Here is a 144,179-nt window from a genome sequence, read left to right as displayed (position 1 = left end):
CAAGAACAACATTGTATATTTTTTTGTTTGTTTGTTAGCTGTTGTTTTTGTAATTGTACTCCTCTGATAGTGAGTGTAGTATGACATGGCATGGTATGCTACGGTACAATATTAATTTATTTCTATCGTTTCGTTTCTTTTATTTTTTCCTGTGTTTTGTTGTTTTTGCTGTTCCCAAAGAGGGATTAAATTTTAGTTTTCTATGTTTTGTATGTTGGGTTAATAACATTTGTGATTTGTTGTTGTTGCTTTAAGCGTTGGAAAAAAACCTTCATATAGTCCCAGTCGTCATGGGTTGCATTTGTTGCCTGCCTACGTTAATGGTTTTCATACAATTTTGGACCGTATGTTTGTTTTCTTTTCAATATTTTTTTGTAGTATTTTTTCTTTTCGTATGTATGTAGATATATTTGTATAATTGATGATGATGACGATGATTATGGTTGTCTTGCATTTGTTTTTTCATTTTTGTTTTATGTTGATTTCTTTATTTTGTTACTTTAATGCCCAAAAATTGTGATGGCGTAAGAAAGATAAAAAACATAAAAAGCAATAAGTAGGGTTTCGTTTTAGTAATGAAATTGCTTCACACAATATTTTAAAAAGGTGAGATAGAAGACTAAAAAAGGCAGATATTCACATAATTTTAATGTCTGCTGCACTGCTGCTGTTACACCCCCATCTAGACCTCTCATCATGGTTTTTATTGTCAGCAAGTTGTTCGTTGTCTGGTTTACTGTCTACGCTAGTTTTTGTTTTCATTTTGTCTTCATTTAAACACCCTTTCTCCTCCCTCTATTGAAAAATTACTTCACCCAGTAGAAATAGAAGAAATTTAATACATTTGTATAAAAAGTAACAAAAAAAAAAAAACAAATCTTGTTTATGTCCCCAAACATGTCAAAAGAAGAAGAAAACTCCCCATAATTTGTTTTGTTTACATTTTAGTTTTTCTTTCTTTTTATTTCATATTCGTGTCGCATTCAGAACAAGATTGCCAAACCGACGTAGGTATAATACATTTATAATTTGTTTTAATATGAGTTAAACACATTATTTAAATAAGTTTGGGTTGAGTTCTTAATTTTTGTAACAAATATTTCTCTTCTTATTCGTTTATATTTTTTATTTTTTCTCTGCGGCTATTAATTTTTTACTAATTTTTAAAAAAAAAATTACACAAATTTTTTAACTTACACTGCTTTATTAGAGAAAATGGGATTGATTGAAGTAAAATTTTTATCATAATAAAATGTAAGTGAAATTAGTGTTTATTAAAAGAATTTGCTGATCATCTTAAAGTTGTAGAATTTTGAACTATATATTTTATATTTCTATTAATCATAGTACGATACTTTGTGATCTTAGTTCTATAAATCAATAAAGCAGACTATTTAATAAATAAAATCGAACTATAAAATTAAAATTATTCCAATCTTGGTTTTAAATGAAAGGCCCACTTGTTTTTTAAGATGCTTATAGGACAAGCGCCTGTGGAAGTACAAAACACTCTTTGTAGGAGGCAACGATTTATATACTTCTATTAAAAAAGTTGATAGTATAATTTTATTTAACAAGTTAGACACGGTTTAAACACGATATTTCTATATCTTCTTTTTATTCTTCATTAATTAAAATGTTAAACAACAAATGTTGTGTGTGAACAGCGTCTTATACACTGCAGTTTGTTACCCCATGTCTATATTAGACAAATATTTATCACGATACTTGACAAAACGTCGGCAGAAAAATTGACAGTTTTTTGTTTATTGCCTCGCATAGGGCAACGACAACCCACAGATAATTTTATTGAAATAATGCTACAATTAATAAAAACGATTAAAATTAAATGCAAATTTTGTAAATAAACACTAATTTCACTAAAATTTTTGTTAAAATCAATTTTAATTGCACAAGAATAAAATTCTACAGAAATTTTACAATAAAATCAAGTTTATTATTAAGACAACGTTGTCTAAACAATTATTTAGACAATACTGTCATAACGACGTTATAACGCTAATAAATACCGTCTGTACTTGCTAATTTGTTATCATGATAACAATTTGACATTTAGCTTAATAAATATTCGTCTAATATAGACACGGGGTAACGCGTCTGTTGCGAAAAGTTTAGCAAATTCTGATCATTTTAAAAATAAATAAAAAATAAATAAAGCGTAAAACGCATTGCCTTTTCAACGACTGTTGTGTACTTCTCTAGTATGATTTTATAGTTAAAACAAAAAGTCGACTTTTCGACTTTTTACAATCTATGAAAAGTCGAAAATTGTGTAGGTAGAAAATATTAATCTTCATACTTGAAGCTTTTAAATATTTTTTACTTAAAAACAAAAAATTTACATTTTTCTCGATTTTTCGAATTTTTTCGTATATAGTTTGTGTTATAATAACAAAATACAAGTAAAATTTGTGTTCAAACTATTCGCTTGTTAACTAGAAACAGAACATACATAAACAAATTATTTAAAATATTTTAAATTGTTGGAAAAAAAATATAATTTTCGTTTTTCTCGGATTTTTTTCTACTTTTATTTATAAAGTCGATTTTTCGAATATAGTCGAGTTATCGACTTTTTGGAAAATAGTCAACTTTGACTTTTCCACAAAAAGTCGATTGTTCGAAAATCGATTTATAGAACCAAGTGTACACTAAAGGGCACTTCACACGATCACACTTTACGTACGTAAATCTAATGAAAAAGTAAAATGAAATTCCATTCGTATAACAAAAAAGTCGTATAATTTTTATTTTTTGTGTTTACACAATTAATATAAAACAATAAAAAACATTAAAATACATCCCTGATCTAATGCCACCTGCTTGTTTTTTTAAATCATTTCAAAAACTAAAGAGAGCCATACTGTCAAATTTTCCATTCGTATTCTCTCTCAATGTGTTATGGTTTCACTACCAGTGTTGCCAACTTAGTGCTTTTAGCACTATTTGCGGTGCTTTTTGGTGTGCCAAACGCGGAAAATTTTGCTCATGGTGCCTTTCTTCAAAAAGGCACTAAAGTGGTGCTTTCTAATTTTATGACAGTGCATTTAGTGCTTTTTATACCCAACATATACCCAAGATGAGTGGGGTATATTGATTTTGTCACTCCGTTTGTAACACATTGGTCGTATATATTTTGGTCCTTATTAAATTCTAAGGCGATCTAACCATGTCCATCCGTCTGTTCATCTGTCCGTCCGTCTGTCTGTTGAAAGCACGATAGGGTTAGAACGTAAAGAGCAAACGAGTTAAATTTTTCCACAAATTTTTATATGCATCAAAATTTCTCTACCAAATGACATTAATATTCATTACCGACTTAAAAATATTCGACATAAATATGTTTTATATAAGCCAAAATCTCTCTAGCAAATTTTACGGCAATCGGTCCATAATTGACCCTACCCCCACATATGGTCACCTTCAAAAATTGATTTTAACGCTCATTACTGACTTAAAAATACGTGTTTAGCGGAGAAATTCGAAATAAACTACTTTTATACAAATGTAATCTTCCTACCGAATTTAATTCGGATTTATCGGTAACGTACCCTACCTCCTATTAAGGTCCCCTTAAAAATATGAGTACAGCGATGAAAATTGACAAAAAATAAGTTTTATATAATTTTTTTACACAATTGAATCTATCCCTCATATATAAAGCCTCCATGATTACTTCATCGTTGTACTCGCAATAAAAAGATTTTTATTATAATTCTTTATGCCAAATTTTATGACGATTGGTCTATAACTGACCAAGAAAACAAAATCTATGTACAAAATGTACAAAAGCAAATATTCTTCAAAAACAAAAAAAAAAAAAAAAACAAAATATTCAAAATACTTTAAAATAAGTTATGTTATTCACTATCAGTGAAATTAACAATTTTTCCAGAACTCAAAAAACTTAAAAATAATATATATAGATTTTGCAAAAAAAAATATATATTTCATAAGTTTTGTAAAATTTTACAATTTGGGTGTGGGTACATCGGTTGGCCAGTTGGTAGTGTGCCTGTCAGTTTGAATGTTTAATGACATTTTACTATTTTTAAAATTCTCATCTTATTTATCTAATATTCGTCAAACATTAGTTTTAGTTCTTACGTTACTAAAAATCTAACTCACACCGGTGAAAGACTTTAGTATGACGCATGTTTTGTTTTGCAGCCCAATGTTCTAAAAAACGAATTTTGGAGTCTTGTAGGAAATGAGCGAAATAATGTGCAATTTTTATTAAAATAAACAATATTTGACTGAAAAAACGTTAGTGCTTTTTTACCCATTTTCAGTTAGAAAATTACGCTTTTTTACCCCTTTTTATTTTTTTTGCGCGCGTTTTGCTTGACCAATGTTGGCAACACTGTTCACTACATATTGCGTTTAGACGATCTCATACTCTTCTACACAATTTTTTGATAGATCATATTACTTGTGTGATCGTGTAAAGCCGGCTTTAACAGGTATATGCAATCGAACAGCTGATAATATTTTTGTTTTCTTTATGTTTTATATGTTTAAAAGATATATTTTATACAAATTTGGAAAATAACAACCAATTAATTATTCAAATATGAGAATATTTTATTTGATTATTTTTTTTATAAAAATAACTAAAATTTAACAAGCAAATATGTATTATTTTTGCAATAAATGTAATGTAAATAAAATTCAAAATATTGCAAGTAAAAGTCGACTTTTTGCATTTTATGCAAGTCGATTTTTCGACTTTGCGACTTTTTTCATTTAGTTAAAAGTCGACTTTTAGACTTTCGACTTTTAGTATTTTATAAATAGTTGACTTTTTCCGACTTTTATTTACCAAGTCGACTTTTTTCATATTTGATAGTAGAGTTATCGAATTTTTTGGAACAAAACAGCCGACTTCGACAAAATGTCGATTGTTCGATTATTCGAAAGTCGGTTTAGTCGAAAATTGTTTGCGTGAATGTGGCTAAGACACTTTTTTTGGGAAACTTTTGATTTTTGTGTGTGAGAAAGAGATATCAACCATCTCTAAGTTGGTGTTAATAGCACGTAAATACATTAGGGATTTTGGAAAATTTAAAATAGTTATATATGTCAAATATATGTCAGAAGTTATGCACCTTTGAATATAATTTTGAATGTAAAATTTTGTCCATATGTTTATCCTCATTATAACATTTTTTTAGACTTTAGTGTATTTTTATTAAAATAGAAACTATTTTAACAGTGGTCTAGCATGCAAATAAACTCGTTGTAAATAGTTGTAACCAGCTGTACAGTATATAAAATTATTTGCAACCCTTTTTTCCCATAAAAAGTAAAAATTTTTCCTAATTTTTTCCTTTAATTTTACTTTTTTGCAACATGAAAGGTTTCTTTTTAATTGTTACACTAAAAATGTAGATGAAGACCCACCCCTAAATTAAACTTGTACAAATGAAAGATGACTTTCCAAAAGTATTTTCGCAACAATTATTTGCTCTTCAATGTTGTGCACATAGTTGATCCTAACTAATATGTTAAAAATTGTCACTAAAATGTTTGTGACTTTTAAAGAAAACGTACTTATTTTTTAATTTTATTCAAAATAAAATTGGTGAGCAAGACCTCACCACTACTAATTCTAGTCTTGTGTAGGGTTCTATAGTTGAAACGAAAAGTAGACTTTTCGACATTTTGCATTTTATGAAAAGTCGACTTTACGACTTTTTGCATTTAGTTAAAAGTCGATTTTCAACTTTTTTCATTTAAGTCGAAAAATCGACTTTTAATATTTTATTAATAGTCGACTTTTCGACTTTTTCCGACTTTCCGACTTTTTTTGAATTTTCTACTTTTTTCGACTTTTCGACTTTTTAAGACTTTTCGACTTTTTTTTCACTTTTTCCGACTTTTCGACAATTTTCCACTTTTTCGACTTTTTCCGACTTTTTCGGCTTTGCGATTTTTTTTAGACTTTTTCCAACTATTTTAGACTTTTTCCGACCAGAGTTAAAAAATTATAAAGTTGCCAGAAGCGTAAATTTATAATTATTTATTATTATTAATAAAAAATATTTATATTTTTTCTATTTGATGCATTTTTTTAGTTTTTTCGACTTCTTTCTATTTTCGACTATTTCGACTTTTTCCGACCTTCCGGCTTTTCGACTTTTATTTACAAAGTCGACTTTTTTCGTAGACGATAGTCGATTTATCGACTTTTTTTTAAACAAAATAGTCGATTGAGACTTTTTTCGACAAAAAGTCGATTGTTCGATTATTCGAAAGTCGATTTATAGAACCCTAGTCTTGTGTTGACGTTTTCTTCAGTAAATATAAGGAAGGGTTGTGTTTAATAGAAGGGTTGCACTCAAAGTGTATGATAGATGTACCTTATTTAAAGTGTGGTCGCGTGGGGGTGTTTTGGTTTTGACACATTATTATTGAATAAAGTACCAAAAAATTATACTTATCACGACTACTTTTAGCATTTTATTTGTTTTTCAATGTCTGGCGGAAATTTTGTATTAAATATTTTTGCCATTTTTTATGTACGGAATCGAATTAAGGGATGAGAATGTTTGGAGTAATTTATTCAAAAACTAAACAAAGAGAGTGAGTTTAAATTAGTTTTATTTATAAAACGGGATTTCTTGCTTGGAGCACATAACTTATGTCAAATGGAAGTTATTTTTCTTTTTTAAAGCTAAGTAATCTCTTAATTTGTAGCCATGAAACATTGTAGATTCTTTAGATATAAACAAATGTATATAAAACTGAAATAATTTTTTAATTTTGTTTTCGTTTCCAGAACTACGGCTACAAGAGAAAGTGAAAACTCAACAACAACTGGAAATAGCACATATCCGCCTACACAACCTCTAAAGGATAATTCAAATATACGAATAATAAAATTCAATGCTGAACAAGCGCACTTAAACGAACAGAAACAACAAATACAAACAGCAACTTTAACAAACGGAAACAGTAACAACCACTCCAGTACAACATACTTGACTAATTCAAAAGTTTCCAACTCCCACCAATCGTCAAACGTTAACGGCAATCCTAAAGTATCTGCTAACAACAATAGTGCACCAGCAACTGGTGGTGGTAACGAACGGCCGCTCAAGTGCTTAGAAACTTTAGCACAAAAGGCGGGCATAACATTTGACGAAAAATACGATTTTGCTCCCTCGTCAGTAGCTGTCGCTAACACAACAAGTTCGGTATCACAATCGGCCTTAACACCACCACCACCACATTCTCAGTCTCATTTCCAGACGAATAAAACTACAACAAATATATATACATTTGCTAACGGTTCCAATAAAAGCTTCACGCTGGAGAAGTCACAGAGTCCAGCTCAGCAGGTGGCACCTGGTACGGTGCCACTACAACTATCACCAGAACAATTGCAACAGTTACAACAGTATCATCAATTGCAACATGGTTCGCCGTTTGCTGCCATCCAAGTTAAACAAGAATTTCCCACACAGCAACACACGCTGGCAAGTCACGGAGGCTCTAGTACTGAAATCAAACATCCCAGCCTTCTCGATGGTCAATTGCAACAGATGCAAATGCAATTGGCTCAAGCGGCAGCTGATGCAAATGGTGGCGCCGGACAAAATAGCCCGGCCACACAGCATACACCCACAAGTGCTGCAGCTGTGGCAGCAATGCAGCAACAACATTCGACCACCATTAGCACAATGTCGCCCATGCAATTAGCCACAGGCCAAGTAACCGCCACTGGAGATTGGACACAAGGTCGTACAGTACAGCTAATGCAACCGTCCACAGGATTTATATATCCGCAGATGTTGGTGCCCGGCAATCTTTTACAATCAGGTCTAGGTCAGCAACCCATTCAAGTTATAGCTGCTGGCAAGCCTTTTCAATCGGGCGGTCCACAAATGATTGCCACTACACAGAACACAAAGCAAATGGCAATTGGGGGCAATACGGGTTTTCCTAGTGGTACCACCTACGCCATACCTTCTAGCCAATCGCCACAGACTTTGCTTTTCTCTCCAGTCAATGTTATATCACAGTCGCAACAACAGCAGCAACAAAACATTCTACAAGCTATGACAGCCGCTGCTAATGCTCAGCAACAACAGCAGCAGCAACAACAACAACAGCAACAAAAAGGGTCAGTGGATGCTCAAAAGAGTCTACAGCAAAAAGTCGTACAAAAAGTAACCACCACAACGAATAATGTACAGTCGTCTGCCGGGGCAGCAGCTGCTGCCCAACAGCAGCAACAACAGGCCACTCAACAATGTGTTCAGGTTAATGCACAAACTGGAGCTCTTTCAGCCGGCACCACCCAAATTATTAGTCCCTTGCAACAGGCTACAGGCCAACCACAGCCTTTGCAAATTAATGCCACACCATGGGTACAAAGTGTGCCCTTTTGGTCGAACGGTTTGCAACAACTCACGCAAAATCCCCCTATTATAATAAGAGGCACACAGGCAGACGGTACACCGGGAGTATTCATACAACAACCCAGTGGACAAACATTGCAGACTCAACAACCAAATCGTAAGTTGACATACAACCATGCTAACTTCGTTAACTGAACTTAATTTTTCTTTGTTTTTTTTTCAGAAATAACTCTGCAATGCAATGTCACACAAACTCCCACAAAACCACGTACCCAGTTGGAGCAATTGGCTGCTGCGAAGCAACAACAGCAGCAGCAAACGGGACAAACTCACTCCCAACAGGTAGTGCAACAACAGGCCACACAATTGCAGGTTCAACAGCAGCAACAGCAACAGGCCAGTAATGTCCAACAGCAACAACAACAAGCTGTTGTCCAGGCTCACCTTCAGCAACAAGCAGCTGCTGCCGTTGCCGCTGCAAACCAACAACGCGGTCAGACACAAATTCTACCGCAAGCGGGTGGTGCCCAAATACGTCCAGCTTCATCAGTATCCACACAAACAGCTCAAAATCAAAGTTTACTGAAGCAAAAGATGCGGACAAAGCAGCCAGCTGTACGTCCTGCCCTGCCGGCCATGAAGACTGAATCCCAAACTGTGCAACAGGTGCAGCAGCAGCAACAACAACAACAGCAAGTGACTAAAACCACTACTGTGGCAGGACTGCAGCAGCAAATAACGTCTAACGTTGCAACACAACAGCAACAGGGTCAACCGACCATGCACAAGTAAGTAGCAAAACAAACAATTAAGAGAATAGAAAATATAATAATTATTATAACTACTTTCTTTTACAGAATGGTGGTTATGAGTGCTGGCACCCCAATCACTATACAAAATGGTCAAACGTTTCAGCAGGCCGTTGACAAGCAACAACAGCAGCAACAATTACAATTGCAACAAATACAAAAGCAACAACAGCAGTATTTGCAGCAGCAATTGATTCAACAACAATTTGCTCAAATACAGTTACAGCAACAGCAGGCTGCAGTCCATCAACAGCAGCAACAACTGCAACAAGTTGTGGCAGCTCAACAGCAGCAGCAACAGCAAGTAGGACAAGCACAACAGCAACAACCGCAAATTCAATTGCAAGTTGGTCCACAAGGCTTTATTACGGCCCAGCAGCAGCAACAGCTACAAAATCAATTGTTGCAGCAACAACAACAATTACAACAGCAGCAGCGAGACCAACAGCAGTCTCAAAATATTATACATCAGATTGTGGTACAACAATCACCGCAACAGCAGCAGCAACAACAACAGCAAACACAGCAGCTGCAACAGCAAATAACTGCTGTGCCATTTTCAGTTTCTTCCTCGACGCCAGCTTCTATAGCAACATCACAAGGTTTGCAGCAACATGTCACGTATCAAACAAAAACATCTAATTCACTGCCCACCACTTCAGTGGTTACAATATCTAACCAGACAGGTCCTTTGGTTACAAGTACAGTAGGCCTGAATCAAGCAACCGCACAATTACAACAGCAACAGCTGCAACAACAGATAGCTGCTACTATAGCAGCCTCTCAGCAGCAGCAACAACAGCATCAGCAGCAACAATTGCAGCAGGCTCAACATTTAGTAGCCGTTGCCCAACAACAACAGCAGCAACAACAACAGCAGCAGCAACAACAACAGCAGCAACAGCAGCAACAACAGCAGCAGCAACAACAACAACAGCAATCTACAGTTATGCCACCTCCTTCATCTCCAGCACAAAATCCAATTTTAGCTATGGCTTCTATGATGAATGCTGCCGCTGGAGGCAACCTAACCGGCAACACCTCCCTAACAACAGCAGTTGCCATGACTTCGCCCATGGCCAACACCACAGCAGCGAACGTTTCATCATTGCCCGCCACACCCACAAAAACAGCCATGGAGCAATTAAAAACTGTTTCCAGTGCACCTAGCACTCCATCTACCGGTAATATTAATGTCAATCCTGCAGCATCTGCTCCCTCAACTCCTGTACATTTGGCAGCAGTCGAACAACCCTCAAAGGAGACACCGACAAAATCCAATGAAAAAACTCTTGAAGCCACCACTACAACTGCAGGGTCGATGACTAGCACACCAACAACTACCCTCTCCACTACTGCCTCTAGTAATAGTGCAACATCACAGCAACAACATTCGCCAACCGTTACAGCTTCCAATCAAACTGCCCCAACAACCTCAGAAACTCCACAAATGGCTGTACAACCCATGGACACCACAGAATCTCATAACGAATCTGTGCCATCATTAGCTAACAAACAATCCAATACTAGTGCTGTGGCATCGACCACTCAAACATCATCAGATAGTATTAACTCCTCGCCTTCCAAATCCCAAAAATCTTCCAACAACCAACAAGGTGGTATTTCAAATGAAAGCGAAAAATCGTCAGCACAAATTTCATCAGTCGTTTCCTCCTCACCCGAAGAAACAACTCAACCATCATCATGTTTGCCAGCCGTTAGCACTACTTCTTCGACCACATGTACAACATCCATTACTACAACTTCTTCTAGCACCTCCACTTCAAGTACGTTCAGCACTTCCACTACAACTAGTACAACAACTAATAGCAGCACTCCTATTGCTACTAAGACAAGTGGTCCACCACCAAAATCGACACCTGGTGCTACGATTGTTAAGGTTGAAAAGGATCTACCGAAAGCCATGATCAAACCGAATGTTTTGACTCACGTCATTGATGGTTTTATAATACAAGAAGCAAACGAACCATTTCCAGTGACACGAAAGCGTTACACAGATAAGGATGATAGTGACGAATTACCACGTAAGTTACGGTTATATTTTTTTATAGTAATTATCGGATTATTACAACACTTTCGTAACGAAAAGTTATCAAAGACAATAATTGTTGGACTATTTCTGATTTTTTAAAAGTTTACCTTATCATTAGTTTCTGAAATTGAATTGGAATCTATTGAATATTACTAAAACTAACTAAAATCACATGTTCGTATATTCCATGACCTGTAGTAGATTCAGTTTTATTTTCGTAAAACCAACTTGCTGTCACAATATTAATTTTGTTTTTGTACATTTACAGAAAAGAAACAAGCTTTGGATGATGCCTCCAATAATACAAACAACAATAATAATTTGGCCACGAGTCCATTACCAGCCGACATGGTGGCATGTGAACAGTGTGGCAAACCAGAACATAAAACGAAATTGAAAAAGAAACGTTTCTGTTCACCGGCATGTGCACGCCAGGCTAAAGCTTCGATTGGTGAACAGGTTGCACAAGCTCAACAGCTACAGCAGCAGCAACAGCTACATCAACAACAACTACAATCAGCTGAATCAATGAACAGTTCAAACATTACACACAATGACACCAGCAACACCAGCCAACTAAACAATAGCATTAATATGGATACAATGACCCATACAGCACCCATGGTGGCAGTGGGAGCTGGACTTGTGGATAGAATGCAAACCGATAATAATGCAATAATGCAAAATCTGGCGCCAATTGTAACAACAGCCTCCCAAATGCAAATGCAACAGGCGCCTCCTCCCACATCATCAGCCGCCATTATGTCAGCTGTAGTAAATGAAACTGCTCCCTTAGCTCCAGTGGTGGCTGTGGCTGCTGCACCCGCTGTAGAACAGCAGCCACAGATGGCCAACTGGACGGTGTCAGATGTGTGCGAATTCATTAAGAATCTTCCTGGTTGTAGTGATTACGTTGATGATTTTGAGCAACAAGAAATCGATGGCCAGGCCTTATTGTTGCTCAAGGAAAATCATTTGGTGAATGCAATGGGTATGAAATTGGGACCGGCTCTCAAAATAGTAGCCAAGGTTGAGTCTATGAAAGAAGTATCAGCCGCAGCATTAAATGCTGCCAACAATGCTATGGAAAGCAATAATGCCAACTGCTCACAATAAAAAAAACTACTACAAGAGCAAAACAAAATTTCAAATTGTAAATAATTGTTTGTTTACCATTAAATAATCATAATAATAAACTAAACAAAAAAAAAAAAAAAAAAAAAAATAGGATTTAAAAAGGCTGTTTTGTATTGTATAAAGAAATAAACAATTAATTTAAACCTAAAAATGCTGACAAAATTCAAAACTATTTTGCTTACATCTAAAACAACAACAAAAAAAAAAAGCAAATAAAATTAAAAAATTTATAATAAATAAAATAACATACACCTGTATATAATAGTTAAGGTTATATGAAACAGACAGACAAATTGTGTGTTTTCTTAAATTATATTCGTCGTAATATTCTAAAGAAAACTATTAAAATTCTGAATGTAACTGAAATTTACTAATTGTACGAATTAATCATTTGAATCTTCATAATTTTTTAACTTCTTTCATAAGTATTTATTTTAATTTTATAAAAAAGCAAAAAAGCTAAAAAACATCTTAAAGATAAATTTATAAATAATAATAATTATAATAATAATACCAATAACCATATACACAATTAAACACATACATGTTACATAAGTGTATTAATGTATTCGATTTGATTTAATGATATTAAATATTCTTTTAACATTTTATAGTTTGATTTTTTTTCTTTATAATTTTATAAATATTTTATAAATATACACACAAATATATATAATTGGTTTTAATGCAATCTATTAAATAAGATTTTCTATTTGTTTTTTTAACTATTTTTTTATTTTTATTATTTTTCTTAAATATGACATTAGATTTATGAATTTTTTTCGTTTTAATTTCTTCTTAACATAAGTATAGTTTTATTTTTTATTATATTAATAATTAATAATACAAATAAAATAAAGAAATTCACTGAAAGGTGTTAAAAAATATTGTAAAACAATACCATTTTTGTTCAATTATTTCAACTTAGGTCAATTATAAACTTAAGAAACCTAATTCTTTGCCTTTTTGGTCTTTTTAAGTTATTTAGTTTCCATAAAATCTGATCTGTTTTATCTAGAACAAACTAGCTCACATGTCTAAATAATGTGATTAGTAAATCAGATAATCATGAGTTCAGTATATTAGTGTAAATGAATGATATGAAATCCAAAGTTACGAAAAAGCCAAAATCGACTTTTTGATTGATTATGAATGCTCCGTATCAAAATTCGTGTTTTTTCATAAAATCAGTTTTTAATCATATATCGGGATCATTTTCGAATTATTTCTTAAGCGCACAGTTAACGGCAGTTAAAGAGTAGTAAAAATATAAAACAAAATATATACTTTGTAATACAATACAAAGTTTGTATATATAAGATTAAAGAAATGGTCTTCGACTGGCAGTATACCGTGCTCAATTTTCCCCTTAACATGGATTCAATCACTGACATTCCTTTAAATGTCTATGGAATGTATTTCGATTCAAAAGTAAAAATTTTCGAAAGTTTTTCTATCGAATTGAAATTCAGGGTAACCCCCAGCTAAACCATTTCTGTGTGCACTTTTAGCGGCCAAGTACTCGATCTTGTTACCTTAATTCTCCTATGACCAGGGATGTAAATAATGAACATTTTCTCAAAAGAGTTGTCGGACATCTTGTTTAATATTCATCCATCAGTATAATTATCAAATTCCGGTTCTTCAGTGCGCAAACGCAGGAGTCTGAGAATATGTCCATTTTACTGATGTCAATATCAAACGCTAACAATGCTGAGGTCAAGATGCAAGAATTTTACATTATCAGGCTTGTCACAGAATTCCATTCCGATCGAAACTTGTAACTTTAAACAATTTCACGTTAAAAATGTTTTCATTCCGAAAAAGATGTAATTTTACTTTATTGAGGAAGAAAATTAGGATCGGAATGGAATTCTGTGACAGGCTTGTATATCCTGATTTAACTGTGTCTCGATTATCAAAACCAATATAATTTGCACTAAAGATGATCTCATACTCATCATTTACCATATCATTATGTTTTTTCAAACAGACTGTTTGCAATATCGATATTAGCCTCATCCTTCCCCCTATACATTCTTCTTGGCTGAAATCTAAAGATAAATAGAATAGAAATTAGACCAATTGCACTTACTTGTAATTGTATTGGAAAAATTTATAATTACAATTACTTGTAATTGTGAATTTTGTTCGTTAGATTTATATGTAATTTGTAATTAATACCTAAATTACAATTATAAGTAAATTTAATTGGAAAATTTTTAATTACAATTAGAAGTAATTGTACTAAAGTCGGCAAAGCATAAAGGTACGATAGATTTGTTGTGAGCGAAGCGATAAAAATTACAAATATTTTTTTGTATAACTTTCGGCATTGACTCAACTGAAAGATTCAAGGTTTTTGTTCTGTTGTTATAATAGATCGTTTTAGTCTTCTCAAAATTAAAAGATAGTCCAAGAGTTAAGTTTATCATAAACCCATAAGTTTATTCAGCAATAAACATCTGGCTTTGTCAAAATTTCTGTCGATGTGCACAATAATAAAATTATTACCAAGAACTAGAGTTATATTCCCCAAAAAGGACCTTAAGAAGTTTACAATGTGTTCATTGAAACCAAGATTCGATAACATTTCACAAAAAATTACGAAATTCTTCTTGTTGTACGCCTTATCTGCATGGAGACAAGCACCCAAAACTTGATAACCCTCATTCTTAGCTTTGTAGACCGTGTTGATGACGTCATTAATGTATTGTGCAGTTGAACCTTTTTTCTAAAAGCGTAGGATATGCTCAAGATAACGTATTGGAATTAATAAAATCCTAAGTCGGGGTTGAGTTAGAGCCAGCAATTATGTTCAAAAAATATTTTCTTTGTTCACTATTACAGGAGTTGTTATTATTCTTTGGTAATTGGCATTTGTTCAAATTCTTATGCTTATTCCACATATTCTTAATCGAGGTAGGGTGCGATAATACTTCTAAGAAAGTACGAAAGTAATATTTTCCTTTTCCGAAATATAATTTCCATGTTTGGATCCAGCCTCTTTGAATCTAACATAATCTTCAAGAGATTTGTTTGGAAAAATCTCGGTCTCATTAAATTTCTTTTATTGGCTTCCGGGTCTCACTATTTATTGGGTAAATCTTCTTATTCTCTCAATCTCTTGTGGAAAATCGTCTATGCTGCCATTAATTTGCAATTTGCCCAATTCTGCGTAAAATCTGTATTAATCATGAAAAATACTATCTTTTATTATACAGGTAAATTTAAAAGGTGTCTATTGCGATAGGTAGATGATTACTACCCGTCAATTTTTATGCACTTTCCATAGAATTTCCGAGCCCATTCGGTTACAAAATTGAAAAACACATCTAGTGCTGAAGGCTGAGCATTTTCCGTTACATACATATGTTACCGAACCATTATTAATACTATGAAAGTTAGTATTCTAAAATTTCCCTCTTGTGATCGTTATAATTAGGGCTCAAAAGGTGAGCTTTAGCGTTGAAATCGCTACAGATAAAAGTCAAGTTTTCGTTGGTACGAGCAATGCATCATTTCTGATGCAAAATATTCTAAGGACATACTAGGCGGGATATAGTTGACAATTATCGTTAAATTTCTCCTCACGTTTAAAGTAGTAATAGCAAGAGTATCAACGTTTGTGTCAAATGGATTGATTATGTACATGATGTGTCTTCTTGTATAAAAACCAATACCACCAAAACGGTCAGTTCTATTTTTTCCGATAAAATTAAATTCAGCTAAACTGATACATGAGCTTTTCTAAAACCATGTTTCTTATAGTATATCAATATCGATCTTGAAATTATTCCTGAATAATTCCAATTATTCTTTGTTACCATTTTCTTTTAAGCTTTGAGTGTTAAATTGTAAAAGATTTACTTTGTACAAATAATTTTAATTCATCTTTTATAATGGATTATTTATTTATCCCATCCGCACCTATGTAGTTTGTTCCTTTGTTCAAATTTTCTTTCATGCTAAAGAAAATTGTTCTGGACTAAGCTTCTCACTTTTCCAATCTGTGTCTTAAGACAGTTTGGTTAAAACATTTCAATGATTATCAGAGAGATCGAACCGGTTCAATTCATTTAGCTTGATCTTGTTACCTTTCTTAACTTTGGTTGAACGTTTCTTGTTGTTACTGTCACCCTGGACTGAATGTTGGCAAAGTATTTCTTAAATCCTGATAAAGGGGAGTAGGGAAAATATGGGCCTATCCTTATAAATGTTGGTAGAGTTGTTTATGGAGTATTTAAAAGTGTTTTTAGTGTTTATGGGTGAATTTTGACCTTCAAGTCAAAGGCCCTATTCGGGGGTACGGTTGTATGGGGGCGAAATAATGGATCGATTTTATCCATTTTCAATTCATTTCAACTTGGGTAAAAAAAAGAGTGTGTACCAAATTTCACGTAAGGTTTTCATGGGCAGCCAGCCAGACGGACGGACATAGCTTAATCGACTCAGAAAACCATTCTAAGCAGATTAGTATACTTTAAGGTGGGTATAGGACTAATATTTTTGTATGTTACAAACATCAGCACTAATCCAATATACCCTCCCCACTAAAGTTGTGCAGGGTATAAGGACAAATTACAATCCAATAGTAAGAGCGAAACAATCGACAGACAATAAATGTTCACACGTGAATGCCTTAAGAAACCTTATTTTAAAAATTAATTTTAATTTTTAAGGACCATTCTCTAGTTGAACAATTTGGGATTAAATTAAAATTAATCCTCGAAAGTTGTTTTTAAGTACTCAGTTAGATAATTTTGTTTGCTTAGGCTCCCTATAAACTTGAGCAAAAAAAAATGCAAATAATTAATGCAATTTTTATAGAAATAAACATTAAAATGTTTGGTTTATTGATTAAGTATAATTAACACTAGACAACACTGAAAATGCATTATAAATAAAAACAGCTGATTTCTAAGTGTTTCCACCTGCTGAGTTATAAAATTGTTATGAACGAGATTTGTCGTTTTTGTAAATTTTTCAATATGGTAATCTACATAAGATTATCTATCATTAGAATATAATCATGCTGACAGCTATTACAGGATACCTTGGATGTCCTGCAGCGAAGTTTAAAATTGTACTTTTTTTGTTTTATTCATAAAACTTTAATTTATGTTTGAATTTCTTTTACAATAAAGTTCCAACACGTAACAATAAAAACAATTTTAAATAACAATTGAAAATTAGTTAAAAATTTAGTGATTTTTGAAACTTTGGAGGTATAAATTTCCTTACAAACATCAAGAACTATATTTTTTAAAGGAAGGACATCGCTTTTATCCAATTCACTATCGGTATCGTATTGTTGTATCATCATATGTTATTAATATTTCGTAAAATTTTTGATACGAAACTAAAGAATAGTGAAAACTTATGACATACAACGTTATGGCACAGATTATGAATTGTGTAATATGTTGAATTTTTGAGTATGTAAAAATACCCAGCAAAAAAAGTGAGGAAAAAGAAGTAGAATTTTCACCACAAATAACATATCTTGAAATACTTCCGATTTTAGTGAAAAACCTATGAATTTTACATAAGCGTGTCATTGGAGGAATGTTGTTCATTTTTGACAACTATGAACTATATCTAATCTTATTCATAGATGTAATAAAAATTCGATATTTGGATGCCAAAAATAAACCGAATTCGTTCAATGATTATGTTAATTTCATTGGTTTTTCACCGAAGTTTGAATATGTTATTTGTAGTGACTTTGTAAGCAAATATTTGGTTTATAAAAGCGAAAAATATATAATCGCATTTTTAGATGTGATTAAGATGTAATTTGTAAAGTATGACATCAACTATTTTTTGCTGGGATACAAAACAAAAGTTGAATTCAATCCGTAATATTTCATTGCGTTTTTAACGAATTTCCAATTTTAACCAAAAAAAGATATTGTTGAATTGTTTTGGTAGCTCTAATCAGAGTGTCAAAGGGGGATTTGGGTTCTATATTGATCCAGAAACATAAATATATCACCATGTACCTAATCACTACCTTAGCTTCCAAGCAGAAGTTAAGCAATAACGGAATGCGTTAATTGGATTAGAATAAATATACATATTTACAGTCAGAAGACAATTAGGGCGATATTAGATGATAAATATATTAGCAAATGTAATAACTTTCAAAGGAAGAGAACTTGAGGTAGTTGATCTCACAAACGAGGGTATATTCAAATATTTTAGGACTGATATAATTCCGGATATATCACAGGAATTACTTAATGGAAACTAAGTTTTTGAACATCGGACGATAACATATTCAATCAACACTATTCATATAAGGTTTTTGTTATTACCTACAATTATTTTTCCATAAAATGAAGAGCACAACTGGCCCATTTGTGGCCTAGGCGTATTGGCAGAATACTTCTAAGTAAAACAGTTGGTAGTAGAAGTCATTGAAAAGTAAGTACACGGTTTTTATATACATTAATATATTTCATATCATTAGTTATAAAAATAAAGCAATCAGAAAAATTGTCTGTATTATTTTTATACAAACCATTTTAGCTATTCCGATTAATAAATAACAAAATAACATATTTTAGAGCGCTATATTGTGAAAATTTATTTTTTTGGTTCTTAAAAGATTTGTGATCTATTTGTATTTATCTTTATAACCTTAGTTTAAATTTTAATTATTAAAAAAAGAAAAATTTTTTTGTTTTCAACTAGACTTTTCTTAAAATATTTTACCTTTATTCGTTTAGATGTTTTTTCTTTTCGTATCGGTTTTAAGCGTTTAATAAATTTAATTTGTAAGAGTTTCATGTTTTTTTTAATTTCGAAGTTTAAAAAAAGAACTTGAAGTTATTTTCTATTTGTTTAAGTCGTTTCCCATTTGTTTTAAAACTTTTTAATTTAAATTATTCATATATTTACAAAATTATAATTTAATTACTAATTAACTTGCTACAAGTGAAATGTTGGACGAAATGTTATTTTATTGTTTATTTTAATTTATTTTTTTTTTAATATTAAGAATAATAATATTTCAAAAATGTGTGTGTTTTTAATTATAACATAACTTTAATGAAATTGACTTAATTTGTTTGTGTTTTTGTCCAATTTTAAAATTATTTTTTTTCTAAATAAATATTTTATATTTCATTTAATTTAATAAAGCAATCATTTTAATTATTCACAGCCGTTTTATAATCCAATTTTTAAATATAATATTTAATTTAAACTTTCAATATTTGTTTTTTTAGTTTTGGTTGTTAATTTATTTTTTTTTAAATTTACTGGTCCATTTACAAACATGTTGTTCTTTCTTTTTATTAATTTTAATTACATTTTGTTTGTATTTTAAGTAAGTTTTTTTAAATAAAGTATTAAATATTGTAAAATTTTGAAGTATTTTTTTTATCAATATTTGCAAAATAAGCCTAAAGCTAAAGAAACTGTTTGAAAATGTGTATGTATGTTGGTTTGATATTCAAAATTTTATTTTTGTAAATTAAAAACAAATTTAAAGAACTTCTATATTAGAATATTTTCACAAAAATATAATTTGTAGAACACTTCAAGGTCTTTCTAAATACAATTTGTTTTGCAATGCACATGTTTTTCAAACAGATTCCTTTTTTCATATGTATTTTATGAAATTAAATTTTAATAACTTTCTTTAATCTAGCACCAAATTGATAAAAAAATCAAATAATACGATATAACAAATACTGTAATACGTAACTATATAATTATGAATATTCATAAGATTTAACATGAGATATGTTGTACTATTTCTATTATGTTATGGATGATTTATGAAATAAGTTTGAATTGAATTTTGTATAAAATTTCAAGAACTAACTTAACTAATATAAACTTGGTTAATGTGTTGTGGAGTGAATGTTATTTATATCATGTTTACACGAAAAACTGAATTACTCTTGTCATGCCAATTTCGGTTGAAGAACTTCTTCAAAAAACGACAACGTCATCATTTAAGACGAGAATAAACCACGATTGATTTGATATATATACAGATGGTCATAATAATATACATACAGTGAATAAACTAAGTTTTTGCCTATCTTTTTTAAGAGAATTTTGTTTTTGTTCATAAATAAAATTCGAAAAAACAGGTAAAAAGTAAATATATGTTTTCCAATTAAAAATAGAGATTGTGTAAAATGGGAAAAATTAGAAAAAATATTAAAATACAAATTTTGGTGCATTTGTTGTTGCATTTTATTATTATTTATCAGAATTTGCATGTCAATAAAGTATTTTGCATATTGAGAATTTTTATTGGATTTATATGAGGTTGAAAATCAAGATTTTAGTATTTAAAAGTTCTATAGTGGTATATGGTGATGTCCCCATACTTAGAGTAGCTAGGATGGTACTTAGTGTTAGATTTATTGCATAAGAATCAATATTATACAATTCTAAATAAAATTTACACAATACTCCCCAAATAGATGGAGTTTCCGTAATGTAGTTTTTGTTTATCAATACAAAATGACCAAAAACCCGTATTATTTTATTTATAATATATAGATTTATACCTCATAAAACATTTTTTCTAGGTCCAAATCCATTGATTATCTAATATATCATGTATCCAATTCAAAATTACTTATTATTTTCGAAATTTAATGAATGAAACGATTTCATGTTAAGTCAAATATTGATAAATTCTGATAGGTATATAGGATAATAAATCGGTTAAGAAATGTCCAAATTTAGTCGTTCCACTACTAAAATATCTAAAAAATGTTATTCTAATATATAGGAGGAGCAATATTAAAAAAATGAACAAAAAAACTAAAAAAGCAAAATACTTTATTGACCCAAAAAATTAACAATACGTTCACATTTTATCAAAAATCTCGTTAATTAATATAACGATTTTTCTTTTTATGGTAGAAAATTGAAATATAAGATATTCTTTAAAAAATACAACAAACAAATTGTTTTATTTTGCTAAAAATAATTGTTCAGATAAAGTTTTTTCTTAAAATTTATAAAATTTTACATAGGCAAATTACTTAATTGATACACTGTACATGGAAATGAAAAAGCAGATGTCTATATGAAGTACGGATGTCTATACATGTATTGACTTCGTCAATAGAAATAAAGTCGTACATTTAAAGTCGAATCGAATACACTTTGGAAAAATTCATCTCAATATATCCAAACAAAGACTCGATGGCGACCAGAAAATAAAAGCAAACTGGAAAAAATTCCTAGAATTAGAAATGTATGAACTAAGAATGTATTTGAATTAGATTTTGTGGAATTACAAGAACTATAGATATTTTCAATATAAATTTGTTAAATCTAAAGTGAAGTGAATGGAATTTATACCTTGTTCACGCTAAAAGTTGAATTTCTCTCGTCACGCCAATTTTGATTGACTTCTAGAATTGGAAAACAACAAACTAAGAAATTATGTAGGTATAATCATGGGACATAATCGATTTAATTATTTCGAATCTTTAGCGATTTAGAACCTGACGAAGATATACGATATAGGGGAATTGGCACTGATCAATTGTAACCCTCAGAGAACGCACTACGGACCAGCTGTTGGTCTTAAGATTAGCAATCATAATTGTGTGGACCTCCCTAAAAATAACCAGGAATCGTTTTTAATTATAGTTGTTATTAAATGCCTTATTTTATAAACAATTGTCAATTTGGTTATTATTAATTACTAAAATTAGTTATTTTTATTTTGCTTGTGTACATATGAATTATTTGTTCGTTTTGATCATTTTTAGCAAACAATTGTTCCAAACGCTGTTATTCTCTTTTTTAAATAAAAAAGAAGATATTAAATCTCTAATAATAAAGTAATTATGTAAATATATACATATATGTATTTCTTTATACCCACCAACGAAAAAGATGACCCAGTTTGTTTTGGTATTAAAAATGGGAAATATTGGGCAATGATTTCATTTAGCCCCCATATTGGATCCTATTCAGAAAATGACTATATGGCTAGTAACTGATTTAAAGAAAAAGGTAAAGCGACATAGATGTCATCCAAACATGGATGACATCTATGGGTAGCAGAGTTTAGTGCAATTTAAACATTTTAAGAATGCCAATACAAATTCAGATACGAGAAGTATTAATATGCTTAGGGCCAATCTTTAGATAATTTTGTTTGCTGGTTTAAGCGCCGAATGTAGGTACATAGTTTAAACTTGAGCAAGAAATGCAAAAGTGTAAACAGCTGATGCAAAAAGTTAATAAAAATCTACTAAAATGAACATTAAAAAATCAATTTATTTTTAGATTAACTAATCTGATTATTAATTGGCATTTGATCGCCAACTCAAAAACCTGCTATTAATGGTAGATAAATAAATATACGATCAAAAAGAGCACGAAAACTATGCTAAGAATTAAAGCTGCTTTAAGACTGCATGCACTAAAATAATGAATCCATAGTTTTCGTTACAACAACAACAACAATTTTTGTAACTACTCTTTTTACGACTACCAAAGTTTCGTGCATAATACGAAATATTTTGCAATATTTCTTTTCGTATATATTACGAAACTTTCTTTTATTTTACAAAAATAATTTTTTATTTTACGAAAGAAAATTAGTTCTTAATTTAACAAATTTTAAAAATTAAATATATGTATTAACCCTGCAGGAAATGGAACTAGAACCAAAGTAGTATTTAACTAGTACCAAACTAGTACCAACTAGTTCCCAACTGTAAAATTTCCTATATCATCGTAATGCTCAAATTAACATTGAGTGTGATTGAAAAATTACTAGTATCATTAGTTCTAGACTTATATTAGTACACTTGGACCCAATTGGGTTCTTTAGAACCAGTTTGATACTAGTTCTAATATTCATAAAAAGTCGCCATAATTGTTGGTTTTGCTCTTTTGCAATCCTCCTGCACAATTTCAAGTGGAAATTACTACACATTCTGGGTAAGTTTATTCGACTTGTTTCATGAAATCCTTGTTCAAATTCTGTTCAATTACAATATTTATAAACAGTTAAAAACAATGTCAAACAAAATAAAAAAATAATAAATAAATTATTTTAACAAAAAATTTTACAAAATATGTTTAAAATGTGAATATTCAAGTCCATAAATTCAAAAGTGAACAATAGCGAACGGATTTATTAAATGCACAATGTGTTTGCGCAAGTTTGCCAGTCTAAATAGTCGCTCAAACTTAAAAGACAATTGCTAGAATGGAAACATAACAGGTTGCACAGTTTACGAGGGTTTTGAACGTTTAAATGAAACCCCTTATTATAAAAAATGTTGTAAATAAATTTACCTAACAATTCAATATTAAAGTTTGAAGAAATTCTTGTTCTATCCATATCACCATTGATTTTATTGTGTCCAAAAATTCCATCCAGGTACATATCTCCATTTCGTTATAAAAACATTTGCGTACGATAAAACAAATATTTAACTTATTGCAGTTTTTAAATTTAATAGACGTACTTACATAGGGATTTGCTTGCACCCGGAATTAAATTTGCATGTACTATTTACTCTCAAACAAAAATCAGTCTAAAGTACTAGTATTTTTCCATATAAACTCTAACCCAACTTGTACTAGTGTCTGTTGTTTTAGTAATAGTACTAGTGGAATTAAGACAATTATCGCCTCATTTTCTGCAGGGAATTTTAATAATTGTAATAATTTAATAAAACAAGTTGCAAAACTTTTTTTATAAAATTTAAATGAAGAACATTTTAATTCCAAATTTACATTTAACAATTAATGCAATTTAAAGAAATGTTTCATAAAATAAACGAATTTTTTCTAAAATTAGTTTGCATTCTACTTAAATATTTCCTACAATTTCGTGTTGAGAAACCATAAAGCATTTTGTACAATTCTGTATAAGTATATAAGGAAGAGATTATTTTCAGTGTAGTAATGAATGTGTAAGATCGAAATTCTGTTTCACTACAAAACACAAAACTGAAAAACAACGTCCCTTAAGTATTTTGAAATCTTCGTAATAGAAAAGTTATATCTTCACTGGTTGTCACTTTCTTATCCTTACGTTTAGTATATTTAAGTAGGGACAAACATTTACTGCTTTACAATATCAATCGAAAATTCTATTAAAATTTTATAGGGATTTCCAATTCCAAAATGTATTAATTTGTTTATTTTTATTTAATTGGTCATAGTTCAATAAATATTTTAGTTAAGTAATATAAATAAAATTATTACTATACATATATTAGGGTGTCCCGTGGACCACATTTTTGGAGAAATGCCTCTAAACCGATGTATTTTAGTGTACTAAACACTAGAAAATTAAAAACCATTTATTTTGAAAAGATCCTCAGTTCCCTTCAAGCGGTAAAAAACTTGATGTTTTCTGCAATCTGTTCGAATTGGTGCCAAAAGTTTCGCAATTTTGAGCTTATCACGGGAAAAAATTAAATTTTTTCCTAGTGTATTTCTGGTCCGCAAAACGTATTATAAAGTGCACATAAATTTAAAAAAAATTAAAAAAAAAATCTGAAACGGACTAAACCAAATGCCCAACTATTTCTTAAATAAAAAATTACTACAATTTTGACACTCACTTCGATAAAAAGCGAAAATAATATTCCTCCCCAACCCACAATATTGCGTACCAAAAATGTTCTGCAAAAATTTTAAAATTATTTCGAAAAAATCTAAAATATGTTATTTTTCAAAAGTTACACTTTTTACTTTTCTCGTGTTTAGTAATATGGTATTTCTACATGAAATTCTTAAAAAGGTTGTTCCTCGGGACACTCTAAATGTACAAATATATTTGGTACTTCTCATGGCAGATGTACATGACCCCTTTTTAATGACGATGATAAAATGAAATATATTTATGTGAGAATGTATGTAAGATTGTATGTTTTTACAATACGAACCCAGTTGTTCGGGCGGACAGTCCCGAACTCTCTATATAACCTACAATGCAGTAATGCAGTAATTTACTCTAATGTGTATTGTCACCAACGCACTCTTCGTAAACGAGAGCGATGACAGTCGCCACTTTATTGTACCCTATGTAAACGAGTGAGGGGACACTTAAAAATTGTTTGTTTCTAGTAGCTAGTAAGGTAACTAGTTAAAGAGCTTCCAAGAACCCACTTGGACATTACCATCCATTGACTACTTTTGAATAGCTTTTGACTGTCTGTCTATAGTCTTTAAAGTGACGATTGACTTCTTTGTAGGAAAAGCCCATGTTAAAATGGTTAGTCACCTGAGTAGTCAGGTGTCGAGAAGCCACCATAAGCGGTAAGTTCGGGATTGTCCTGCCGAACTGCTGTGTTTTGTAAAATGTACAATTGTAAATATTTATATTATGTATAATATATTTACATATGTATGTATAATATTTGTTTTATTTGTATGTGAATTAATATTTTTTTAATTTATTAAAGTATGTATCACTTGAGGATGAGTTTTTTATTTGTTTTATTAATATTTAATTTTATAAATTTTTGTTTTTATTTATGATTTAGTAAAAAAGTTAATCTATATATTATTTTATGTTAAATTTAATTATTAAAATTGAAACTTATGCTTTTAGTTGTTGCTGTGTTATTATTTAACAATCAAATTTATTAATTTATGATTTTATTTTAATTAAAATAATCATTCAATAGAACAAAATAACTTTAAAGCAATTTTATTGAAATTATTGTGTTTTAAAGAAGAATATTTCATAAAATTAGTTTAAATAATGGCGAGTATTATTTTAAGTTGTTTTTTTTTACATTTATAAAAACACAATTTATTAACAACAAAAGAATAACATAAAATTATTTTTAATATACATATTTTGTCAGGACAAATAAATATTTTTAACTTTAATTAATTTTTAGAGTATTTTCGAAATTGTTATACAATATTGAAAACATTTTATATGTATTTATATTATCTACGATTAAAAAGCTTTGGTGTCCAGTGTCTTTCTGTGGAAAACTTTGCCTCAAAGACTCTAAATTTAAAAAAATCACTTAAATTCTTTCCTTAAAGGTACTTTAGTCATTTTTAAATTTAGTTTAAAATAAACTATTTAAACTTATGAGTAGTTATGTAGAATTAACAGAGTGTATTTTCTTCCTTTTAAACAATGTGTATAAAGAATGTACGTACGTAGTAGAGAGGTAATAACATATATAAACATAATATACATTCATGTACTTTGATTAAGGGCACTCACAGTTTAACCTTGAAGTAAAAAAAACATATTAAGCACTTATGTATAATAAAGAACAAGATCGTAATTTTATCAGGTAAGACCTGATAAAGACCAATCAAAAATATCATCCATTGTCCTAATCGAGTTGGAGACTCTATTTTATCAGTTCTGATTTTTTAAACATTTACAACAGTTTTAGTTTTACTTCAAACTCGTTCTTTAGTTGAAAAAAAAATCGATTCTTCGACTTTTTGTTGCTCTCAAACTGTATTTTTCCACTTTTCCACTTTCAGGAAATAGTATTTATGGGATCTTTAATGATCTATTTCCTATGGCAATACATAGCTCCCACACAACTAATATGAACTGAGATCTCAGGGGTCCTCTTTTTTTAAATTTAAAACTATGTATACAGAATTGTCAGATCTGTTAACGTCAACTGAAAAATATTCAGAAAATGTCTAACGACCATGTGAACTTTCAGTTTTTGTAAACACATTACAACGTCCTTGCCAATGGAATCATTGTCAGATAATATATGCAGTTAAAATTAGATCTGATAACTTGTGCAATGCAATAATCTGACAGTTTAAACTGACATTTTTTTTATAAATCAGATAAATCAGATAAATTAAAAAATTTTCATTGTCAGTACATTACCAGATCTGCAAACGTTATCAGATCTGACAACCGTGTATAGATAACATACCCGGTAAGTGGGCAAGTAATATTGGAGAAAAGTGTAAGTAGTTACTTTTTGGGTGAATAACTACTTATTTTTGTTCGACGATGACCAAAAAATAACTGGTTACAAATCTGCTTACCCGACTTTTCCGAATTCAAAAATGGTTTTGCAGTTACTTTTTATATTTACTAGTATATTCTCTCACTAAATGCCCCATTAAAAGGTTATTTTATCATTCTATCTAGAATGGTTTCTACATATATGTAAATACAAAAATTTTCGGGTTAGAAACACTAACTAATTCCCTATTAAACATACGCAATAGACTATTGGCTACAAATTCTATTCAAAAAAATTATTTATGTTATTAATTACGACAACTCATTACCAAGTAATATATGAAATAACTACATTTTCTACAATACTCATTGCCAAAATTTGAATTTATTTTACTGGAACACATAAGGAAAATAAATATACACGCCTGGTAGCAAATTGACACTTAAGTGTTTATAATTTGTTGTAAAAGAATATATGTATACCCAGTAAAAATAAAACAAAATACTTCCAAAAGAATAACATTTATCACCACTTCAAAAGTAGCACTAAGTGAATATTTTACCTTCTGCGGAAGTGATGTTTATTGACTTCCAAAGAAAGAAAAGAATCCAATTTTATTTTTAATTGAAGGTATATTTTTTGTTCTGGATTTTTTTATTAAACCAATTTTATTTTAAAGTTAATTAATAAATGTGTGATTTATTTATGTTAATATTAATTGAGTCAAATTAGTTGTATCTTATACTACTACAATTTCACTTCGTAATAACTTCCAAAAAAAGAACATAAAAATTACTTCCTGATAATGACTTCAGATCGTTGTAGAAATCTATCCTTTGCCTAAATGTAAACAAACGTGGTAAAACTTCGTCAACGAAACTATGAAACATTTCGTACATTGTACGACATTTTTCAAATATATTAAGCATTATTTTTTAATTTTTATAAAAAAACTAGTAATTATTAATTTTGTAAGATTATTAGGTCAATAAAGATAAATTTTATTAGTGTGGCAAACAAAATGATGATATTTTCATAAATTTTTGTAACTATTTACTTTTAACAAACTGTGAGTAGCCATTAATTTCAAATGAATAGTATATTATTTTTGTAATATTTAATGTACATGTATGTAGATGTGTAGCACTTTATAAGTTTGTTGTACAATAGTTGATTTCCTTGTTTATTATTTTATTTATATTTTGGATTAAAGTCTATTTTATAGAGAATTATTTGCAATTTTTGTTAGATTATGTTTTTTTTTTAATGTTAAATGTTAGAAATGTTTTTATTTATGTCTTTTTTTAATATTTCGTTACATATTTAAGTCTACTATTAAAATTATTATCATTATCATCATAAATTGGTTACATTTGATTTATTTTGTTTTATTTTTTATATTTGAAATTTTTATTTAAAAAAGATTTATTTTTTTAATCATATTACATATTTTGTTGCAGTTGTTTTTTTATATATATTTTTGGAGATTTTTTTTATATTTGGGAAATTATTAAATATTTGAAATTTTAAAAGGTTTTTTTTTGGTATTAAGTTTTAGTTTGTTATTTATATAAAAAAGTGTGCTAATTAAAAGTTAACTAACGCTAAGAATTTTTTTCTTTTTTCTTTTTGGGTTTTAATTAAATATTTAATAATTTCATATTTATATTTAATTTATAACAATTCGTTTTGGGAGTGGTTTTCAGTTTTATATTTTAGATTTTGGGATTTTAATTTTTTGGTATTAGTTAATTGTTTATTTTTTACATTAAAGGTCCAGTTCTTCAGTGCCATGAAATTTCAAATTTTATTTTTGACTAAAATTAATTTATTGTTGAATTATTGTTTAATTAAAACTAAAAAACTGGTCCTAAATTATTTTAATTTGAATTTATCTAATAAAAAATTTGTTGACTTATTTATTTTTTGGCTCAAGTTATAAGTTGAGATACGTGTTGCCCAAGAATGTTAACATTATGGTGGAAACCGCAAGTGGACTTAAAGTAGGGGAAGCCGTACTATTGCCAGCTAAAATTTCAGCCCTTTTACGCATACGTTCCTGTTAGAAAAAACAAAAAGTGTTAACTAAAGTAAAAGAAATTATAAATGAATAAACCCACCCGATATTTGTCATCTTCACCCGGTGGATCTAAACACTCAAATTCACAACATCTCTCTCCCACACGAAAGTTTTTACAAAACTTTACATTTCATTGGTCATGAAATAAAAAAATATATTAAAAAAAAGAAAAACGTAAATTTGAAGGTAAAACATGTGAATTAAAATAATAACTGCTAAAGTGTCAATGTCAAAATCAAGACTACATAAACAAAAACAACAACTATATGAAACTAGTATAAACTAAGTAAAAATTAGTTAGTCCTTCATATAACTAGTCACACTCGAAGGAATACTTACGTAGGGGGGATCACAGTAAATTGCTTTACACCACAAAGGCTCCGAGTGGTAACACACACATAGACTGCACACACCTGGCCCTGGTACATATAGCATGCCGTGATTTACCGAATTACCTTGAAAATCAATACAGTCTTCCTCCAGACACGCTATCAAATGAAACGAATAAAAAAAGAAAGAAAAAACAAATAAAAAAATTATATTCATAAGTTCAGGGTAATTGGCGTTTTTTTATTTTTTTGTTTTCGTTTATTTTATACTAAATATGAATATCGTTCACATCAACATACAAAGATATTTGTAAACATATTAAAATAAATGTTGTTGTTAAAAAATAAATTTGAATTTAAACGTTTTTCTTTTTGTGATATTTATACCATAGACCTAATTTGATAAATTGGTAATTTGTTTCAATCTTTTCTAATATTTTCAATATTTTTAGAGTCTAATGAAGGACATCTATTAAATGTACATAATATGATCCCAGCAAAAACTTGCATTAAAAAACAATTATTTTTTAATAATAAGGCAATTTACCTTAAATCTGAAATATTTGAACCAAAAAGTGATTTTCTGAAAGGGGTTAAAAGGGGGAAAGGTAAATTTGGTCCTACCTGTATGTAAAGGAATTAATGTTGATATCAAAGTTAATTATGTTTTAAAGTAAATTTTCAACTTCAAGTCATATTCGGAAGGGATTGTATGGGGGCTGGAACACGATTATTTAAACTAACATAAAACTTTTGTAAACACCAAACTTTAACATAATTATAGAAACAAAAGCCCTATTGAAGGGTTATGTTTTTATAGGGGATAGGCGATCATCGGGTCAAAAGAAGAGTATGTGTCAAATTTTATCAAATATATTGAAAATTCCGACCTGTCCATCTAACCTTGTGCGTATGCACATACGGACCTACAGAAGAACGGACAGCAAATGATTCTGGGTGTAGGAGCAATATTATTGGCTGCTTCAAACATCAGTACAAACTTGCCATGCATACAACATACAAGTACTTACCATGCTCGCTTATATGTAGGGAGATAGGTAAGTACTTTCTACGATTGCCTAAAAATGAGAAATTAAGTAAGTAGTTTTTCAAAAAAATAATAACCTACGAATATACGACCACTGCCGTCACTATTTGCATTGTCAAAAAATATTCCTTTCTATTCGTTTCTGTTAAAAAACGACATTCAACAACATAATATAAAGACTAAAATGTAACTACTTATGTATATAGTTATTTGTAAGTCATTGCTAGACTCCTTCCAAGATTACTAAACACCTTCCAAGTAATTTAGTAATAAAAAGTAAGTTTGCTGGGATGTTGTAACTGCATAGATAAACCTATTACACTGTCATCAGCTTTAATATTTGTCTAATCAAGAAAATAAAATAGACAATTAAATCATTTTAATAATGTCAAACGTCATTCAATTTGATTAAATAAGTTCAGAAAAGTTATCGCCTTTAGTTATGATTCAAAATAAACAAAAATCTAGAAAATATTATGATTATTTTATGCAAATTAAATTTGTAAAGATTCATATTGAAAATCTTTGAAATAATACGTTTTTCTTGATTAAAAAGCATTACGTATAAATTGCTAATTAAAATAATTTTTTCTTTTTTATTATTTGTAATCTCAAATTAATTGAATTTGTTTGAAATATTTTTCCAATAAAAAGGAAAACGCAATAACTAGAACATTTACATAAACTTATGCAGTTACATACATATACATATGTACATACATACATATTTTATTATTAATGAGTTTTACTATTTGTGTAGGAAATATGTAGCGATCTACTAATTACTTTTCCTACCAATTAAATTGTACATATCTGTGTTTAAAAGATACAATAACTTAACTCTAATGTTATGGTTTTGATATTGTAAAGTTTGCATCAATATGTTTTAATGAACATCTTTGATAGAGAAGTAGTGGTTTTACTTATACCAATTCTTGAAAATAATCCATGCTAAATTTTACGAAAATTACATACAGGAATATTTAGTACAATTTCGTATATATTGCGAAACAACAAGGCATTTCGTACAATATACTACATTTTTCGTATATAAGGCATGGATATTTTTAGTGTATGAGCAATATAGGTAGGTTATAGTTTCTAATTAACTTGTTCATGTCCAATTTCATGACAATTCTGGCACTTTTAAGTCAGTTGTAAACGTATAACAGAGTAACTTATATGAAGAGTAGGTGAATTTATATTATTATACGAATTTATTTAAGCTACTTATAAATTATTGCGTCATTTGCTGCAGGGCGGACCTTATTTTAGGGCGGGGTCAATTATGGACTACTCCTCATTGATTTGAAGCGGAAACAATTTACTGGCAAAATCTGCTCATCTAATTCTGTATAGCTGATGCCGTAATTCTGAAATTTCACCCAGAACTTTAGATTTGCCCATTTTGAGGATGTGTCTGGTCCTGCTCCTGTTAGAGTTACTCCACAATATTTTTGAGATTCAACCCACCGTTTCATTATTCAAAGAGGCCCTATGGGTTTCTCTAACCCATATTTTTAATTCAGCCCTCGTTAACTTCGACTAAAGCCAGAACAGTCCCTCTTTCCTTGCTCCGGGACAATATTATTGCCTTCGGTAAATATGTTAATCTCTGTTAACGCCATATTTATTCTAATCCAGTTTTCGCATTTCCGTTATTGCTCGGACTTCTGGCTGAAAGCTTGTGCTGTGATTAGGTAAACAATAGTATATGTTTCTGTTTATGGGACTTTAACATAGAACCCAAGTCTAGTTTATAAACCTAATAGTTTAAATGGAAGATTGGGCCTGCGTAACTTTTGGTTTCAGCAGAATTGAGCACCATATAACACATACACACATACATATATCGTTCTTTTGCTAACTACGTTGATATCAGTTACGTGAAGTTTGAATAATTCTTCGATCAAAGCTTTTTAAAAGTTCAGAGAAAGTCAGTTAGTTTGAAAGGATTTAACTTATGTTGCGGGCTCTTTTACAAGGAAATTACGATGAAAATAGAAACCACAGCCTCAGTACAACAAACACTTCCTATTAACTTATGGACAATCCCGTAGTTTCGTTAGCGCGACCAAAGATTAAAATTCAAAAGATTTTTGGAAGTTAATATTATTGAATTTTATAGAGAAATATTGGAGTTCTTCTAAATTACAATTTCGATAATAAATATGTTAAATTCTTAATAAAAAGCATTTAAATCTATATATGTAATAAACTGTTAAAGTTTGTAACCAATAATCAGCTTTTCTGCTAAATATGCAAGTAGTATGTAAGTGATTCTCTTAAAAAATGTTTCTCTTACTTTAGTTTTCTCTTTATTAAACTTTAAGCAAAGAAGAATGGAACAAAATAAAAAATGAAAAAGACGGATACGATTTTTATTTTTGCTTTTACAACTAAATACGTCACGTGAAATTAGTTTGAAACGAACATTAGAAAAACGTGTTGCGACACATTTTTCGATTCGACGAGGTATGACAGAGAGCAGCAGCAATTTCAACAATAATATTTATAAGCAGCAGCAACAACTATTATACATATACTTAATATCATGAGTAGGACAATAATCACACACAAATACTCGAACACTCAAACCTTTACACAGATGTTTATATCAAAACAACAACAGCAGCAAGAAACAAAACTGCGAAGAAGGAGCTTGAGGTTGCAACATGATAAGACTGGGCTACGGAATGCGAAGAGTGGCAGGGTAAGGCAGGACATTATTATAATATGTGCGGTGAAGGTGAAGCTTTACGTACGTATGAGAGTGGAACCTAGGAAATCAACACAAATTATTACCAGACGGCGTCGTTGCAGGAGTAAGGAGTCATCACTAAAAAAGTGTAAAGAAAACATATCCGTAGAAATATTTTTTTTCATATACATAGTTGATGTTGTTTAGTTTTGTTACTGTTGGTTTTGGAATCCTTATGAATACCTTACAGTAGGCAGTGTATTTTAAATAGGTTTATTAATAAAATTTATTAGTTCTAGTACTCGGTCGAAAGCAAAAGACCCTAGTACCACTGGAGCTAATGTTACCACGACTAACCAGACGGACACTCCTTTTGGAAAGTAGGCGTTAGTAGATTCAGACAATGATTACGACTAGCTCTCCGATATAAGAGAGTTAAACTTTTACTTTAAGATGAAGTGGCTTATGGTAGGTTAGTGTTCTGGTCTGGTAGACTAGAGGTGGTGGTTTCCATCTGAGGTACTGGTTAAGGATGAATGGAATAAAATATACCTGTGGTTAGACAAAGAGTCAATGCATCCGAAAAAGAGAACGATTTCCATTTCTAGCAAGAGAGTGGAAACTTGAAAAACAAATTTAAGCTTTTTGCTTTCTCTTCGTAAGTGACGATTGACTTTCTCCTAGGACAAACACTAATGGTAAAGATTAGCACCAAACTTTTGGGATATGATCGGAGCAACAAAATATGATCATTAAGCAAAATGGCTGAAATTACTTTGTAAGCGGTAACTTTTGAAATGTGATCGATGCAGCAAAATATGATCATTAAGCAAAATGGCTGTAATTTCCTCCACTCTGTAAGCGGTAACTGCTACAGTTTCAGCAATCAGGCATCTGAGATAAGAGGCTGGAAATAGCCTGAAGTGTCCAATTTAGGTTGGCGTTAAAATATCCTGCTGTTGCAAATTGATGAACTCACGAAGTTAAGAAATGTATGGATAAAAATCTTTTCTTTTTTTGAAATATCTTTTTGTAGGAAGGTCTGTATTAAAATTATGGAGGATAAAGCAAAAAAATGCTTATTTACTGTAAGAAATTAGGAAGCATAGGCCCGACTAAAACGATTCACTCTATTTTAAACAAAGAAAATATTGTGCTAGAACAAATAATAGTTTAACGCATTGCACAGAGTCCAAACGAGAGTGCATTCGAATAGTCGTTGTGGCAGAAACATTTTATTTTTCTTATTTTTTTCATACGATGTAGTATATGAAATATTTCTGTTGAACAAAGCAGATGGAGGCTTCATCTAAATATTTAGTGGTTGTGGAATGTAATGAAATAAAAAATACTGCAGCTGTTTTTATGTTTTTCGTTCTTTATTCTTTTTTTTTTGTATTTCTCTGTTTTGTTTCGTATTTTTTCTATTTTATTTTCTATAAAAGAAACCTAGAAAAGGTTTTTTTGCGGATTTAAAATATAAGATGAGGAGAGAGCGGCCAAAGGCATAACATCGTACTAAAATAGAATTTTTGTTTATTTTTCTTAATTTGGAACACTGAGCCTTAAATAATTATTTAGAGAAAAAAGGGTTGTATTCTGCAATTGCATGTAGTATCTGATACTAGTTGTTGCTATCATCATAGTAGTCATGGACACCGTCATATTAAAATACAATGTAATACAAAATATAATGTAGTAAAGTGCAGAATTTAAAATAAAAAATAAGCATTTTATTTGAAACTAATATGAATTGATAGTGTCAAATAATGAAGAATACGACGCCAGCAAAAAGTGGTAATGACTTGTAATTACTCAATAACTTATTTTACAATAACTACTACATGCATGCCGCGTGTATTACTTAGAATAAGTCATGTAATTACCGGGACATATGTCTTTCGCGATCGTAGTAAGTACTTACCTAACTAACTACCCAGTAAGTACTCACCATGTATTAATAAATGCTATTGTGTTTTAGCTAGGAAATAATAAACGATTTTGCTGAGATCATAATTGTGTATCACTGTATTAATCGTTAATCCATATTTCATATCCTTTTTTAAACAATAAATACAATGTTTGTACCTGAGTACTCATTTTTTATCGTTAACTGAAACATATTATGTGTAATAATTTTAGAAAATAAAATATTAAATGAATAAATTATAAACGTTTAAAAGTAAATAGTCTTTTTTTAATATTTCTAACATTGAATAAGTAAATTTTTTAAAATTTCAGCGGGGGCAGAAAATACATTACAATTTGCTAAGTGTTGAAATGTTTAAGTTTAATATGTGATTCTCAACAGAATTACTAGAAAAGAAAAACCCGAATATTTCAATAAATATTAAGATCTTATTCAATTTATGTTGACGATATATTGCAATACTAATGTGTTCTACATACATACATACATACATACATACATACATACATACATACATACATACATACATACATACATACATACATACATACATACATACATATATGTAGATATAATCTTACAACTCATTGTATAAACTGTCTTTGGAAGTCAGTCATTTGTTAAATTATTAATAACAAACTGAACCATATGTTTTTTTAATGCTTGCGGTGTGAAGTACCATATTACAATTGTACCAAATTGCTTTAAAAAAGGTACCTTTAGCGTGAAACTAATACATAACATATGTATTCAGAATCACTTACTTATTGATGGTACGATGATCTGTCCTAGCTTTGAATCATAAATATTTATATTATTTCCTTGTCTCATAAAAAGCAGTAAAACTCTCTCGAGTCTGAAGAAAATGATAGTTATACACTACCTTAACATCAATAGCAATTGTATAATTGCCAAATCAGAACAGACTATAAAAAATTAGAAGCACTAAGGCATAATTGAAGTGCTAAGTCGACTTTAAGTGAATTTTCGAATAACCACAGCTATAATTGTTTGAACATTTTAATCATATTTGAGTTGTTAATGACTCTTCTGCACGAGTATACTGATACTCATTTTATGATCATAAATGATATTTTCGTCAGGAGAAAATTTTAATCTTTTTTTTTAATTTTTTTAATGAGTCGAATTAGTGGTCTTTTTATGTAAATTTCAAAAGATATTAAGGTATTTTTTCTAAGTAATTTTTCAGCCATTTTTAAGTGTAAACGTTTTTTAAGTGCGATACTTATTAATCATTTTAAGGAGTCAAAAAAGACTAAGATTACTGACTAGTCTTCCTACAATCCTCCAAACGCTAGCTGAGCCTATACACAGCAGAGAATATGTTACTCGATTTATTTTTTAATTAAGAACATAAACAAAGTTTTGTTTATTAATTGCAAAAAAGGGAACGATGAAAATGAAAATAACTATACTGACTCCTAAAGTTTTCTGCTCATGAAAATGAATTGTACCATGTCTGAGATCTTGTAAGGCGCGTCATGGCGTGAAAAATTTAAAGGAATTTGCAAAGATATTTTACTCGGGACATTTCCCAGAGAAAAGTGTAAGTAGTTATTTTTTAGGTGAATACTTACTTTTGTTCGACGATGACCAAAAAATAACTAGTAGAAAATATTTTAAATTGCCCCCAAACAAATGTACATTTGTAGTTGCTTTAATATCCCTGTGAATATCTATTTTTATATTGTAGGAAATGTGTTACTTGTCTATCTTTTGCTATTTTCATTTCATTCATTTTTTTCATGTACACTTTTCATGTCACATTCAGACGTAGTACAACTTTAAGATTTTAAAACATAGTACTTACGAGTTTTCGAATACGATTGTACATGTGTGTATTAGAGTGGTTCAGTGGTTATATGAGAAAAAAATTAAGTCGATCAAGCCCGACTATACATCCGGGATTTTTATTGAAATCATCACTTATCCCCTTTTTCTTAATTTTTATATTTTTTATGAAAAACTTTTCGGTTTTGGAGGGTGTGTTGTAAATTTCCTTTCCCCCATGAATCTGCGCCTGAACTGACTATTAACAAAATTTGTAATAGTAAATTCTTTTAAATAGTTGGTATTTAGAATTAGTGCATTTTCAATTATAATTACATTAAATTAATTGTAATTAAAGCTTTACCAATTGCAATTGCTTCTAATTTTAATTGAAATTTTAAAATTACAAACTACAATTACTTGTAATTAGTGTACCTAAGTTACAATTACAAGTAATTGTTAACTTTAATTACAATTACAAAACTTTAATTACGCTTTACAAGTACTTGTAATTGGTTATTCTTCAATTACACATTATATTGTATTACTTTGTGTAAGATTTCTGACATAAAAAAATCAATGTAAATTTCAATTTAATGTACATTTTTTATGTTTATTTTCCGGATACATTTTTATTCGGGCTTGGTATATTGATGGAGCGAAGTATATAGGTTTAGACAATACAAAATTTTATTAAAGTATTTTCAAAACTACGATCTGTAATTTTATTACAAGATTCGTATTTCTTTAACACAAAAACAAATTATCATTTTTGAATAATAGTAGACGCAGTGGACATGTCCACTAATGTAGGCTTAAATCCCTATTTGTAGGCGATTGTAGTAAGCACTTACATAACTTCCTATTAGTAAGCAAGCGTAGTAACTTCTTGTTTTCAAAGTCGTTAATTTGTTAAAATAATGACTCAAAATGCTCCTGTATAAGTAAATTTTACTTCCTAATGTAAGTTTTTGTAGAGTATATTACATTATAAAAGAATAGTGTGTATTATGTAGTTTTATTTGTAAAAATGCACTTGCACCTCTCTAATAACCGTACAAGTGTAAGAGCGTGTGTGTGCATTCGTAAAAATGTGTTTGTAAAAAATCATAAAAAATCACTTCCCTTTGATATAAGGAATACACCGTTAACAGTAATACACTCAGAGTTAAGTATTAAATAATAATGCTTTCGAAATTACCACATCCTCGCTATTACATAGCATAAGGACTAGTATTTTCTACTTCCAGAAAAACTTATTTTTATAAAACTAGTAGCTATAAAGAAAGAATTCCCAAATAGGGAATATTACGAGAAACTAATTAGAAACAAAGAAATGTTTTTATTTTTTCAAAACCTGTGCTCCGAAGGTTTAAGCTGTTAAGAAAAATAGAAAAAATAAAGTTTTAAATAATATTATGTAGGCTAGTTTATAACGATTGTATTACAGAATAGCCTTTAAAATTTCCGGGATCTTTTTTATATATAGAATAAAGGTTTAAGATTTCCGGGATTTTTTTTACTTCCGGAAATTGATTTTAAAAATTGTTCATTCCCGAGAAATTTATATAATTTTGCAATATATAATAACTTGTATTCCTACTTCCTTTTCAATAAGTTTTGTCTGTAGAATTGAAATCCCAATGAATATTATATTCTCTCGTCTTTAATTTCGAAAAAATTATCTTTAAATTTAGTAAAATCTTTAAGGAAATTTAACATGTTCATTTTGATTATTGTGAATTTTTGCATACATATGTATATATGTATTAGAGTATTCAATTATTCGGATTTTTGTCTTATTCGGTTTATTCGACAAATAATTATTTGAGGTTTTACGTTAGCCGGTTAATAATCGGATAATTAAAAAATATTCGGTTATTCGATCAAAAAGAAACTAGATGTTACTATTGCTTTTTACAATAATTTTCTTCATATTACACCCTGTAACAATTTTGAAAAAAGCTTATAGCAATTCTGCGTACTCCGATTTGTATGTCCTTATAAAAGGATTTCAAAGTTTAAAGGACTACAAAAAAATATTTAAAAAATTTGTATGCATTTTATGATGCTAATATTGGTGTCAAATGGAAGCTGGTAATTTGTACATTCTATCTACATATATTATTTACCTGTCTCACTTAGAAAAAAAATGAAAAAGAAATTTAGAAAGAAAACTTAAAAACGTTTCATTTTCGATACAAAAGCTTTTAAATACTTTTTTGTGACAATTTTTTTTTTTTAAGATTTCCAATTCTTTGTGGGTGATCTTGATGATTTGAAATAAATTATATTATTTCGAAGTAGAGGAACTCACCTACATTTGAAATTAATATTAATGCCAACTTTTTAATATAAATTTGGAATTCATCTTTTGAAACTTTAAACTTATTGCACAGAGTTAATACTAATGGTCCACAGTTTCCAGTATGCATAGATTTTTTCATGTTTTTAAATAACTTTTGCACGGTTTATAAACAAAATTATTGTTTTCACTTCTTTCACTTTAATTCTTTGTTTAGTTCTTCTTAAATATTATAAACCATTCCTGTTTATGTGAAATGCTTTTCTATATAAAGAAATTACTGTTTTTAAGATTTTCAATGAGTTCTAGAATTCATACGTTCCCTTAAACTCTAGTTCAACTGTAACTGTTGCTGAAGAACTTAAGAACAAAACAATGTTCCCAAAAAACTGGTTGTGGAAATAAAGGCTATATAATTATTTCCATGATTTCTTTTCAAAAATCAATAAATAAATTTTCTTTATTATAGAAAAATTATTAAGAAATTAAGAATAGAAGAAAATTTATAATAAAAATATTCAATTATGTAGAAAATATATAGTAATTTTACTGCTAAATAGTGAGTTGTTCTTAATCGGGTAATTGATAGAAATTGTTCGGTTTATTCTTTATTCTTTATTTGAAATTTGTCAATTTTCATTTATTCGAACGATTAATCATCAAAAATTAATCGATTAACCGATCGACGATTAATCGTTTGAATACGCTAATATGTATGTATTACTTGTGTACATATGTATTTGTACTAATTAATATTTGTACCGCAAACTGCATTTCGTTTGCGTACTTTTAAGGATATATTTTAAATTGACAACAAATTAAAAAATACTCACTATCATAAAGTTATAGAATATTTTTACTGGATGACCGCGAACACACCTAATAATGACTACATTAATGTCGTGTCAGAAAGTTTTTAATATGTAAATGGTATATTTCATAGTAGAAAAAAATAAAGGTATAACCGTTCTCTCTTTTCGTAGCCATATTAAACTTCTGACGTTTAAGCGATTTATTATTTTATATGTTACCGTATTTACTTTATAAATCCGAGTTTTTTGTTTATCATTATAATCAACATAAAATTCTAATAGCAAAGAAAATAATAAAAGGTTAAAAGGTCCTTTCGGACGGACCTCGCTGGATTCAAGTTTGCTTGTAAGTAGTGCGGGCCATTCTCCCTAAAAACTTAATTTCATTACTTCATCTAGTGTCCAATTGCAGAAGTTTCTTATAGTGACGTGTTCTGCTGATATTTTGTTTTAGGGCAAAGATGTGTCCAGTAATATTGTTCACATTTCTCTGATGAACAAACATGTCCAAGTAAGAAAATTATATGAATCTTCGAACGGCAGTAACGTTCTAAAGATGTCTTCCTCTGTCATTTGTTTAAAAAATTCAACGTAAACAACTTCAAGAGCTGTTATTTTGCGGTTTAATGTCAATAAATCATGATATTAGATAAAATTCAACAAGAACTTGTTGGGTTTAGTGTGGCCCGTTTATAAGCTGGACCGTTTTTATAAAAATATCTTTAGAGCACACAATTTTAAATGATTAATTTAAAAATTATACACATTTTTTATTTCTAATTTCCTAAATATCATTTCCCCTACTATATGTGTGGCATTTACATTTCAATAATTCTTATTTACGTCAAAAAACTTTTCATTAAGAGAGAACGGAGTTAATTTGTTTTCTTTATATTATGGTATATTTATTAATAAATTAATTCTATGTGAAGTTTATATATTCAAAATGTCAATGTATAGTTTTATTTGAAGTTAGATAGCAAAATCTTTCAAAATAATATTTAATTAACGGTGCAAATCTAGTAAGGATTTTGGCAAATTCATTAAGTATCAAAAAGCCCAGTCACTTAAAAACCGATTCTCATGGCTTCATTATAACACTGCAAGAAAATATCATTTAATAAAAGAAATTTGTATATGTGTACGAGATTCTTTCCCGATAGTTCTTTTAAGATGTAAGAAGAGCGATATCAAAATCTCATCTTTTATTACACTAGTTTTATGTAGTTGCCTACCTTTTGATGGAACTCATATTAGAGTTATCATATAATGGTTCATCCTTCAGAGATAGAAACATATAGAAGAAAAAAGGCGGAAATACAAACATCGGAAATGTATGAAACACTGATTTCAGATAGAACATCATATTCAAGCGAGAGCAAGTTCACGGTGTAATCCGTTGTTATTCAAAAGGAAAAATCTTTTATATACTTTCGTGGCGGGGTATACTGGGTTAGTGCTGATGTTTGTAACGCACAGAAATATTCATAATTTCTTGTGGGCAATTTTCAAGAGAATTAATTAAAATTTTACATTATGCAAGAAATATTCAAGATTAATGCTTTATTATGAAAAATAAATCACATTTAATGTACACAACTGATGAAGGGTATCATATGGTCGGCCACGCGCGACTATACTTTCTTACTTGTTTATTCATACAAATAGCAGCACAACCATAATCCAAAAATCGTGATATTTATTATGAGATATCACACCTTTAGTTTTATTTGTATTTATTAAAGAAATTACCTTTTTACCATAAGAGCGTTTAATGCTCATTTAAATGACAAATTGTTCTATGACATTAGAATAAAGACAAACCCCATTATTATAAAACCGTTTGAATACCTTTTTAAGTATCTATCAATTACAATATAGTTTCCTATAACACTTACAGTTTTTACTTATGTGCATTCAACCACCCGCCCAACCATAAGAGCCAAACAATTACATTTATATACTTGTCAATACTCTTTCCTTCATCTGCATGTCAGCATATCCTTAAAGGATCCCATACCACAGTAACGTATGGATGCACATGAATATAAATAGTTTTGATTATGAAAAATGTCCTAAAAGACGTTTATTTTCTCAAAAGTTGTTTGTTTTTTTTTTAAGTTTATTGACATATTTTAGAAATACACATTAAATCGTGTTTAAGGTGTTTATGTTCTCTATACGCCATTTTGACAATTTTGACTATAAATTTTTGCCCCAAATCAAATCTTGGTTGCTGAGATATATCGTGTCTTTTTTGCTATTTATCATTTAAAACAGAAATTGTTTGCGTCATTTTGCCCTATACGCAATTAATGGCATATAGAACAAATTTGAAATTGATTTGTGCTGGAAATTTTACCCTATATGGAGTAAAAATTATTTTATACTAATATTTATACCCTACACCACGTTAGTGGGGTGGGTATATTGGGTTTGTGCTGATGTTTGTAACGCACAATAATATTGGTCCTATACCCACCTTAAAGTATACCAATCGGCTCATAATCATTTTCTGAGTCGATTTAGCTAATTCCTTCCGTCCATGTAAACCTTGTAATCAAACTACAGGTCGCAATTTTGAAGATAATTTAATAAAATTTGGTACATGATCTTCTATTGTCACAGGGACGAAGTCTATTGAAAATAGTTAACATCGGTCCCTTATTTCACCTAGCCCCCATAAACTGAACCCGCCAAATATGGCTTTTAAATTAATAAATATGTTTAATATACTCATATCTCGACATATACTAGACTTCCATAATAATAGGTCCTCATATGACACTAGCCCCTATGTTCAACAATAAACGGTTTATCTAGGGCAAGGTACAATTCAACTTAAATGCTTTATTATGGCATCTAAATCACATCATATTTTTGTAAAAGCTGTAGGGAAGGGGGGTCGGCCTCGCCCGACTATAACTTCTTACTTGTTTTTAATATATTTTTCTGTTATAAGTAATTATTTGTTGTATCTTACAACTAAGACTAAAAAATACATATCGCTCATTTATTACAAGACCAGCATAATCAAAAAAAGTCGCCTCAATATTTTTTTTTAATATTTTAGAATAACTTTTAAACAAAACAAGGGATTTGAAAAATTAAACCAGACACATTTTTGATTTGTTAAACGTTTCAACCTTTGTTAAGGTTTTGCCTCGTCACTTTATTATAAGCGAAATATCCATGACACATTGAGGGAAAATACGAATGGAAATTTTTTTGATAATAATCAAAAAAACAAGCAAGTCGCATTAGATCAGTGATATATGTATATCCGATGATTAATTATAGTCGGACATTTTTAGCCCATAAACTGTGGAGTTCAAAGATCAAATTTTGCAATATTTGGGAATTCTTAGTGTACTAAATAAAAATAAAATTTTATTTGTCGGTAATATTTATTAAAAATCGTATATAGTCCGATATTTAAAATAGTGTGAAAAATGGTAGATTAACCCTTTAAGGCACTTCGGAACAATTAAATAACAATTAAATAACAAACTATTTGAATAATGTTCTATATAATTAGAGGAATAATAGAAATAAAACAAAAAATTCTATATTAAGTATAAAAAATTATACTTTAACCCTTTTTTAACATTTAAAAAAATGGCTTTTGAAACATCGATTTTTAATCCAATATGTGTAAAAAAACAATCTTTATGGGGTCAAAAAGGGTTAATACATAAGCCATATAGTAGTACATATAGGCGAAACTGAAGGGGTTTTCAAAGAAACATTTTTATTCTCTTCACACAGACGAGCTCTGAGAGAATAAAACAAACTTGTGGGAACTAAACGCACTCACTAAACATCAAATTTTCTTCACAAAATTGCGAGGATATTACCACTTATTAGTTTTTCTTATCACTTAAACTTAATGTTTATTATTTTTTTCAATACTTTTCATTTATTTAAAACCCCGAAAATAATTTATATTTTACAAACGAAAAAAAATATTTTTTATTCTTTGACATTTTATTTTAATTAAAATTAAAAAAATGAAAAGCTGTACATTTTAGTATTGAAAATTAAAAAAGTATTTTACATACTTTTTTTAATTCAACAAAAAAATAACAAAAATACAAGTTTATAATACGTTTTGAGATAAAATATCTTTTCAAAACAATAAATAACTAATATTTTCATTCACTGCCATATAAAATTTCATTAATAACACACAAAGAATAACGTCCAAAAAATACATTTTTTATTTAGTACCTTTTGAACAACTGTGTTTATTTTTGTGCTTCTACTAATACATTCTCACCAGTTAGGTCTTTGACAGGGGACTTAGGTCCTTGACAATTAGTTTCGCCTATATATTACTATATGTCATAAGCTTTTATACCGGGCGACGAAATGTTAAAAATTAGTCTCATATTGTAAACAAAATTTATTTGGGGCGTTTTTCACTATATCTATTTAGATATATTACCCAACATACAATATAAATTTGAAAAATAATAAAGATTTTATATGTTTTTAATAAATGTGCTTCTGTCCATAAATAACGGAAATATGAGAAAAAATTATAAAAAAATAACTTCATAAAGTGAATTCTTCTATTACTTTGTTTGTTTATAAAACTTTTGGTACTTTTTCGTTTTCAAGCAAGTACTTTTGAAGTTTTCCATATTATTGAATGACATTAAACACGTAGAACCTAGAGTAAATGAGAACTTTTTTTTAGAAACATTTTTAATAAATTTTAATATTAAACCTAGAAACACGCAGAGTCCTAATTGAATAAAAATCTATAAAAACGGACTTTCTAGTACTTTTTAGTTTTCCAACTGGTATTTGTTGACTTATTTAAATAAAATACGTTCGAAATGTTTTTATTAAATACAAGGTACATTATTAGAATCGGCAATGCTGAATATCAGTTCCAAACTGATATCTCCAAAGATATTTTATGTTTGATTAAATAAATATATATTTAAAGGAAATAAAAGGAAATGATAGTTCAACTTTAAATTGCACATGTGACAAGTGGAAGGATTTATTTATTTTGTCTGTCCATATGTCAAGTGGGTTGTTTTCATGTAGTGACTATTTTTTTTACAAAAAGTACTTGTACTTGAGTGTCTTCCAAAGACAATCATCAACTAACTACGAATGAGAGTGGGTGGGATCGGGGAGTGTGTATTTTGAAATACTGCTTACAGAAACTATTCTTAACATACTTGCCACTAAGTGTAATATATATTTATATGGCTACCCTGCAGATTGTGATCATTGAGCCTCTACTTCTTTTCCAGAGTTAATTTTTATTTAAAATTCAAGAATAACAATAATAAGGTTTAGTTTTAGAAGGGTTATGTACTATAAAAAGATGCATATCTACTCGGAGACCATAAGGTCCATTGTGATTTCTTTAAAAAAGTGAAGAAAAACTAGAAAGAATGAAGAAGATAGGTAAAAGAATTCTATTACCTAGCCAATTCAGCCTATGATTCTAGGACCGCAGCATATTATATAGTTGATCCACTCTATTTCCTCCTCATTTACGCACAACATGCAATAGTAAATGTCCCACTTGCTAACAAAACCCCTGAATCCCAGAATTCTAAGACTGCGTATATCCAGTCCTATAAGTACTTTGGTAGCCCCTATATCAAGTTTTGGCCATTGAGCCTTAGTCCTTTGCAATCCAACCTACTATTCCACGACTAGTTTATGATGTCACGAAATCTTTCGAATATCAACCTATAATAATCACAAATAGGTAGTTTTACCTAAGTCTAGTCTCTAAAAGTGTATATCCATCCCTAAAAAAACTTTGACTCTAATCTTTAAAACTGCAGGGTACATACATTACATCCTTGTAAATATATATGTATATAAATATATATGTATGTAAATAAATCTATGAGTGTATTAGTGGTTTTTAAAGGAATTGTCAATATATCTAATAGAATAGTGTTTAAGACCTCGTAGCCGTCAACCTTTTTGAATTATATAGACGAAAGAAGCTACCGTCGGTTTTAATGGAATTTCAGAATAAGTGTCTTTGTTTAGAAATGCTTGTGTGAATATATGTTTGTATGCATTAGTATATGAAGAAGTGTTAGTGTGTGTTAATTTTAATGATTACTTTACTACTACTTTTGCTGCTATAAACAACTACTTGACATGTTGTCACAGGCATTATTTAAATATTTAATAACAAATTGTATTAATATTTAAATATGTAGTGCCTTTCTCCATTTTTTTCTTTCTTTTACAATTTTTGTCTTTTCATTGTTTGTTCCTTTTTTTTGATTTTCAAATAAAAATGCGTGTTAAATAACAAATATTTTCATGACTTTGAACATGAGTTGTAATCATTATAGACCGGAAGTTGGAAAGATATTTTTCATATATTAACTTTGAAAGTTTTATTTTTATTTTTAAATACACTTGTTACATAATAACTTGGCTGTATGAATTTAAATAAAGCTATTATTTTACTGTTTATTGTTGTCATTTCATCTTGACTACATGAATGTACATATATAGTCTACAAGTAAGAAATTTATATAATAATTTTTAATAATTCAAGTGGAAAATATATTTAGATGCACAGATAAATAAAGAATGTATGACAATGTACAACGGTAATATATTATGTTTTAATGTGGATTATATGCGGATATTACATATACATATATAAACATGTATACCTTTTTTTTAAATTTGCTGTTAATATTAAGACTATTTATAAAATGAATGTACTACGTGCTTTCAAAGGCCTTGATTTGTAATAAATTGTCAAACATATATATCGAGCATATTAGGAATAAAAATATAAAATGTTTCTTTTTGAGATTTTAAGGAATTTTTTCAATATTCTTACAAAGACCTATATGCAATTTTATTCTATCCTAAAATTATAAATTATACCCTGCAGTGCGACGGTGATCATACGGCTGAAGTAGGCCAGAGCCTCTGGTGAAAAACAAACACACAACAATTTGACTTATAAGCTAATACACTATCAACTAGCCTACCGGGCACCCACATGATATATCATCGATTTTTTTGCTTGGAACATGACAATATGGAAACACCTTAAAATATTACTTTTTTATCCTTTGACCAAGCTCATCAAGCTGAATAAAATGTTCAAAAAAACTATTTTTTTAATAAATCAATCATTATTGGCCCCTTGGTCCTCCTCAAGAGTCTCGTAAAGATATTTCATCGGTGTCAGAAGCAACGATCAGACACAGGTCCTATATTTTATTTTATATTTAATATAAAAATGGGGGAATTTATACTTTTGTATAATGTAAGAACGCAGATTCTTGAGTCAAAAGTTAATCAGGATGGCGCTTTATAGTACTTAGTTTATTCCTATATCAAATTATATAAGTTAAGTTATGTACGTTAAGTTGGCACAGTGTGTATGGAGAAAACATAAGGTACTTTTATTTTCGCCGAAAGCATGCGTTTCAGAGTTTAATGATAGAAAAAAAGGTCAATCTCTTGATATTTGGTGTCCACGATAACTTGTTATATGGGTTGCACAGACAAAGCATCGATTACAAATACCAACTCACAATCTCTGGATATGCATTAAACAAAGAAGTATTGATCAATACAGGATATCAGCCTCTTCTATAAAGGGTTTCTTGATTTTACAGTTCGTGATCCTAGACTGTAGTTTCCTGTAGAATTGTCCACTGCTATGGTTGAGCAAATCCTTTATATATTCGGGTCTTGTTTTTGACAGAGTTTGTTAGAACATTGGTGATAAATAGTCTTCATCCGTGTTATGTGATTGCTTCCATACATTCTTCATCTAAACATTCCTCATTTCCCGATTGGCAAGTTGCAGATCATCAATATTCGGATTCTCCGGAGTATTCAATTGATTTGTCGATAAATTACGGAAATTGGCAACGATATTTAGTTCCTAAGTCTTTCGATGTCTAATTTTTACCTCTTCATGTCGAAATTATTTGACACGGTGGAGATTTTCTATCTTTGTCAAACTTTACCATGATGAACGAAGTCATCCTCTTTTGGAAATTAGCCCTACTAAAAAATAGGTTACAATAAGGAAGATAATTGCCTAGACATCGATATAGAGACCCTTTTTTAAATTGTGAGCCTCCGGTTTTCTACGACTGAGTCATTCACTGGTATTTTCCATATCCCCTTGTAAATTTTCTTCTAATTAATATTCACGTCTGTGTAGTGAATGTTTCTGGATAAACTATTCCGTACCGTTTTTGGTGTTAAAGTCACCTTATAAAATCTTAGTTTTGTAAGCTGCAGTGTCAGTCATTGTAATAGTTGTCTTAGACGATATCGCCATCTTCTATATCGTGCCCTATGCTGATATGAATGTTGTTAAATCCAAGTACAGAGTTTGTACGTTCTTTTGATATCAAGAAATCCATACCATTTTTCATCATGTCTGGTTCATTCCATTATAGATTAAACAAAAACATCCTTTTATATTTCTCGAATTTCTATGTAAATAGATCAGATCATGTTTTATATAAAAAGGTGCCAGAGTTGAACTAAAAAATTTACATGTAGCAAAAGCAAGGACGCGGACTGAAGTTTATCCCTATTCTAAATTTGTGTTTCTTTGTGATTGATTGAAGAAAATCGAAAGAAAGTTTTCTCAACAAAATGAAAATGATTGTCGATATTAGAACACAACTGGCTATCATGTAGTGTTATTGTTATAACAGTAATATATATATTTACTTATTCTTAATTAATAATACTAACATTTTCTAAATGATTAATGGAAGCCATGAAAAGTAATTTAATAATGTTAAACAGTTGTTTTCTTAAATTTATAATTCTTATTCTAAGACAGCTACTAAGTTTAACCAGTTTTATGGTATTCAATTTGTTAACAAGAATAATTGAAGAATTTTAACTATCCGAAAAACTTATTAATTATTGTTTGTGACTTTTTAAATGACTTCAAAGGGAAAACCACCAAAATGCAATGTCTTTTAAAAATATGACCAAGACATTGAAAATAGAAAGAAAAATTATACCAATTACTATTTGTCGTTGTTTTTGGTTGTGAACTTAATGAACAATAACGAAAATAATGAAACTGGAAATAAACATTTCAGAGAAAAACGAAAATCAGCAAATTGCATCAAGAAAGTTATAACTAAAAAGTAAAATGTCTTAATGTGAATGGGAATGTGCTGTTAAAATTTCGTTTACTTTTAGAAATTTCTTTTAAATTTGTTTTAAATTCCAAATTTTTTTAAATACAGTTTTGTTGCACAAAATGTTGCCCTTAAACTTTCTTGTTGCCCTCATGCATGTTGTGTGTGAAAATAAATTAAATTAAAGATTAAATCCCCATTAAAAAACATCTAAAACTTTTCAACCGTAATTCACCTTTGTGAACTTTTTTTGTCCATCTGTGGTTTAGTGTCACATGCTTGACCAAAAGCTTTTAAATACTTTTGTTGAATTTGAAACTGCAAACAATTAATTAATTTGTTTTAGTTTTTCTTCTGGTGTTGTTGTTGCTGTTGTTCGGAACCTTAAACAATACATTTGTTGATTACAAATAATTAGAAGACTACATGTGGTTGTTGTTGCTATTATTTTTGCAACATTTAGTGAAACATGCTGTGAATAAAACTGTGCAGAATTAACAAAAACTTATTGTAAATATTTTATGGAAATTGTAGTAAATGAAAGTGTAATAGTTCATGCGGAGCTTTAAAATGTAATTAATTCTTCAGTGGTTTCGGAAATGTTTATTATATAATGCATAACAAAATTACTACCGAATAAATGAACTCTTTTAGAATCAAAGCAACAAACCACCTCCTCCCTCAAAAAAAAATGTACAAATGTATAATTTCAATTTTATTTTGAATTTTTGCTTTATTTTCCTCGTTTAAATAGATTTTGCAATAATTTGTTGACCAATTGCTGACACAATTTAATTATATTTACGCACAGTGTTGATCCAAAACAATCAACTAATTTTTGGTGGAAGCTTTTTTAGTTGACAGGAAATCAAACATGAACATGTATACATATGCATATAAGTAGAAATTAGTTATGATTGGATTTGTCAAATATGTGAATAAAATTAATTAATTAAAATTTATGTACATATTTAAATTCTTACAATAACCCAGTAAAAACTGGGTAATGTTTTTAATTGTAATTACTTTCCTAACAACATACTTTTCAATATTTACTACAAATTGCCTGGGTTACATAGAAGTAGTCTAATAAGTTCTTATTAATAAAATGTTATATAAATACTTTATGTTTTTTCATGTGATTATCAACCACTTCTTTTCTTAATTACTTGCAAGCGTTTATGGTAAGTACTTTATTCCAAGGATATTACCGTATTGAAATAATGACTTGTGTAAGTAAGTTTTGGTAATTTTCCCCTTACATTGTAATTAAAGTTTCCGCTGGGAAATAATTGTACTATAAGAATTAAAATACATATAATTGTCAATTATGAGAATTTTACAACTAATTTAATTTGAAAATATGTAATTACTGTCCAGTTATTTAACTGAAACAAAAATAGTTATATAAAAAACAAGTAAGAACTTATAGTCGGGCGACGCCGACCATACAATACCCTACAATACCCACCTGTATACGAATAAAATATAATTTAGTTTTCATAATAAAGCATTTAAGTTAAATTGTACCTTGCCATTTATTGTTAATAAAAACTGTAAATTTAAGTAAAATTTTGATGGGGGCTTTTTATAGGGGCTAGGGTCAAATGAGGCGCTATAATAATAAAGTTTATGAGGGTCATCAAGGCTAGTATAGAACTTGGTTTTGAAGATTTTGTCAAAATACGAGTATATTAAACATAATTATGAACTTAAAAGTCCTATTTGGGACCTACGTGAAATAATAGACCGATGAGAACTGTTTTCAATAGGCTTTGTCTACGATACAATAAAATATACTGTGCCAAATTTCATTGAATTATCTCCAAAGTTGCCTGCAGGTCGCAACATTGATTAAAATGTTTAAAAGCTCTTTTCGGGGGTTCAGTTGTATTGCGGCTGGGTGAAATAATGGACCGATGTTAACCATTTTCAATAGGCTTTGTCTAAGATACCACAGAAGATCATGTGGCAAATTTCATTGAATTATCTCCATAATTGCGACCTATAGTTTGATAGTTTGAAAATTTAAAAGCCGTATTCGGGGGTTCAGTTGTATGAGGGCTAGGTGAAATAATGGACCGATCTTCACCATTTTCAATAGGCTTCGTCTAAGGTATCATAAAACATTATGCGCCAAATTTCATTGAATTATCTACAAAATTGCGAACTGTAGTTTACAAGGTTTACAAGCTCTATTGCGGGGTTCAGTTGTATGGGGACTAGGTAAAAATAATGGACCGATCTTAACCATTTTCAATAGGCTTCGTCCCTGGGAGAATAGAAATCATGTACCGAATTTCATTGAATTATCTTCAAAATTGCGACCTGCAGTTTAATTACAAGGTTTACATGGAAGGACGGACAGACGGACAAACCCAATATACCCTCCCCACTAAAGTGGTGTAGTATATAATAGGTTTTTAAGGCACATTATTAGACTACATACAGCTTAATAGCGTAATTGAAAAGACCAACAAATTCAGTTCTTATATCTCATCCAAATTATGATGACCGGCTAAAATTGACCAAGAAGTTAAAGACTGAAAATCGAAGAATATACCTATTGAGCAATATTTAGGAACTCAGTTTCTCGCATATGTTTTAAATTTATCTCTTGGTATTGCGTTCGTTAAGTTAACATCGTCAAGTTGCCTTTATTAGGACGTTGCTGATTATTTCCGAGTGATGATGCAATGGGTGGCATGTCAAAAAGTCCATGGACATTAAAACATATTTAAAACAGAAACTTATTGGTTAGAATTGCTGCCAATCTTTGGTTGGATTCTTTAAAAAAAGTTTTCTGCATAACTGGGCTTTGGCCATCTGCAAAATTATACCTTTTCTTGATTAATGGACTTGTTGTAATTTGTAAAAAAGCGTAATTCTGGAAGATTACTGATTAAGGTTCTCTTACTTCCAGTATGGTCTTAAATTTGAACATAACGTCTGATATCGCCTTAATTGTATTCTGACTGTTGATAAATATGTTAATCTCAGTTGACATCAAATTCATTATCATCCAGTTTACATATTTCGTTATTGCGCGGGCTTTTTCCTAGAAGTTAGTGTTAGTAGCAATCATGTCCAAAAACTTTTGTTTTTGGATTTTCAATGTCATGTTTTGTCTCCCAGTTTAGAGCACGTGCGATGTTTGTGTATAGACTTACAATGTATCCTCTATAATTGACGCAGTGTTCTATAACCGCCAACATTAGGAACTATCGGTATGTGTATACCCTGAGAAAAAGAATTTCGTCTTCTTGGCTTAAAAAAACTTCCGATCAAATCGATTTTCCTAAAATTTTCTCAAACTAATTTAAAAAAAACATTTTATATAAAGTCCACATTTTGCTTTTCTTCCAAGTATATATTGTGGCTCAAACAAAAATAATTGTGTACATAAAAAATTTACGATTTTGTATTAAAAAATTTGAAATTGTGAAATCGAAAACTTTAGAGCTCTTTCCGAAAAACCTTTTATAAACTTTTTTATAATATGGAGAATGGTTAGGGCCGATATGATATTATCGGATTCCATTAAAGTTAGAAAAACATTATTATAATATCAAGTGTTCTAAAGTTCTATAAAAAAATACTTATATTTCTCAATGTCATGAAAGGCGGCAGTTTTTGTTATAAGAACTAGATTCCGTTGTAGTGTAAATGGGGTATTACAGCTTAGTTGTGTAGTTTATAAAAGTGTTTGTGTATAATAATATGTTATAATTTTAAATAAATTGACGCTTTTATTTGTCATAAAAAGAATCCGTTTATTTCAAAGGGATATAAACAAATGTTTTAAAGGTAAAACGTAACAGTGTGTATGTATTTTATTAAACAATTTTCCTTTACGTGAAAATGTATAATCTATATGTTAAGTTTCTTCACACATTTCAAAGTTTTTAATTAGAAATATTTACATTTGTCCAATTCACAATCGATGTCGTATCGTTGTATGTCATAAAAATATTTAAAAAAATTTTTGGAAGCAAAAACAAAACAATTATGAAAAAATTACGACATACTACGATACAACACCCATTATTAACTCAACAATACATACTCTTATAAAAATTTCTTATTTTGTATTTCTACAGGTAAATCCACACATATATAGGTATGTATGTTGGTAAGTATGTACGTACTGTTGTAACAAATGTCATTTGTTACCGGTATAGAAATACACGACGTAAATTGGTAAACGAAATAAATAAAAAAATGTTAAAAGGTAGGAAATAAACTTAATACAATTATGTTGGTCTATTAGTGGTTAAACAAATTATAAATGTGTAACGTGCTATTTCTACTTTCCAGCCATATTGTTCTAATGACTTTGTTATGCACATCTGACCATACATACTGACTGACGGGCATGAACATGGAATTGTTTGAATATATTTGAACAACAAAATATTCCATGTGGAAATAAATGAAAGGAAAAGTCAAGTATTCACTTAGAGGCAATTAACCTTTTTCTACAACAATTTTCTAGTATTTGTAATGTATAATATAAAATAGAAAAAAAAAACCTGTAGAGGAAGCAAAATTTGCATTAATTTCTGTTCACAAAAAACAAATGTACTAAATTCACACAATCAGTTAACAAATTAATTTTATAATCGACTCAAAATTTGTTTATTAAGTTAATTTGTGGTCTAATAAAAGTTTGCATATTGAATGAGTTAAAACATATGGCAAATAGCCAAACAGCTGACTAGAATGTTTTAAATCGTTCAGGTTACAGTTCAACAAAAGATAAATTTTGTCTATTTTTTAAACTTTATTTAATAAATTTAATTAGAATGAGAAAATTATTTTTTAAATATTTGGTTTTGATTACATAAAGTAGACGGCATAAACTACTTACGATGGATGCAAAACACAAAATATGCATTTAGTTTGAAACACAAAAAAATATGTTTTTTTTTTTAAAAAAACAGTTTCCCTAAAGCACTTGAAACAACAGTCAAGGCTAAAACTATGAACTAATTACAACAAAAAGAATGTTAAACACTTGTACTATGTAAGTGAGTATAAATACTACAAGTACTAAAAAAGAACAAATAAGCAAAAAATGAATGAAATGAACCAAATTGCATGTAGTTCAAGATAATTAAATTAAATTTTTTTAGAGAAATATTAACATTAGGGATATTATCAAAAATATGCCCTACTGCTATGTGTATTCTAAGAAAGAAAACCTTCCATGGCAAAGAGATTTTCAAAAAGTATTTACAAACAAATTTACATTAATTTTTAGTAACATAATCTTTATGTTTGGGTACTAAATTTAAAAGTGGTATAAACTGCAGTCTTTCTTTGTGTAAGTGTCGTTGATCAAACAACGACTATTACTTTATATCGAAAACTTTAATGCTTTCGTCGCGGAATCTTTTTTATGATCATGTTTACTTTTACGTAACTAGAAAAATTCCCCAATACATTGATACTGTATTCCTATGAAATACATAATTGGAAAAAAATTGTTTTAAAATCATACCCAAACAAGTAAGAAATTATAGTCGGGCGAGGGCGAGGCCGACACCTGTATACGAATAAAATTCGAATTAGTTTTCATAATAAAGCATTTAAATTAAATTGTACCTTGCCTCAAAATTATTGTTTAATAAAACTGCAGATATTTAAGTAAAATTTTGATGGGGACTTTTTATAGGGGCTAAGGTCATATGAGGCCCTGTAATTATAAAGTTTATGAGTGACATCAAGGCTAGTATAGAACTTGGTTTTGCAGTTTTTTGTCGAGATACGAGCATATTTAACATATTTATGAACTTAAAAGGCTTATTTTGTGGGTTTAGTTGTATGGGGCGAAATAATGGACCGCTGTCAACTATTTTCAATAGGCTTTGTCTGCGGTTTGTGCCGAATTTCATTGAATTATATCCAATATTGCGACCTGTAGTTTGATTACAAGGTTCGGGGGTTCAGTTATATGGGGGCTAGGTGAAATAATGGACCGATGTTAACTATTTTCAATAGGCTTCGTCTACGGTGCCATAACGAAAAAATAAAATTTGTCACTTGAAACATGACCATGTTAGCTGCTTGGTAAGTTTGCTACCGTTAGGTATCTTTGTCCATTGTTAAAGGTACTATCAAAGTTGTCCGTTTACTCACTGTTGAAACGTCTGCTTAAACATTAACGATAGGGGAAGTAATACTCTTTTGTGCCAAAAACGTCTAAACGTTTAAAAAGGAGCGCCAAACGTTATTATCAATAGGTCTTTCAGTAAGCATTGTCAAACGCTGCATCAGCAACGAGACCCTAATGTATGGAGACTTGTTATCTGACCTTAGCTTCTTACATATGTATGTATGTACGTATCGCTGTATACAGTCGTGTAGAATATAATAAATATTTAAATCAATAATCGTCAATTAGGTGTTTTAAATCTCTACTTAAGTATTTGTTAAAAGCAAAATACGTAAATGATGTAACAGCCAATTGTATACTAAGGCATAAATACTTATTTATTTATGAAAAACATACAAGTACTAACACAGTATTTTACAATTTAAAGTATTTATTAAATAATGTGCACTCACCCGATAATGTTATGCACATGCAACAGAATATCAGCAACACCTTCTGCGACATATTTAAGCACGTGAAACATTGCATGTTAAAATCAGCTGCTGCTCTTCTTCTAGCCGATAATGTTGATGATGATGAATTTGATGATTTCGTAGACGATTTCAAATTGTCATGTGTTAAACGTAAATACATTCTAAATTTCTTTGAAATAAATCGACTTAGACAAATTTATGTTTTTCACTATTTAACAGTTTACCAGGCAGTTTATTTTATGTTTTTTTTTTATATTTAAATTAATTTATTTTTTTGATAATTAAGTGATTGGCAGAGCTTCTATTGTATTTTAACAGATGAGTACTTTTCTTTTTGTTGAGAAAAATTACAAGTAAAAAAAGAAATTGTCAATTGAGATTAAACGATAAATTTCTTTTAATTTAAGAATTTGTATTTTTTGTTCATTTTGCAGGTTAGGCTACAAGTAGATGAGTGTGTGTTTGATGTGGGATGAGAATCAACTAGAAATTTATACAAAAAGGTTAGTTAATGTATCTTAATGTTGGGGATGAGAACAAAAAAAATGTTTGTGGTAATGATGTTAAAATAATATTTATCTAGAAAATACGATTAGAGTTTGCTATTTTGAATACAACAATTGTCAGCAGTGGAACGGAAAGTTCATTGAAAAACTTCTATAAAGGGAAAATTATCATATTTAAAATATTTAAAGTTTTAAAAATAAATATAAAAAATCTTAATTTTGGATTTTTAACAATTTTGAATTATTAAATTGTGGATATTTTTTGAGAATGAGGTTGTCCTAGAAAAATGTATCTTTGAAAAGAAAATTGTCTTTATTAAAATTAAAAAATAATAATTAATACAGAGAACTAATGAGGCTTAAAAATGCAGACTAAAACTTTTTATCCTATCTAATAAATTTTAAACATCTGCACACCCATACATTTTTACAAACACACACATTTACAGAAATACCACAATCATAAATTGTTGAACAACAACAAACACAACAACAATGAACAAAATAAAGAATATAATGACAAAAGAAGAATTAAATAGAAATCGTTTATCTTTAGCTGATAAATTACAAATGTCTTTTTGTTTGTCTGTCTGTCTCCCTTCATTTCTCAGTCACTCGCTGTTTTCTTTTTTTCTATCTTAATAATGCTTATGCTTGTTCTTTTTAGTTTGTAGAAAGCAAAAAATAAATTGAGGAAGAAAATGCAGAAAATATGCGGATAAAATTGACACACTGATCAGCAAGGAATTGTATTTCTTTTTCCTTAATTTTCCTTTTTTTGGTCGTGTGAAACACACGTTTGCACAACACACATACACACAAATAAATACCACAGCAGACACGGTGACAGACAATGAAGAGGGCGTTAGGAGTTGCAAGGTAAAGAAAATACTAAAAATAAGAAGAAGCAAAAACAGAACAATATTACAAAAACAATTCTCAATTGTTTTTCACAATGATGTTGTTGTTGGCTGGCAAATGATTCAGAAGATGTGGCAAGTGATGGTGACGATGCTTTGTTTATTTGTGTTCTTTACAATAATAAACAAAAAAATAAGAAAAATATATCTTCTGGGAGACAACTCCTTTCTATTTCTGTTCTACATTTATACGTATATATGTGCTATATGTAACGTTAGTGTGTGTTTATTTTGGCATCTTCTTAAAAGCCAACCAAATTTTCGCTTGGTTAAACTCTTTACTTTTGCTGACGTTGTTATTGCTGTTGTGTCGAGTGTTCATGTGTATGTGATGCATACATTTGTGAGAGAGTTGAGTGAATTTGTGCAAGTGTCAGTATTATCATCGTGGCGTGAGTTGTTGTAATAATATTTAGTGAAAAGTGTACAAACGCGATGCTGTATTTACTGCTATTATAAATTTAAACAAAATGGAAAGAAAAAGAATAAAATAACATGGTTGAAGTCTTGGCTTCATTTTTACCTCCACAAATGGCCACATGAAAATTAACGAGTTTGTGAGTTTGTTTGTAGATCAGTTTTATAATAAAAATTTTATATTGTTGCCATTAAAAGGAATATTTTATATATTCTTCTCTTCTTCTTTCTTTGTAAGGGCCTTGAACGAGGCTAGACCATAATGTTAACAAATTGTTATTTTATTTAATGTGTACTAAAATTTCTGCTTTCCTTGATACAAAGTTAGACGATCATGCGGTAAATGGAGTTGGACACTTAACTGTATCTGTCGCCAACGGTCTACCATCGCCCCTGAATCCTTCAATGAACTGAGATGGCTCTGTTGTTTTGGCAACAGCATCTAGGTAGTCCGAAATACCCAACAAAATGGATCAGGATCTCTCTTTTATGAACCGATAATGTGACAAAGGAAATAGGAATTCCCAAAGTCAATAAATTCCAATAATTTCCCCGACAAATAGTCGCGTAGCATGTATAACCTGTTGAGATGGCGACAGCACCGAAGAACTTCTGCAAAGCGTAAAAAGGCACACTAAATCAGTACTAATCTCCAATATCTGAAAGAGAAAGCTTAAAATAAATCGAGGGAAAGTTTTTGGGCGGTAATATTCTCCTATTTAGGAAGTAGAGTTACGTTAGTGAATTTCTGACAATCAGCCATGATATAGATTACTTTAAAGATTTTCTAATAGATGAGCTAATCGGACTCAGGAGACTCATCTACATAAAAATCGCCAGGATTTCCTTTAACTGCATAGTTATACACATTCTTTTCCATTTGGGTTGTTTATTTTTGAATGTTAAATATCCTTTATCCCTTTACTTCTTAATCAAGTACCAAAAGGTCAAAGTAAGAATGTTGAATAGTGATGGATATAAGGTCAATAGAGGCCATAGCATATGCGTGGTTATAAACGGAAGTGATGTTTTAGCATAGCAGAATCTAAGTAGCATTAGTCAGAGATTAGATAGTCCGAGCACTTAAGCAAAGTGTTTGTGGACCGTGGTTTCTTGATATCCATCAGATTGCATGTGCACTTCTATTTGTTCCCACAGGAAACCAACTTAACTTTCTGGGACATTGATTGGACCTTTTATAGACATACTTAGTGTACAGTACAAATAAATTTGTTTTCGATCATATGAGCTACCCATATAATAATTACAGAAAATTATTTAACAGATAAAGAAGAGTCGGAATAAAACCTTATATTTGATCTTCCTGCTCCAAATGAGCTCCTATTCAGATCTTCATAGGAAAAGAAAGTTAGCTTTTAGAATAGTATCATTTCAATGTACCGAATTTTCAAAATATTTAGATACCACTTTAAAAAGCTTAAAATTTCTAAAAAAAATTTGGAACAAAAAATGCAAGAATCGATTAGTCACAGAAATTTGACGAATCCTAAGATAAAAAACTGATCTTTAGGAAAATTTATTAAATATACAAATTTCTTTTGTTAAAATAATTTTTGTTTAAGTTTTTAAAATTTTATGGGAAAACAAAATAAAGGAAATATGGCCATCTTGAAAAATAATACCACTCATACTTAAATGAATTTATTTCAAAGAATTTTTTAGTTGAGCCTCTTGCGTGCACATTCATGCTTGCAGTTATTTTTAGATGAAGAAGAGTGCAAGTGAGACTGCAGATGTCTTTCAATGAAAATGTTTGTATGTATGTATGTATGTATGTATGTATGTATGTATGTATGTATGTATGTATGTATGTATGTATGTATGTATGTATGTATGTATGTGCGTGAGTGTGTAATAGTCAAAATTTGGCCTTTAAAGAAATAAAATTAAAATAAATGAAAGGCAGAGCAGAGAACAACCAGAAACTTAGGTTCCTTGTTCTCCTTCACTTTGTTGGTAAACACTCTCCACGCACACATACAGTATATAATTTATAGAGTAAATTAGTGTTTTTTCCAAATTATTTTAATGTTTTTTTCTCTTCCTTATTGGTGTTTTTTGCTATTTTCCTTATGTTGCTCTATAAATGTTTTCACTTTTTTTTATTTTTCGTCTTTCAGTTCACTCCTTTACCTTTAATGAATTATGAATTGATTTTCTGTTGTTGTTGTTGTGTGAACTAGTATGTGTGTAAGTATGTAATTGTATGTGTTTGTTTGTAATAACAACAACAGCAATAACAATTGCACGTAAGCATTATATAGTTTAGCTTGATATTTTTTCATTCGTGTTGCTTTTGCTAAATTTTAGTTTTATTGTTTAATTTCTGGTTTATTTTTTATGTTCTGGGTTTAACACAACATTCAAGGTTATTTTTAACTTTGCACGTGCATGCATTTTATTTTTATTTTATTTTTTCCTAATTTTTTAATATATTTACTTTTCACACTGCATGCAACATAATTTACCGTAAATAATTAGCAATCGACACTTTTTAATTGGCGTCAAGAATTAAATTTCATGTGCAAACAACGAAATTAATCTTTGAAACGAAAAGAAAAACAGGACACTTTTTTATTGCTCTATGTAATTCTGGTTATGTTTCTATTATACTTGTTCTTCAAAAGAAAAAGACACATAGAAATGAATATTTTTTAAAAAATAGTAACAGCAGCAGCACAACAACTACTATTCTTGTTTAGATTTCAATTGCAACTGACGTTCACGTTTGACGTGTGTAGAGGTTTTAATGAGCACTTTTAACAAACTAAACTGAACTCTGAAACGAAACTTTTTGTAAAGTGTATGTTTGCATGTTTCTGTGTATGAGAAATCGTCTTCTCTCGTTTTATGTGCGTTTTTGTTTTTTATTTTATTATTTTTCGTTTTATTTTGCTGTTCGTTTCTCACATTTAATTTTTCTTCTTTACCGTGTCGTGTGTTGTTTTTGAATTGTTGTTGTTCATGTTGTATGTGTTTGAAAGCATCGTTTACGTTTACACGTATTTTGCATCAATATTTTTTTATTTACTGCAGCACAACATGTTTGAAGGTACGATTGGTTAGGCTTTTTGTTGTCATAGGTTCGTTTCGTTTTCTGTTAAATTTTCGTGTCTAACATTAAGCTTTAGCATGTGTTCATGAAGAAAAAGCTTTTTCTTTGCATTTTAACATGGAACATCATGTCGTATGAGTGTTTTTAAATTAATTCTCACGTACGTTATACGTCCTGTATTTTGCAAAATGCTATTTTAAACAGAAAGTTACTGAAAATAGAAAATTTTTTAATCGAAATAATTTTATATTATTTAAAATAATCAAAAGTATTCATCAGGGAAACCAAATATTAATATGTAATATCTCTTCCAATTGTATTTATAGTTTCATAATTACCGTTACTGGTTTCTTAAACGAATAATTTGAACTATTCTCATGTAATACACAGTTATCGGTTTTATGTCCAATTTATAATTTAATGCTTTATCAAAAAAATGTATTACGTTTGTTCTCATGAAACTAATGTACTAATGTCTTAGATATTTCTAATAAGTTCTTCAGAGAGGAGGAGGAAAATTATGCCCTATTCTGATTGTTTTCTGCTGATCGGTTTTCTAAAAAATATCTAGATATTATACTCAATAGTATATTACCATGGAAACACAACATTATGGCAAGATCGACAAAAATACGTAATGCTATAAGAGCAAAGTGATAGATAACAAGTAAGAGTTCTATATTCGGCTGTGCCGAATCTTATATACCCTTCACCATGATGTGTTTAAAGCCTTTTGTACCTTTTGAAGAACGAAAAAGTACCAAAAAGTCCCCATCTATGGGTCCTCAGTTAATCCGGGCCATACAAACTTAATTACATGTTCCTAGGTTCAATATTGTAGAAATTGTAAAAAGTACCTTTTGAAGAACGAAAAAGTACCAAGAAGTCCCCTTTTACTGGTTCTCACCTAATCCGGGATATACGAACTTAATAACATGTTTCTAGGTTCAATATTGTAGAAATTTCAAAAAGTACCTTTTGAAGAATGAAAAAGTACCAAAAAGTACCCTTTCATGGGTCCTCACTTAATCCTGGCCATACATACTTAATTACATGTTTCTAGGTTTAATATCGTAGAAATTGCAAAAAGTACCTTTTGAACAACGAAAAAGTCCCCTTTTATGGGTCCTCACTTAATCCGGGCCATACATACTTAATTACATGTTTCTAGGTTCAATATTGTAGAAATTGCAAAAAGTACCTTTTGAAAAACGAAAAAGTACCAAAAACCCCCATGTTTGGGTCCTCACTTAATCCGGGCCATGCATACTTAATTTCATGTTTCTAGCTTCAATATTATAGAAATTTCAAAAAATACCTTTTGAAGAACGAAAAAGTACCAGAAAGTCCCCTTTTATAGGTTCTCACTTAATCCAGGCTCTACATACTTAATTTCATATTTCTAGCCAATAACAAAACATTAGTGCTGCTCTCGCTCTGCTACTCTTGCTCTGCTGCTCTTGCTCTGCTTTGCTTTTATAAACAAATTACAATAACAATATTTACCGTATTGTTATGTATTTTGTTTTTGTTTTTTGCAGTTTCTGTCTGAGCATGAATAAAAAATCTAAATTTTATATGAAATTTTCAGAGGTTGTCTCGGTTTTTTGCTCATATATCCGTTATTTATGGACCGATTTTGCTGATTTTAAATAGCGTTCTTGCCGGTCGTATGTCTGATAGAATTATGGAAGATTCGGATCTCGCAGATATCTGGGGTCTTTTAAAAACTGATTTCAACAAACATACAGACAGACAGACAGACGGACAGACGGACATGGCTTAATCATCTCCGCTACCTATAAGGATCCAGAATATATATACTTTATAGGGTCGGAAAATTATATTATAGAAATTACAAACGGAATGACAAACTTATATATACCCTTCTCACGAAGGTGAAGGGTATAAAAATTAGGGATGTAACGAATGCTTGCTTTCGCATATGCGAAAACTATTTCTAGGAAAACTTTAAATATGTATTATGAAGTAAAAATTTTTTCAAAATATATCACCGTCCTACCAAAAGAGAAAAAAATCTCTTGACATTACATTTTAGATGTGAATACATCTGAAACTAAACATTTAACAGAGAAAACCCCTATTAAGGACTTCAAAAATACTTCAAAAATAGCAGAAGTATTTATATTTTTTTAATTGTGCTTCTTTGAAATTTTGAAGACCTTTTATAAGGAAACAGGATCACAAAATAAAGAACATAGAACGCTGTTATACTTCATTTTATCTCTAGTTTAAGATTTATATCATCTAGTTCGTGTCTAATTTTGAGTTTCGGACGATGAATTATGTAATTACATTCGCAAAAAATTTAATTTATTATTCGATTTAGCTAAACTGGCATTCGCAACAATCCCTATAAAAACCGAACTTGATAAAGTTCTTAGTAGAATGTCGATCCTAATAACAGAATCACTGGGGAGTCACTATTTGCATTGCTAAACTGAATTCCTAAAGACTATTGGCGATCACAACGTCATTCAGATTGAATAAATGCATAATCGTACGGACATGCAAGCACTGTTGCCAGATTTGAGAATTTATCGTCATTTTGACGATTTTTTTTACAAAAAAATGCATATTGACGATTTGATTTGACGATTTTGACCCCAATTTTGACGATTTTTTGAAATTTTGAATTCAATATTGAAAAAGAAAAATGTAATTTTAGATCGTAATAATAGTTAAGTGCAAAAGTGATAGATATACATATGTTAACGATAAAATAATAGTATTTGTTTGAAGTGTTCATATATTAAGTATTTAATGCCTATTAAACATGCAGATGATCATAAATGATCAACTGATAGTAAACCATTTTAATTTTATGTGCGTCCTCATGAAGTTTTGAGAAAAATTAATTTAAAAAGAAGAATTAAGATTGTTTAAAAGAAGTAAAATTTTGTGTTTGAAAAAATGCTGAGATATATTCAGAAGGAGGTAAGTAAAGCCGGTTTTACACGATCACACCAGTAATATGTATACAACACGATCGCAGACGAACTTCTAAACAAGAGCATTAAAAATACAAATATTTTATTAAGTTGCTTGACAGCATTCAACAAAGCAGGCTGACGTCGCTTTGTATTTCTAAAAAGCTGTTTCCTTATTACTTTGTTATTGTTTTATCCCAATCCTGTAAACACAAAAGTTATAAATCATACGACTTTAATTCTCTTTTTTGTTATACGGATGGAATTCCAGTTTTCTTTTTCATTAGACTTTACGTAGGTAAAGTGTGATCGTGTCCTTAAAATGAAAAAAATTGAAGTATTTATTAAAAAAAACTAATTGTTCTTTTATTTTGCAGAAAGCAAGTGGCGATGATGGCGCCAACGAAGACGATGAAAACAGCAGCAGTACTTCGATGGTAAGTTTAACAAATATTTTTAAGTAAAGAGTTATATAGCTCTAATATTATTATTTCAGGCTGACAAACGAAAAAAAAAGAAAAATTAAGGAGGACTGAAAAGCGGTACAGCAAGGTATTTTGTAAAATTTGCAATGTAGAGTTAAAAGTATCATCGGGAAATTCAAATTTAATGGCTCATTTTCAATCCAAAGGCTACCCACCAAACTAAAATAAACGAAGTTTTCGACATAGACTACTCACCAAAATAAGTTGCAGAAATAAAACTGGCATTATTTATAGTTGATCCCAATTTGCCACTTGCAGTGTCCGATCGCCTTACAAACAGTGATGATGGGCAGAAATAAATCTGTAAAATATATGGTTTGTGCGCACGGTCTAACTTCTAAAACTAATCCTACTCCAACTAAGCAAAATTATAACTGTCATCACAAAACACTGTAAATTTGATAAACATGTTATAAGACTTGGAATACCTTAAAATGACTACAGCAGAAGCTGTCAAAACGAAAACGATTTAATTAAAAGCAGAAACAGTATGGTATGATCAAATCGATAAAAAAAGTAAACTGTTACATAAGATGTGTTCACGTTATCTAAATATTAAACATGAATTTTATCAATTCAAATTTATTATTAAACACAATAGAAGGTATTGAAAAAAATTTAAAATATTTGAATTTGTTATATTTATATGTTGAAAAAAAGTAACAACCGTAAGCCTCTTTAGCTCAGTGGCAGAGCACTGGTCTTGTAAACCAGGGGTCGTGAGTTCAATCCTCACAGGAGGCAAAAACAATCCAGTTTTTTGAAATTATATTTAATGTAAAATTTATTTAAAATGCAAAAGACTTCGTAAAGCAAACTTAATTAATTTTATTAATTGATCAATTCTTTTCTCATAGTCTCGTCCAGAGGAGGAATGGCTTCACGTGGTATTAAGAAGGTCGATAAATTGAACAAATCCAAAAACACTTTATAGCGATCACTAAAAAAGAGATGGAACGCATTAATATAATCTACAATAACAATGACTGATTTTCAATTACCTCAAAGTAGAACGTAAATATTGATAGCCAGAGGAGCCGCCTGTGCCCAATTGTTGGGAGCCAATCATACGTTGTACCATTATGACATGATTATCTGTTGGGAAATAATTACAAACAATATAATGCTACAGTAGTTAGTAGTAGAATATTCTAAAACTTATACTTACAACGCCATTTTGTTATTAAAGAGTCAATATCCATCAATAAAGTCAATAACTGATGAGGCTGACTAAAACGTGGCTCATCTCGGTAAAATGTAATCATAATGGCCCCTTGAAGGGCTTTGTGACTAAAACGACGATCACCGCGTGACACTAAGGCATCATGAACAGCTGGATCGAAAATGCTGCGATAAACTTCACGACGTTTTTCAATATCCATTAAACGATAGTTTTTAGCGTTTTCAACCTTCTCCATCTAAAATAATTTATTAAGAACTTTAATATAAAATGGATTGTATTGCCTTTATTGTGATTCAAAATTACCATTGCACTTTTAACTTGTTCAGCCAGAAATTTATCAACACTGACTTGAAATTTATGCCAGAAATTAAAACCGTTCTCCTCCAAACCCGGTGTACGCTCCAACCATTTCTCTATTAATTCTAAGAGAGAAGGTTCCACTTCCGATTGTATGATAGCATTGATAGCCGAATTATCACAACCGAAGGCTTCCGAATACTTTTGATTGTATTTAACACGATGTTCGGTTTTTACACCCAATTTATTTTCTATCAAACGAAATTGTAAACTTTGAAAACCGGATGCAGGCGCCAAATAATTACGAAAATCCATGAAATCTAAAGGTGTCATAGTTTCTAAAATGGGCACTTGATCGACAAGTAACTGTAAAAGAAATCAATTTATACGAAAATATACTTCCTGTGCATAGCTGAGAGCACTATTTACCTTTAATATGAGCACTATACGATTGAGACGTTTGAGAATTTCCAAGGTTTTTGTTTCCTCAATAACTTCATCATTTAACATTTCACGTATGGAATCCAACTCGAAAATGATTTGTTTAAACCAAAGCTCATAAGCTGAAATCAAATAAAAGTAATATTATTTTTATGAGTTTTTCAATGGTAATTGATTTATTTTGTATCTAACTGATATATAGTCGAAGTGAGTCCGTGAGTTCAATCCTCACAAGAGGCAAATATTTCAATTTTGAACAAGTAATGATTGAACTAGGATGCAACATTAGAGTGATCCAAAAAAACTAAGTTTCGAATTTTGACCGTCACCCCCACTAAAATTGTTCTACGGGTTATAAAAATAAGTCGTGCAAAAACATAGGTCAATAGGACTACGTTAACTGGTGCCGCAACGGCTCTGAAGTTTGAAGATGCATTTACAAGGGGAAAATATGCATTTTTTCAGTTTTCACAAAAGTTTTGTCATTAAATAATTTGTTTTGTATTTTATTGTCAAAGAATCGTAATGTACACAGAATTAGCGTTACAAAAAGATAAAAAACACAAAAATTGGTTGAAAAATGTAAAAGTTATTAAAAATTCCCCAGGCCATTATCGTGTCTCAGAGCACTTGAATTCGAAATGTGATAAAAAATAAACATATTTTTGAAAATATTTTAATTAAACAACTGTATTACTTAAAATACATCTGTAGTTACTTGAATATGAATTTTTGACCTTATAGAATAACGTAATCCTGTTCTCAGCTGTGGTCGAAAAATTTTGATATTTTTAACGGTCGTTTTAAAATTCAAATTTTGGTTTTTTTGATACTTTGTTAAACAAATTTCAAAATTTTTGGGAGAATTCATAGGGATTTATGGACAACAGATTAGAGAATAAAACAGTAAGGTCAATATCTCTTATAGTTTGCCTGTACCTGCAATTTGAATTCAGCGGATTTCGAGAAAAACGCATTTTTATGTAATATTTTGCAAAATTAGCCTTTTTATCGATTTAAGGGTTAATTTATTTTTTTACTACTGTTGTAAATATCGGTTGTTAATAAATAAATTTGTTAAGTTTTATGATAATCTACCTAAAAATAGAAACAATTTCGACTAGTTTCCATCAAAAATTGCAAATATTACAAAATTTCACCTTTGACCTTTAAAGTTTTTGGGTTAATGGCGTCCAAATTGCATGAAACTCTTGACTTTTATTTAGAAATATGTGGACTAATAAATTTACAAAAGGTTCCATTTAAAATACACAACAATATGATAAAAGGCTAATTTTGCAAAATATTACATAAAAATGCGTTTTTCTCGAAATCCGCTGAATTCAAATTGCAGGTACAGGCAAACTATAAGAGATATTGACCTAATTTTTTTACTGTTTTATTCCCTAATCGACCATAGCTGAGAACAGGTTTACGTTATTCTATAAGGACAAAAACTCATATTCAAGTAACTACAGATGTATTTTAAGTAATACAGTTGTTTAATTAGAATATTTTCAAAAATATGTTTATTTTTTATCACATTTCGAATTCAAGTGCTCTGAGACACGATAATGGCCTGGGGAATTTTTAATAACTTTTACATTTTTCAACCAATTTTTGTGTTTTTTATCTTTTTGTAACGCTAATTCTGTGTACATTACGATTCTTCGACAATAAAATGCAAAACAAATTGTTTAATGACAAAACTTTTATGAAAACTGAAGAAATTGCATATTTTCCCCTTGTAAATGCATCTTCAAACTTCAGAGCCGTTGAGGCACCAGTTAACGTAATCCTATTGACCTAATTTTTTGCACGACTTATTTTTATAACCCATAGAACAATTCTATGGGGTGCGGACGGCCTGTAGGATAATTTTTTTCCTTTATACAAGCTTGGAGCACTCTAATGCAACATTCACAATTTTTTAAGTAAATATCTATGAATCTGGATTTGTTTAGAATCATTCCAACACCACTGTCTCTACAAAGGCATTAATAGGTCTTAATCAATGCTTCAATAACAAAAATATACAAGGTAAGAGAAAAAATATTTACAAACAAGTTAAAGTGCTATATTCGCCTGAGCCGAATCTTAAATACACTCCACCAGCTACTTTTATATTAATACTTTTTTAGTTGATCAAATATTTGTAGAAATAAGTTTTCTTGGGTTTTAAATAGAAAAATCCCAAGATTTAACAGCTTAAATCTGTTACAATTAAAAGATTTATTGAGCATTACAAACCACATTTTCTTTTATATAGTTATAGCGATTGAACGATATTCAATAATGTACATGTATGTATGTGTGTAAAACTTTAAAGGATTTTCAAAATACATATACCACATATATATATATATATATAATATATAATATATATATATTATATATATATATATATATATATATATATATATATATAATATATATGTTCAAACTAATTGAACATACACACTTATACATACATAAGTATGTATACTTCATGTGTGTTTTAGATAAAATAAACTCTTTATTAGGAAAATATGTTTGTAATAAAAACAAAAATACCAACATTTGTATTAATAATGTTTGTATTTTCCTTATTCTTAAGTATTTAGTTTTAAATTTCAGTATAATATTATCTTATAATAAAAATAATGTGTGCATGGGTAAAATATATAAGAAACCCAAATCAGTTCACACTTACGGTCTTATCACATGTATAGATAATAAATTTGTTATGATAAGACATACGCATGTGCGTTGGGATTTTACACATGTTTAAAACAACCCTTATTTCTCGCACATGTGTTTAAAACATATATTTAGTTTAGTTTTAAGATTTTTGTTCTTAGTTATTAAGTTTTTGATTTTATAAATAAAGTCAGTGTCTTACAAACATTCAAAGCGAAAAGTTATTTCGTACATGGTCCTTCGACAAAAAATTGAACCAGAAAATAAAATAAAATTAGGTTTTTATTAACAAATTTATTTTTGAGAAAAAATAAATACAAATTAAAATAAGCGTTTATCTTGGCTTTAACAAAGATAAGTTTAAAAAAAAAATATAAAAGGAAACACAATCATCATGGCAGCTATTCCTAAAATTTTGGAACGCCAAAAGGTTATTGGGGACGAAATTGTATGTATACATACAAAATTGGACGATCGACCAATTCGTCTACCAAAATTAAATGATTTTAAAAAACGTGTTTTAAAGTTCAAAGATGAATTTAGAGCCAATAATGAAACGTTATCAAAATATGGAAATAAGTCCGAAGATTACTTCACACAAGGATATTTTGACTACATCACAACAATCATCAAAGAAATAGATGAAATCATCATAAACGAAGAGAGTAGAACTGAAAAAGCGACTGAAATATCGTCAATAAATAAGGACACAAAAATAATGGAAGTAACTTATGTGACAGAATATGCGCAGAAGCACACAATTAACGAAGAGTTTTCTAAGATGGCAAATTCACTCAAAGAATTATGTGATGAACTGATCACAAATATAGAAACACTATCAATAACCAGTCTACCAATAAAGCAAAAGCAGTTAGAAAGTAGATATCAGCGCATGTTGAATAAATTTAAAAAAGTTCCCGAAGCAATGAACATAGATGGATTATTGACAGAAACCGAGGATTATTATAAAGCTTTAAAAATAATTAATAATAAAAAAGGAGATGCAGAAAGCACTCCCAAATCAGCAAGTAACATTGATTTTTCCAGTTCTGCGAACCTCTCAAAAATAAAAATACCCGAATTTGAAGGGAATATAAACGACTGGGCATCATTCTACGACTTATTTAAAAGTTTAGTGCATGATTGCCATCAGCTTTCCGACGTAGAAAAAATGTACAGGCTGACGACCTCACTTAAAGGCGAGGCAAAAAAGTTGATTCAGCATTTAAATATTACTTCCAATAATTATGAAGCTGCGCTGGAGATCCTTAAGCAAAGGTACGAAAATAGAAGATTGCTGTTCACTAACCAGGTTGATATATTGCTGGATCAACCAATAGTGGATAGTGAATCTTCAGCTAGCCTTAAACAACTGTTGGATACAACAAACAGTTGCATTTACATTCTTAAGGGGATGAATCTAAAATTAGAGGATGCCGAACCTTTTATAGCCCTCATTTCACTCAATACAAAACTCATGCCTTAACTGCAACCTAAACAACTACTCCACACCGGAATGCAGGAAGTTTTTGGCTTTGTCTACGGCTGAGAGACGAAAATTAGCTTATAACAACAGATGGTGCTTCACCTGCATTGAACATAAAAGTAACAAGTGGTGCTCTAGCAAAATAAAATGCTGTCATTGTGGAAAAGGTCATCATAAAATTCTTCATCTTATCGAAGAAAATAAAGACAAATCCCAAACATCATCAATGACCACAAAAGGATCTACTACAACATCAGTACTTCTGGCAACAGCACAAGTTAAAGTACAAGCGGCAAATGGGGAACAGTTGATGTTGAGGGCGCTAATTGATCAAGGTTCACAAATAACAACATTGTCAGAAGAGGCATCACAACTTTTACGTCTACCAAAAACCAGATGCAAAACGGAAATCCATGGTCTCGGAGGTGCAGTAGTTGGAGTCTCAAGCGCAAAAACAAAACTAGAATTAAGGCCAAGATTCTTAAGCAACAACTTGGTGGAAACGAAAGCATTAATACTGCCTCGTTTAACAGGAGCTCAACCAAGTCAATCATTTGAAAATGACATCGAGGAATGGAAGAACTTTATTCTTGCAGATCCTTCCTTTAATGAATCAGATAGGATAGATATTGTAATTGGAGGCGATATAATTCCACATATCATTAAAGAAGGCGTTCATAAAAAAGGGGCGTGTTGGCGCAATCAACAATATTTGGATGGATACTCTCAGGTGTTATTAATAAAAAGACAAAACCTGAAAAAGTCGTGTCAGCTACCACCACCAACCTAGAACGCTTTTGGGAAATAGAAGAAACATCATTAGAATTCAATAACCATGAAGAAGATGAGTTTTGCCAGGAACTATTCAAAACATCAACCAAAATTGATGACTCCAATCGGATTGTGGTAAATCTACCGATTAAAAAAGATAATAACGAACTTGGTGAGTCAAAAAAGCAGGCAGTAGCTAGACTGCTCTCTATGGAGAAAAAATTTAATTCAAATCCTAAATTGAATGAACAATATATGGAAGTTTATGGAAGAATATGAAAGATTGGGTCACATGAAATTAACAACAAACAACAGTGGAAAATATTATCTTCCTCATCAAGCTGTAATCAGAGAAAACAGCTTAACCACAAAATTAAGGGTGGTATTCGATGCATCAGCAAAAACAACAAATGGTAAAAGTCTCAATGATGTGATGTATACGGGACCAAGGCTGCAAAAAGACATATTTGATATTATTTTAAAATGGCGGCTATGGAGATATGTAATGATGGCGGATGTTGAAAAGATGTATAGACAAGTGAGAGTTGCAGAAGAAGATCAAAAATATCAACACATATTATGGCGAAAAAATAATAACGAGCTGATAAAGGAGTATAAGTTAACAACAATTACGTACGGAACAGCCTCAGCTCCATTTCTTGCAGTGAGGGCGTTATTTTATATTGCTGATACCTGTCCAATTCCGGAGATTAAAAATATTATTAAAGAAGATTTTTACATGGATGATCTCATAACAGGAGCCGACACTATTAAGCAATGTAAATATATTCAGCATAGTGTTTTAAATCATCTTGCAAGTTATGGTTTTAAATTGAGAAAATGGCTGTCAAATGAAAAGCAAATAACTGAAGACGTATGCAGTTCCATAATGATTCAAATAAAAGATGATGAGTCAATAAAAACATTGGGATTGCAGTGGGATCCAGTTTTGGACAACTTTAAATTTGGTATCAACTTTTCAAACAACGATAAAATTACAAAAAGACATGTTTTATCAGAAGTGGCTAAGATTTTCGATCCTTTAGGGTGGTTGTCACCAGTTACAGTTCTTGCAAAACTGTTTATACAAAAATTGTGGTTGCTGCAGAATAAATGGGACGAAGTCATACCCGATGAGCTAAATAATGAATGGCAAGTGTTCAAAAATAATATATCCTCTCTACAAGAAATTCGTGTGCCAAGATGGGTGCAGTTAACAACTAAGTCTAGATTTGAGCTGCATGGTTTTGCGGATGCATCGGAAAAAGCATATGCAGCTGTAATATATATAAAAAAAGAAAACTCGGTGACGCTTCTTACCGCCAAAACAAAAGTAAATCCAATAAAAAATAGGAAGACTTTGCCGAAATTGGAACTTTGTGCTGCACATCTATTAGCAAAACTACTACAAAAGGTATCTAACATTGTTAAAGGCCAACATACGATATATGCTTGGAGTGATTCAACAATAACTTTAGCATGGGTCAAAAATAAAACAAACAAAGATAAATTCGTCCGAAATCGGGTAGCAGAAATAAACAACATTATACCTAATGCGATATGGAATCACGTAAGCAGTAAAGATAATCCAGCAGATATTGCATCACGCGGTATTTGTGCTTCACAATTTAAAGCACATTCTTTATGGTGGAATGGCCCTCAATGGTTGAATAAATCATCAGAGTATTGGCCTTGCAAAGCAGAAAATTCTGAAATAGTGGTCACTGCAGTCACAAGGATAAGGAGTTCTACCTTGCTAATGGAGGTGATCAACAAGTATTCAAATTATACAAGACTTCAAAGAGTGGTGGCATACATCTTAAGATTCATCAATAAGCTGAAAAAGAAGCCCCATGAATCTCAACACTTATCTGTAGGCGAATTAAAAGCAGCAGACAAAATTATAGTAAGATATCACCAAGAAAATGAATTCAATAGTGAGATATCAGATCTTAAGAGAAATGGAGTAGTTAATAAATGCTCCAAAATAGCGAATTTATTTCCTTTCATAGACAATGATTGTTTACTGCGTGTGGGTGGTAGACTACAAAATTCGAATTTACCATATAATCAACAACATCCAGTCATATTGATGAAATCATCCTTAGCATCAGCAATAGTGAAAAAGGTGCATATTCAAACGTTGCATGGTGGAAATCGCATAGTTGAAGCCACTCTAAGGCGAAATTATTGGATTATTGATATGAAAAATATCATTAAGAAATTTATAAGAAGCTGTCCAACTTGCATTCGATACAGTCAGGAGAAATCTAAACAACTGATGGGGAATCTTCCTGAAGCAAGAGTTACTATCTCAGCTCCATTCAAACATGTCGGTATAGATTATGCTGGCCCTATTCAGATGAAATATTCTAAAGGCAGAGGACAAAGGTTGTATAAAGGTTATATAGCTGTATTTGTGTGTATGACCACTAAGGCTATTCATCTTGAAGCAGTAAGCGACCTAACTTCAGATGCGTTTCTGGCTGCGTTAAAACGATTTTTTTCAAGAAGAGGTGTTAGTTCTGACATTTATTCTGACAATGGAACTAATTTCATTGGTGCAAATAGAAAACTTGACAAGGATTTTAAATCTGCAGTTCTAAATAATAAAACAGTAATACCAATACTAGCATCACAAAAAATTCGTTGGCATTTTATTCCCCCGGCAGCTCCTCACTTTGGAGGAATTTGGGAAGCTGGAGTCAAGTCAGTAAAGTTTCACTTAAAACGAACAATAGGGGAAACAAAACTAACCTATGAAGAAATGAGTACGTTGCTTGCTCAAATTGAAGCAGTATTAAACTCCAGACCTCTGGTTGAGTTACGCGATAATGAGGTAGATCGTATTGATGTATTGACTCCTGCACATTTTCTTATTGGAAGACCATTAAATGATTGCCCGAACACATTGAGGAATGTAATATAAGCTCACTGAATAGATGGAAGTTAATCCAAAAAATAAGGAAAGACTTTTGGAACAGATGGAGAGATGAATACCTTACTACTCTTCAACAACGCAATAAATGGAAATTTTCTGAAGAAAACTTAAAAGAAGGTGCAGTCGTTATAGTCAAAGACGATAATACTCATCCAGCTAGTTGGCCGCTGGCAAAAGTTATAGAAGCTCATAGCGGTAAAGATGGAAAAGTACGAGTTGTTTCATTAAAACTCCAAAATAACATTTTGAAACGACCAATAAATAAATTATGTCCTTCAATGTCTACATATGAAGAGAAAGAAAAGTTACCGCCAGTAAGAAGCTGCTTCATGAAAGCAGAAAAAACTAAGAAGGAAGAGGTATGCTGGATAAGACTTTTATTAGTCTTAATGGTGTTGATAAATCCAGTTAAAAGTCAGCCGATAAGTGGAAAAGATGCAGTATCAATCAAAGAGCTATCTTCACATACAGCAATTTATCTGGATAAAGTTGGTCAAATAAACTCCATTAATTCAAAATGGAATCTTGTGGTGTACTATAACTTGTCACTGCATTATGAAGAAATCACCAAAATCGGAATAATAATAAAGAAAGTAAAGGATGAATGCCCAAAATTGGAGATATACAAGGAATCCTGCGAGATGGTGATGACTGCAATAGAGAGGAGATACAATATTCTCATTCAAAACAGTGAACTGCTCATTAACAAACAGCGAATTAAAAGATCTCCTTTTGAATTTGTTGGATCTATTTACAACATTCTGTTTGGTATGATGGATGCAGAAAATCGCGAAGAGATGGAAAGAAATATGCGGAGTATCTTCAGCAATCAGCAAGACCTGAATAAGTTGATGAAAGAACAAACTTCCATAGTCGATTCAACAATAAATGTTCTAAAGAAAACGACAGAGGACGTAAAAAAGAGTTTTAAGCAAATGCATAGTCAACTAAAACTCTTTTGTGAAGAAGTGAATAATGAATTAATTACGCATAGGTTGACAGTATTCTTTAATGTCATGACAACACAATTGAATCTAATGATTGACGAATGTTTCAACATACAATCGTCTATAATCAATTTGCTGATAGATGTTAACCACGGTCATATAAATACAGATTTATTGACACCCTCACAACTTCAAAAGGACTTAATGGATATCGAAAAAATATTGCCCAATAATCTTATGCTTCGCGGAAAGGCAACTGGAACTGAACTAAAGGAGGTTTATCATGAACTGAAAGCAAAGGGTACGATAATTGATTCGCGACTTGTTGTTCAAGTGGAAATACCTCTAATACAAACTCATAGTTCTGAGGTGTACGAGATAATAATGCTTCCTGTAGATAACGAAGTTACCGCTGTTATGGCAATAGTACAAGATGATTTTATTGTATACAATTTTGCAACGAACATGTACTATTTAATGTCTCAATCTCAACTTAACAAATCTGAGAAGAATCTTCAAGGGCAGTACAACTGTTTAGGAAATATGCCTTGGAAGCCAGCTATTGAACGTGCGTGTGAAGTGCCTGCATTAAAACAATCCCGACATGCTGATTGCTCTTTTAAAGCTGTCCCAAGGAAGAGTGTCTGGAAACAACTATCTTCAGAGAATCACTGGATATTTACAGTATTTGATAACTTAATTCTCACTGTTGATTGCGGACTAAGTAATCGAAGTTGGATTACATTACCACTAAAGGGAATATTACAGTTACCATACGGTTGTACAGCTACATACGAAGGTATAACATTAACTGCATCGAAACAATTTACTTCCGAAAAGAAAACAACGATTCAATCGTCATCATGGGAACTGGATTATAAGAAAATAAACAGTAAGTTGGTGAAGCCTTTTGATGTCACAATTATAAACAACACGAAGTATATAGAAAAATTTCAGAAGGATGTCGAGATAATGAAGGCCAAGAATATTGAGTTAAGAGAACTAAATTTTCACACTGCACCTGGACATGCCTCATTTATTATAATTCTAATAAGCATCATAGTTCTCATCTTTGTTTACATTAAGTATAAATGTTGTAATAAAAATGCAGTTAAAGCAGTTGAAATTAGACTTTTCTCCTCCGGTGTCTTATAGCGCCCGGCAGAATGTTCAAACTAATTGAACATACACACTTATACATACATAAGTATGTATACTTCATGTGTGTTTTAGATAAAATAAACTCTTTATTAGGAAAATATGTTTGTAATAAAAACAAAAATACCAACATTTGTATTAATAATGTTTGTATTTTCCTTATTCTTAAGTATTTTGTTTTAAATTTCAGTATAATATTATCTTATAATAAAAATAATGTGTGCATGGGTAAAATATATAAGAAACCCAAATCAGTTCACACTTACGGTCTTATCACATGTATAGATAATAATTTTGTTATGATAAGACATCCGCATGTGCGTTGGGATTTTACACATGTGTAAAACATATATATTATATAAATATATATATATATATATATATATATAATATATATATAAAATATATATATATATATTATAGATATATAATATTATATATATATATATATATATATATATATATATATATATATATATATATAAACACATGTCGAGAAATAAGGGTTGTTTCACACATGTGTAAAATCCCAACGCACATGCGGATGTCTTATCATAACAAATTTATTATCTATACATGTGATAAGATTTTTTGTTCTACAAAAATTGATAATGTAACTAGTTAAATACGGTTAAATTGCTTTCAGGGGCAGGGACATAGTATGGGAGACATGACCAATAATAGACCGATCGTAAAAAATTCTTTAAGCTAAATTTCTGTACATAAATGTTTTATTTCAATCAAATTTTGTATCTATATCGTAATTTAGTAACAAGTATTTTGTGTTCAAGTGATTTTCTGAAGGGAACCTTGCATGGGACCGGCCGCACCCATGTTATGGACCGATTGTAAAAAAAATCTTGAATTAAAATTTTTGTATACCAAAATAATATTTGTTGCCAAATTTTGTATCAATAGCTTTGTTTCATAATGAGTAATGTGTGTTTAAATGTTTTTCGGGAAGGGTTCTTGTATGGATGCTATGACCAATTAAGGACTTTCATGAAATTATCTTGCATAGTTTTTGAGAAAATTACATAAGAATGTATAAAAAATGCTTATATTTTCGGAGTTGTTTTAAATTTTGATTCATAACTTTTCGCGATGTGAACTGATTTTACTTATTTCCAATACAACTGTACCGGATAATAATGAATATTTCAGCTAAATTTCGTTAATTTCTATTGCTTCGTTTTAATGTGATTGTGTTTTACACAGACAGACAGACAGACAGACGGACATAGCTAAATCGGCTCAGAATTACATAAGGACCCAGAATATATATACTTTGTTGGGTCTCGGTCTAATTTAAAAGTAATATATAATATATACCCTCTATCACCACTGGTGCTAGTGGAGGGTATAAAAATTGTGGTTACGTCCATAACGCTTTCGGTTAGTAGTAGTAGCACATATAGGTTTTTTAGTTCAGTGCTTTATATCAAATATCAAATGTTTGGTTATTTCGATCTGAAAACATGTTTAAAGATAGAAAAATAATAGAAACTCTTTATCTTATATCTAAAATATACATTACATTTAGTTTAATTTTTATTGTAAATAAAGGCAATTACATCTAAGAGCCTCTTTAGCTCAGTGGCAGAGCACTGGTCTTGTAAACCAGGGGTCGTGAGTTCAATCCTCACAGGAGGCAAATATTTTTAACGTAGTTTAAATCCTAAAAACCGTTTAAAACGAACTTTCATTGGACACATAGTATATGATAATTAGGAACTTTGAACAAGCAAGATTGATCAAGGCATTATAATACATCGAAATATTGAGTGTATAGAGTATATATATTCTGCGTCCTTATTATATTCAAATTTTAGCCATGTTGTCCATTCGTCCGTCTGTATATCTGTCTGTTGAAAGCAGGCTTTGAACAAAGAGAGATAGAGATTTAAAATTTTTCACAACAATATGGGTCGAGGTTTTTGCATAGCCTCCATACATGTGGCCCCTTGGAAAAGATTTTTTACAGTCATAAAAAAAAAGAATATAGCAATGAATTCCAGTCTCATGTGAACTTTAGACTCGTAACTGTTTTTTGTGGATTGGTCCATAATTGATCCTATCCCTCATATAAGGTCCCTTCAGAAAATTACTTAAATACTAATTACTGGGTCACAAATTAATGTACAGCGATAAAATTCGGCATAAACAAGTTTTAAATAAGCGGATCTCATTATAGAAAATTGTTTCGATAATAACAAAAGCATTGTTTCCATCGAAAAAGATGGGGGTGTATTGTTTTTGTCATTCCGTTTGTAACACATCGAAATATTGGCCATTGAGCCACAGAAGTATATATATTCTGGGTCCTTATTAAATTCTAAGACGATCAAGCCATGTCCCTCTGTCTTCAGCTCCTTAGCTGAAAATTTGAATAAATATTTGTAGTAATGCAGTTTCAGTATATCAACGATATTGACATAAACAAGTTTTATGGAAATTGATTCTACACCCCTATATAAGATCCCATTCATAAAATGGCTTTAATGCTCATAACTATAACTTGCTTCAACATTAAAAAATAGCAACGAAATTCGGCATAAACAGCTTCATCTTAATTATAGTAAAGCAATGAAATTCGACATAAACTAGTTTTATAAAAACATAATTCTAACTGTTTTTTTGGGATCGGTCGATAACTGAACATAGCCCCTATAAATGACTTTCCTAATATAATGATATTCACGGCCATAACTGGCTCAAAAATATCAGTATAACGAGTCATGAACTAGTCTTAATTAAAAATATTTACTATTTACAGTTATACATACATATGTATATCACCGTTTTGATGGTGGGTATAGAAGATTCGTCACAGCCGAATATAAAACTCTTCCTCGTTGGAATTTATTTTATGGTGCATATATAAGATTCAGCATGTTTTAGTTGAGTATTCTATTCCAATATTTTAACTTTTTTATCAAACATTTGATTATTACAATCTGAAAACATTCTTAAAGATAGTAAGATGAGGGCAACAATTGGACCCTTTATCATATATCAAAAATTTTCTAAAATACACATGAAATTTAGTTTATTTCTTTATTAAAAATAATGACATCTAAGAGCCTCTTTAGCTCAGTGGCAGAGCACTGGTCTTGTAAACCAGGGGTCGTGAGTTCAATCCTCACAGGGGGCAAATATTTTAAACGTAGTTTGAAACATTAGAAACTTCTAGTAAATACCTTGTGAAAAAAACATTTGTATATAAGAGTTTAGATCTTATGTCATCTTTAGAACGACTATCAGATCATGAATCCTTTAAAAAGTTATATTAAGAGACTTTGAAGAAGAAATTGATGACGTGCAATTCAGAGTAGAGCTAGTACAGGAACATGTCACAGAATTCAATTTCAATTACTTTTTAGCAATTAGAGTTTTTATCTTATATCGAAAATTTCTAATTCTTATGTAAAATAAACATTAATTTCGTTTATATTAAAAAATATATTGAAAATAAAGATAGTTATTTCCAACAGCCTCTTTAGTTCAGTGGCAGAGCACTGGTCTTGTAAACCAGGGGTCGTGAGTTCAATCCTCACAGGAGGCAAGTATTTTAAATGCAGTTTAACATATTGTGAATAACTAAAAAATGTAGAGGGATGAGAACTCTGACATAGGTGAAGTTTAAAAGATCGCTCTAAACTAATTAATAATGACTGTAAAACTGTAAATTTGTACTCTCCTATTCTTAAAGAAAACAAGAATATCTATGAATCTGGTTTAGTATCCTTATGACACCTGTTTTCCTTTCTAAGCATAGTGTTCTTCCATAAATTTTAAGTGTGTCCCACATTAATTTACATTACTTAGGCATGAGGTACCTATTAACATGTCTCTTTCTCCAGTCCTTTTCAAAGGAAAATCAAAATAAAAATCAAAATACTTTGCTATATGATTTCTATTGTAACGGGTCCAACACAAGCATGCTGGAACAATTAAATGATTGTGCAAGCTGATAGAATGTGTATGAGGTTGTGGTGCGCGCTGCGATTGTGCCATCTGATTGTGTGATATCAAAACTAAAGGGCCAAATAGACTACACAAGCGGCTTGACAAACATACTAGTATTTTACGTTTGTGCAAGCCTGTTATGTAGTGTATGACTGTGTTTCATGTTTGTACAAATGCTTGAGGCATAGAAAAATAAATAGAAGTGTTACTGAGAGTAAGAAATATTACTCTTACACATGTACAAGTTCTGTGTGAATTTAATACACTTGTATGAGTCTTATTATTTTTGTTTACATAATATAACAAAAATATGAAAGTAAAAAATGTATCCGAATATATCATACCCGACCACATTGCGAGTAAGTTGCAATAAGTTATATAGTAGTTTTTAATCTAGAAATTATATTTAAGAGATTCGTATTTGCTTAATTGATAAATGTACTGCTCAATATAACAATTTACAGTAACATTTTAGTATATATAAAATTTTTTTAGTCGAATTTTGTAAAGATCCTATTCTTGTATAGCATATACCGATTCTAAAGTCTTATTTTATTGACGGATAACATCATTGCATTGACGCAAGTGTTACTAACTTCAATATATAATCAAAATGCCGTTTCCAAAAGTGTGGTGTAGGGTGTATTTAAACTGCATTTGGGATGCATTGAAATTCAAAATAATCTTTTATACTAAGCGTTATTTCAAGCATTTACATAATTCCTATGGCCCAATAGTCCCTGCTTCAGCAATAAACATTTTTAAAAGTTGTGTTTTTGCTACAAAAATATTGAAAAAATTTTTAGAAAAAAAAACGAAATTTGCAATTGTATTTATTTTTTTAATATTATTTTCAAGTGTCAATATTGGTCCAACCCAGCAAACACAATGAGTTTATTTCAAATTTAAAATAATTTTTAATTAAAATCGTTCTTGAATTGTTCAACTGAAATTTAATAAAAATAACTAATTAAAATCATTATTACATAAAAATATAAAAAAATTCTTAAACGATAGAGTTTGTGTTTGTGGGGTTATATATTTTTCAACTAAAACACTCTCAAGACTTAGGTTTTTGACAGCACACTTAGGTTCTGTTACTCTCAGTTTCATTTCTATGTATACCTATTCTATAGCTTGAGGATTGCTTGTACAAAAATAAAAAAAAATGATTTTTACACAAACATTTTGAATATTTGTCAAGCCGTTTGTATTGTATATATTCATAAATAGCCAATTTTTTACAAAATTTATATTTCGAAGAAAAATTTACATCGGTATCTTTGCAAGTCCACAAAAACGTAAAAAATCGGTGTTTGTTCTAGCAATGTTTGTGTTGTGTGTGTAGAAATGAAAAAGTATGTTTGTCAAGCCGCTTATGTAGTTTATTTGGGCCTTTAGTCTGTGTATGATGGTATACGCACAATTGGGACGAACTACGAATTTCGTTTAACACTGCGAACTGCTAGAAGAAAATTGGTTGCGTAAATTCGTCACATGGAACACAATAAACTTTTACGCACTTTTAAATTTCGCGGCACATTCTCGACATAATTTCACTATTATATAATATTTTTTATTTAAAATACAAACAAATTGCACGAAATTATATTTATTTATTAATTTTCAAATCAAATTTTGTTTACATACTGAATGGGGTAACCATATTTCAAAATCAAATATTTCTTAATTTCAAAAATTTATTAAAAATATTTTACTTTTGAATATTGAATCAAAACAATGTTAATAAAAATTCTGTTAATTTAATTTATTTTCCATAAACATAAGAAAAAACAATTCTTTAAACAAAATTCAACCAAAAAATGTAAAATGAAATACGGTCACTCTAAACCAATTTATTCGTCATTTGTGTCTGTATGAAATAGAAATAAACCTACCGCACAGTACGAATTTCGTCAAACGCATTGATTGTGCGTATTTTCATACACTTTAGTGTGTTCTATATCTGATGACGAAAATTCGTTCCGAAAGATTCGTCGTTCGTCCCAATTGTGCGTATAGCATGAAATAGAAATAAACCTATTGCACAGTTCGTTACGTATGACGAATTTTGTCATACGCACTGATTGTGCGTATTTTAATATATTCTAATGTGTTCTATATCTGACAAGGAAAATTCGTTCCGAAAAATCGTCGTTCGTTTCAATTGTATAGCATTATTTGCAACGAGCTTTTAATCACAAAATTTTTGAAAAAATAAATATTGTACAAGCATGCTTGTGTCATATATGGTTCGAGCATGAAAGCATAATCAAATTATAGTGCCAGCATGCTGGTATTGTATATTGGCTCTTTAATAGGAAAAATATATGTATGTGTAGTGATACGAAAGCGACATGAAAACGTTAGATATTTTGATTAAAAGCATTTTTTTTTTAAATTTATTGTTTTCATATATCTAGACCCTACTGTAACTTAAGAAATAGTTAATATAAACTTTTCGAAGATCTTTTTTAGAAGTCTAAAAAGAACGGTTAATAATTTCGTCTAATCACAGGGGAACAGTTCTGTGGAGCCTATAAAAACCCCTGAAAGAGCAATATGTACATCTCATAATAGCCAAGAAAAATGTATCGCTTGTTTTATCCATCTACACATGAAGTTTTATGTTGCTAATTCACTTTTAATAACATGTAAAAATATTAAAAAAAAACTTGTAAAATAACAAAATGAATTAAATAATAGAAAAACCTGTATTAAATTTTGGTTTACTACAAGTTTAATTAAAATCATTTGAGATGCTGTACATGCATGTTTTAAACTTGCAACATTATTTATACTGTACAAATATCTAATAGCGATTACAAGTTTTAAAAGCAGATAAAATTACTATCATGTGCCTCTTTAGCTCAGTGGCAGAGCACTGGTCTTGTAAACCAGGGGTCGTGAGTTCAATCCTCACAGGAGGCAATGCTTTTTTAGAAACAAAAAAAAAAACTCCTAAAGAGATCAACAATCTTTAGAAACTAATCATAGTATCAAATATAACAATATCACATGTACGTTTGATTTTATCTAAAATTTTAAAAGTTGTATAATTTTCTACTTTGTCAGTACCATTACAATCTTAAAAATGCCTTCATATTATCAGAAATCTAATGTGTACATGATAAGAATATTTTGTGTCATCAATTACTTTAATGGATTGTACTTCAAAGAACAATTATCAGAAATATCTTATTTATAACCTAAGTTATTTATTATCACTTTTCTTAAAATCGTAAAAAATTCTTTTGAAGATAAAAAATTGTTTTTATTGGAAAAAAAGGCAGCTATTTCTAACAGCCTCTTTAGCTCAGTGGTAGAGCACTGGTCTTGTAAACCAGGGGTCGTGAGTTCAATCCTCACAGGAGGCATCTTATTTATTATTAACTTCAACATAGAGATAACAAGGTTGACCTACCCTTCGTATAATTATTACACAGGCCAATAAAATTTAAAATCTTGAGATCAAGTTCAGACGTTTCTAAAGCAACGCTGAATCCGAATCTAATTTCAGATTTTTTTCATCACAGTTGGGATTTGAGATATCGTGTCCTGAAATTTGAGAAAGTGTAATTTTTGGCGATTTTTGATACCTTATGTATGTTATCTGAAGGTCCATTCAATTAACTTTAAAATAAACAATTTTTTTGGTATATTCATGGCTTTTATTATCTGAAATACTAAAGTGCTCGAATAGCTTTCTGATTCCACTTAACGTGTATGTACATCATTTAACATCAACGGATGATATCTCAGCAACTACAACAGGTTTTAAAAAAAATTCAGTTTTTTTTCACTATAGGTGAAGATACCTAGAAGACGTAAGAAGATATGTCATAGTTTTAGTTTTTTTAAGGTACTAGAATGGACATTCAGATTGCAAACAAATTTTTTTAAGTGTCTTGGCTCTGTTGTAACGTATTAAAAAGTGACAAATGTTGTGTTTTCTCAAGTTTCTGCTTTGATATCTCAAATCCTAGATGTGTTGAGAAAATCTGAAATATTTCAGATTTAAGCCTTTGCTTAAAAGCTGACAAAATGAACTTCCAAATGACTTACATCAATTTATAAATAAATATGTCACCAAGCGTTATAAAAAGTTAGAGAGATTGAACAAAATATCTCAAATTCCAAATGTGTCGGTGCTTAATCCCTTAGAAATGCCTAGCATGGTCACAGGGTTTCGATTTTTTTCAATTTTGTCGGCCAATCCCCTTATAAAACAAACTTTGGTATCCAGGTTAAAAATTTGTCGGGCTATTCACAATTGATGTCATACAGTGGTGGTGGTAGTGCGATATGCTTTAAACTCACTATAATATTGATCCTATATCTTCAGGTTCGTACGACCCGTGTCTGTCCATGTAAACCTTGAACTCAAAATAAATATCGCAATTTTTTAAATATTTCAATAAAATTTGACAAGTAATTAAAATTCAACGTTTTGTTTGCTGTTTTAAACACTTTTTCGATTATTTTGATGCATATTTTCTTTGAGATTTTTTAAATCAGAAAAAGCACATTAAATTCCCTTACCACTTTATTGCTAAGAAAAACTGTGGGCAAGGTTCATTCTAAACAAACTAATTTTGAAATACATATGTATGTGCCAAAAATAAGATTTAAATAATGCCCATTAACCTATATAGAAATCTAGTTTTTGTAAAAATTGTTCAAATTTGCTGATGAAATATCCATTAGCATCATTCTATTAACTAAATAGTATTGTTTATTATTTCAAGGGTTATCATTGAAATAAAATTCAGTTTTGTTTTTAAATTTCTCTATGAGTTCATTAACGTAAAAACAACTTATTTTCAAATTGAAGTAAACAAACCTTGATGGGTGATTATAAATAAATGTTCGTCATGGACAGGACGTTTATCTTCTTTTGAAAGCATACATTGGGCACTTAAAAGTTTATCCAGCATCAGGTATTCTCCATAGATTTTACCAATGTCTGTACTAAGCGGCATCGCAGTATCGTCATGTTCCGATCTAGACGATGAAATAAAACATCAATTAAGCAGAGATCTTAGACGCGTTACAATTAAACATGATTTGGAAAAATCAACTCTTTTCTTAATTGCACAAATACCCACCCATTTAGCGTAGAAGCGTAGGGGCAACTCATGTTAATAGAAATTTTAGAAATTCGATTTTGTTGTTATTTGTATGAAAAATTAATTATGCCGCACGAATATTAGCAATTTGCTACTTGTTGTCTTAAAATAAATGCGACCGTCTTAAACGAATTCGAAACTTAAACTGAATTTAAAACTATTGCCTTGAATTAACTCGTTAAATCATAGCAAGATTTGTTTTTACATTTCCATGCTCTTATCAGAGTATTAAGGGAATGTGTTCTTTTCATCATTATTTTAAAAATTGATTTCCTCAATAGTAACATATTAATAAAAATAAAATATTCCAGTATGTTTATTATTAAGTGACTTAATTCTAAAATTCATTACAGAATTTTTAAATTTCAACGAATTAATTCCTTTAAAATTTTTCAGATTTGTACGTACTTAAAGATTATTATAAAAAAAACATCTTGTTTTAACTCAAAAAGATTTTGTACGAGTATTTTGTTGTTTTTTTCCTTTCAGTCAGTCTATTATTCATTCATTGGTGTCATCTATCAGTTCTGCAAGATTGAGTTTAAGTGAAGGTTTCTTATCAGTTATACTTATAAATATTTTAAAAAATATATAAAAATCTATACATACAGATATGTGTATTTAATATTTAAATGGTTCAAATACACAAATAAATCAGTTTTTTTCTTAAATATGCAAACAAATTTAACTAATTTTTTTTTTTACTCAAAACCTCATTTTCACAAAGTCTAGTTATTTTTTATCTTTCATATATATAGACAGTTTTCATAGCAAAATCACTGGAAGAAAAACTACAGGTTAAACGATAACTGGAGGTGGTAAACATGGCGGTAAAGGGTTGTAATAATAATGCGTACAAATGTATATAAATTATTAGATCCATATAAATATTTGACTAACTTATTGAAAACGTTTAACGCACCGAGATTAAATTTATTAAATGTGTGCTTATGTTTGTAGCACCCAAAAATATTGGTTCTACATCCACCTTAAAGTATACCAATCGGCTCAGAAACACTTTCTGACTTATATCCGTCCGTCTGTGTGTCCATGTAAAGCTGTGCGCACGCTACGGGTCGCAATTTTCCTACACCCACCTTAAAGTATACTAATCGGCTCAGAATCACTTTCTGACTTTTGTCCGTCTTGGCACATACCGAATATGGCTTTTGAGCTCATTATGTTAACAATAACAATAGTTTAAACGACACTGCCGATTTTGGCAATGATCGGACCTCATTTTACCTTAGCCCCTAAACAAACTCTCATTCCGAAAACGACTTAAAGGTCAAAATTTACGTATAAACACTAATAACACGATTAAATTCTACATAAATAACTTTGAAATGGACATAAATTGCTCTAACAATATTTATTATTATAGGCTCCTATTTATTTATTTAAACCTCTTTTATAAAATCTCTTTTTTGTTATTTTTAACATACTGATAAGGTATCATATAGTCGGACATGCCCGACTATAATTCCCTACTTGTTTTAGTGATACATAGGTGCTTTATATAATTATTGTGTTAAATGATTTGTCCTTATTTTGACCTGATCTTTCCCAAACAAAGAATGACACCAGGTTTTACCGCAGTATTTAGATAAGAAACATAGTTTGATTTTTTAAATAAACAACTTTCAAACTGATCAACAGATTTAATATGTTTCTTATCTGAACTTAAAAAAATTTTAGTTATCAAATATATGTCAAAACATAGGTTTAAAAAAAAAAACAAGAATAAATAAGAAGTGAAACGCTGTCAAAAAGTACCTAAGTCTACTGTCAGTCGGTACCTAACTCTAAGAATGTATTAGTAGAAATCTCAAGCCAACATAGTTGCAAAAAATCGGATTTAAAAATTTAAAAAAAAAATTATTTCATTTCTTTAAATATTTTGCAACATAATTTATCTATAAACATTATATATGAACGTGTCTTTGCTTTTTAATCTGCAATATTGAAATAATAATTAAGTTAGTTGAAATATTTTTTTCTTGTACCATACGAAAATTTACAACATTTTTCCTTTTTCGTTTTAATTTCAACAACAAAAATTAAATGTCAAAAAAATATTTTTTTCGTTTGTAAAAAATTAAATTGCAAAAAAATAATAAAATATAGCGTTAAGTGATAAAAAATATTTTCAAGTTCTATAAGCCACGAATTTTCGCGACAAAGTTTTGAGAGTAAGTTTCTTACATATGTGTTGGAGTTACACAGAACTCGTCTGTGAGAAGAGCGTAACGTTGTTGTAAAAAAATGACAGCGTTTCACTTCTTAGTGCTCAGTGGACAAAACTATATAAAAGCCTTTAAATGAGACACATTTTCCTAGTACTCAATTAAAAAACTTCGAATTTTTGTTTATGTCTGCCTTGTAGTAAATGGACGATATATTATACAAATAAATATGTATTTATTTGTGGGCTTGTTTGAAGACAATACCCTACAAACATTTGGAAGATATCGTCCATAGAATATATGAAAAAAGTGTTAACATTGAATCTTCAATAATTCCATCAAACATATGCTCGGGAAGAACGCTATTTAAAATCAGTATAATCAGTCCATAAATAACGAAGATATTAGCAAACAAACAACAGCACCCATAATCATACTCTAAATGTTTGTAACCTGCACCACTTTAGTGGTGAGGCTTAGAATCGTTTTCTGAGTCGATTTAGCTATGTCCGTCCGTCCGTCTGGCTGTCCATGTAAACCTTGTTCGTAAGGTACAGTTCGCAATTTTCAAGATAATTTGATTGGATAGCACACACGCTTTTTTTGACCCAAAGACGATCAATATTGAAAATGAATAAAATCGGTCCATTATTTCACCTAGTCCCCATACAACAGAACCCTCCGAAAAGAGCTTCTGAGCTCAAATTAATGTATATCGATAAAAAGCGTCACAACTAAGTTTTATACAAGCCTTGATGACCTTGCCAAATTTCATAAAGATTGGGCCTCATTTTACCCTAGCTTCCATACAAAGTCCCCTTCAGGAAATTACTTAAATGTCAAAAATTAACTTATAAATCCAAATATTGCGATGAAATTCAGCACAAATAAATATTATATAAATATATTCACAAAATATGTTTATATTGGTCCATGTATCTCCTAGCCTCCATATAAAACGTATTTCAGAAAATTTAATTTTCATTCATTGAATTGCTTTTATGTATCGGAACAATGAATTATTATAAAGAATAAATCACATTTAATATTCATAACTGGTGTAGGGTATCATATGGTCGGTCACGCCCGACTATACTTGTTTTTATTGCAATTGTTTGTTTATAAAAACAAATCAAAGAATGAAAAACACTTTGCGTTATTATTAGCTAGAAATGAACTTGAAGTATGAACTTAAGTATGTAAAGCCCGGATTAAGTGAGAATCTATAAAATGGCAATGTTAAGGTACTTGTTGAATTTTCTATAATATTTAACCCATAAACATGAAAATAAGGATGTAAAGCACGGATTAAGTTAGAATATACTTTTTATACTCACCATCAAAAAAGATGAGGTGCTGTACAAATTGATTTTTTCATTCCATGTTAACTTATCGTAATATTGGTCATAGTCCCATAAAAGAATATATACAGTATTATTCGAAACCTAAGCAACTTTTTTTTGCAATGTTAACAGATTTATTCAAAATAACATAACTGATTTGTATAACAATGTAATATGTAATAACAAAAGTTCAGTTCCGTTTCGATCTGTGTAACAAAATATATAAACTGAACTTAAACAACTTTCTTCTGTTCGTATGAAAATCTTTGTTCTTTATGAGATCCAAACACCCTTTTGGAATGGTTTATTGATTCCCACTTAGATTTAAAGCAATTTAAGTCTGGAGATTTTGGTGGGCAATCAACAAATTTGAGTCGTATTACCCAATAACCCATCATGCTGTCAAAAAATGTTCATGATTTTTAAACATCAGGATAAACACTACTCGTCAATAAATATGACCACAGCCTTAATTCTCTCCATGATTTATTGAGCCTTGTTATCATTCTGCCTTTAGTCTTTGATCCTCTCATATTCTTACTGAACTTAAAAAGGTATATTTGGACCCGTTTGTAAATAAAACTGGTTTATATAATTTTTTTGTAATATTTTCCAACATTCTTCCTAAATTTGTATATACAACTTGTGAAAAAAATCTAATTTGTTTAAGCTAACCCCATTTTCATTAATTAAAACAGGTTTCAAGTTTCGATTTGATGGTGGATATAAAAGATTTGGCATAACACGGAATAAATACGCATCTATAAAAGGGTCTTTTTGGTACTTTTTCGTTCTTCAAAAAGTACTTTATTTATTTTTTATAATGAGTAAATGAGAACATATAAAATGAGACTTTTTGTACTTTTTAATTTGAAGTTTTTTTATAATATTGAAAAAATAAATATGAACTTTAAGAGCCCTTAGCTAATGCAAATCTTTAAAAAAAGATATGATTGGTACTTTTTTCTTTTACTTATATACACACGTCATCCTAATTAAACGAAACTCTATGAAAAAGGGACTTTGTGGTACTTTTTCGAATTATAACTGATTTTTTGTAATAACCCTGCAGGAAATAAGGTGATAATTGTCTTAATGCCACTAGTATTATTACCAGAACAACACACACTAGTACAAATTGTGTTAGAATTTATATGGAAAAATGCTCGTACTTTTGTTTGACATGTGTTGGAAAAAATATATTTTTTTTTAATTATTCAAATATAATTTTAAAACATTTTGCATAAAAATGATATTTTCAAACATATTCCTTCAAATGAGAGAATAAATAGTGCATGCAAATTTAGGTCCGGTTTCAAGCAAATCCCATAGTACATAGTAAGTACGTCTATTAAATTTAAAGACTTCAGTAAGTTTAATATTTGTTTTAACGTACGAAAATGTTTTTATAACGAAATGAAGATATGTCCCTGAATGGAAGTTTCAATAAAATAAAATAAAATCAATGATATCAACGTTGGTGATACGGATAGAACCAGAATTTCTTTAAACTTTCATATTGAATTGTTAGGTAAATGTATTTACAAAATTTTTTATAGTATTTTTTTATGGGCCTATCCTTATTTATTTTGGTAAATGAATTTACGTCTACTTCAAAATCATTTATGTAGATTTTGATCGTTTTATTAGTAATTATAAGTTAATTTTGACCTTCAAATCATTTTCTGAAGGGGAGTTTGTATGGGGGCTAGGGTCAAATGAGGCCCGATTTCTATAAAAATTAGTATTGTCATATATTAGTATTGACATTATAAAACACTATAACGGTGTAGGGTATAAAAATAGTTGTGTAGTAATTTTTTTCACTTGGAATTGTGCAGGAGTATTGCAAAAGAGAAAACCCACCAATTATGGACTCATTATGAATATTAGAACTAGTATCAAACTGGTACTAAAGATTCCAATTGGGTCCAAGTGTACTAGTATTAGTCTAGAACTAATGGTACTAGTATTTTTTCAAACACACTCATGGTAATTTGAGCATTATGATGGTATAGGAAAGTTTACAGTTGGGAACTAGTACTGGTGATTTTGGTACTAGTTAAATACTAGTTTGGTACTAGTTCCATTTACTGCAGGGTAACCATAAGACTCATTGTATTTACATTTTTTTCTAAAAGAACTAGACTTAAAATACCTTTCCTGACTTTTGTGTTTCTGCTAAAAATAAAAATTCATTTTTGTTAATATATATAATTATGTATATATTTCTGTTTTTTTTTTAATATTTACGAGTTATTTACTCAGTCATATATTTATTAATAATGTATATTTCTTTATAATTATTACAATAAATAATATTTTTTTTTTGGTTTTTTATGTTTATATATATGTTTTAATTATAAGTAGTATTTTGTGTAATTTGTTGTTTTCTTCATTCTGTTCCTATTCAATATTATTTTTATTATTTTGTTGGTAATACAATTGTTTTCTTTTTTTTAAGTTACGGTTTAAATTCAATATGTAATTTTATTTATATTTATGTATATGTCTAATATGAACCTATTTTTTTATTTCATTAATACGGTTACTATATGTAAAATATCATCATTATTTTCACATTTTACAATTATATAAGATTTCAAAATGAATTGAACAATACAGTGACAAACAGACAGACTGATATACATAGTAAATAGTTACAGACATTTACACAATAATATTTAAAGGAAACAATAATGGAGACAATGAAAGAAAAGTATTTCAAAAAAGGGCGTTAGTTTGTGAAAGGTTTTGAAAAAATTGAAGTTGATTAACTTCAATCATATTAAAGAAGGAGTCATTTAGTAAGTTTACAATATTTTATTTCTGTTTGAAAATGAATTAAGTTTTTAGTTTTATTTAAAATATTTTTATTTTATTTAAATCTAAATACTAGTAATTATTGACTGACTATTTTGGTTTGTTGTTTATTTTTTAAGTAATTTAATATAAATTATAATAATAATACTAAATTTTATGAAATAAATAAAAAGTATGTTAAAATAATATCAGAATTTTAACTAAATCTGAGTAAAAGTATTTCGATCTTTAATCATTTTTACACACACAAATCGCAAACAACAATAAATAGTTGTGTTTTTCACTCGTGATCGAAAAATTTCACTTAGAACGATACAAATGTCAACTCAGAGAGATTTGTCTTCAAAACAATTAATTTTATAATAAGTACAATTAATTTTAATTAAGAATTTGTCAACTATTTAATTGGTATTTTAATTTGTATGTTTATCTATATGTATGTAAGTATTTATGTATAATATTTATACGAATAATTAAAACTATTTTTTATTATTTTAAGCTTTAAAAGTTTTCTTTTGTTTTTGCTAATTTTTTTTGGTAAATTTATTTTTAAAATATATTTTATTAATTGTATGTATATATATTTTTTTTTTCTTTTTTGGTTTTTTATTAAATTGTATTTCGTTATTTTACTTTTTCATAATTTTTTATTTAAATTTAAATTGTTTCACAAAAATATTCAAATGTCAATTTGTATTAATTGCACATTCGTGTTTATAAAGTATAATAATTTTGTTTTGTTTTATAAATATTGAAAATACTAATTATTATAGTTTTGGTTTTAATTGTTTTTTACTACTATTTTTTAATATTTATATATATTTTGCTTATTTGTTTAAAAATAAATGTTTTCAAAGATATTTGTTATCTTTAAATATTTCTTTTTTAAAAATTTGTTTTATTAAATTGTTGAGTATTGAACATAAATTTTCATAAAATTTTAGTTTTTTTTTCCAACTTATTTAATTCATGTGTTTAATAATTGTTGAAATAATTTCAAATTGTTTGTTTTTTTGTTGTTTAATTCTATTAGTTTAAATTTTGGTTTTGGTTTTTAACTTTCAAACTTAATTCTATATATTCATATTTAAATTTAATTCCTCTGTAATTTTTAGTATTGAATTTTCTTATTATTTTTTCATCTTTAGTTGTGTGTTTAAAATCTTTTAATACTTGTTATAATAAATTTATTATTTTTTTATTGGTATCCTAATTGGAAGTAGTAATTATTTTTTTTATTTATTTCAAAATTTTATTCAAAATGTTTTTTTTTTTTTAATTTTATAATTGTTTTTTTTTTTATTTTAAAATGTTTTTTTTTTTTTGTTTTTGTTTTTCCCTTCGTGTTTTTTTTTTCTTATATTTTTATACTAAAATAACTTTGGCACTGTTTTATTTAATATATTTGTTTATTGATATTTAATTTAATTGTTAAAACATAAATAAAATAGCAAACATTTTTAATAATAAATTTGAAATATTTCAAAATAAATTCAACCGAAGCTAAGCTCTGCATAATTAAAATGTCATCTATTTTTCATAGATTTAAAAATAATTCAATTATTTTTTAACTTTTATTGATAATTTTTTTTAAGATTGAGCAAAATCTCTTAAACAAACTTTTTATTAATATTAATTAATTTAAGCACCAGTTGAAATGGTAAATAAATATAAATTTTTATTAATGTAAAAATATAAAAAATTAAAAAAAAAAACTACAATTATTAAAAACTTTAAATTTCGGTTCCCATTAAATTATAATTTCAATCGCGATTTAATCAATTAATACATAGATTTCAAGGAATATTTTTATTAAAATTGTTTGAAAATACATTCAAATTTTGTTATTTAATCAAAATTGATTAAATCGCTGGCAAGAATGAGGATATTTTCAAATCGTAGATAAAACATTTTCATAAAAGTTTCTTCCAAATAAATCCATTTGATATAATGAGATAAAATAAAAAGTAATAAAAAGAAAAAAACTACATTTGTGTATTTAATAATTTCCAGTTCGTTGTCATTATTTGCATTATGTTTTCAATAAGATTACAAAAAAAATACTTTTAAAAGAAATGTTTGTTTTCGCTGAAACAATTCTAAAACTGAAATCAAACAAAAAACTAAAGACGAAAACAGAATCGGAAATATGCCAAGAACTGTGCGTTTGGTTTTTCTTCGTAATTATTTTTATTATTAGTTATTGCTAAAAATCCATTTTCTATAAATTGGATTTGTCTTTTGGTTTTTTGGATTTTTCCTTATTTTTTGATTCAATCATACATTCATTCGTTTCACTTTAAGTTAATTTAAAATAATCATTCTCTTTTTTTTTCTTTTGTAGCCAATTCAATTTTAAAATACTTCATATCTATTGTGTACATTACTAAATTCCATAATGGCAGCTCTCATTCAGGTAGGAAGGGGGAGTAGTGTCAATAAGGGGGGTGTGGGATGAGAAGGAATAGTTTAAGGTGGGGTGAAGGTATTTTTTTGGTTTCATTTCTTAATTAATCTCACTCTACCGCGTACTCAATTGTACTGATGTCGATGACATCTCTACACGTTGGCATTGGCGGCGTTCGACTATAACCGCCGTTGACATTGACTAATCAGCTGTGGGTCATACGTTCATGGCATAATACACGGATCCCTGGGCTGCCGACTGCATAGTATTTTGTGTTTGTGGTTGGGGTTGCTGCTGCTGTTGTTGTTGACAGTTTATTTGTTGCTGCTGTTGTTGTTGCTGTTGGACCATCTGAGCATTTTGTTGTAATTGTTGCTGCTGTTGCTGCATGGCGATTTGTTGGCCAGTTGTGGGTGATACCATTCCACTACTTGTACAATCGCTATGTGAGACAGCAGCTGCCCCTTCGGGCACGCCTCGTTCACTGAAACCCGCCATACTGGCTTCTTGGGCAAATTGGTAGCGTTGTGTCATGATACGTTGATGCTGATGATGATGAGTTTGAGCAGCAGCGGCTGTGGCATATTGAGCAGCCTGTCCACGTCCGGCTACAACATGCAACTGCATACCGGGTAAAGCATAACCAATCGGAACACGTATAGTTTGTTGAGTAACCTAAATTTTACGAAATACAAATGGAATTGACAAATTTAAAAAATATACATATATAGAAAATCAATTAAAAGACAACAAGATCATTGTCCCGACCGAACTCTCATTTGTAGGAGTTTCAAATCGGCGTTCGTTTCCAAACGACAACAAAATACATTAAACTTTACAACCAATCACCAACCACACAATTAATTACGAGTACAAACATTAAATTTAGAAAAAAAATTGAAATTTCGGTCTTACTTGTGTCATTTCGCCTACCTGTTGGTATTCCAAAATATTCTGACGCTGTATGTGCGCCACTTTTGGATCCATATTGGTAGCGGCGAATTGTGAATAGGTTTCGGCGTTATAGGGTATCAGTACCATAGTCTGATGATAGTTGCGTAGTGGAGGTGGGGATTCGGGTCGACGGGTAGGACTTCGGGCATAGTGACCATAATGTGGCTGCGGTTCAATGGTTGTGGCCATTGCCTGACAGTTTTGAGCATACAGCATTGCTTCTTCGGGCCCGTGCTGTTGATGGATCATTGTATGACGGAACATTGCACCAGCCGGTAAAGTTTGATAGTAGGTCTGTTGCATTGCGGCTGCAGCACTTTCGACCGGAAGACGTTGTTGCTCACCAGCTCCACCTGTTTCGCTGTAGAAACTCCAGGTGCGCTGCTCAGTTTGTTGCTGTGCAATGGCAGCATTAGATGGCATTTGCATAGTCTGCGCTGGTGGGGCAACGACATTGCACATTTGCTGTTGTTGTTGGCCTAACTGTTGCTGCCCTAACTGTTGCTGTCCTAACTGTTGCTGTCCTAACTGTTGCTGCCCTAACTGTTGCTGTGAAGTGGCCGTAATAGGGTGGGGTACATTCTGTGGTGACGGCTGTTGTTGAGATAACTGCTTGGTCATGGCACTAGCACTCGCTTGTTTGGGTAAGGTGTAGCTCTTCATGGGTTGTGGCAGCGTTTGAGTAACACCGGGCATTTGCTGTGAAAGTTGGTCTTGCATTTGTTGGAGAATTTCATTGGTCGAACTAAATTTCGGCTTAATGCCTCGTACAGAGGGTCGCTTATTAAAGCCGTAGTCATTGCCCTCATCGTCATCTGAGTTGGCCTCTTTGTTGATTTCTTTGGTATTAGCCGGTTCGTTGCCATAACGTTTCTTAATTTTCTCAGTGCGGTTAGCTTCTTGTTGGGCAAAGGCTGCGAGTTCATCTTGTTGCTCCTGCCCAGGAGTTCCGGCTATAACATCGGGAGCTACTTTTCGCACCTCATCACCGGTGCTTTGTGAGATTCCTGTAGAATTTTGTTCGCCCGCCATCATAGCAGCTAAATTATATTCAGCTGCATGAGCATTCTGTGCTGCCTGATTGTGATGAGCAGCGGCCAAGGTGTAATATGAAGACAAATCGTCCTTATTACCAGCCACACATGCAGTCAGAGGTGCTAAAGTGGAAAGGAATTGACGTTTTGGTTCAGTTTGTCTGGGAGGGGTGCGATGTATTTGTGTATGCACCACAGGTACCTGGACGCCCATACCCAAATCTGGAGCAGCAGGACAACGACATTCCTAGAATTAAAGAAAAATATATTAATAACTTTAAGTTTTCCTTTTTATGTTTTTCGAATTACCTGAGGTATTATAACGATAGGATTTTCTTCCATTTCCATAATCTTCTCCTGGTTCTTCTTTTCACGATTGAATATCTCGGTTATTTTCTTATAAGCCGATGAACCGCTGGATGAACTTGACACTGAAGAATTGGGTGAGAAACTCTTATCGCTATTGTTGCCATTAGCTGTGAATTTCTGTGGATTTTCTTCACCAGCCGGACTATCACGATGCGATAGATCGGCGTTGTCTTCAATTTTACTATTATCGTCATCGCCATTTTCGAATGCTGACTCATCGTTATCCTCGTCGATGCCACAAGTGAGCTGTTTAATTCGTTCCTCTAATGATATATCGGATTTGACGGCTTTTTTCCTAGAAAATAAATATGAAAACGAATTGAAGCTTTTTTTATAAATTATGTAATTGTGATTCCATTTATTGATCGACCATTGAATTTTATACCGGTGTGTTATTTCAGAGAATACAGGTTTCACAAGATCGCTTAATTTAGGGTTTCAGAATGTACTCGTTTAATTAATATAGCCCACAAAAACCCATATTCTGTATTTCGATTGCATACGATTCCTGTTACGCAATGGTTCAAAAAAGGCATTCTAAGTGAAAAGAGGAATATCGTTTGTGCTTTACAATCGTAGCAACGCTTTTGTTAAAGTTGTATCGACAGAGCCTCGAATCTTAATGAAGGATATCAAAGTTGACAAACTGAGAAAACTTCGATTCAAAAATAAATACCGTATAGAATTAAGAGTTTAAAGTGGCATAGGATAGATAGGAAGAACCAACTGATGGAACTTATGCTTCCATTCTCTATTGGGCATCTAGTTTTTGAGAATAATTTTTGTGATCACAAACCAACTAGAGAAATTTCGGTAAACACACAACCACGACTTACTCACTAAATTGATGATTTCATTATATAAAAATCTTTATATTTTATTTTTTTTAAGATTTGGATTCAATAGGTAATGAAAAGGTTCTTCTTAATAAACATAAATATTTAAAGTTCGTTAATAATTTAAACTAAGTGAAAGTAAAAGTAAACCAAAACATTGCAAAGACATTAACAAATTTGTCTAGACAGTTGATTTTTAAATACATTAAAATGTTATTAAATTTAAGAACATTTCTAACTCAAGAAAAACACATAGTCCCCAAAGGTATCCATACTCACTTTATTAATGAACGTCTTAAAATATTTCTCTCCATGCTGCGTCTAATTGTATCCGAATCTCCAGCACTACCAGGTAAAGTCGACACCAAACAACCAGCTCTCTTCGACTCATCAAAGGCACGCAATGCCTCTGAAGTGAGAGTTTGGTGCGATACCGTACTAGGAAATAACTGTTGTACAGCCGAATTGGGCCTCAAAGCATTTTTAAAGAGGGTTGAATGTTTCTTAATTGGTATTAGTTCGTTAATTTGATTATCTTCATCGGCATTGGATGACTGGCCATCGACTTCATCGTTGCTAATTTCTTCGGTGACAAAGCGTACTGAACGTTTTATGGTGCCATTTGAAGTAGAACCAGCCTCATCTTCGGAGGTGGTATTATTTTGGTCATCAGACTGCTAAGCATATTAAAAGAAAAGTAAAAAAAAAAAAACAAAATTGAAATCAATTAAAACTTTTTTAAAAGTGTTTATATTAATTACCTGGGAAATCGAATCTTGCTTCCACAGTTTACCACCCTTTAAGATGCCGCTAATCTGTGTAGTGGGTGAGGATTCCTTAGGTGGTATTGGAGGTGGTTTCTCCGAATCAGATGAATCATTGTTGATGGATGCTGCTCCCGGTTTGGCTGGCAATGCAGGTGGTAATAAATCACTATCACCACCTGCTGACAATGCATTGGCGGCCGATGCTGTTGCTGTTGGGGACGCTGTTGCGTTGGCTGCCAAATCCTCTGTGGCCTCACGAACAATACGTCTCTCTGACACTGTAGTGGTAGTCATAGTTATTGTTTCAACAAGGTATCTTTGATTGTTTGTTTTTTGTACAGTAATAAATTTATTTTTATTTTTACTTGAATCCCTTCTATTTTTGACTACACAAAACATGGAGCGCCATATTATAGTTACAAACATACATGGTAATGAACAGTTATGTTACATTTTGCAATTACAATAACAGTTACATGTACAAGTTACACACAACATTAGTTAGTTACAGTTATTTGCAAAGTGATGTGGTGGGAGTTTAAAGATGTTTTTACAAATATTTTAAAATTTTATTTATTATTAAACAAATATTTATTTCGATACTCAGTCATACACACATTTTTCGAATAAATATTATAATTGTGTAGTGGTGTGAGTTACCACAGACACACAAGTTAATAAACAAATACATACACAGTCACAGATACATGTTTTGTTAAACAAAAAGTCAAGTTATTTTTTAAGTAGATTGATTCATTCATTCATTGCACATTGAATACCATTGATTGGTTGATTAATTGTTTACAAAACATTCGTGCATGACGCATAAAGTGGAGAGCAGTATACAGTGGAGTAGTTGAATAAGAATATCGATTTAATTCATTATTTGTTTGTTCATTTACATTTGCATTTTTATCGTCAACGTTATCGTCGTTTTGTGGTAGTGGTGGAGGAGGTGGTAATGGTGTTTCATCGAGTACAGTGGATAGGGTTGGTTGTTCGAATGGATGTTTGATGTAGATTTTTTTGTTGATTGTTGTATTGGTGTTAAGTAGCACGAGTTTTACGCGAGACCGCAATATTAATGAGCAGCAATAATGAAAAAGTTACATACAAACAAAACGAAACGAAAGAAAAGTTAACCAAACCAACAGACAACATTTGTGGTGATGGTGATATATTGGTGATAGTGTCATTATTATTCTTGGTGGCAGCAGTGATGGATAGATGGTATTTTTTTAGTTGGTTTATATATTATAAATGTGCTAAATGAAAATAACCAACAAAGCTAAGAAAAGCTAAAACGCGCAGTAGTAAGTAAGTATATGAAACACATGGAACGACTTGATGTCTATCTGAATGACTACTACTTAAACTCATGCAATGAGGCGGTTAAACAATTGTGTATGATTATTTTCGTATATATGTACTTGCATGTCCACAGAAAAGATCACAAAAATTGCAGTGACCTTTCTGAAAAAACATGTATTTGCTCTTTTGTTAATTTATTTATGCAATTTACATGCAACAGAGCAGAATTATTTACACAGGTTAAAAGCTATTTTTAATAAGCATTATCTAATATAATATTTTAGGTGATTAATAATCTATAAGTGAAACCGAGCTCCATGTCATCTGTCAATGAACATGATCAATGCCATTCAAAGAGAAATACTAAAACATTTCGATATAATTAGCCTCCGGTTAGTAAGTGTTCCAGTCTGGTCTGGTAGTCCGAAGGTGGTGTATTTCTTTAGATTTGATGTACTACTTTGAAACTAACTAAATTTCGAAATAAAATAAATTTGAAAGCTTTTATTGCTACAGCACCGAAAACAACCTACTTGAAGTCGTTCCCTCGACAATCGGTTCTTCGCAACGGAACGACTAGGAGTTCAACGAACAACGAATAAGAATTGTCAACCCAGTCAGCTGCTGTAACAACAACCTACTTGAAGTTGTTTTCGTATGTATGTGGAAAGGTAACTAAACTGTTGCTTGAGTGGGAACAGGAAAACTCATTACTATTTTATAAGATCAAAATTGAGATCATGAATATATGTATACATTCGTATTTGTTAATATTACTGATTAGTGACCAATAACACAAATATTAGTAACATTTGTTTGCTGCTATTTTTATGATCATTATTGTATGCAACATATAGTTTTTTTTTTAATTTAATGACATTCATTTAGTACATTACAAACTATAGGTAAGTAGTACTAGTTACTACTTACCATTATATTATTTCTCAATAAAGAATTTTATTAAATGCATGTGTTTAAAAAAAGTAGGCAAAATTTACTGCAAAAAAATAAACGTAAATATTGTCATGTAATTTTTAAGCAGCGTTTAAATATGCAGCACTAGCACCACCTCTCTTCTATATGACTATAAAATAAATATGAAACTTTATCATTTTTGTATCACTTTGCTACTAAAAATTGCAGTCATATATATTCGTATTAATATAAAAATTGCAACTCGTGTTTGCAATTTCTAGTAGCAGGCAGACATAATTGCAGGTCAACACACATATATTTTTGTGCTTTAGCAGCGCACACTCAAATTTGTTAAACTAATATGGAGAGTATTGATGTTATTTTTGTTTGCGTTTAGTTTTTCCTAGCAGCAATGTAACTTTATTTTGGTTTTGCTACTGCCAGTTGAAGTTTTATTTATTATTTTTTGGCAATATTGATGCAGCAATTTGTAAATAAACATATGTAGGTATGTATGTAAATACACTGACAGTTTTATGACATTTCATGAGCTTAAATTCAGTATTACACTTCACATTTGTACGCATTTAAGTATGTATGTCGATATTAATATGCATATTTATTATCATCCATATATCGATGATATTCGACCTATAATATCCTGTACTGATTGACATATTCGACCTATAATATCCTGTACTGATTGACATATTAATTATTAAAAAATAGTTTAAATATTCTCATAATTTCTGTATGATATAATACAGAAAAATACTACATTGATATTTGTTTGTTTTTCTCCTTAATGTATTACAAAATATTATTAACTACATTTCTTAAAAAAAAAAATTATATAATAATCTTAAACATTTTAGCAGTGTGATTTGAATAATTTGTAAAGTAAGCTCATTAGAATTCAACAAAAAATATTTTAATTATGTGTGTTCACCCTGTTTTATACAAGGTGATTATAAATTTATTAATTTCTACAAAAAAATATTTAAAACTATCATTAGGTTATAAAATTGTTAGAAGTATAACCATATAATCTTACAACTACATTGCTCAAAAATGTTTATTTATTAGAACAAAATAATAAACACGCTTTTAATTTGAGTTGTGTTTTATGGGGTAGCCATATTTTCAATAACATGTACATATTTATTTAATTCAAATGGAGGTTCCAAGCCCCCTAATAAAAGTCTGCCCATTTTTTCCCAATGTTCATAATGAAGTTAATGTTTTTCGTCAAAATTAGAAGATTCTGACTCTAATAGTATGGGAGGTAGCACTATGTATATTTTACAAAAAATTTTTTATGTTGCGAAAAATAATTATCCTTAATTAATCTTTAAATTGTAGAACTATACACAAATATATAGCATGCTTATGCAAATATTGCGAATATTCAGGCGGCAATTCTATATATTATCGCCGGCTCGCTGAAGAGTTTTTTTTCTTTCGACTTAGAATTATTATAATTTTACCCCAATAACATGTATGCATATCTATCATATTCAAATATTTTCAAATTGTAACATCAATATTAAAAAAAACAATAAATAAATTTGCAGGTAGCAGTTGCAAAACAAAATTTAATTGCTGCTAGGAAAAACTAAGCGCAAATAAAAATATCATCAATACTAGCCATATTAGTTTAACAGATTTGAGTGTGCGCTGCTATAGCACAAAAATATATATTTTTTCTTGTACAACAAACAAGAGATTAATACTGTTCATTCGTGCTGCTAGAAATTGCAGTGTAACGTCGCAATTTTTCTAGTTAAAAATAAAAACAGAACGGCAATATTAAGTAGCAATGTTATTTAAATCTGAAAAAGTTTAAATATTTTTAGTATGATGAGTGATAAAAATATGTATTTTGCGGCAAATGCTGACTAATATATTAGTAAAAGTAAACACTGTTTTTAAGTACACATTTAGTACACATGTATGTAGGTTTAAGTAGATTATTACTACAATATTTAAGTTATGTTTAAATTTTCTTTTTACGTTTATTTTTTTATTATCTTTATTTGTATAATTCTTGAAAATCATATGGGATTCTGATTTATTAAGTACGTACTAGAACTGCTCGTTGTATATTCTTATAATTACATACATAATATTAATACATAACTTTTGAATGTTTTTATACTTATATATCAAAAGCATTTAAATTAAAACTTTGCATCAATTAAATAGAAGATTGTAACAAAATAGCATATTGTTATTGACACTTTATAGGAGAACCATGGACTTAAAGTGGAATCTTGGTTCAACTACGAAACGCTGGCTTTAAAAAAGCGTAATGAGACTAAATATAACTTACACTTTAATAATACATAATATGGAAGGCTACAGATTAACTTTAAAAACCCTAACCACAACACTAGCTTTCAGATATAAGCATGATAAACATAACTAGACAGATTTAGACGAATTCGTTGTAGTAAAACCCATCCCAACATAGACAGGCTTACAGCGAAATTATATCATAGAAGCGTTGTTATTCCTTATATTACATCTCGGAAGCTGTAATGAAAATACTAAGGAACTGAATCCAGAAAACTAACTTTCTAAAAATTTAAATAGAAAATGTCTATTACTGCCTGTTTCATAATATCGAAACAACATTTTCTTTCTTATAAATATATTGAAAACAAAATCTTAAATTTATTTGTTGTTTTCAATGTATTTGTAAGAATGAAAGTGTTTTTTTTCGCATTTAGAGAAACCGGCAGTTAATTTCCGTTTGATATCGATTTTTTGTTGTAAAAACATAACAGATTTAACTAATGTCCAACGTTCTTCCTACTTTAACTTTGGAACGCATTCCGTCCGATAGTATGGAACCTTAAATATATGTAGGTAGCGGTGGAAACAGCGTTAAATGAAGTTGTCCACTATATAAGTGAATCCTTTGATAGCAGATGAATAAGCTATGAAATGTACGATGTAACTATCAGGAAAAGTGTATTTTGCGGAATACCACAAAGTGCCATTTGGGTAACCACGATGAATAGCCCCCAAAGAACAATAACCATTAATGTCTGCTATACAGACGATGTCGTAAAATGTCTAAGAAGAAAGGAACCAAATTACATGTTTATAATATGTCCTCAAACAATAACACTCAATGTTAACCAGTCGAATATGTCAGAAACTTTGAATCAGTGATCTCATGCAGAATGTCTTGGTCAAGCGGAACACCATAGGAAATACCAGAAGGCTTTAATTTGGTGGACAAAGTGAGTCTGGGGTTTTATATTGAAGACTCAGAAACCGCGCAATAACGGAACGTGTAAATCCGATTAGAATAAATATGGCGTGCACAAGGTTGAACATATATACCGACAGTCAGAGAGCAACCCATGTTGGATTGTAAAAAAGCAATAACTGAAGACTTTCCCAGAAATAAGGTTAACATTATATGGGTGAAAGGAACCCATAAGCTACCCATGGAGCTACCGTAGGATCTTAATAAGAGCAGGACAAAAAGCCTTCAAAAAATAAGCAAGTCTGAGGTTAGTATGATAGCACGTATTCAGAGTGGACACATAGGATTCGACGTGCGGATTATGACGAATGTATAGTATTTTTTTTTGCCATTATCAGACTTTCACCAAATTTAGATCAATATATTTTTGGACTAATATTACTCCAGATGTAACATGCCTCACCAACACATACGAATTACGTCCAGGATAGGGAGTTAATATAAAATTCCGCAGCAAACCCCTTATTTTCCTGGGCTAATATAAAGTTTAAGTTTTTACCAATTGCCTGATTGTGGCCTAGGTGTCTTAATGGTAATAAATTTAGAATTATATCAAACACCACAAGGTGTGACACGATTTGATATTTCCAAACAACATTAATTTCTGTACAAAATTCTATAAATATTTGTTTATTATAAGACCAAAGCCCTATTTTAAAAAATGTTATATACTTTACATGTGCTGTAGCTTCGAAGCATATGTTTATTTTTTATTACAAAATTTCCAATGAATTAAATATATAAAAATTCAATATTTTTGTATTCAATGTGTATGAATAAGAATTTATAAAAAAGCATCTAAAGACATTCGCATGTAAATGAAGATGATACCAAAAAATGCTCAATGACGACTAATGTTTGAATTGCAATTTTTTATTTATTTTTTTATTTAGTTCGTTAATTTTGCAAATACAGGTACAACGAATAGCAGCAGCAGTTATCAATTAGATAAATTACGTTTGAATGTATGCAAATCTATAATACGTGTATCTATATATATTTATATGTGTGTATTTAATGCATTATGTATGTATGAGTAAAGCAATATACATACTTTAGTATGTATGCAATTAATATACAACTTACATACATATGTATGTGTATGTATATTTGTACATAATTTATTTTGTATAATTTTTAATATGGCGCACGTGCAATTATTGTTTCTGCTGTCATGATGATTATTTACAATGATGACAGAAATACATACAAACATACTTATGTACTTATGCATGTATGTATATATACATATATTACATAGAATATTTTATTATGGGAAAAAGTCATTGTATGAAATTGCATTTCATTTAATTTCATTAAATAAAGTGCAAACAACAAATGAACAAATGTTGTAGTTGTAAAGGAATTAATAATATAATTAATACTAGAGGAAGATTACAAAAGCAAATGTACCTGGTGATGATTTATATTGTGCCTGCAGAACATAACGTGGGCGTTCTTCGCCAGCAATAATTTCTTTTTGTGTCATACGTCTTTCTGGCGAACTGGTATGTATGGGCAATAGAGCAACAGCTGGTACACCTAAAGGTGCTTGCAGATCCTCTTGACATTGAGATGAATTGTATTCTGAAAATGAATATGAAATAGAAAATATCAATTAAATAAACTAATTACTACTAGCTGTATGTGTTAATGCATAAATATTATTTATATACATACATACATACATACATACATACATACATACATACATACATACATACATACATACATACATACATACATACATACATAGATACATACATACATATGTACATACATAAATTGGTATGTACATACATATTTTTCGCTATTTCTTCTATATATATTTATAAGGAATATTATTTAAAATGGTACAAAAAATATGGCAACTTTGTTTATGGTTTAAAATAGTATGTAATTCGTAAAAAGTGATTTAGTTCAAGAGATATTTAGGTTTATTCGAATCAATTTTCGAATTATTATCACATAATTGGTTAAGCTGGATTCTGATTTTTGGCGTTAACTTTTATATATCATCCTTACTGGGGCATGCTACCTTGATGATCTTCTCTCATTTTCACTAATATCTCTAGTCTGAAGGGTCAAAAAACTAGTGGGGTTAAATTTTTCATCCGACATTTCTTGGAATGGTTAACTGGGGTCAAACAAGAGAATCACATTATCTGGTACCATGGGATCCCGGTTATTGAAGAGGCACCTTAAGAATGCACATGATGGCTGTGACACCTAGAGTGAATGAGTCGGATAAATGGGAAATGTGCTGAATTTAAGGATAATGTATGTAAGGTATTGATGTATTGTCGGGGTATGTATAATGTCTACTCTCTTCATACCAGTTTTACTACAAGTTGTTCTCTGTAAGCAAGAGCAACCCAGTAAAATATTTTCAAATTTTGGTAATTAGTATTGTAGGATATGTAGTTATTTCATACATTATTTGGTAATGAGTTCTCGTTATTAATAAAATAAATTAATTTTTTTGAATGGATTTTGTAGTCAATTGTCTATAGCGTATGTCTAATAAGGAATTAGTTAGTGTTTCCAACCGTAGTCGATTTTTGAAGCTTTTTAAGAAATGTTGATATTTACATTTATGTGAAAACCATTCCAGATAGAATGATAAAACTATTTTTTAATGGGGCATTGAGTAAAACTAGTTATATTTGAGAAAAAAAAATTAATAGAATTGAATTTAAAGTAGTGGAAAATTATAATTTTGTTTGTTATTGAAAGAAAAATATTGTAGAAAATAAATAATTATTTAAACAACATACATTTGCCTTTTATTCGATTAACCGGATAAAAATTGAATTATCCGGGCCAACTTAAAAACCCAAATAATTATTTGTCGAATAAACCGAATAAGACAAAACTCGAATAATTGAATACTCTAATAGTAATATTTAATTTAAACATTTTGCTATCTTCGGTTTTACGGTTGTGGGTCAAAAATGACACTTATTTCTATCAAAATTGTCCAATTTTATAAATAAATTTTAAAGTTTAAAGTAAATATCATAAACTATAAAATATTTTTTTTAATATACTTTTTTAATGTACTTTTTAAGCTCCATGTGAAATAGATAGGACCACGTTTAAATTTTCTAAAATTGTCTAAAAGTTATACCCTAATGAACATATATACATAAAAAACAAATTCATTTCATAAAAAAATAAATTAAAAATGTCAAAACTAAATTTTTGTTTATAGACTTGTTGAATATATGTACATATATAAACCTTAGTCCACCCAAGTTTGCTTTATTATACGGAATTATGGTTGAAGGATTTCAAACTATGTACATAAAATTGTCTTTTTTCAGTTTAAATGACAGCTACTGCTGATGCCGTTAACAGAATAAAAACTCACAAATATTCTATGATGTCTACGCTTTGCTGTTCCATAAGGGGTGGAATTAATTATCAATTAAATCGTTCAGTCAGACAGTCAGTTAGTCAATCAGTCATTGTATAATTTAAAAATTTATTATTTAAAAGGGATTGGTCGGACGTACAATAGCTATAAAGGTAAATCAGAAGTACATACATACATAAATTTTACTGTCTTTGTTTTTTTTTTTTTCATTATTTTTATTTATTAATAAATGTTACGGTTCGTTGATATTGGCAACATACAATTTTATTATTGACGTCATTCTTAACAAATCGGGAATGTTAAATGATTGTTATTAAAACAAAAGAACAAGAAAAATATGTATAATAAAAAAGAAATAAAAAGAAAAACCATTGAAAATAAGTTTTGTTTGTCACAGCTGATCTCAATCGTTAGAATGCATTAAACGAAATTAACAGAATTCGTTGTACTATTTTAATTTTTAAGTATTGCAGAACATTTTTACAACAAATTTGTTTCGAAACATCTAGAAATGTATGACCTATCTCGAATCAGTTCGTTTAGCAAAGACTTTGGTATAAGTATAAAGTTAAAATGTTTGAGAAACACTGCGAAAGCTTTTAATACATATGTATAGTATACATAAATATGTATGTATGTACATAAATAGGTATACCTATGTATACATATCTTAAAGATAATATTATTTTATGGACAATTATGTAAATGAGCATACACACACACACACAACTCAATAAACAATAATTCATATATGAAATGTTCAATCATTTGTGAACATTTTTGGGTTGTGTTTTACGGTATTCGTTACACATTAATGGAAAGGAATTGAAAAAATTCTATATTTTCTCATTTTATAAATTAATAGCATACCTAGTGTCCTTCGCTATACTAAAAACTATGTTCCCATATACAATTTTTTATAGATTTTGTATATTCTAAAAGTATTAATATTATATGGGAGAAGGCACGCCCAATATTTCTAGTCATCTTAATCTTAAGCCAAATGTTTATGTTGATACTAAAACTACTTGTACAACAGTTGAGATCTCATACTTTTGTAGTTCACATGGATGTCAAAGTTGTTCTTACAAGGATTCTTGTTTTAATTATTTTTGTACTTAAATAATATGGGGTAACAGGTCCTCTTTTGCTATTCCGCTTTTTCATATTATTACTAAAGTGGCTCTTACGAAATTTGAGGACTCTAACATATATATGAAAATCGTTTCTATTCATACAAAATTATGTGGGAGTGCCTACTTGAAATATCAAAATAAAAATTAGCCTATAGTTTCTTCCAGAAAATTCATCCAGACGTTGAGACGGATAAAAGAGATCAAAATCTCAGATCAGAGAACATAATTGCAGATCAGATATCATAATCACAAATCAGAGAGATGAATGCGAAATAAGCAAACAGAAGATGATTTTTATAATAAATTTCTTTCAAATTATATAAGCAACATATTTATTTTGGAAATTTCTGTATTTTAAGATTACCAGTTTCCATACAAAAATTACCTTAACCGACAGAATAACTAATTATTATACAGTAATCGGAGGTTGTAAAAATGGGCCGCATTCAATAACATCCTTATAAGAATGTTATCTGTTTATTTTACTAAGGTCGCATACAAATAACTACTTAAGTAGGTACTTATAAATAAGGAGTTATATTATATAACAATGAACCCTTAACCAACGCAAAATCAAACATTTGTGAAATATGTCCTATAACTAAATTGTAATTTTAAATGTGGGCATGCATTCTTCGCATCTATACATATATCATTTTATTCATAAATTATGGTTGGTGTTTGCATTTATTACGCAATTTGCAAATGTTTTCGTCGGTTATATGTAAATGAAGTTCAAACAAATAAGCCACAACTCTTAAAGTTGTCTTGAACTCGATTTTTCCATTTTTTTCTATTGTATTTGGGTGGTTTTGAGATGAATCACAACATTTTATATGCAAAGTTGTTGAGCATAATGAATTCAAACTTTGTAGTAAAGGTTTAAGAGGCACTTTGTATGCAGAGGCGTCTAACTGTGGACGGACGGACAGGCACTTTACACATAAAATTATGTGTGAATATGTATGTATAACACATGCTAAAAAATACACACATAGAAACCAATTGGGTAAAATTTGTTGTCAAAAGCCATTAAAGTCACCCCAGACTAATTGCATCATTGCCACACAGTATAATTGTAAAAAAGAATGTTTGAAATGGTTTAGGGACGAAAGAAGGATTGTGTTGCATGGATGAAAAGTTTTACACCTAAAACAGACATCAAATGAGTGCAAGTGGACTGTAAATATGGGTAAATGGGTGGCACAGTGATGACATGTTTGCCTTGTCACACATTTGTCGGATTGCTTTTTTTTAATGTCCTGACAAACATTCTACTTAACACAACCACACAAGTTAATTCTCATCAAAATTCTTTCCTCGTAATTATGAGTATTTAACATTCACATTTGCAACATTTTGTATTTAAATACATAATTTTTCTTCTCTTAGGGAAATTATTTTTTGCAAACCAAATTGTTTGTTGAGGATTTAAATAATAAAAAACCGAGTTTATATTCGTACTTTATGCTTTCTGAGCAAAGGTTGTGTTAATTATATGCTAAATGAAGTCATAGACATAATAGTAGATACATATGCATGTATATATTGTTCGTGAGGGTATAATAAATATTTACTTAGGTCATTCTTATGTATTCTGATAGTCAAGTTACTATCAAAAACCTAATTTACTATGAATAGTACATAAAAAAAAATCTATGAACAAAATGGATCAAGGCCATCGATCAAGAGAAGATATTTGTATGGCTAATAGGACCTTACTATTGTACCATTTGAAGGTTTTTACTCCAGACTTAGACTATACATATATTAGAAACATTGGACTATAATATGACAAAGTCAAACTTTGACTCAACTTCTGAGTTCTTATCATTATTTTGGTATAAAAGCTTCGTTGAGAAACAAAATGTTTCCCAAATATGTATACATATTTTGTTGACCCGTAATATTTAGAATCGAAAATAGGCACTTCGGACTACAATTATATCTAATACAAAAACCTTCCAATTTGTCCCTTTATAATAAAAAACGATTAACTAAATCCGAATCATTCCACTATACAACACTTAGTAATAAGATTGCGTACAAAAACATTAACCGAAAAAGAAACATCCTAGAGCAAATATCGGTAAGAAGAACATAATTTACCTGTATCCTGCTGTAATTGTTTGGCCGCACACTCTGCACATTCAGCACACTCAGTACACACACCCTGTGTATCGTCATCTGGTGAATGCTGTTGTGTTGTAGCACTTTGGTTCATACTATTGTTACTGGCAACGGTTGTTGCAACAACAGTAGCAGCAGCAGCTGCTGTGGCTGACGGTGTTGACGATGATGAAGAAGTTGTCTGTGGTGAGGATGTTGATGATGCCGTTGATGATGATTGTTGATTTACAGATGCTGCTGATGCTGGGGTAGCAGTAGCTGGTGGTGGTGGAGGCGGGATTTGTGAATTATTTCGAGCTGCCAGCATGGCTGCACGTTGCTGTTGTAAACGTTGTATAACTTGTAATTGCTGGAGGTGTTGAGCACCAAAGATGTGTCCGCTCAAAGCACCACCAAGTGTATTTTTCAAGCCATTATCTTTGTAGCCGTCGGGAGGACTTAGAGCAGCTTCGTCAACAAACTCAATGGGTGGTGCATATTTAGGACTCTGTAATGATAATGAAACAAAAAAACATTTCTTTTAATTATGTCATCATTTTTGTTTGTTGCAGGTGTGTGCATGTGTCAGTGTTTTCTTTTTTTCATAGTTTACACAAACACACTTAACAATTTACTATTCGTTCTACTGCTGCCACCACTAAGACAATTCGAGCTTAAAGTATAAAACTAATTTTAATAATGCTATAAATTAAGTTCTTTATCATGTTCGCATGATTATATATAAAACGAAAGAAAGAATGCTTCATTCATTCTTTTCCATTTTTCTTTATTGTCTACAATTTTAATAGAAAAAAGTATAATCAAAGCTATTTATTCTTCAACCTGATAGTAGATATGAGTACTTATAATAACATGTAATACATAATGTATAAATATTCCAAGGAATCGGCGAAACAAAGCACACTTAAACTCATTGTTTAATTTTACATTTGTTTAATTAAACTATTTTATTAAAAGTTCAGTTTCGCAATGTATTCATTTCATAAAATTTTACAAAAAAAAAATAAAAAACAGAATTAACGTATTTGTCTTCTTTGCTTATCACAGTAAATTTTATATCTTACTTACATAAATGTTGGCGAATTTGCCAATTTGGCTTAGTTTCAATAATTGTTTAAGAAATTCAATGTAATGTTGTGTAAATTGGAACAAACAAATTTGAGATTTAAACTATTTTATACAACTACTAGTATAGTAATACATAATGTAAAATGTGCAAGTTTTTGTATATAATGTTAAGAAAAAACATTTTGTTTTAAAAACTTTTTTGAAAATAGTTTACTATAGAGTTTACAATAATCTTATGTTTAATAGATTAATTTCAAAACCCGAACAAAATACTACATCCAGCTACTTTTACATCTATCAAATATTTGACAGAAATAACGTGACCTATAAAAAATACATTTTAACCAAAAAATCAATACAAACAAGTTAAAGGACTATATTGTTCGGCTGTGCCGAATCTTAAATACCCTCTATCAGCAAGCTACTTTTTTGGAAAATCCACCTAACGCCTACCGCCTACTACCTACCACTATCATACTGAAGGTAAAATACGAGCTTCTGCACTAATGATCACAGGTGTGATTCGAAGCAGGACATCTCAGGCGCTGCTTACACTTATGCACTGGTTGCCGCTTTAATGGTCAGACAACTGACATTAAACTCGCAGTGATATGGAAGCCAAACCGACATGGTCATGCTTCTATACTGGGGAATACGACTTGCAACCGATTACTTCTATCCCACGCTCCTTCTGGACAAAAGATTCACAGTTAAGATGTTAGAGGGCGCAACATTTGACATCTGTACTGATGGATCTAAGTCCTGGTGGTTTCTTTATCCCCTGCTATAAAATCTTTATTTGGTGTCTATACGACATTCAGAACTGGTTCGTGAATGTCGGGTGTCTCTTGACGAGATGGCGAACGATTCGTACCTGGAACTACTCTGGATATAGCGTCATTCTAATATTCCCGGAAATAGAAAAGCAAAAACTGTTTCCCACCTTCACATAAGAGATACTGACACTTTAGTTGGTGTCCCGCTTTCATGCTGTAAAGCCTTTATTTAGCATGAACTTAATGGGTCTGCTCAGACCATATGATCATCGCTGACCTACTGCTCAATATCAAGAATGACCTGGCCTCTGTCCAGGATGAGACTACGTATACTGCTAGTGATTCTAACAGGGCACTGTACTATAGGTACACATGCTAGATGACTAAATCTTCCATACAATGACTGAAGAGGAAACCGTAGAACACTTCCTCTGCCTCTGTTATGCCCTGGCAAATATCAGTCCAACATTACATAAACTTGCGGCTCTATCTAATATAGACACTTATAAGATAGAATCGTTCATTCCCGCCTCTGGCTGGTTTAATATCATATCAATCACGGACATACAATGTCCTAAAGGTTTTGGTTTTCTTTTTCGCAGCATCCGTTACAATGTATCACTACGAGACCACTAGGACCCAAGTGAGCCGGTCAAATGGCCGAGAGCCTCAAAAACATAACCTAAGAAAAACATATTCAAGTTGAATTTAATTCCGATTACTTTATAAATCAATGAAATATATGCTTTTAATTGATTTACGTAAGTAAGCGTTTTTCAGAAGTGGACCTTATATGAGAGTTATGACCAATAATGGACCGATCTGGAAAATATGTTTTAGAATGGTTTATAAGTAAACAAACATATTGAAGTCAAATTTTATACCCATAACTTTATAATTTAATGAAATATGTGGGTTTAATTGATAGTTGGGTGTGGACCTTATATGTGAGCTATGACCAATTGTACACCCTCTATTATCACTGATAATGGTAGAGGGTATAAAAAGTTTAAACATACTTCTTCTTAAAACGGGCTCTTGGTATTTTGCTCTTAAAGACAGTTGATCTCGATTGTATTAATCGAAAAAAATGATTTTAAACATTTTATGAAAAAAATCAAAAAAATAAAAAATCATGGGATTTGAAAAATAAAATAAAAATATTTATATAAAAAAGGTTAATATGCTTTCAACTAAAATAAAAAACCTTTACCTTCGTATTCAGAGTCTTGAACTCAAATTTTATTTTAAAATTTTGTATGAAAAATTTTCGATGAATTAAAAATTTTGTATGAATTAATTTCCTATTTCCACCCCTCTGATTCCGCGCCTGATATACATCATGCTAAACACACGACTCCTTTCAAACAACTTACGATGTAAATCTTTTAAGAGATATTAATAATTGTTTGTAAAACAAAACTAATTTTTCAACTATATCTTTTTACAGTAATTCTAAATAAATTAAAATTTAACCTACGATTTTATCGACTAACACAAGTATCGCCAACAGTTATAAAATAAACAACAAGGACACAATGTTAATAAATAGAATACGATCATAAACATTATTACTTGCATTAACTGCATCCATTCTACTTGTAAACTTCATCATCATCATCATGACAATCATTACAAACATTGTATGTTCACACTTACACATTAAATACTATTTACGAACTCAGAGTACTGAATGTTATATAAATACTAAACACATAAATCACTTACGACTCAAGAAACTTTTCTCAAGAAATTAGGTTTATGTGTTGATTTTGGTGTTGTAAGGCGAAATAGAAAACACTGAAAGAAAATTGTTAATGCAAAAAAAACATATTTTTTTAAACTTTTCAGCATCGACCATAATGATGTTTTGTTGTTGTCAATAATGATGATGACGACAACAACGAAAAGGGGTCGATACAGGGATAAGAGGTTATTCTTGCCATACATTTATACATATACACCCACAAATAAGCACACACATACACATTAAGGCTTACAAATAGAAATAAACACATGAAAAATAACGAGTGTTAAGGACTTTTGTACGTTAAAAATTTATATGAAGAATAAACATTTCTATGTACATAATATATACATATGCATGTATGTATGTATGTATGTATGTATGTATGTATTTCGTCTACAAACATGTAAAGGATAAATCATGATGATGATGTTAATGCCTAAAAAGAAGAAGAAGAACCAAATAAAGGAGGCTGCTTGCTGTTCAATTTTGTATATTATGTGTGCGAAAAAAGTTCATTTTCATTATGTATAGAGGTTTTTTTTTCGCATTTTATGCTTTTTTTCAAATGCTTAGAAATCTAGCTGTATTAAAATACTTTGTTGGTATTAATGTTGAAGGACTTTTCTATTTTACGAATACTTCATATACAAAATTGCTATTGTTTTCATGTTTTTTTTTCTTCAAAAGGTCCTTGTCCGCACCAGTAGTTGTTAGAATTATATGATGGTGTCAATGTGTATGTGTGTGTTTTAAATGGGAGAAAAAGTATGGGAAGAGACAGGCTTTGTTAGCAAGTCTAGTAATTGTTTCAATAACTTATTCAAAAGCAACAAAAATAATCAAATAATAATAATAATAATGATTATAATGACTAAAATGTTCTTGTTTCATTTACTAGTTTTGCAACTAAGTTAACTTCAAACAAGAGCTTTTAATTATCATTAAATACTTGATAAAATAACAAAAAAAGTAAATATTATCGATTAGTTTGAAACAGAGAAATGGGCACAAACTAAGTAAGAGTTTGATAAGAAACATTTTCGATGGGAATTCAATAGAAAAATTATTAAATTTGTCTACAATAAATTAAGTCTAAGAGCATAATTAACAATATTATACAGATTTCGAAAAATCTTAAGTTTTATTCAGTTCAGACATGATTGAACAAACAGATGCACGAATAAATTTATAATACATACTAGGATTTAAAAAGACTAGTTCATTGAAATTGAGACACAAAAAGTAAGAACCCAGGAAACGCTTTCATTGAAAAGTAATGAGTTAAAATACTAATAAAATCTCTTACTTTAAATCGGTGATGACATGGGAGGTAGATAATTCCACATTCACTTAAAGTAGTGCTTGCAATGCAAATTTGCGAGAATACGAATCAGGATCTACAATTTGTTAGTCAGATGTTTTACTCCCTACACCACTGCTGAGCTAATTTACAACATTAAAGTCCTTCTAAATGAGATTAAAAGAAAATCATTACTAAAGTACTTCTAAATAAAACAGACGCTAATTATTGTCAATGAAATAATTATCGAATTTTTGTTTGGAATTTATTAGTTTTTTGCATACATTTCAATGCCACGAACACTACCAACTAACGTACTAAAGGCTAGTAAGAGATATTTACATAAACGAGTATTTGAGTTTTTGTTATATATATTCATTTGATTTTATATCAGCTCATCACATAATTATTGAAAATAGTGATTGTCCAATTTTATCAAAGCATTTACTTTCAAAATAATATATTTAAATTTAATAAAAAAACGTATTTTAATTGTTATTTTTTTCATCCCTGCAGTTTAAAGCAAAAATTATGTTTCATTTGCAACTATGTATGTATCTACAGTGTTCATTATACTTGTAAATATAAAAATAAAATTAATTACAAATACATTGCGGTAAGAATAAAAACTATATATTTTATAAATTTTCCATAATGATGTTTTTATTTGGTTCATTTAATACGTATTATTTAATGTCTGAAGAGTTAAATGACACTGTGCAACAAAATAATTAAGAAATGTTGAAAAAGGACAACCTTATTCCGTGATATGGCTTAGATGAGTTAACCTACCTATGAAAAAAAATTTCATTGATTTTCTACTTCTACAGTTTTTATTGCAGCACAGTGTAATCCTTTATTATTATTTTTTCATTTCTATTGCCAAGGTTTTAAACTACATACAGACTTATTTATTTAGTGCAGCCATTCATGGCTCTTAAGCAAACACAAGAAGTAATATTTTATATACAATGATGCCAAAACTTATTTTCAACAAAAATAAATGTTAAAATTTATAAAATTTCTATTAAAACTAAATGAGTTTTTAATGTAGACATCTTGTGCGAAGAAATAATTTAATAATAATTGCCAGAGACTTAAAGCCTTGCTCACTACCCAAGAGGCCAACCAACGTAGGAAGAATTTTTCAATATTTAATTTGTGTAGGAGGACGAGCACGAAGGTCACACAGTAATCAATTTTAGAAAAAAAAATATTTTTTTATATTTGTTAAACTTATTGGAAGAATTTGAAATGAGGTTGCTTGTATGTTTGTATTGAATTTAAAAAGTTGTATACAAAATATACATATGTATATACTAGGTATGTATGTATGAACGTATTAGGTAATATATATTAAGTAAACTATATTCTTATTCAATTCATAATTGTAATTGATTGATTATACCGTGTTTCAGCTGACATTGAAAATGTTAAAAGCTATTCATCACTTTCGATTATCTTCAAGAGTAGTAGGTAAGCGAATAAATTTGCATAATATACGTACACACATACATACGTATTAGAGTATTCAAACGATTAATCGTCGTTCGGTTAATCGATTAATTTTTGACGATTAATCATTCGAATAAATGAAAATTGTCAAATTTCAAATAACGAATAATCCGAATAATTTCTATCAATTAACCGATTAAGAAAGACTTACTATTTAGCAGTAAAATTACTATGTATTTTCTACAAATTTAAAATTTTTATAATAAATTTTCTTCTTTTCTTAATTTCTTAATCAATTTTCTATAATAAAGAAAATATATTTGATGTTTTTTGAAAAGAAATAAGGAAATAATTATATCGCTTTTATTTTTACAACCAATTTTTTTGGGAACATTGTTGTGTTCTTAAGGATTTCTACCAAGTTTTCAGCAACAGTTATAGTTGAACTAGTGTTCAATGGAACGTATGAATTCTAGAACTCGTTGAAAATCTTAAAAACAGTAATGTCTTTATATAGAAAAGCATTTCACATAAACAAGAATTTCTAGTATTTGATAAAAAACTAAACAAACAAGTAAGAGTTCTATATTCGGCTGTGCCGAATCTTATATACCCTTCACCATGATGTGTTTAAAGCCTTTTGTACCTTTTGAAGAACGAAAAAGTACCAAAAAGTCCCCATCTATGGGTCCTCAGTTAATCCGGGCCATACAAACTTAATTACATGTTCCTAGGTTCAATATTGTAGAAATTGTAAAAAGTACCTTTTGAAGAACGAAAAAGTACCAAGAAGTCCCCTTTTACTGGTTCTCACTTAATCCGGGATATACGAACTTAATAACATGTTTCTAGGTTCAATATTATAGAAATTTCAAAAGGTACCTTTTGAAGAATGAAAAAGTACCAAAAAGTACCCTTTCATGGGTCCTCACTTAATCCTGGCTATACATACTTAATTACATGTTTCTATGTTTAATATCGTAGAAATTGCAAAAAGTACCTTTTGAAAAACGAAAAAGTACCAATAAGTCCCCTTTTATGGGTCCTTACTTAATCCGGGCCATACATACATAATTACATGTTTCTAGGTTTAATATCGTAGAAATTGCAAAAAGTACCTTTTGAAAAACGAAAAAGTACCAAAAAGTCCCCTTGTATGGGTCCTCACTTAATCCGGGCCATACATACTTAATTACATGTTTCTAGGTTCAATATTGTAGAAATTGCAAAAAGTACCTTTTGAAGAACGAAAAAGTACCAAAAAGTCCCCTTTTATGGGTCCTCACTTAATCCGGGCCATACATACTTAATTACATGTTTCTAGGTTCAATATTGTAGAAATTACAAAAAGTACATTTTGAACAACGAAAAAGTCCCCTTTTATGGGTCCTCACTTAATCCGGGCCATACATACTTAATTACATGTTTCTAGGTTCAATATTGTAGAAATTGCAAAAAGTACCTTTTGAAAAACGAAAAAGTACCAAAAACTCCCCTTGTTTGGGTCCTCACTTAATCCGGGCCATGCATACTTAATTTCATGTTTCTAGGTTCAATATTATAGAAATTTCAAAAAATACCTTTTGAAGAACGAAAAAGTACCAGAAAGTCCCCTTTTATAGGTTCTCACTTAATCCAGGCTCTACATACTTAATTTCATATTTCTAGCCAATAACAAAACATTAGTGCTGCTCTCGCTCTGCTACTCTTGCTCTGCTGCTCTTGCTCTGCTTTGCTTTTATAAACAAATTACAATAACAATATTTACCGTATTGTTATGTATTTTGTTTTTGTTTTTTGCAGTTTCTGTCTGAGCATGAATAAAAAATCTAAATTTTATATGAAATTTTCAGAGGTTGTCTCGGTTTTTTGCTCATATCTCCGTTATTTATGGACCGATTTTGCTGATTTTAAATAGCGTTCTTGCCGGTCGTATGTCTGATAGAATTATGGAAGATTCGGATCTCGCAGATATCTGGGGTCTTCTAAAAACTGATTTCAACAAACATACAGACAGACAGACGGACAGACAGACAGACGGACATGGCTTAATCATCTCCGCTACCTATAAGGATCCAGAATATATATACTTTATAGGGTCGGAAAATTATATTATAGAAATTACAAACGGAATGACAAACTTATATATACCCTTCTCACGAAGGTGAAGGGTATAAAAAATTGAAGTGAAAATAATATTTTTGTTTATAAACCGTGCGTACAGGAAACTGTGGACCATTAGTATTAGCTCTGTGTACTCAGTTTTTCATAATCAGCTCTTATGCTCCTGTAAAAGGACATCCAATTTCAAAAGATGGAATTCCAAATTTATATTAAAAAGTTGGTATTAATATTAATTTCAAATGAAGCTGAGTTCCTCTGCTTCGAAATAATATAATTTATTTCAAATCATCAAGATCATCAAGAAAGAATTGGAAATCTTAAAGAAAATTTGTCACAAAAAAGTAGTTAAAAGTTTTTGAGTCGAAAATGAAATATTTTTATATGTAATTTCTTTTTCCTTTTTCTCTAAGTGATACCAATATTAGCATTATAAAATACATATAAATATTTTAAATATTCGTTTGTAGTCCTTTAAACTTTGAAATCCTTTTACAAGGTCATAAAAATCGGAGTGCACAATTCCGTAAGTGGAATTTATTTTCACATGCTTATCAACTTTTCCATGTGTGAATGCTTTTTTCAAAATTGTTACAGGGTTTATATGGAGAAAATTATTGTTAAAAGCAATAATAACATCTAGTTTCCATTTATTCGAATAACCGAATAATTTTTAATTATCCGATTATTAACCGGCTAACGTAAAACCTCAAATAATTATTTGTCGAATAAACCGAATAAGACAAAAACCCGAATAATTGAATACTCTAATACGTATGCATGTATTACAAAGGGACGTAAATATATTTAACTGAACTTTAAAGTAAATATACATAAATAAACCAGTATTATCACCCAGCAGTTCGATAAAGAGTCAATGCATACGAAATAGACAGTAATTACCACTAATAGTTAACCACCTGGATGATTGTAATTCGTATGTTTTGTAATCGAGAATGAAGACAATCGCCACTTTAGTGTCCTTTGTAAGAGGCTCCAATTCGCATGTTTTGGGCCATTCATCAAGAATAAAAGTAAATCGTCACTATCCTAGAACACGTCCATGTTCTAGTTTTACAGCAAGAAAAGTAGCGTCAGTTAAATAGTTAGTAATGTGACTGACTTCCAAGAACCCATTCTTTTGACTATTTTTGACTGTCTTTTTGTAGGGTGTAGAATGACAATTGACTTCCTCGTAGGACAAGCCCATGTTAAAATGGTTGGTCACCAGGGTAGTCAGGTGGCTAGGGGTCACCACAAGTGGTAGGTTAAGTGGTCAGTTCGGGACTGTCCCGTCGAACTGTTGGTCATGTATATAAATATGAATAAAATATGTGCGTTTAAGTGATTTTCGGAAGTGGACCTTATATGGGAGCTATTATCAATTATGGACCGATCAGGAAAAAATAAAATACTTTATTCCGATAGTTTTATTATTCAAAGAAATATATGCGTTTAGGTGATGCGAAAAAAAAATTTGCAGAGAATATTATCAAGATAACTATTATCAAGATAGATGGGAGCTATGGCCTATAATGGAACGATTCGAAAAAAATAGTAGAATGTATGTATGTAAAGAAAACATATTCAAGTCTAATTTTATCCCCATAACTTCATAATACAATGAAATATGTGCGTTTATGTGATTTTCGGAACCGATACAGATACAATTTTGTGTTGATACCGATATATTTGAGGGAGTTATTAACGATAAACTAATTTTTGGGAATATATACCTTTTTATGGAGTCTACGGTACATTTTGGATCAATTATTATGATATATATATACTTTGTACGGTTAAGATTAATATATCTTCGTGTTACACAATGTATATAATGATCTCTTGTATAATTTTGTTTTTGTCGGTTATGACTTTTTTTTTGCGAAAAGTGCTCAAAATGTACAGACATAAATATATATTCTATGTATAGGTAGTTGGTTTGTATTTACCTAGCACTTACTGGTCTTTTGACCTAGAAAAAAATTGTAAATTCTCCTTTAGTGGTAATTACTGTTCATAGATATACATACATACATACATACATACATACATACATACATACATACATACATACATACATACATACATACATACATACATACATACATACATACATACATACATACATACATACATACATACATACATACATACACACTTACTAACATGTAACACATGTAGGTATGTAAGTGAATTTAGTAGCAACTTGTTGTAATTAATATATGGTATTATTTATTACTTGAACATTTTATTTCATAAGATTTAAAATAGTTTAGAATATATTTTGAAACTTTTTCCATTACCAGTAGGGAGAAAAAAGTAAATAAAGTGCAATTTATTAAGCTTTTACTATACATATCGTCAACTAAAATGCAAAAAGGCGTAAGAACTAAAAAATTTAAAACAGACTTTTGGATTGAAACTACTGCATCAAAATTTTTAAAACTCTATTGTCAAAAACTTCGATTTTATTAAAACGAAATTCAAAAGGTTGTAACAACAAAAGGGAACAACACGGGAAGCAACATAATGACCAATGTCTAATGGTACTGTCACATTCAAACGTGTTTATTAATGTTGGGATATAAATATTGCAAAAAAATAGGTTTTAATAACAACAATATTTTTCATATTGTTTAGTATTTTATCTCTCCTGTAAAATTTTTAAAAGTGTTTTTATGCCATTTTGCATTTTAGGTGACGATATTAAGATAATTGAAGCATGAATGAGAATAAGGATGTAAAGACCACCTCGCCCAAATCGCGTTTTTCTAGAGTTTATCTGGTCTGTTTACATCTATCCTAAAAAATAAATTAAAAAATCCAACATTTTCGTCAAAATATTTAGCTTTAACAGCTGGTTTTTGTAACATTTCTAAATTGAGGTAAAAAAATTATCAATTAATTTTTGTTAAAAATTGTATAAATAGTTATTGTAATTGCATCAAATTTCCCATTTAAAAAATAAAAATCGACTTTTAGAAAGGCATGAAAATCTTAGCCCTGGTCGTGCTATGATTTTCATGCACTAAAAAATTAAAAATATGCGCTAAAAAAGTGAAAAAATATACACCAAAAATATTTCTTTGTGAAGGTCCACATCAACAGATATTCAAATCTTAAGTTTTTGACAACAAATATAGAGGTTTTTAAGGACTTTATGTACTATAATACCACATTGATGGAACCACGACCTCGAGAATGACAAATATAAAGACTAAGAAACAACTTTAAATAACTTTGAAAGTGAAAAGCTTGATAGCAATTCAAATAAAATTTTGTGAATGATTGTACCCAGGAAAAATTTTAGAACTTGTTCTAAACACTACTAGTTCTATAATGAGTGAAAACAGAAGCACTTCAGATTCTTAAACAACAGCCTTGGAACTAGTAGTGTCGCCATTACTTCTGGAACCCGTTCCTTAAAATATTGTTGTGTTCTTAAATTAATCTAATAGTTTTCAAAGAACTAGTTCTTTGAAACTAGTTATACATTGCTACAACACTAGTTCAATGGAACGCATAATAGTTCCGAAACAACTTTTTGAAATCTATTGAAAAAAAAAATAAAAATTTATAAATTTATGACAAATTCAAACAAAAATCATTGATTAAAGAACTAGTTCCAAAAGCGTTCCAAAGATCGAGTGTCGACTCCATAACGCTTCCTCAGAACCAGTTCCGAAGGGGACAATTTCGAACAAATATCATTGGAAGAGTTCAGGTTAACATCATGTGTTCTAGAACAAGTAGTAGAACTAATACAATTTTTTCTGGGTATTTTTGTATATATTATATTTCTTCCCAATTTTATCGTTTGGTAATGTTTTTAAGTGATTTATGTGAGAGATCTTATAACAAAATTTCATCAAGTTATATTTTTATATGGACACACAGATGGACAGACTGAGAAATTGATACTGAACCGATACTTAAGGACCTTTCGTACTATTGTGGTTTTGTGGTTTGTGAATCCAATACGGTCCTTATAACCTAAGATCGCCATAATTGCCTTATGGTAGTCGGTAAATATGTATGTTTGGAGTCATATTTATTCCATACCAATTTATACATTCCGTTATTGCTCAAACTTCTGCCTGGAAGCTAGTGCTGTGATTAGGCAGACGGTAATATATATCTGTTTCAGGGTCTTCAATATAAAACCCAAAGCCCGTCTTGCACCCCGGTTTAGAGCCAGCCTATGGGAGTTTGCAATAATATTCCTCTTGACATGTCATTAGAGTTTCCGTCATATTCTGTATCTAACATGCAATGGGACACGTCCGATGTTTGTGTATAGCCTTTTAATGTGATCAGTATACATTGATAGCGTGTGCTATAACTATGTTTGTATGTTTGTATGCTTCAATAATAGTAGTGCTCATGACGCTACTTATACCCAAGCAGCATGTACTATGAAATCATAAGTTCGAATTAGAAAAACTCGTTTCGTCTACTCGGTATAATCGATCCAGTAGTGATCGATAAAATAATTATCAGAAGTAGCATTGTATAGTCAATTATTTACCGATTTCATAAAAAATATTTATGTAAAACTTATTTTTGCCGAATTTCATTGCTATATCTGAATTTTAAATAATTTAAGTATTTTTCTTTATATGCATGTATATCAATTATTTGGTATAGAGATCTGGTTATTAATTTCATTCCATTTTCTTCACTATATTGAAATTTTTAAACTTTCAGAGATCATTAAAGATATTTTGTGATGGGTCAATATATGCAAAGGGTAAGGTCAATTATAAGACAATTATCATAAAATTTTATAAAGGGTTTCTATAAAACTAATGTTGTTGTAGAATCGCGTCGTTATAACTAATCGGTCGACAATTACTCACAAAATTATTTTAATACTTAATACCCCAGAAAAAGTAATTACTTAATAAAAAGCTAATTAAATCTCTTTTTTTACTATTTTTTATTATCATGTTTACTCATTATTCGCAATCAAATAAAGTACCTTCTTCTATATGAGATTAAAAGAAAATAATGAATCAGATCTTCTAAGTAATGTTGTCGGAAAGTAGTTGTCCAATTTTGAAATTTGAAAAGATATTGTTGAGTAAGTACCAGTCATAACCAGGCTTTTACTGAGACTGTCTTAAAAATGTTAACAAAAAAACTTTGATTAAAACCATATCTCTCGTTCCATAATTGACCACATCCCTCAAACACATCGAGCCCTTTATTCAAAATGGACGTAAGCGGCTTGATTTTCGATTTTCGTGTTTTTTTCGATAATTTAGGTCTATTTGCATCATCTCTGAAAATTTCATAGCAATAGATCCAATGGTTTCAACTTTACAAGAAAAAGAAAAAAAAACGTAAGTACATATTTATTTTCTGTTTATGAATTTTGTAACGGCAAGGTGTCGGTTACGTCTAAATTTTGTTTTAAAATATATTAAATTGATAGACAAGTTTGAACAAATTAACGTATTAATTTATTCAGATATATTACAATTATATATCTGAGTATGATTGTAATAAATTCATGTAATTATCACTATACCATTACAATTTATGTGATAAAAATTATAATTTTCTATAATTTTTTATGAATTTAATTCATTCTTATTACATTACATTTATGTTATTTCCATTTAACCAACTCTTATATTTGGTTGTAAATTTGTGGATTTCGGAAGGCGGACCTATATATGGACTCTAAATGAATCAATAGTCCCAGAATTTACTTATTTATTCGATATATGGCGAATTGTACTACAATGTATGGATATTAATGTGGACATCAGGGTGTTTTTCAGAATGGTCTTTAATGAGGTGTTTGGTCAATTGTGGACCGAGGTCTATAGAATTTAAACGCGTTATTAATTTTAAAAACAAATGTTTTTTGTAGAATTTCATCATACCTTTTTAATTTTTGAAAGATTTATTAACTATAAACTTATTTTCTATATGGAAAAAATCCATATATGGAGACTAGGGTCAAATATTGCCTGATATCTGTAATACTTCCCAACATAATTTACAGGTATATATAACCGACTTCTGCAAAATTTTATAACGATGTTTTGACTATTTCCCGGGGGGTACTTGTATTGAGGCTAAGTGAAATCATGAACCGTTTTTGCCCATTATAAACACAAAACAATATTTGTCATCAATAAGCATCTTTAGAGAATTTCATCACTCTAGCTCATAACGTTCGGAACCTATCCCGTTTTTAACAAAAAGTCTGACTTACAGACATCGCTAGATGATCTTAAAATCTTATAAAAAAGTATTTATTACACTATTAAATTTCAGATTTATACAAATTATATAAAGATATACACAAAAAAAAATTTTTTTAAACAGAGTATTTAGACGTTACCGCCTCAACATTGTTTATATCACAAAAATTTGTCTCGGCAAAAAAGATGTAAGCGACAAAAATATCGGATATAGCGTCACTATAAAATCGAAACAAACTGCATCCCATATTTTAGATGTAATAGTATTTATTAACGGAGTTTTGGAGTAATGCTTTGTCCTACTTCGAAGATAATTAAAAAATGCTCTCCTGTAAAATTTTGTTTTTGTCGGTTACGTCTTTCATATTTTCATATTTTTCAAAAACAGAAAAACAATTTTAGGATTATGTCAATTTTATAGTTAATGAACGACATGTACAACATTTCTACTCTATTCAATTAGGGAAAATGTTTTCAATATGTTAAGTATACATGTTGCATTTAACAGGTGTTGTAAACACCTGACAGTATGAATAACAAGAACTCTTTTCTATTACAACAAAAATGATATATCTGTTTTCTCGATTTTCTCAATTACATGTATGTTTAAGAAGATTATTAATTATATACTCTGACAAAGAAAACTAAAATTAATATTCATTTAGTGGATGCAACAAATTAGAGAGTTGAAAAATATTATTTTACAGTTGCCACAAAAATACAAAACAACTAAAACTATATTAATTATAATTAACTTTAATTATATGTATGTATGTTTAGGATGGATTTATTAAATGTTTTTCATATTAACATTTATTTCATTTAACATACCTGTGGTGTACGATTGTCATCTGTTGTAGCCGGTGCCGTCGAATAGTTACACTGGCACCCCTCCTCACAGCACAAACGTACCAATTCATGTTCACCGCACGTGCAGGGTTCTTCGTCTTCTTCGTCGTAAGCACAATCCTCGCGTATCAAAATAATATAATCGGCTTCGAAAAATTCATTACGCGTCTCATCGAACACGACACGATTTTTACGTGTAGGAGGCGGACGATTTGGTTTCTTGAGTAAACCACGTAATTGACCGTTTACTTCACGCATTTTGAATTGTGTCGTTTGTTGATGTTGTTTTTGTTTGTGTAATTCTACGGCTTCTGTTTCGGTTAGTGATACTACGGGTATCACGATATTTGTGTCAATTGAAAATAAACGCTCACGATCGCGATCTATTTCTTGTTCCGATTGCTGTTGACAATTAATACAATCGCACGGAGACGAATTAGTTGAACTTATGGAAACTAAATCGTCATCTATTTCGTTAGCAACGTCTGTTTCAATAGCTGTTCTATTTGTTTCTGTTGTAACAGTGGAAGAGTTATTAGCCTGAAATGGTTCGTGTTGCTGTAACTCTGTTTGTGTTTGGTTTATATATAGTAGTTCGTCATAGCAGTAGGGTGGTATTTCCTGTGGATCGACTAAATTTGTTGCATATAACAGATATTGCTGTTGTTGTTGTTCGGTTGGTAACACGTGCGTTATTTGACGATTAGGCGAGTTGTTATAGTTGTTGTTGTTGTTGAGGGAAGTAGATAAATGATTTAAATATAAAAAATCACTGAACCGTTGTGTATCAAATTCTGATAAAGTTGCAGTTAAGGGAATAAGGGGAATTGTTGCTGTGGTAGTTGTTAAATTTCCGCTTGTTCCTGTTAAGGGTTTAATAGATTTATATATTTCCGGTTTCGTTGGCACAAATGCACTTTTATATTCATTTAGTTGAGAATCCGAATCCGATGTTGGAAGTGTTGCTTTTGATAGAGGTGGTGGGGGTAGTGGCGATAAAGGCGAACAACTTTTTGTTGCAGTTGGTTTTAAAATGAATTCTTTTTCCTCTTGTTGCTGTTGTAGCAGTTGTTTTGTTTTTACAATGTGTTGTAAATTTAAATTACAACGTTTTGAAGGTGATGGTTTTTGTAAAATTTCCGTTTTGTCAATATTTTCTGTGGAAAACCTTAAATTAAAAGAATTTTCAATAACAATTCTTTGTTGTTGCTGCTGCCCCTCTTGTTTATGTGTTAAGTCAAGTTTTGCCAAAAGATTTGTTGAGTACTGAGAATGTTGGTGCTTTTGTTGTAATTGTTGTGCTGGTTGTTGTGACAGGCGCACTATTTTCTTGCTGACATATTCCTGTGGTGAATTTCGCTTATTTCCTTTAACATTTTCATCAGTTTCTTTGTTATTTGATACGTTTTCTTTTTGATTTTCTGTATCCTTTGCTTCGTTTTCTACTTCGTTAACTTTTTCTACTTGTTCGTTCCTTAGGTTTAAAATTGGCTTTTGTTTCTTTGGATTTGTATTAATTTCAATTATCCCTTTTTGTTTGTGTTCGTTTGTGTGTAATAACGACGACCTTTCTAAAGTTGTTTCATAGTCTGCTTGAAGTTTGTTAGCCTTCGTTAACGTCGTTATCGTCGACGTCGATGTATTCGTCTCCGACTTTGAGCTTGTATTTGTATTCGTATTAAACACCCCCTCTGGATTGTTGTTGTAGGGAATAAATAAATTGTCCTTTGGTATCTCCTTTGAATGTCTTGCTATTTCTGTTTTCAAGGATTCTGATTCAATGGTTGTTGTTACTGCATTAGTTTGTTTATAGTTATCGAATTGGGTTGTTGTTGTGGTGGTTGTATCATAACGTGTACGAAATTGTTGATGTTGTTGTAGTAAACGTTTTAAACGTTGACTAGCCTCGAATTCCTCAAGATTTAACTGCTCCTCTTCCACTTGCTTCTCCTTTTCTAACAGCAATTGCTGCTGATTATGGTGGTTGTTGTTAGTAGTTGTAGTTGGAGTAGGTGTTGCATGCAATAGTTGATTGTTATTAATGTTTTGGTTTGTTTCATTTAATCTTTTAAGACCCTTATTGAGGTTAAGTATATTTTGAACGTTATCTTGATTGTGTACACTTTCCGTTTTATTCAAAATGGGATTATTGCGATTTATGTTTATCGCCAGGGATTTTATTTGAATATTATTCTCTAATACAACTTGGTCAGCAGTAGTATTAGTAATATTTTTGAATTTTTCACTTTGTAATACACATTTTTCACTTGTTAAGATAAATCTTTGGCAACTTTCTTTAAATAAATCTTTATCATTTTCATTATTTAATACATTTATTTCTTTTGCACTTATTGAAATATTTTCTACATTTTCTTTATTATTTTTTATTTCATGGTAATGATTCTCACTTTTAGAAACTTTGGTAAAATTATCTTTTTTACTTTTTTCTTGTATAAAATTTTTATTTTGAAAATTTTCACTATTCTTTGTTTCTTGAATTGTATTGTGTAGCAGACATTGATTTTTGTATTCGCGTTTTTGTTTATCTATTAAGATTCTTTGTTCGAATAAATCACCATCACAATCGCAAACGCAGCAGCAGTCATTATTATCATTGAAGTTTACTTCTTCGTGTTTTTCTTGCGATTCTCTTTCTGCCGTTTTTAGCTGTCGTCCTTTATGGCTGCCCCCAACATGCTTTTCGTTACAGGTTCCATATGTTTTTTCTAATACCCTCCTCGCAAATTTACAGTTACATTCACATTCATCATCAACATATTTATTTTTGTTGCTCCTGCTGTTATACTCTTTTTTTGTTTCTTCTCCTTGCTCCTCTTTCTCTTCGTTTTGTACTTTTTGTATTTCGTTTTCCCCCTGGTCGTCGTTACCTTGTCGTCTCGTCGTCACCACCTGGCCTTCGTTTTTTGTTGGCCATACAAATGTTAAATACAACAACGGTTGGGAATACTTTTCTCCAGTATAGATTTTTTCATTACAATCAAATTTTAATTCATTATCGAAATTTTCGATATTTTTAAATTTCTCGCAAGAGTTTTCCTTTGGATACTGGGTTTGAAATTTGACTCCTTCTTCGTCGTTCCTCTTTAGCTGTGACTTTTGGGCGTCTGGCTCTTGTTGGTTTGTTGAATTTGAATGTTTAGGTGTTGACAAATTTTCAATTTCCAAAAATTGTGTATCCTTTAATTTCACAATTTCTTGATTTTCTAAAAACTTCGAATGCTTTAAAGTACTTTGAGGCTCAACTTTAATTGGAAAAGTTGTCTGGCCTGCGTGTGAATCATTAATGCCATTGTCTGCCTTTAAATTTTTATTATATAAATTATTTTCATTAATTTTATTTGAATTTTCATTAAAATTTACTTGTTTTTCACTGAAATCACAATTTTCTATTGATTTTATTGCACTTGAGACACTTTCAATTGAATTGAGTTGTTGTTTATTTGAATTTAAATTAGAATTGAATTTGAAATTAGATTTTTGCAATTTTTCTTTTTCATTTTGATTTTGTGTAGAATTCAATGTGTATATGATGTCCTCGTCTGCTGATGGTTTTAGACATTTTGCAAAATCCCTTAACGTATACGCACTGGTGAACTGGTCTTGTGTTCGTTCTATTTGTTCTTGTTGTTGTCGTTGCGAATGGTGGCAATTATTTTTATGCTCAGTACTTTTTTGTACATGTCTGAGTGTATGTTTTTGTTGTGTATTTGTCGTAGAACAGGAGGATATGGAAGCATTAGCTGTATCAGCAGCAGCAGTATTGTTTGTGTTGACACTCTGACTCGGATTGTGACTCTTTTGGATTTTGTTTTGGGTTTGTGGTGAAATATTTTCGATCGATGACGATGAGCAAATTTTATTTCTTTTAATATTTTCTAATGGCACTCTAGTTGTCGCTGTAGTTGTTTTTGTTGTTGTTTCTGCTGTCAATGTTCTGACACTACAACTGTTTGGAATTTGACACGTCTCTTTTGGTTGTAGAACTGCGCATGTCTCGTGCTGCTCTTTACTGTTATTTTTACTGTTTTCGTTGTAATTTGAATTAACATTTATACACGTAACTGGTGTTTTCGTTGTCGTTTCATTCACCTCATCCACCATCAGAATGTTTGTATTGTCGTTGTTGTTATAGTGTATGGGTATGGGTTTGTCGTTGTCGACTACATTGCCGTTGCCATCGTCAACACTCTGTATTTCATTCACTTTTTCAAATGTTTTTATTACTTTTGATGTTTCTATTGCTTCTACTACTTTTGCTTCTGTATGCTCCAATACAGCTGTTGTTGTTTTTGGTAAAATCTCTTTACTCTCTAATAAGTTTTGTTCTTCTAACGTTTCGTTTAAATCACAATAGATGAGATTTTCAAAATTACACTGCTTTTCAATGTTGTTGACATGTATTTTCGTGTCTGAATAAGTTTGTTGTTGTTGATGATGATGATTTTGAATTGAATTATTGTTTAGAGATTTGTCATTAAGTAGTGCATTTAAAGAGGTTTCATTGCGTTCTAATTTGTTGCATTTGTCTTCATCATATAACATCATATTTTCTGTTATAAAATTAAAAAATAAACAGAAAAATATGTAAACATTAAATTAACAAAAAACATAACTGAAAAAAATTAAACATAAGATAATTATATACTAGTTATTATTTAGTGTGGTCTCCGGTAGGTTAGTGTTCTTGTCTGATAGTCCGAAGATCATGGGTTCGATTTCCGTCTGAGGCACTGGAAAAGATATATAGAGGCCCATGTAAATTTCGGATTTAATGTAGATATATAAAATCTGAACACCTGCAGATTTCAGGGTGGCGCCAGGGTGGTAAGTTTATAAGCTTTTGCTAATCGGTACCTCAGTCACTTAAAAGTCTTAATAAATATGTATATGAATTCAAAATAGTTTCTTTTTCTTACCTAGTCTATCACATACGCTTTTTGTATCATCACTTAAATCTATCAAATCGTTGCATTCGGGAACACTTTTATTTAAATTTTCATTTTCTAACTTTACAGAATTTAAAAATTTTTCAAAATTTTCCAAAACACTATCAATTGGACTATTGTAAAACGGCAAAGCAGCATTTTCGATTACATTTCCAAGTGGGGCTTCAAATCGCTCACTATCACAGCAGGGAGAGAAACGTTTTTGCTCTCCCAAAAAAGTGGTTAATTCAGCTATTGTGAAATTGTTGTTCCCACTGTTTTCATATCCGTTTTGTAGTTGTTTTCTTGATTCTTCTTGTTCGCGCTCATTCTCGCATGTTAAGCGAGAGCACTCAACCGTTACAAAACTGTTTGTATTCGAAATAACATTATTGTTATTATTATTGCTACTCATGTTGTTTTTTGTATGTTTGTTGTTGCTATTATGACAAGAACTACTACCACCATCGTCATCATCATTATCATGTAAAGTGGCACTAATACAGTCAGTATCGTTATTTAGGCTGCAACTATGTTTAGATGTCGGTATTTGCGGAAACATACCTTCACTGGCTACATCTCTCATCATGCCAATACCATGTTGAGAACTACAACTATTTCTACTACTATTTACATTCTGTAATGTTGTTGTTGCTGCCGTTGGTGGTAAAACAAAAGTATTAAGGTTGACATTATTTTGAATATTCGCCAACATTATGTCTTCAACTCGTTCTACATTGTTTTTATCAAAATGCAAAGCTTTGAATGTGGAGGCACTAGTGGTGGTGGCATCTGTGGTGTTTGAGGCATTCATTTCGGTTGTATCGCAGTCGGTGGTGGTGGTGTTGGTATTAGTTTCGCTGCAGTTATTGTAACATTTGTGGTGGCATTTGCAGTTGTATGTTGCAGGTACTTTACCCCATTCGGTGGTACTGCTATTTTCATTTCTTTTATAGTTGTAGTTATTGTCATTGTTTTGTTGCTGTTGTACTTGGGGCATTGTATTGTCAGCAATTGTCGTATTATTTTCAATTGCTGTCATTGCTAGTTCGTCATTAAGATTTTCATTATTATTTTTAATCATTTCTTTTATTTTATGCGGGGACGATGACGCCTTCTTTTGTGACATGAATTTTTCATCCACTTTGTTTTGTTGTTGCTGCTGAAGATCTGTCGTTTGTTGTTGTTGTTGCAGTTTGTACTTATTTGTTGTCATTTCACTTAAATCGTTTTTGATTGTTGCTGGTGTTACTTTTAAATTGTTAACAATGTTGTTTTCTTGTTGCTTAAATACTGATGACAACGACGATGTCGTTGAGTTTAAGGTTGATGTTTTTGTTGCTGCTGCTGTTCTGGTTAAACTCAATGAGTCCAATATATACATTTTTATTGGTTTATTTTATTCCATTTATATTCCAACTGTAAATATAAAAATATATGTATAAATTAAAGTATTTTACTTCGACAAAGTTAGAAATTTATAATAAATACCAATAAACATAAAACAGTTGTCTGAAGGAGGGTTTGTTTTCTTGGAAACTTTTCCCCTAAGTTTAAATAAAATTAATTATTTTATTTATCGCTTTTCAAGCTTAATTGGAAAATATACACGCTTGACTGATTATTTTGAAATACGTTAATTTTTAACAATAAGTTTATATTTGATATTTTCAGGAATGAGCTGGTTACTTTATTCTTAAATTCACAAATATTATACAAAATTTCATAAAGTCTTAAGACCTTATTCATAAAGAAAAGTGTTCATATTTCTAACAGTTTTTCTAAAAAGGATTATATTTAATATTATATATATTTTGACATGTTTATCCGATTTTAATCATTTTAGACTATGTCCCTATATGTTGTAGTTTGACAAGATTTTATTTCATATATTATGGTTTTAAAACAAGAATAATTATATCAAAAAATGTTCTCGAGTCAAGGATATCTTAAAAACGGTATCTCCCATTTTCATTATTCCTTTATTAAAATTTCTTTAAAGTATCAACAATCCAGCAGAATCTTTACATACCCGGTAAGTAGGCAAGTAATATTGGTGAAAAGAGTAAATACTTACTTTTTGGGTGAATAACTACTTATTTTTGTTACACGATGACCAAAAAAATAACTGATTACAAATCTGCTTACCAGAGTTTTCCGGATTTAAAATTGGTTTTACAGTTATTTTTCATGTTTGATAGTCTATTCTCTTACTCAATGCCCCATTAAAAAGCAGTTTTATCATTCTATCTGGAATGGTTTTCACACAAATATCAACATTTTTCAAAAAAAACTTCCAAAATTGACTACGGTTTGAAACACTAACTAATTCCTTAATAGACATACGCTATAGACAATTGACTACAGATTCAATTCAAAAAAAGTAATTTATTTTATTGATAACGATAACTCATTACCAAGTAATGTATGAAATAACTACATTTGCTACAATACTTATTACCAAAATTTTAAAATATTTTACTGGGACCATATAAAAAATCTGAGTTGGTATGCATAAAAAATCTTATTGTAGTAAACTAACCAATTTTACTTCTGCATAAGTTTATAAATTTTTAATTTTATTTTTAGATAATTAGATATTTAGTACTATGTAGATGTTAACAAAGTTTTCAGAATTACAAAAAAACTTTATTTTAGCTGTTTTTTAGATATATGGCGATGCTTTAGAAAAATATGTCTTCTCGCGGGTTCGTTAACTAATATAATTAATACGTATTTAAAAAAAACTAAATTAAAATAACTAAACTAAGTTAAAAAAAAACTCCACATAGGACTTTTGGAAAACTATTTTTTATTGAAAAGTTTTTCCAATTTTATGCACAGATCTGACGTTTCTTTTAAAATATGGGTATATTTGACCAACTATAATACCATGCGGATGTTAGCATTGCATCCATAACTTTACAAAATTGTAAAACTTTAAATACCTATACATTAAAAACTCGAACTACTTTTTCAAGTCCTTTGGGAGATTTTAGTATATTTTAATTTCCCGTTGGTTTCATTCAGGAAAGATTTTCTTGTTGCACATTGTAATCCAACCAAATGTTCTCGGTTTTTTGATACAGCTTATGGTTTATGTATGTAACCGGGTTTTCAGTGTAATTTTAACGCCCTGGTTAATTGATTTCAAAACAATATAAAACATGGATTTTTCCATTACTTATTTATGTTTTAGTTACTTAACTGGTATTTAAAATAAACCAATGTAAGAAAACATTTTTATAGTAGTACTATATAATTTAATATTCAAACAAATAACTAGTAGTAAATATGTACAAATTATTTAATTGCTTTCTTTTTGGCATAAGGTCTGTAAACTTAAGAAACATAAGATGTTCATAAGTAAGGTTACTTTATATTTTAATTACCGTAAAATTTTAAAGTGTTAAATTTTTGCAAAATGGTCAAAGTTGAAATCTAATTAAGACACAAACAGCCTATTTTCTACAAAGTTTGGTAATTAAACCAGTACATCAAAACATTAAGGGTTTTCAATTAAACGTTCAAAAGCCTTGTAAACCGTATACTATGAGCATTTTCTGTTGTATATGTCATAAATTAAAATTCACCTGTATCTACTCTTAAAATGGTACTTTTTTCAAATTCTTACTTTTAAGGGGTAAAAATTATGATTTTGGATTTTTTTTAATCCTTTATAACTTTTTAACTAATAAATATAATACCACTTTTTTTGTAAATGTTTTGGTCTTCTACAATTATAATATTAGCTGTTAAAGAACGAAAACTTTCTCTCTAATATGGAGATAAATTATAACGCACATTATATATACACGGGCCTTATTGAATAATATTTTTCAAGAGAGAAAATTTCCGATACCCAAATGGTACTTTCATAATGTTAAACCGATAAACATACATTTTGATATACAGGATACTGACTGATCCTGGAAAGTGGAAAGCTTGATAGCAATTCTAATAAAATTTGGTGAATGAATGTATTTTTGTATAAATTATATATTTTCTGAATTTTATCGTTTGGTAATGTTTTAAAATGAACTATAGACGTGAGAGAGATGTAAGAACAAAATTTAATCAAGTTATCTTTTTATATGGACACACAGATGGTCAGACTCAGAAATTGATACTGAACTGATACTTTAAGCACCAATATTTTGGACGTTACAAGATCAAAATACCTTTTGCACTATTGTGGTTTTAAAAATTAAATAAAACTATTGTCCATTTTACAATCGATGTTGTACTGTTGTATCGTAATATGTCGTAATTTTTTTATAATTGATGTTTTTTTATTCAAAAAAATATATTTTATACAACGATACAACATCGATTGTGAATTGGACATATGTAAAATTGAATTTCATAGAATCTAGTAATTTGTTCTTAAATTGAAATTTGTTGATATTTATTTAAAAAAAAATCGAAATATGTAACTACCAAATTTGTTGTAAAAAATGTGAAATACAGAGACAAAAAATAATTTGTTTTAAAAAAATTAAAAAAAAAAATATTTTCTGAAGATCCCAAATAACTTTGTGACCAAATCTTCAATCATTTTGTCAGACATGCTTTCGGAAAGCTATCTACACGCAGAGAAAAAACATGATTGTGGTAACTATATTCTAAGAGCAACATATTATGATTAAAATTATGATAAAAAAATATGGTTATTGTAACAATTTTTAAATATCATATTTGATTAAATACAGTTGAAATATTTCATAATAATATATTTTATTTACCATAATATTGTTTATGTATAACAATGTGATCATAATTTCGTTAAAAATATGGATCGAAATATAATTTATTTTGATTACTGAATCAGTAAAATAGTGTTTTTAAAAATATACACTTATTTCAATTTGGTACACAAAGACATGATTACATTATTCTATATAAAGTGAAATACTTATACATTTAATGCTATAAACCAAATGAGAATTATTTGAACTCATTTATTGTCGCGTAAAAGAATACATAAAGTTAATTATTATTTATTTATAACAACATAACATATAATGGTTATATGGAAGTTTAAATGGTTGTAAATAACATAATATGTTTTCATTGTAACCATTATTTAGTTAATGAAAAAATAATTATGTGTCAGTGAATCATACTCAAATTTATAATTGCCATGAAGATGAAAATGATTACAGTAACAACAATATTATTTAAATCGAATAAAAATAACAATTATATGCTACATCATGCTACTGACTACCAAATTCCAGAACCGTGCATTTCAAGGAACTTCCGGTATAGTTTAATTTGTTATTATAATGAATTGACACCTGATAGCGTTGAAAGCTTAAATGTGTATACAGATGGCTCTAAAACAATTAAAGGTGTTGGCGGGGGTATATTCATTGAAGAATTCGGGACGAAAATCTCTTCCCGACTCAACGACGAATGTACAATTTTACAGGCTGAAATCTCAGGTACTATCAGATATTCAACAGGGATATCAGAATCTATACTGACAGTCAAGCCGCCATAAAATCCCTGATAGGTGTGTATTCTACATCAGAACTTGTCCAAGAATGCCGGGCGTCTCTAAATGAGATGGCGAGACATTCAAGAATTACCCTCGTTTGGGTCAAAGGGCACGGGGATATAACTGGCAATACTACTGCTGACATTTTGGAAAAAGCCGGTACGAGGATGTCCATACTGGATATAGACCAGTTTTGTTGTGTCCCCTTAACGGTCATCAAGAAACAGGAACGGTGGTCTCAGGAGCACACCTGCTCGATCGCTAGGCTACTGTGGCCTCGTATGGATTCTCATAAAACATCCTACATTATAGGGCTAAAAAGAATGTATCTTAGCGCTCTGTTATCGATTCTTACCGGTCATTTAAAGTTCGGAAACCATGCTAGACGTATCGGTATTCCATATAATGACTTTTGTAGGAGCTGTCATAATGAGGAGGAAGAGGAATCAATTATCCATCTTCTGTGTAACTGTCCGGCCCTGCAATCGTTCCGGCATCAGGCGCTGGGCTCGTCTCACTTCTCTGATCTATCTGATCTATCAGATGTTCAACCTGGGTGTATACTAGCATTCTTGAAATTTTCAAAGTGGGTGTGTAACTAATTACACACTACGATCTTTTGTTTCTTGAAACATAGTCTTGGCCTTATCTTTATGCGCTATTATTATTATTATTATTATTATTATTATTATTATTATTATTATTATTATCTCTATTATTATTATATGTATCTTCACTACAGTCCATATCACTATTTTTCCTTCCAAATATTTTCTCCCTAATCTTTTTCTCTTTACAGACGTTACAAAAGGACCTTAAAGGACCCAAGTAAAGACTTACTCTTGCCAGTAAGCAGTCTGCATAACCTAACCTAACCTATGCTTTTGATAACAATAAATTGTTACAGTGAACATAGTTTTGTATAGTAACCATGTTTTTTCTCTTCGTGTATTTAAAAACAGCAAAATCGTTACATTAATCCGTCTTGTTCATAATAACAAATCGGAGCAAGAAAAAACAATGTATGTAGTAAAGCTGTGTGTTACTATTGTTTTATTTCGAAAATTGCAAAAAATTGCATATATCTTCTTGTTAGCCACTGACATTTTTTTAATTCCCGATTACAAACAATTCTGAATTTATGTCAAAAAAATATTTAAATTTAATATCGATTAAACCACTTACCGCTTTATAATTTATTCCAATTTCGTATTTAGTATAAACGTAGAATTTTGTTTTCATTTCCATTTTTTAATTCACACACTATTTTTCGAAAAACAAAAACTCATTTGCATATTAATCCCATTCAAGGCTTTTCCACTTTGTTTCAAATATAGTTCTTATCAAAGTCATTCTTAAATTCAAACACTTTTTGAACAATTTTGTTTTCGGTGGGAATTTTTTTTACAACAATCAATTTATAATATCGAAACAAATGAGTGTAAATTTCGTAAACAACCACTTGTTTTTCATTTTCTTTTAAATTGCACTTGTTTCTTTGAATTCATTCATGATCATAAGAAAGCAGGTGCTAAATACAATACAAGTGAATTTATAAGGATACTTGTTTATTTTAAAGGACATTAATTTGCTCTCCGTAGTAAACTCTCTCACACTAATACAATTTTATATTTAGTTTCATTTATTAGGGGGTGATCATGTTATTTGTAATTTCTCGAGGGTTGTTACGCATGAGTAGCGTTTGCGCGTAAATTTCGACCGTACCGAAGATAAAATTATTGCTAAGAGTTGAACTGAGTTGAGCAGTTTTATGGAGTGAGAAATTTTTATTTTCTTTTAGATTTTCTCCACTCTCTTGTTTCTTTATCTTTATTTTTTAGTTTTAACCGTTAATATGCGTCCGTTCTCGAAGACATTTGAAAGTGAACTAAAATTAAAATGAATGATCGTAAAGTCTAACAGAAAAATGTCAAAACCTGGTAGGGAAAATTGCTTGTTTTTTTAAGGTCTTTTCATTGTTGTTTTCATTTCTGTTTTTTACTTCCAAACCATCTTTTCCTACAATGAGTATGTCTTGATTACTTTATGTATATGTATTTGCGGCAATTCAACTTTCGTACGTATGTATGTATATACTTGGTTACTCGTACTTAAATTAAAACATATACGAATTTAATTTTTATTGTTTAGTTTTGAGTTTATTTTGTTTTGCGTTCTGTTGGGTTCTAAAAATTTTTGCGATTGTACATAGAAAAGAATAAAAAATATTCTCTAAAGTTTAGAAAACAATAGAAATTCACAAGAAACCAAAATACAAATTCTCATTATTAATGATCGGTAGTACGGTAGTACAGTGGTTATTTAATGTTGGTGTTGTCAACTGTCATTAAATATAGAAACCAATCTCAACCCTTTCGACTCAAACATAGATCGTAAAATTAAGAAGCCAAATTTAACATTGAAACCTTAAAGCGTTGCAATTTCTGAAATAGAATTAATAAAGTTTGGAAGGTTACGCCTGCTAACAAAATTTAAAAAAGATGTACTTTATTCAGGCCTCAGAATTGATCCATCACATCATATTTTCCAAATATCGTTTCATAAGGAAATTTTGCTGAAAGTTCAAACTTATTTCTACTTCGAGGTATCTTTAAATAAAGACAAACATAATTAAATTAATTAAAAAAATAGGTCACTCTCGGTTCTGTAATGCGCTCTTTTTAATGAAAAATACGCATAAGGGATGTTATATATTACTCCTAATATATTTGTATCTAATTTCTGCCAAATTTTTCACAAAAGCAAAGAGCTCCAGAGTTTCACTGTCTTCTCCACATGCTCTACATTTGTCTGAATCCATACGATCAATTTTCTACTAACATACTAACCTCAGACAACATTTTGAGATTTTTCGACTTGTTCTCATCATTGTCACCCCATAGGATGTTTGTGGTTCTAACCAGCTTTTTACACCCTTCACCTTCGTGAGAAGATAAGTTTGTCATTCCGTTTGTAATTTCTATAATATAACCCTATAAAGTATATATATTCTGGATCCTTATAGATAGCGGAGTCGATTATGCCATGTCTGTCTGTGTGTCTGTCCGTCTGAATGTTTCTTGAAATTAGTTTTGAAAGAACCCCAGATATTGGCGAGATCCGAATCTTCAATAATTCTGTTAGACATGCTTTCGGGAAGATCGCCGACTTCTGAAAATTTCATCAAAAATTAAGTTTTCTTATTCATGCTCAAACAGAAACTGCAAAAAACAAAATACATAATCACACTGTAAATTTTGTTATTGTACTCTTGTTTATAAAAACAAGGAAGAGCGTGAGCAGCAGAGCAAGAGTATCATAGCGAGAGCAGAACTAGTGTGTTATTATTGGCTAGAAACATGAAATTAAATATGTGGAGCCTGGCTTAAATTAGAAGCCATAAAAGGGAACTTTTTAGTTTTTCAAGAGGAACTTCTTTTTTTCTATGATATTCAACCTAGAAAAATGAAATTAAGTATGTAGTGTCAGAATTATTTGAGAATCCATAAAAGTTAACTTTTTGGTACTTTTTCGTTTTTCAACAGGTACTTTTTGAATATTTTATAATATTGAACGTAGGAACATGAAATTAAGTATGTAGATTCGGAATTAGATGAGAACCAACTTTTTAGTGCTTTTTCGTTTTTCAAAAGGTACTTTTTGAGCTTTCTATAATAATGAACCCATTATTATAGAAAATTATGTTTTCAATAATACTGAACCTAGAAACATGAAATTAAGTATGAAGAGCCCAGATTAGACGAAAATAAATCAATTGAATTTTTGGTACTTTTTCGTTCTGCAAAAGTACTTTTTGAATTTTCTATAATATTGAATCTATAAACATGAAATTAAGTATGTTCAGCTCGAAGTGATGTGAAAGAGGAGTTTTTGGTACCGACTGTTTTTTTTAACACACCATGGTGAAGGGTATATAAGATTCGGCACAGCCGAATATAGAACTCTTACTTACTCTTAGGGGATTTTCTCTTCCATATGTTTTGTTCAGCCTTCTTTGCGTTCGTCTAATTAGCTACCTCAATCATCCTTCGTTTTAAAGCTCTGGGAGAGTATTCGGTTAGTTATTTCTTACAATCCAATACGGGTTTAAACTTAACTTTATCACATGATATCGCCTTGAGTTTTGACTGTCATTGAATATATTAATCCCAGTGGGCGTCATATGTATTTTAATCCAATGTGGTATGATTATGTAAACGGTGATATATTTTTATGTTTCTAGGTCCTCAATATAGACTTTGTCTCCTAATATAGAGTCATCCGTGTAGCAACATATTTCTACGGGTATTTTCTCTTTGTTCTGAGATCAGCGTTTCAAAAATTCAGTATATTCTGTGTCTGGTATGAGAGAAGGCACTTCCAAAAATACTTAGATAATATTCGACTTTCTTCCAAAAGTGGTCTACACACTAATAAGGTGAAAGAAGATAGTATTACGCACTTCTTCTGCCATTGCAGACATCAAAAACACCGGTTCTTACTTTCGTGCGAAAAACCTATTTGAGTAGAAATCCATATCGAAATTAGATCGAAGAGTACTAATTCTCAATTCTCAATTTTTAGATTTCATAACAGATAGGAGGTCCATCTATATAACTTACGTAGGTGGAGAGTATAAATTATGAAGTCAATATAATAATCTTTAAGAATCTTGCTCATAGGAAACAAAGCCTAAATAAATATTTCTTATTGATCTCACATATCTATCATTAATATTGACGAATTAACTCTTCAAATATGTATAATATCAAATATGTTTACTTTAAAATATTCACACATATGTAAGTATGTATGTATTTATATGAAAAGCGTTTTATAGTTATTAAACATTTAATTGACAACACTAACCATATCCAGCAGACATAACGGAAGAAGAGGAAGTATAGATTTCAGTAGTTACAATGACAGCGTTACAATTTCCTTGGAACTGGACAAATATATACTTAAATCTGTTGATTTCAACACCGAAGGTACAATTAAATTACAAAAGAACAAGTTGGTCATTGTCACTTTTGTGGTTGTATGTCATTTGATCTGTAATGTTGGCTTTAAAACTGAGTATGCTATTGTCCGGTGTGTGTGTTGTATCTTTATTTATCACTCATTTTAATCTTAATATTGTACTTTATATGTTGTTATTAATTCAGATTGTGGCTCGTACTTACATTCTTGCTATTGTCGCACATATCAATTGAGCATGCGTCACATATATACATATATGCCTCTCTGCCAACCTGCCTCAACTAGCTGTCAGTTTAACCTGAGTTATTGCCGCATTATATGTGAAGGTTTTGAGAAACAATAAAATAAATAAAAAAATATTTTTATACATTTTTAAACTCTTACATGGTCTTTTCTTTATGTATCGTCTGTATTTTTTTTTCTTTCAACAATTAAAAAATTAAGATGTTGTATCTGTTTTATTTTTTATGAATCTTTAAACGCTCACATGCAGTATTAAGTCCGTACAACCGAGTTTGTATTATTGTAGTAAGTATACAAGGGCTAAATAAGTAGCACCATCAGACAATTAAAAAGTATTTTGTGATGGTGGTTTATTTTATATAGAAACAGTGGTAGAAGTATGTAAACATTTGTGCACAATATTTTAAGTACACAAATATTAATTTTAATTTAAAAAGTTGTTATCGGAATCTTCTTACAATTTAGTTTTATTGGAACTTAGGTTAATAGGAGGATGTATACTATATGAAATCCGAAGAAATATACCTAGGCCATTATCGCTGAATTATAAGTTATCAATGTTAGTGAGAAATGTTATTATCGGAATAACATCACTTCCAAGATACTTGGATCTAATTTCGACAAATGCCTCCCAGTGACAAAGAAAGTGCTCAAAAGTTTTACTGTCCTCTCCACATGCTCTACATTCGTCTGAATTCTCACGACCAATTTTGTATAGATGTGGCCGTAGTCATGTGTGTCAACTCAGAATACATCAGATTTGCTAATTTTCTCCAATTGCTCAGGGTCTCCCCATAAGAAATTTTTGATTTTGTAACCCGTTTCAATATTCCAAGAGGCCCTATGGGATTCTCTAATCAATAGTTTTAATTCAGTTTTAGTTCATAAATTTAACTATTTCGAACTTTATTCGCTTTAAAGCAATTACATTTACCATTCCATTGCCGACTACTAACAAGTGGCCTGGTATCCATATGATTTAAACCTTACCTCTGGGAGAATACTCAGTTAAAGTTTTTTACAATCTTAAATTTAATTCCAACGCCTGATATCTCCCTATGTTGGTAAATTTATAAAGCCCTGTGGACGCCATGTTTATTCTAATCTAATTTACCCATTCCGTTATTGCTAGGACTTCTGCTTGGAAGCTCGTGTTATGATTGGTTGTATATTTCTGTTTCTGCGTCTTTAATTGGTACTCAATTTAGAGCTTGCTTATATTTGCACTAATGTTTCGCTTGACCAAGACATTCCATCTGGGTTCAGCGTTCCAAAGTTTCTGGCATATTCTGTATCTGGTATATGATCAGCAGGGAAACCGAAAACATGCTCTAAAAAAGTGTTTTAAGCGCTTTAAATATGCCGTAAAAAACTCAAAATATGCTCTTAAAATTTAAAATATATGCTCCAAAAATAAAATTTTTTATTATTTTTTAACATTGAAAAGCTCAAAAAGACTGAAATTGTAATCTATATATATAAAATTCTAACGTTACTGACTGACTGACTGATTGACTGATTCATCATCGCACAGCCTAAACGGTTAAAGCTAAAGAGCTGAAATTTGGACAGGGGGTTGGTCTCCCACCAAATAGATCCACTAAGACGGGATTTTTGGAAATTCGAATGTTTAGGGGGTAAAAAAGGGTAAAAACGGGTAAAATCGGTAACCTCATATCTCCTAAACTAGAAAAGATACAAAAATAGTTTAAAGCTTATCGTCGTTCATTTAAAAAATAAGCGGACAGGTGTCTGGTACTTTTTTTCAATTTCGGCCCCTTTAGGGAATAAACGGGTAAAAACTGTATTTTGGTACTTTTTTTGCACCCCATATATCTTTTAAACCAGTGAACATTCAAACAATATTTTTGACTCCTTCATAACTTGACGAAAAAATAAAAATATAAATTTAGTACTTTTTGGTTATTCGGATGTCTAAGGGGTGAAAATTGTACCTATTTTTGGTACTTTTTTCATAAAACATTGATTTTGGTTTATTAACTTATACATATAAATACGTAATAACGGGCTCCCACTACGATGTTGCAACATTTTGGAATATAATTTTTATTTCGTTAATGAAATTAAGCATGTAGAGCCCGGAGTAAATGAGAATCTATAAAAGAGGACTTATTGGTACTTTTTCGTTCTTCAAAAGGTACTTTTTGAATTTCCTATAATATTGAAACTAGAAACATGAAATTAAGTATGTAGAAACCTTTTCGTTCTTCAAAAGGTACTTTTTGGATTTTTGTATAATATTGAACCTAGAAACATGAAATTAAGCATGTAGAGCCCAGAGTAAATGAGAATCTATAAAAGGAGACTTTTTGGTACTGTTTCGTTCTACAAAAGATACTTTTTGAGTTTTCTATAAAATTTAACCTAGAAACATGAAACTAAGCATGTAGACCCGGAGTAAATGAGAATCTATAAAAGGGGACTTTTCGTTTATCAAAAGGTACTTTTTGTATTTTTTATAATATTGAACCTAGAAAAATGAAATTAAGTATGTAGAGTCTGGATTAAGTGAGAACATATAAAAGGGGACTTTTTGAAACCTTTTCGTTCTTCAAAAGGTACTTTTTGGATTTTTGTATAATATTGAACCTAGAAACGTGAAATTAAGCATGTAGAGCCCGGATTAAGTGAGAAACTATAAAAGGGGACTTTTTGGTACTTTTTCGGT

At 30.1% G+C, this 144,179-nt stretch overlaps 4 protein-coding genes and 6 non-coding genes across 19 annotated transcripts; 7 read left to right on the top strand and 3 right to left on the bottom strand.

The window, feature by feature from the left end:
* The first annotated feature begins 6,441 nt into the window (after window positions 1-6,441).
* Window positions 6,442-12,465, top strand: LOC111685541 (polyhomeotic-proximal chromatin protein-like). The gene is made up of 5 exons (XM_023447807.2): window positions 6,442-6,606; window positions 6,803-8,544; window positions 8,611-9,175; window positions 9,245-11,241; window positions 11,518-12,465. The coding sequence occupies exons 1-5, from the start codon at window positions 6,563-6,565 to the stop codon at window positions 12,363-12,365; spliced, it is 5,196 nt and encodes a 1,731-aa protein (XP_023303575.1). The 5' UTR covers window positions 6,442-6,562; the 3' UTR covers window positions 12,366-12,465.
* A 16,321-nt stretch (window positions 12,466-28,786) lies between these two features.
* LOC111688805 lies at window positions 28,787-60,660 on the bottom strand. 5 transcript variants are annotated; one of them, XM_023451318.2, is made up of 5 exons: window positions 60,354-60,660; window positions 56,029-56,379; window positions 29,739-29,887; window positions 29,440-29,520; window positions 28,787-29,378 (listed from the first exon to the last, which is right to left on the bottom strand). In XM_023451318.2, exons 2-5 carry the CDS (start codon window positions 56,207-56,209, stop codon window positions 29,256-29,258), a joined length of 534 nt encoding a protein of 177 aa, XP_023307086.2. In that variant the 5' UTR covers window positions 56,210-56,379; window positions 60,354-60,660; the 3' UTR covers window positions 28,787-29,255. The 5 variants fall into 5 exon arrangements, with proteins under 5 accessions (XP_023307086.2, XP_023307085.2, XP_023307088.2 ...); XM_023451317.2 differs by having other exon boundaries at window positions 60,382-60,660; XM_023451320.2 differs by having other exon boundaries at window positions 56,029-56,374; window positions 60,382-60,660.
* Window positions 60,661-65,076: 4,416 nt separating this feature from the next.
* On the top strand, window positions 65,077-65,148 carry Trnat-ugu. Its single transcript has one exon. It is a non-coding gene; the product is annotated as a tRNA-Thr (tRNA).
* A 22-nt stretch (window positions 65,149-65,170) lies between these two features.
* On the bottom strand, window positions 65,171-85,557 carry LOC111688806 (tryptophan 2,3-dioxygenase). Its single transcript, XM_023451322.2, has 7 exons — window positions 85,385-85,557; window positions 85,120-85,280; window positions 66,314-66,447; window positions 65,891-66,250; window positions 65,573-65,822; window positions 65,406-65,499; window positions 65,171-65,344 (listed from the first exon to the last, which is right to left on the bottom strand). The coding sequence occupies exons 1-7, from the start codon at window positions 85,414-85,416 to the stop codon at window positions 65,236-65,238; spliced, it is 1,140 nt and encodes a 379-aa protein (XP_023307090.1). The 5' UTR covers window positions 85,417-85,557; the 3' UTR covers window positions 65,171-65,235.
* On the top strand, window positions 77,890-77,961 carry Trnat-ugu. Its single transcript has one exon. It is a non-coding gene; the product is annotated as a tRNA-Thr (tRNA).
* Trnat-ugu lies at window positions 79,390-79,461 on the top strand. The gene has a single exon. It is a non-coding gene; the product is annotated as a tRNA-Thr (tRNA).
* Window positions 79,801-79,872, top strand: Trnat-ugu. The gene has a single exon. It is a non-coding gene; the product is annotated as a tRNA-Thr (tRNA).
* Trnat-ugu lies at window positions 83,136-83,207 on the top strand. Its single transcript has one exon. It is a non-coding gene; the product is annotated as a tRNA-Thr (tRNA).
* On the top strand, window positions 83,582-83,653 carry Trnat-ugu. The gene has a single exon. It is a non-coding gene; the product is annotated as a tRNA-Thr (tRNA).
* An 8,400-nt stretch (window positions 85,558-93,957) lies between the features above and the next one.
* Window positions 93,958-138,120, bottom strand: LOC111688804. 6 transcript variants are annotated; one of them, XM_046945470.1, is made up of 11 exons: window positions 137,450-138,120; window positions 130,753-132,180; window positions 125,798-130,386; window positions 110,255-110,762; window positions 105,044-105,217; window positions 98,315-98,510; window positions 98,119-98,275; window positions 97,637-98,034; window positions 96,462-96,816; window positions 95,098-96,399; window positions 93,958-94,839 (listed from the first exon to the last, which is right to left on the bottom strand). In XM_046945470.1, exons 2-11 carry the CDS (start codon window positions 132,143-132,145, stop codon window positions 94,381-94,383), a joined length of 9,531 nt encoding a protein of 3,176 aa, XP_046801426.1. In that variant the 5' UTR covers window positions 132,146-132,180; window positions 137,450-138,120; the 3' UTR covers window positions 93,958-94,380. The 6 variants fall into 6 exon arrangements, with proteins under 6 accessions (XP_046801426.1, XP_046801427.1, XP_046801429.1 ...); XM_046945471.1 differs by having other exon boundaries at window positions 98,119-98,510; window positions 125,798-129,133; window positions 129,197-130,386; XM_046945473.1 differs by having other exon boundaries at window positions 98,315-98,402; window positions 137,450-138,119.
* Window positions 138,121-144,179: the final 6,059 nt, after the last annotated feature.

The sequence above is a fragment of the Lucilia cuprina genome, chromosome 3 (assembly GCF_022045245.1).
Source record: "Lucilia cuprina isolate Lc7/37 chromosome 3, ASM2204524v1, whole genome shotgun sequence".
Taxonomy (NCBI): Eukaryota; Metazoa; Arthropoda; class Insecta; order Diptera; family Calliphoridae; genus Lucilia; species Lucilia cuprina.
This window is presented reverse-complemented; position numbering and strand designations above follow the sequence as displayed.

Bases quoted from the DNA above. Each gene is read 5' to 3' on its own strand.
- LOC111685541 (XM_023447807.2), top strand. From the start codon at position 6,563: ATGAGAATGTTTGGAGTAATTTATTCAAAAACTAAACAAAGAGA. The intron at 8,545-8,610 runs GTAAGTTGACAT...TTTTTTTTTCAG, and splicing joins GCAGACTCAACAACCAAATC to AAATAACTCTGCAATGCAAT. The intron at 9,176-9,244 runs GTAAGTAGCAAA...TTTCTTTTACAG, and splicing joins GGTCAACCGACCATGCACAA to AATGGTGGTTATGAGTGCTG.
- LOC111688805 (XM_023451318.2), bottom strand. From the start codon at position 56,209: ATGTATTTACGTTTAACACATGACAATTTGAAATCGTCTACGAAATCA. The intron at 29,888-56,028 runs GTGAGTGCACAT...TTCATTTGATAG, and splicing joins CATGTGCATAACATTATCGG to CGTGTCTGGAGGAAGACTGT. The intron at 29,379-29,439 runs GTGGGTTTATTC...TTTTTCTAACAG, and splicing joins GTGAAGATGACAAATATCGG to GAACGTATGCGTAAAAGGGC.
- LOC111688806 (XM_023451322.2), bottom strand. From the start codon at position 85,416: ATGAGTTGCCCCTACGCTTCTACGCTAAATGG. The intron at 65,823-65,890 runs GTAATTTTGAAT...AAATTATTTTAG, and splicing joins AACAAGTTAAAAGTGCAATG to ATGGAGAAGGTTGAAAACGC. The intron at 65,345-65,405 runs GTAATTGAAAAT...TCTCTTTTTTAG, and splicing joins TATTTACGTTCTACTTTGAG to TGATCGCTATAAAGTGTTTT.
- LOC111688804 (XM_046945468.1), bottom strand. From the start codon at position 132,145: ATGTATATATTGGACTCATTGAGTTTAACCAGAACAGCAGCAGCAACA. The intron at 130,387-130,752 runs GTAAGAAAAAGA...ATTTTATAACAG, and splicing joins AAGCGTATGTGATAGACTAG to AAAATATGATGTTATATGAT. The intron at 96,817-97,636 runs GTGAGTATGGAT...TTTATTTTCTAG, and splicing joins TTAAGACGTTCATTAATAAA to GAAAAAAGCCGTCAAATCCG.